The sequence below is a fragment of the Eleutherodactylus coqui genome, chromosome 13, assembly GCF_035609145.1.
Source record: "Eleutherodactylus coqui strain aEleCoq1 chromosome 13, aEleCoq1.hap1, whole genome shotgun sequence".
Classification (NCBI taxonomy): domain Eukaryota; kingdom Metazoa; phylum Chordata; class Amphibia; order Anura; family Eleutherodactylidae; genus Eleutherodactylus; species Eleutherodactylus coqui.
The window spans coordinates 99,924,222-100,068,400 of NC_089849.1; the positions used below are offsets into that span (position 1 = coordinate 99,924,222).

At 44.0% G+C, this 144,179-nt stretch overlaps 1 protein-coding gene across 1 annotated transcript; it reads left to right on the plus strand.

Moving 5' to 3' along the window:
* Positions 1-23,505: 23,505 nt before the first annotated feature.
* Positions 23,506-115,154, plus strand: LOC136588543 (myosin-4-like). Its single transcript, XM_066587855.1, has 39 exons — positions 23,506-23,709; positions 29,724-29,867; positions 32,545-32,701; positions 33,079-33,106; positions 34,892-35,012; positions 36,335-36,427; positions 43,126-43,189; positions 46,751-46,849; positions 48,128-48,231; positions 52,218-52,356; positions 53,297-53,415; positions 53,657-53,806; positions 53,890-54,060; positions 54,181-54,490; positions 54,587-54,654; positions 54,745-54,832; positions 56,759-56,876; positions 57,538-57,661; positions 63,728-63,864; positions 70,665-70,920; positions 72,499-72,741; positions 73,340-73,516; positions 74,349-74,494; positions 77,691-77,781; positions 78,193-78,582; positions 78,808-78,934; positions 79,065-79,183; positions 79,865-80,061; positions 95,597-95,780; positions 95,902-96,067; positions 96,165-96,289; positions 97,048-97,356; positions 97,591-97,794; positions 98,082-98,207; positions 98,587-98,757; positions 110,307-110,411; positions 113,921-114,016; positions 114,102-114,236; positions 115,072-115,154. The coding sequence occupies exons 1-38, from the start codon at positions 23,506-23,508 to the stop codon at positions 114,234-114,236; spliced, it is 5,805 nt and encodes a 1,934-aa protein (XP_066443952.1). The 3' UTR covers positions 115,072-115,154.
* Positions 115,155-144,179: the final 29,025 nt, after the last annotated feature.

Consider the following 144,179-nt stretch of genomic DNA (forward strand, 5'->3'; position numbering starts at 1 on the left):
GTGTGGGCCGAAGCCCACCTGCATTAAACCTGACGTTACCTCAGCTGTGATGGGCACTGCAATGGGATTTATTTATGTACAGCCGGTGGGTTCCAGGGAGCCACCCATGCTGTGGGTGCACACGGAATTCCCATTGCGGAGTTGTACCTGCCTGTGACTATTTATAAAAAACCGCGGTCTGACTGGGGCATGCAGACACCTTGACAGAATGGCTGAAGATGCAGCGCACATGTCTGTGATAACATGGCCCGACCCCTGAAGACGCAGCGCACATGTCTGTAATAATATGGCCCGACCCCTGAAGATGCAGCGCACATGTCTGTGATAACATGGCCCCGACCCCTGAAGATGCAGCGCACATGTCTGTGATAACATGGCCCCGACCCCTGAAGATGCAGCGCACATGTCTGTAATAACATGGCCCCGACCCCTGAAGATGCAGCGCACATGTCTGTGATAACATGGCCCAACCCCTGAAGACGCAGGTTCAGCATATTAAGATGGCTCATATCACAGAGAAATGCTGGCTCAGACGAACTCTTTATTTCAGAACTCTGTCAGTTTCTAGTAAGCAAAGGGGAAGACATGGCAAATTTTCTCACGCAGTTCAAAACATCTATTTGGTACTTTTCCTCTGCTTCACCATCTCGCCTCTGTGTGATGCAGCACGTCTGCGTTTTCCGAACCATACTCTTCCCGAAAAGACTGAACTGCTGGTGATTCAAACCTTGTGCAGCTCATAAAGTGAACTACCCGTGTTATGGCGCTCCGAACACGCTCCATCTCCAGGGCTTTGCCTCACTGATTCCTGATGCCATGATAAGCAGTTAGCTCACCTGCACAGTTCTCCTATATCTTCTCCCGACTCCTGGCCTTTAATCCACTCTTGACCGTACATTGCGGGCGCACCATCTGTTGGTCCCACAAGTTTATCTCAAAGTAGCCTTATTTAAGTTACACATTTGGAAACCTCTCCAAAGATTACTTTTGCTGTGGTTGGGCCGAGCATTAACGTTAATCCCACAAGTTCCTTGGTAGCTCGCAGATGTGAGTCCACTCCACAGATGATGACTGACAGTTGGGCAGCATCAGATGTGTCGCTGCTCTCATCCACAGTACTGGACTCTTCTCCCTTTGCCATCAGCTGTTGATGTAGATCCATCAGCTACTGTGTTTCTTGTATGGCTCATATTTACAAATACTTGCCTTTTATCTGGGCACACAATGTTGCACTTTTTGACAAATGCCCTAATTAAAGGGCCAGGATGATTTTGCAATCTCAGCTGCCACAATAAAATGGCCTTAACAGCAGCCTGACTTTGTGAGATGGCTTTTGTGAACATAGCCTGTCGTTAAACCAAACTTTTCATCCCTACTTTCTGACGCTCTTGTGCTGTGTCGAGGTCATTGTACTTGTCATGATGCTTTGTTTCATAAATGAAGCACTAATGAACGTATTCAGAGGAGGGGGCGCTTGTGGACACTGATTGTCTTGCCAATGTACCAGGAGACCATTATGGGATTTGAGTATTAGGCCTCCCCCCGCAAGTACCGTACGATCTCACAGGCCAAGTATAACTACACCGCGGGGCAGATTCTGACACCCCTGATCTCTAGATGGAGTGATGCGCCCTGTGCTATCCCACACACCCTAAATGCCAGCCCGGAGTCTGAATACATTAACAGTTGAGCCACATTCATCCTACATGACTGTGCTTGGATACATTTACACGTCATGATTCTGCCGCAGTTTCTGCAAAAAAACGAAACTGTTAGGGCTCATGTCCACGACCCTGTTTTCACCACGTACCATGGATACATGATACGTGGTGAATAGAGTCAATGAAAGTGCAAGATAAATTGCAGTATGCTGTTTTTCTCGGCATACCTTGCAGCATGAGGCCTATACCCGTGTATGGGCTGTGTATGATATGCTCTCCAAACGCAATACATTGATTAAAAAAAAGGCACACTGCGTATATTAGTGTGCATGTGAGATACGGCATGTGCAGTGCCATACGCAGACATAGGTGGTCCCTGCCAGCTCTCTCCCGGGAGAGTGTATGGTTGCAAAACTGGTAAAACCTTGCGGGGAGACCCGCAGCACATTCCACAAACACTTGTAAGCAGGAGGCCTTACAGTGGTTTCACACAACTTTTTGGGAAAAATATCTCAACAGTTTGATGCAATATTTTTCTAACCCAAATCTTTAACAGGATCCTGCTGGAAGGAGAAGTAGAAATCCATTCTTTTACTATTTCTGTTCTTTGTGAATCCACTTCTGGTTTTGGTTGAAAAAAACTTCAGAAAAGTGCCACAGTTTTTCTAGCCCTTCTTCATGTAAACACTGTGTGTAATACCCCGGGAATCAGGAAGGGGATCGTTTCTCCTTAAGAGTACCAAAGAGATGTGTGGGGAGACTTATAAGGCCATCCATGCTCCTCTGCGAAATATCCAAATAGGCAAGACAGAACAATACCTCTGTAGCACCACCTATTGGAAGGCAGCATTCCTGCTATTTAATGTCAGACTCTTCAGATAAGCCTTACACCGCCTATTGGAAGCCTATAGGCCACTCACTAGCCAAGCCAAAAAACTACTGCATACGAAGAGGCAAAAGCCCTGGAATGGCTGTCTGTGTATGGTATCCTGACTTAATTTTCAATTCCCAGCCATTGTTAGAAGGCTTGTATAAAATGACATTATGTTTTGGATGTCATTATTCCTGCAAACCAATTATTTTCTTATTGTATTCTATAAAATGTCCACTAGAGGGAGCTCCAGCCATATATATGTGCTACTATCGCAGAGAAGTTAAGCAACCTTTTCTATTTAGACACTTCAACCATGTGAATAGGCGCCGGAATTGTACAGCAGCATTAGGGCGCCTACCCACTTGCGATTTTTTTTCCTGTGATGTTTTGCGTTTTTTCTCAAGAGCAATTAGTATAGAATGTGTTCTTGTCCATCTGGGCTTTTTTTTCCGTTTCGTGGGGTTTTTTCACATAGGAACTGTCAGTTGCATATGTCTCCTTATTTTTCTCTTAATGCACCCATGATTGGCAATGGAGGGCTGCAAAAAATGCGCAAAAAACGCCGTGAAAAACGCGCAAAAACCGCGCTAAAACGCCGCGTTTTTCACACGCGAAAATCGGCAACGCAAGTGGGTAGGCGCCCTTATATGGGTAATATAACTGCTATAATACTTCCCTGCCCCATATGTAGAATATGTGGAGTAGCGCAGAGCCCCCACACAGGGGTCAGTGACACACAGCACCCCAGGCACATACATTAGGAACTAGTGAACCATTGTGTCACTAGTATTACCATCCCTGTTAATGAAACCTGGCCAATCCAGATGAGCTCTGGTCTCTTTAAGGCATCATCTGCCCCCTGGAGCAATTAGTTTCCTAGTATGCATAAGTCCTATTATTTAAAACACCCATTAATTAGAATATCTCCCATGCACAGGAATTCTGAGTGACCTTTCACACAGCAGGGAAAATGATGTCACCAAATTCTGCATCAAAATCAGCAGGCAATGCAGGCGGAATTCTGTTATATTCAATTCTGCATGAAAATCCACAGATTAGTAGTGCAGTTTTTGGTGCTGCATATTCCACAACTCTGTAGCGGTATATTTCGTCCTGCGTAAAAGGTCCCTCAGGCATCAAATGGTTGATCCAGGAAAGATGGAGTGACACAGTGGGATATCACACAGCGTATATTGACCTGCAGTGGGAATTTCAAATTTGCAGCGTGTGAATTTTGTGCTGCAGATTTTGCCACATCCAACGAGGGGTTGCAATCCACAGCTGATTTTGTAATGCCTGGCGCAATCTGCCGTCCGATGTGTACAGCATGTCCCCTGCAGTAAGGGAGGCTTTACACACAGATTTTTAATTTGCAAAAAGTGACTAGTTTTTGAGGCTGTTTTTTTTGTTTTGCTTTTTGTAGTTTCAGCAGGAAACTCTTGCAGACAGCCAGGTTGGATCCTGCTGCGAGAATTCTCGCAGCGGGATATGCGCTGTGCCCCTGCAGTGACTACTGCGGTTCACCTGCTCTGCTGTCTCCCCGCTCTATGTGCCGATTGACGCCCAGCCGGTGCATGCACAGAGCAAAGCAGAGCAGCGCGTCACTAGTGATGTTTCCGTGCAGGCTGCTGCGAGGCTCGCACAGAAATAGAACATGCTGCAATTTGTTTACCGCACGAGTTTTCACGCAGTCAAGTCGCGGCTTTCTGCGTAGGATTGTATTATCTAATGCAATCCTATAGCAGCGGGCACGGGTAGAAATTTTGTGGGAAATCTCGCCGTGGAATTTCCGCCTGCGTGCAGGAGGCCATATACTGCACAATCCTTTTGAATCCACTTGCGGTTTGGCTTAAACTGGTTTTCCAGAGAGAATACTACTGATGACCTATCAGGATAGGTCATTAATAGAGATGAGTGAGCACCAAAATGCTCGGGTACTCGTTACTTGAGCCGAGCTTTTTGTAATGCTCGAGAGCTCGCTTAAAGGGGTTGTCCCGCGCCGAAACGAGTTTTTTTTTTTCAAACCCCCCCCCCCCGTTCGGCGCGAGACAACCCCGATGCAGGGACTTTAAAAAAAAAACAGCACAGCGCTTACCTGAATCCCCGCGCTCCGGTGACTTCTTACTTACCGGTTGAAGATGGCCGCCGGGGTCTTCTCCCTCCGTGGACCGCAGCTCTTCTGTGCGGTCCATTGCCGATTCCAGCCTCCTGATTGGCTGGAATCGGCACGTGACGGGGCGGAGCTTCACGGAGCTACACGGAGCCCCATTGAGAAGATAAGAAGACCCGGACTGCGCAAGCGCGTCTAATTTGGCCATTAGACGGCGAAAATTAGACGGCAACCATGGAGACGAGGACGCCAGCAACAGAGCAGGTAAGTGAAAAACTTTTTATAACTTCTGTATGGCTCATAATTAATGCACAATGTACATTACAAAGTGCATTATTATGGCCATACAGAAGTGTATAGACCCACTTGCTGCCGCGGGACAACCCCTTTAAAGTAACGAACTCCATTGAAGTCAATAGGAGACTCGAGCATTTTTCAAGGTGCCCCATGCTTTGCATAGGGAAGGGTGTGTGATTTAACCTGAAAACATCATAAAGTGATGGAAACACCACAGAAACGGATAGGGAACAGCAGGGGCAGCATGCATGGGTGCATCTGAGGCTTCCAGGTCCCACTATTAAGCCAAATTGTGGGCAAGAGCCTGGCGGTCACCCCCCCTAACAATTTAGTTGGGTCAGGCCATAATCAGCAAGACACACGAGCTGGCACATCTTAGCTAAGCACCACACTAGGTGCAACCAAGGCCAATCACCGCCTGCGAGTGACACCGCTGCCTCTTCTCCCGGGTTACATGCTGGCATTGCTGTCCAATCCCCTCCAGGACTCAGGCGCGAGCCTGGGTCCACAGCGTACTTAAATTTTTCCCAGCGCAGAGTTCAGCTGTCCCCATCCCAGACGGGGTAAGGCGCACCCCTTCGCCTACTCAGTAGTCCACAGCGTACTGAAAGTTTTCCTAGCACAGCGTTCAGCGGGCCTTATGCCACATGGTTGCTTGATGGCCACACCACCCTCATGTCTATAAGTGCATATTGGATGAGGAGGAACAGGAGACACACACTGCAGAGGGTTGGCAGGGCCAGGCAGCGACCCTCTTTGAAAGTGTGGGCGATAGCCCACAATGCTGATGAAAATTGCTGATAAATTAACGTATGATCATAATTCCAATGCCATGCCATCTCCGTCACAAAATTTCATGAGCCACAAATGTGGGCATAAAGGGGACTCAGGTGCCAGTACTTCTACACATCTCCACAATTGAACAACCCATTCTAAAACACAAGATTTTTTTTACCCAGAGTGCAGGTGATCCCCTAAAAGGATTTGTTTATCAAGAGTATAGGTGTACCCTTAAAAGATTTGTTTACCCAGAGTGTAGGTTAAAACCGGAAAGTTTTTTTGAGCGACCACTCATACTTGCTTAATGGAATTCAGGTGGCGGTCCACCGACAGGCAAGCTATCGCCTGTCCCAGCCCCTGCCTCTCCCCGAGGGGGCTTGTCAACCAGTGCCCCAGGGAAAGACAGCATGTACTATGAAGAAATTAGAGTGGCCAAACCAGGACAATTCATTCTGTCTCGGTGTCAGCTGGATACTGCGCTGGGATACATTTGTTGACTCTGTAGGCGTATGAAGCGGGAACCAGCATGTTTGCTGAACTCCAGTGGTGAACCTTTTCAAAATTGGAGGCGAAAACCTGGAGGTGGCTCTCAGAAAAAATTGTTTTAACAGAGCCTGGAGGCAGCCCTCCAAAAAAAAGAGCCCTCTGAAGAATTGGCTGTTTAGCATGCTGACAGGCTGGTTTAGGAGGAGGAGGAAGATCAGTAAAGGTTAGACCAAGCTACTTTTACCCTTTTTTGGGGTGATAGACGGTGCATGGTTCTCCAGTTCCACCAATGGAGAAGAGAAGTCTGGGGAAATCCAGGCTTTGCTCATCTTAATGAGTGTAAGCCTGTCAGCGCTGTCAGTTGACAGGCAGGTACGCTTATCCGTGATAATTCCCCCAGCTGCACTAAACACCCACCATATTTTTACACTGTTCTCTCCTACTCAGCCTAGACTGGAGAGTGGTGACACAGTCTGGCTGGAGTGCCATAAAACTGGCAAAGGCCTTGGAGAGTGTTCCCCTGCCTGCGCTGGACATGCTGCCTGTTCCCCTCGTCTCCCCTGCTAGTTGGCCCACTGAACTGTGTCCTCTACCACTAGCATTGTCAGATGGGAAATTTAGTATCAGCTTTTCCACCAGGGCCTTGTGGTATTGCCTCACTCTTGTATTCCTTTCCTCTTCAGGAATGAGTGGAGAGGTTCTTCTTATACCGTGGGTCGAGAAGGGTGAACACCCAGTAATCCATGTTGGCCAGAATGCATGTAACACTAAAGTCACAGGAAAGGCAGCTTAACATGAAGTCAGCCATGTGTGCCAAAGTCCCAGTACGCAACACATCGCTGTCCTCACTAGGATGATGACTGTCTCCTCTTCAGCCCATACATGCTGAGCAGATGTGAAGGAAGTAGCATGGGTACCCTCTGCAGTGTGGGCAGCAGTCTCTTCCCTCTCCTCCTCCAATACGCGCTGAGAAACAGACCTGAGGGTGGTCTGGCTATCAAGCCACATATTGTCATCCCCCATCTCCTGTTCTATCCACAAAACGTTGGCCTTAATGCAGCAACCTTAGCAGGCAAAGCAGCGGGATGCTTACGCTGATAATGGCGGCATCGTCGCTCACCATTTGTGTTGACTCCTCAAAGTTTCCTTACACCTGAAAGATGTCAGACATCCATGGTATTCAACAATGGCTCTACGCTGCTCGTAAACCCTGGCCAACATGTGCAACGTTGAATTCCAGCACGTGGGCACGTCACACAACAGTCGGTGAACTGGCAGCTGAAAGCGCTGTTGCAGTGTCCTGAGGGTGGCAGTATCTGTGGTGGACTTGCTGAAATGTGTGCACACGCGACGCACCTTGCTGAGCAGCTTAGACAAATTGGGGTAGTTTTTAAGAAAGCGCTGAACCACCAGATTGAAGACGTGGGCCAGGCATGGCACATGTGTTAGTCTGCCCAGCTGCAGAGCTGCCACCAGGTTACGCCCATTGTCACACACAACCATGTCTTGTTGGTGGTTCAGTGGCGAATGCCACAGATCTGTCTGCTCCGTCAAACCCTGTAACAGCTCTTGGGCGGTGTGCCTCTTGTCACCTAAGCTCAGGAGTTTTAGCATGGCCTGTTGACGCTTCTCAACGGCAGGGCTGCAGCGCCTCGAGCTACCGACTGAAGGTGACGTGCTCACAGATGATAATTGAGGAGGAGAAGGAGGATGGGGGTGGTTGGAGGAGGTGGCATAATAAGCCGGAGAAACCATGACCGAGGTAGGACCCGCAATCCCCAGTGTGGGTAGCACATGAGCAGACCCAGGGTCAGACTACATCTCCCTGATGGCACAGGGGTTAACCTGGTGGAGGCTGGGACAGAGTGTCCCTGCCCGCCAGCACTTGTCCACATATCGGTGGTTAAGTGGACCTTCCCAGTAACCGCGTTGGTGAGGGCACTGTTGATATTCCGTGACACATGCTGGTGTAGGGCGGGGACGGCACAGCGGGAAAAATAGTGGCGACTGGGGACCGAATAGCAAGGGACTGCCGCCGCCATGAGGTTGCGGAAAGCCTCAGTTTCTACCAGCCTATATGGCAGCGTTTCCAGGCTCAGCCGTTTGGAAATATGCACGTTTAGCGATTGTGCTTTCGGGTGGGTGGCTGCATATTTGCACTTGTGCTCTAATGTTTGTGTTATGGACAGCTGAACGCCATGCTGGGACACATTGGTGGAGGCAGTAGAGGACCGTGCAGGTGAAGGGGTGGGTGTATGGTGGGAGACGCTGGTGCCTGCATCCTGGGAGGGGGATTGCATCTCAGTTCCAGCATGTGACAGAGGGGAAGAGGCAGTGGTGTGACCCGCAGGCTGTGAATGGCCTTCTTTTCACCTCGTCGAGTGCTTAGCTATCATATGCCTGTGCATGCTGGTGGTGGTCAGGCTGGTAGTGGTGGCTCCCCTGCTGATCTTGGTGCGGCACAGGTTGCACACCATTGTTCGTCGGTCGTCTGCGCTCTCATTAAAAAGCCTCCAGACCTTCGAACACCTAGCCCTCTGCACGGGAGCTTGCTGCGAGGAGGTGCTGTGGGGAACAGTTGGGGGATTATTTGCTCTGGCCCTGCTTCTCCCTCTGGCCCACCCCACTGCCTCTTCCAACCTGTTCCGATGCTGCACTTGCCTCCACCTCTGAAGCACTGTCTTCAGTAGGCTTACCAACCCAGGTTGGGTCAGTCACCTCATCATCCACCTGCTCTTCCTCTGAATCCTCAGTCTGCTCCTCCCGCAGACTTACTGCCCTAACAACCTCAGTGACAGACAACTGTGTCTCATCATCATCCTCAACAAATACCTCTTCAGACACTGCTTGGAGTCCCCACCCTCATTACCTTAGACTGTGAAAGGTCCAAATTTTGGGCATCGGTCACAACAAACTCCTCAGGTGGCTCATCATGATATGTTGTTTGCAACTCAGGGAAGGGACCTGAGAACAGTTCCTGTGAGTATGCCTGTTCTGAATCTCTAGACAGGGAGGAAGGAGGATCAGCGTGAGAATTTACAAGTCCAGAGTGGTCATAAATGGCTACACATCCAAGTGGAAGAATTGGCCCAGTGTACATTATTTTTAGAAATGATCTGGAGGAGGGAATTGATGGAAAACTGACAAAATTTGCTGACGACACAAAGCTAGGAGGGATAGCTAACAGTAGGAAAGAGAGAGAGAGGATTCAAAAAGATATAGAAAAGCTTGCACATTGGGCAGCGACTAACAGAATGCTATTTAGAAATGCAAAGTCCTACAGCTGGGCAAGAAAAATGAAGAAGGCACATACAGAATGGGAGAAATTAGGCTAAGCAGCAGCACATCTGAAAAGGACTTGGGTATACTAATAGATCATAGACTGAACATGAGTCAACAATGTGATGCTGCAGCCAAAAAGGCAAACACAATTCTGGGATGTATTAAGAGAAGCATAGAGTCTAGATCACATGAGGTAATTATCCTCCTCTACACTCCCTTAAGCCCCATTTACACCAGCCGATGATAGCTAAAAAATCACTAATCGGCGATCATTTAACGATAATCGGTGCGTGTAAATGTGCGTCCATCATCCGCTTTTCAGGCACTGCTGGCTGATCGTTAAATTCAGTCCAACCTAAACATCATTGCTCGCTTATCAGTAGTTCCCCGGGAGTGGGGTGGAGGGAGGGTTGATTGTTTCCCTGTGGAGAACAAAGGATCTGAGTACAAATAATAGCCTCGGGCTATTAACTGTGTTCAGGGAAGACTTTATTTGCACACCTAATTGGTATTTAAGTAGCTGAGTAGCTACTTAAATACCAATGACCGCGTACCAATGATTTATGCAAAATGATCGCTCAAAGCTGTCACTCAAACTGAGCGATCTTTGAGCGATCGTCTGCCTGTGTAAACCAGACTTTAGTCAGACCTTATTTGGAATACTGTGTCCAGTTCTGGGCACCCCACTTTAAAATGACATTGACAAACTGGAACAAGTTCAAAGAAGAGCTACCAAGATGGTGAGCGGTCTACAAATCATGTCCTATTAGGAATGGTTAAAGGATCTGGGAATGTTTAGTTTGCAAAAAAAGAAGGCTGAGAGGAGACGTAATAGCTGTCTACAAATATCTGAAGGGCTGTCACAGTGCAGAGGGAGGTGGTGAGTTCTCCTTCAATGGAAGTCTTCAAACAAAGGCTGGACAAATATCTGTCTGGGATGGTTTAGTGAATCCTGCACTTAGCTGGGAGTTGGACCCGATGACTCGGAGGTCCCATCCAACTCTACCATTCTGGAATTATATGATGATTCTATAATAAAGCAACCAGCAAGCTGCCCCGGAGCTGAGATAGAGCAGATCACATAATGCAGGTGTGCAGCTGAACTCCCCCCCCCCCCAGCACAGACAATGGACGACATTGCTGGAGAGGTAGACACTGCAAGAATACTTTATGGTCAGTCTGGTGGCAGTGAAATCACTGATAAGTCTGTGGATGTGATGAAAATAAAACATGCAGAAAAAAATCAGAGTGCTTCTATAGCATTAATCGGTACAGACCATGGTGAGTGCGATCTAACTGCATCTGCTGATCAGTCTGTGACCAGTGGAGATCCATGATGACAGGAGTTTGAAAACTGCAGGTTGCTGAATTCAGAGAACCTGAGAAGCCACCTCAGCCAAGAGATGGCACGTGCAGCGGGCGAAGGAGATCCCAGTTCTGGTGAAGATGATGGAGAAGCTAAAGTGCCAGAAAGAAATGCTGCAGGTGGAAAGACTTCCTCTGCAAGCTAAAGACTGCAAGTCCAGCGGCTGAGACCCTCTATGTGCAGAGGCTTCCTGCACTCGGCCTAGAGCTCGCCATTATGAGTAGAGAGATGGACTCTATCCTGGACATGATGGGACTGCTGACGGAGACCTACAGGAACGAGGAACGCTTCATGAAGCAAAGGCTGAGCTGTGACTCACCGTCTAGGTCCTCAGAGGCTGCATCAGTCACTTGCCCCTACAGATGGGCCCCGGCAGGTGACAAGACCCTCACAACCGCCTGCAAGCTTCTCTTTCCAAGAGCTGGAGATCTACAAAAAAAAAAAATACAAAAGCAGCTGCAAGAGTCTACAGCTACCCCTGAACAAGAGCATGGACCTCGGGAACAGGCGCAAGTACCAGAAGTCCCAGAAGGCACAGTTGAGCAGCTCAACAGTGGAAATTGATCTAGGGGTCAGGATAATGCGGTAACGCAGCAGAGATCTATTGCGGGAGCACAGACTGGGGATAGTTGTCCGGATATGCCTGTAGGGTCGGTGGCAGGAGGGGGCGCACAGTCTGTGTTAGGCGTAGACCTTGTCAGACTATGACATAGAGCTGGACAGGTCTAAGAACATTGTACATAATGTTCATGATCTCCCACCTTTATCTACACAAGGTGCGACTGTTCCCCCTACAGCAGACATTCACCCTGTAAATCAGGACACTGAGACCAGCCGGAAGCCTCCAGGAATGCCTGAAGCCATGAAGCGCCATCTTTATCCTCTAGCGCTAACTATACAGGCTAGGGGTTCAAGAGGAGGAATGTGAAAAAGCTTAAACACAGAGGCGCCAAAGATCTTCTAGATAGGAGGTTTTTAATCCATTCACTCCTGTGCCACCAGATGGAGTTTGTAGACCTCTTGGCTGTAATTAATCTTCCAGACCGGCAGGTCTATTTTAGCTTAAAGCTGATGTCCAACCTGGATAGAGTCTGGGCCAACTTCCCTGAGTTCAGGGACACACATGGGTGGAATAAGTTTATGTTCATTCAGATTTCTAAGCCAGATGTAGTTAATGTAAATGTTATCTTCTGGAATGAAGTGCCTCCAGAGCCACACCAGTGTGTCCTGGGAAGGGGGCCCCCAGGACATTGGGGTGTGGCTCCGGAGGCACTTTGATCTGGTGTCTGACCTGACCAAGAATGGTGACCCTGATGGTATCTGGACTGGTGGGTGAAAGGTTCTGGTCAAACTGCGCCAACATAACATTACGCTGCATTTGCCGAACTCATTATTTATTGGCAGGGAAAAAGATGTCTGTTTTTATCCTGATCGACCCCCATTGCTGTTAAGTGTGGCATATGGAAAGTATCTGCTTAGTAGTGAAGTGTATCCTATGTGGTGAGGTCGGCACTTAAGTGCAGAGTGCCGCAATAGCCGCTGTAATCCGTGTGGAAGAATTGGCCACTCTCATAAGCATCGGCGTACCACTAGGGGTTGCAATTGTCACCCAGCCCTTCAGCAAATGGGAGCCCACAGGCTCCCACCCTATACTGCCTCGCTGTTGCAGCCTGCAGGGCGGCTGTGGGTAGCACTCCGGAATGGAAGGGCTGTTACCAGGGGAGTCAGCAGCCAATTACAGACTGCAGACTCCCCCTGCATGCCGTCCTCCCTCCCACTGAGAGACTGCAGTTGTGATTGGTCCGGCCAGTGGTGCACTGACAGTGTTGGGGAGCGGAAGAGTAGAGGAGAGTTAACGGATCATGCTGACAGTATGGACTGTATATAACCATTTATGTATAGCTGGTATAAGTTACACCAGTTGTACATAAACTATATACAGGAGATTTCTTGGTTATACCAGCATGCTTTATATCACCTGTATATATATCTCCCTGTATATTGTGACAATGCTGGTACAACCTGGCCCAGCGACATTTTACACTTACGATTGTGTGAGCCTGGCCTTATTCAGAATAAACTGGAGTGGACTTTTATGACAACATGGCTGACTGATGGGAGGATACCAAGGTGGAGATGAGATCCCTCTTACAGAGACGGTCATTAAAAAAAAGGAAGAGTAAGTATAGCCAATATCCTTTTAAGAGCCGCTTCTGTCATCCAGAATACAGAATAATTGGATACGCAGGGTGATCAAAAGGGTGTATGACCAGTGTTGCCATATGCATCTCTGCTCTGAAATAGATGGGGAATTAAAAAAAAAACTATGCACATGTCCGTAAGCGTGTCATTCGCAGGCATGTACAGATCCATATGCTGTCTCTGCAAAACTCACTGCTGACAGAGCGTTTGGCTGCCCAGTGTGCAAAACGCTATGGGGGGGACCTGCAGCATTTTACACATACGGCTGTGGACACAAGCCCCAATACTGCCCACTATATACAATATTACAACAAGAACACTGTCCCCATGTACAGGAATAACCACTATAATACTGTCTCCTATGAATATATATATGTTATATTCCTGTACATAGGAGGCAGTATTATAGTAGTTATATTCTTGTACATAGGGGACAGTATTATAGTAGTTATATTCTTGTACATAGGGGACAGTATTATAGTAGTTATATTCTTGTACATAGGTAGCAGTATTATAGTAGTTATATTCTTGTACATAGGGGGGCAGTATTATAGTAGTTATATTCTTGTACATAGGAGCAGTATTATAGTAGTTATATTCTTGTACATAGGGGACAGTATTATAGTAGTTATATTCTTGTACATAGGGGGCAGTATTATAGTAGTTATATTCTTGTACATAGGAGCAGTATTATAGTAGTTATATTCTTGTACATAGGGGACAGTATTATAGTAGTTATATTCTTGTACATAGGTAGCAGTATTATAGTAGTTATATTCTTGTACATAGGGGGGCAGTATTATAGTAGTTATATTCTTGTACATAGGAGCAGTATTATAGTAGTTATATTCTTGTACATAGGGGACAGTATTATAGTAGTTATATTCTTGTACATAGGGGGCAGTATTATAGTAGTTATATTCTTGTACATAGGAGCAGTATTATAGTAGTTATATTCTTGTACATATGGGGCAGTATTATAGTAGTTATATTCTTGTACATAGGAGCAGCATTATAGTAGTTATATTCTTGTACATAGGGGACAGTATTATAGAAGTTATATTCTTGTACATAGGGGACAGTATTATAGTAGTTATATTCTTGTACATAGGTAGCAGTATTATAGTAGTTATATTCTTGTACATAGGGGGGCAGTATTATAGTAGTTATATTCTTGTACATAGGAGCAGTATTATAGTAGTTATATTCTTGTACATAGGAGCAGTATTATAGTAGTTATATTCTTGTACATAGGGGACAGTATTATAGTAGTTATATTCTTGTACATAGGGGGCAGTATTATAGTAGTTATATTCTTGTACATAGGAGCAGTATTATAGTAGTTATATTCTTGTACATATGGGGCAGTATTATAGTAGTTATATTCTTGTACAGGGAAGCAGCATTATAGTAGTTATATTCTTGTACATAGGGGACAGTATTATAGTAGTTATATTCTTGTACATAGGGGACAGTATTATAGTAGTTATATTCTTGTACATAGGTAGCAGTATTATAGTAGTTATATTCTTGTACATAGGGGGCAGTATTATAGTAGTTATATTCTTGTACATAGGAGGCAGTATTATAGTAGTTATATTCTTGCACATAGGAGCAGTATTATAGTAGTTATATTCTTGTACATAGGGGACAGTATTATAGTAGTTATATTCTTGTACATAGGGGGCAGTATTATAGTAGTTATATTCTTGTACATAGGAGCAGTATTATAGTAGTTATATTCTTGTACATAGGGGGCAGTATTATAGTAGTTATATTCTTATAGATAGGGGGCAGTATTATAGTAGTTATATTCTTGTACATAGGGGGCAGTATTATAGTAGTTATATTCTTGTACATAAGAGCAGTATTATAGTATTTATATTCTTGTACATATGGGGCAGTATTATAGTAGTTATATTCTTGTACATAGGAGCAGTATTATAGTAGTTATATTCTTGTACATAGGAGCAGTATTATAGTAGTTATATTCTTGTACATAGGGGGCAGTATTATAGTAGTTATATTCTTATAGATAGGGGGCAGTATTATAGTAGTTATATTCTTGTACATAGGAGCAGTATTATAGTAGTTATATTCTTGTACATAGGGGGCAGTATTATAGTAGTTATATTCTTATAGATAGGGGGCAGTATTATAGTAGTTATATTCTTGTACATAGGGAGCAGGAATATAGTAGTTATATTCTTGTACATAGGGGGCAGTATTATAGTAGTTATATTCTTGTACATAGGTGACAGTATTATAGTAGTTATATTCTTGTACATAGGAGGCAGTATTATAGTAGTTATATTCTTGTACATAGGAGCAGTATTATAGTAGTTATATTCTTGTACGTAGGGAGCAGTATGCTAGTAGTTATATTCTTGTACGTAGGGAGCAGTATTATAGTAGTTGTATTCTTGTACATAGGAGGCAGTATTATAGTAGTTGTATTGTTGTACATAGGGGGCAGTATTATAGTAGTTATATTCTTGTACATAGGGGGAGCAGTATTATAGTAGTTATATTCTTGTACATGGGGTGCAGTATTATAGTAGCTATATTCTTGTACATAGGAGGCAGTATTATAATAGTTGTATTCTTGTACATAGGGGGCAATGTTATAGTAGTTATATTCTTGTACATGGGAGGCAGTATTATAATAGTTATATTCTTGTACATAGGAGGCAGTATTATCGTAGTTATGTTCTTGTACATAGGAGGCAGTATTATAGTAGTTATATTCTTGTACATAGGGAGCAATATTATAGTAGTTATGTTCTTGTACATAGGAGGCAGTATTAAAGTAGTTATATTCTTGTACATAGGAGGCAGTATTAAAATAGTAATATTCTTGTACATAGGGGCAGTATTATAGTAGTTATATTCTTATACATAGGAGGCAGTATTGTAGTAGTTATATGCTTCTACATAGGAGGCAGTATTATAGCAGTTATATTCTTGTACATAGGGGGCAGTATTACAGCAGTTATATTCTTGTACATAGGGGGAAGTATTACAGTAGTTATATTCTTGTACATAAGGAGCAGCATTATAGTAGCTAGATTCTTGTACATAGGAGACAGTATTATAGTAGTTATATTCTTTTATATAGGAGGCGGTATTATAGCAGTTATATTCTTGTACATAGAAGCAGCATTATAGTAGTTATATTATTGCACATAGGGCCAGCATTATACTAGTTATAGTCTTGTACATAGAGCAGTATTATACCAGTTATAGTCTTGTACATAGGAGCAGTATTATAGTAGTTATATTCTTGTACATAGGGGGCTGTATTATAGTTGTTATATTCTTGTACATAGGAAGCAGTATTATAGTAGTTATATTCTTGTACATAGGAGGCAGTATTATAGTAGTTATATTCTTGTACATAGGGGAGCAGTATTATAGTAGTTACATTCTTGTACATAGTAGGGCAGTATTATAGTAGTTATATTCTTGTACATAGGGGGCAATATTTTAGTAGTTATATTCTTTTACATAGGAGACAGTATTATAGTAGTTATATTCTTGTACATAGGAAGCAGTATTATAGTAGTTATATTCTTGTATATAGGAGGCAGTATTATAGCAGTTATATTCTTGTACATAGGAGCAGCATTATAGTAGTTATATTCTTGTACATAAGAGGCAGTATTATAGTAGTTATATTCTTGTACATAGGAGGCAGTATTATAGTAGTTATATTCTTGTACATATGAGGCAGTATTATAGTAGTTATATTCTCGTGTGGTGCAGAGTGTAAGCTCTCGCCTACGACCTGAAGGTTGCAAGTTCAATCCCCGCATGAATCAGGTAGCCGGCTCAAGGTTGACTCAGCCTTCCATCCTTCCGAGGTCGGTAAAATGAGAACCCAGCTTGGTGGGGGGTAATAAGTAATAATTACCTGAAAGCGGAATAAGTTGGCGCTATACAAATACCATGATTTGATTTTGATTTGATTCTTGTACATAGGGGGCAGTATTATAGTAGTTGTATTCCTGTACATAGGGAGCAGTATTATAGTAGTTATGTTCTCGTACATATGGGGCAGTATTATAGTAATTATATTCTTGTACATAGGAGGCAGTATTATAGTAGTTATATTCTTGTACATAGGGAGCAGTATTATAGTAGTTATATTCTTGTACATAGGAGCAGTATTATAGTAGTTATATTCTTGTACATAGGGGGCAGTGTTATAGTAATTATATTCTTGTACATAGGTGGCAGTATTATAGTAGTTATATTCTTGTACGTAGGGAGCAGTATTATAGTACTTATATTCTTGTACATATGGGGCAGTATTATAGTAATTATATTCTTGTACATAGGAGGCAGTATTATAGTAGTTATATTCTTGTACATAGGTGGCAGTATTATAGTAGTTATATTCTTGTACACAGTGGCAGTGTTATAGTAGTTATATTCTTGTACATAGGTGGCAGTATTATAGTACTTATATTTTTGTACATAGGGAGCTGTATTATAGTAGTTATCTTCTTGTACACAGGGGGCAGTATTATAGTAATTATATTCTTGTACATATGGGACAGTATTATAGTAATTTTATTCTTGTACATAGGAGGCAGTATTATAGTAGTTATATTCTTGTACATAGGTGGCAGTATTATAGTAGTTATATTCTTGTACATAGGGGTCAGTATTATAGTAGTTATATTCTTGTACATAGGAGGCAATATTATAGTACTTTATATTCTTGTACATAGGGATCAGTATTATAGTAGTTATATTCTTGTACATAGGAGGCAATATTATAGTACTTTATATTCTTGTACATAGGGGGCAGTATTATAATAATTATATACTTGTACATAGGGGCAGTATTATAGTAGTTATATTCTTGTGCATAGGAGGCAGTATTATAGTAGTTATATTCTTGTACATAGGAGGCAGTAATATAGTAGTTATATTCTTGTACATAGGAGGCAGTGTTATAGTAGTTATATTCTTGTACATAGGGGATTGTATTATAGTAGTTCTATTCTTGTACAAAGGGGGCAGTATTATAGTAGTTCTATTCTTGTACATGGGGGCAGTATTATAGTAGTTCTATTCTTGTACATGGGGAACAGTATTATAGTAGTTATTTTCTTGTGCATAGGGGGCAGTATTATAGTAGTTATATTCTTGTACATAGGGGGCAGTATTATAGGCGTTCTATTCTTGTACATGGGGGGCAGTATTATAGTAGTTCTATTCTTGTACATGGGGAGCAGTATTATAGTAGTAATATTCTTGTGCATAGGGGGCAGTATTATACAAGTTATATTGATGTGCATAGGGGCAGTGTTATAGTAATAAAGAATATAGCTAGTATAATACTGCCCCATATATACGATGATATAACTACTACTGTATAATACTGATCCTACTTTTGACACTATATGAGTAGTTCTTTACATATTCATAACAAGGGGTACTAAAGTGTTGTAGACAAATTGTACTGCCTCTTAGATGCTTTTATCTGATATGCTGTAAGAAAATATCAAAATCCTCTATATGAAATGCCTTACAAGTTGTTAGATGCTTTGGTGCCATTTCTGGAGACGTCTCTTGGATATTGAGATGCCATCAAGAGTTTTAATTCCACTTTGGCAAGCAAATAGCATTCATGCTTGGGAAATGCAAGCCGTGCAGCTGCTTGTGCGTGCGTTCCATTGAGTAAAGCAGGATGTCCCCTTCAGGCTGGATGGAATAAATTTAGCATGATCCTATATAGTGTTCATCCTCCTACACATGCAACAGTCTGCATTCTCTGTTCTAGTCATTCTAATAATATATCTTTAATATTAAATCTTTGTTTATCAAGCGCCAACATATTCTGCATATTTACAAGTCAGAAGGAGCCTCCACCAAATAAGACCTAACGTACAGGATTAAACTAATAAACCGTTTTCACAATAGGGTGAGGGTCCGGCTCACTGGAGATTGGACTATAAGGAAATAGGGATGGCATGAGGGGCATAGAAGCTTTTTCTTTACAAATATATTAGCACAAATACAATTATTATTGTAAGCAGCAACGTACTCGGTCCAAAAAGATCTCTCTACATAGTGTCACATGTAATCCTAAAGTAACACTGCTGTGTAAAGCTCTAGTAATAGTACCACATATGGCCAAATAATTAGTATTCAAGTTATTCTTCCTTTAAATGGAACCTTTCACCCCGATCTTAACCCTAAAACAAACTTCACTGGCTGTTATAGTATGAAACATTTACTTCTAATGCTATCTTTCTTCCTGTTGAGTTCAGTTACTGAAGTTATAGCTTGCCGTATGCAAATGAGCAGAGAAGAGTCATCTGGCCAAGAAGAGTCATGCTGATTTATGAGCTGCCAACCTTGTCCATTTCTCTGGATATACAGGGTTTATTGTTTAACAGGGGATACAACAAGATGTCAATGAAGAGATAAGGGCTGTGGTAAGCTGAACAGCTCATCAATCAGCATGACTCCTCTTTTCCAGATGACTCTTCTCTCCTCATTTGCATACGGCAAGCTATAATTTCAGTACCTAATTGTGACTGAACATGAGATTATTAAGAAATGAAAGGGCTTTAGAAATGATTTTTCATCCCCTACCAGCCAGTGAAGCTAATTTTAGGGGTAAGATGAGGATGACGGGTTCCATTTAAAGAGCCAACATAATGCTGCCATTTAGTGCTTATATTATACTAAAATTCAATGATTTCAAGTTTCACCACAGACTACAGTATGCTATGTAACATTTGGTGGTTTTAGAGTTACTTTAAATCCTATGGTGGTAAAGGGGTTCAGGGTAATAATACTTGATGAAGATAGATTAGGTGTTAATGTTCTCATCCCTAAAGTAGTGAAGGGGTTCATAGTTAAATCCCTGGTGGTCTAGAGCAGTTAAGGATTGATGAATAAATAAGTGGGGGATTAGGGCAATAAAAGGATGTTGAAAGTGTTAATTATAAGTTCCCTGGTGTTCTAAAGGGGTTTAATTTTTGTCTTCTGCCGTGGTCTAGGTCAGTGTTTTTCAACTCCATCCTTGGCGCCCCCTACAGGTCATGTTTTCTAGATTTCCTCAGTGTTGCACAGGTGATGTAATAATTGTTGGTGCCTTAGACATTGCTACAGGAGTTCTTACTATAGGAGATCCTGAAAACATGACCTGTAGGGAGCGCTGAGGACTGGAGTTGAGAACACTGGTCTACGTTAGCAAAGAGGCCAACTGTAAATTCCCATGTGGCTTAAAGCAGAAAAACGTAAGGTTTTTGTAGTGGTGGTCATCTTTCTTTTTGAATATTTATTAAACAAAGTGGATTTTAAATATTTATCAGAGTCTCTGGATCAGCTGGAATTTTTCTCAAAGTTGCTCGCTAATCTGGACCGTCAAGCAAGTCGGTTCCATCCTGTGGAGTGAGACAGGTTCTTCCCTCTCTATATTTATATCTGTGCCTATGCAGATGACTGCTCACTCAGAAGGATCTTATAACCGCTTTAATTGGATCTGATTGCTACTTTATAATTTCAGTATTAACTATTTTAACTCTTTGTAATCTAATTTAATCTAATCCAATTTAATCCAATTTAGTCTAATCCAATTTAATCTAATCCAATTTAGTCTAATCCAATTTAGTCTAATCTAATTTAATCTAATCTAATTTAATCTAATCTAATTTAGGTTGCTTTCACTCCTACAGTGGGGCTCAGTTCAGGGTTTCTATTTGATTTCAATTGGGTAACAAAAACAAAAAAAGCAGTGGGAAAAAAATGTAAACATTTTTTTTTGTCTGCTTTATTACGGTTTCTCTCCTCCAGAAACCGAGCTGAGAGAAAGAAACCCTGAACTGACCCTAACACCGGTGTGAAAGCAGCCTTACATGATCTATGGATACGCTTTGATAAAGCGCGTAGAGTCTGTTGGCGCAATGTGCGTATGATGATTCTCCACTAAGCAGCTCCTCTGCCGCAGCTGGTACCGTTCCACCCCCAGCTGCTTATCACCTTCTGTTGCCACCACTCTGTAACCAGAGAAGTGCAATTAGAATTTTTACAGTAAGACTCTTAGGCCGCGGGCTGGCACACAATGCACCCTGCACATTAATACAGAGATTAGCAGCTTGCTGGGCATCTGGCTGGCAGCAGAACTTGAGCCAGGCTGGTTATGTGATCTAACTGTTTATGTAGTTCTGTGCAGGGCTTCTATTGTGCGATATCACCATTGTTACATAACTGAAACTGTTTAGAACTCTACAACATATTTACATGATTCTTTAACCCCTTAGTGACTGGCATCTTTCACGCCTTAAAGACCAGGCAATCTTTAAGTTTCACATTCTAATGTTCCAAGAACCATAATATTTACTTTTTTTGTTAACGTAACCACATAGGGCCTCCCTCACACGGCCGTTCTTTACCGCGATTAACACAGCGTTTTGAACACCGGGTTTATCGTGGTGTAACGCCCAAATTGAAATCAGTGGGGCCTCACAGACATTTGGTCGCTGGATGGCGGTTTCCGACAAGGTGATTTTCGAGCGCTGTAGGGTTAATCTTTGGCCTTGTAGCACACCTCATCACCCATCACCGCAGGGAGCTGTGGACGAAAACCTAATTGAAATCGCGGCGCTTTGCCGCATTTGTGGGAGGGAGGCATAAGGCCTTGTTTTAAAAAAAGCTATATTTTTTTAATGGTACCTCTTTGGAGTACATACACTGCATAACGTTAATTGATTTTTTTGGGGGGGCAGGATGGGAAGGTGAGGAGATGGATATAAACTCCAGGAATTTATCCAATGTGTTTTTTTTGTTTATCTTTGTTTCAGCATACACTATGAAATGTTATGGTACCTTTAGGGCGCCTTCACACTTGTGATCGCGATGTCACTGGGTTGGTTTTTTTACGCAAGTGTCAATAGGACTTTCTAATGTTAAAAAATCACAAGTTTTTTTTACATTTATTTTGCGGGATGCATTTGTAACATTAGAAAGTCCTATTGACATTTGCGTAAAAAAAATACAGCAATATTACGATCACAAGTGTGAAGGCCCCCTTATTGCGAAGTTTAATATGATTATGGCTGCTAGCAGCTTTTTTATTGCATTTTTTGGGAGGTGGATGAATAAAAAGCTATTCTTGAATTAAATTTCCCATGTGAGATAATAAACATAATTTTTATAGTTATGGGTCATTCCCAATATGGCGATACCTACTATGTTTATTTTTTCCATAATAAATGGGGTTTTGTAGGCAAAGTGCCTTTTTTCAATTGTTAGTTTTTAAATTACATTTCAAATTTAAAGTTTGTGTCCCAGTCAAGTAGATGAAATAACAAGTTTTAATCCATCTACTGGTTGGCTGAAAACTGATAGGTCAGTCGGGGGTCTGACTGCTGGAACTCCCACCGATCTAGAAGATGGGAGACCCATAACACCCCCTATTTCATGTTGTAGGATGCCTTCTCCCTACTTCCTTCCGTAATAAAGCAGCAAAAGTGATTGAGTCGCACAGGCACAGCCACGGCTCCATTTATTTCAATGGGGCAGAAAGATAGCTGAGCGCTATGCTAAGCTATTTTCATCAGTGCCATTGAAATGAATGGAACATGACCCTACATTGTGTAAATAGGCGGGGGGAGAGGTACACTGTTAACCTGTTTTTTTGACTGGTGAGGGTACTAGTGGTCAGACCCCCCCCCCCCCCCACTGATCTGTCAGTTTTCAACCATCCTGTAAATGGTTGAAAACTCGTAAATTTCCTTCATTAATTGGAATAGCCTTTTAAATGACCAGTCTTGGAGGTCTCTCTGTACCTGACCATTTAGAGCAGGAGCCCGGCAGTTGGATAGCTGAGCCCTGGATCTTCCCGACTTGGGACTCTGATGCCAGACTAAGGGCGCCCACCCACTGGCGATTTTTTTCCCTGCGAAATTCGCAGCATTTTTTTCTCTGCAGGGGTCTATGGGACTTGTAATGTTAAAATCGCGATCGCGCAAAATCGCGATTTCGCGGTAAATTGCGATTTTGCGCGATCGCGATTTTAACATTACAAGTCCCATAGACCACTGCAGAGAAAAAAATGCTGCGAATTTCGCAGGGAAAAAAATCGCCAGTGGGTGGGCGCCCTTAGACTAGACTGCTGTATATTTCTGGAGGCATAGCTTAAGGCTTCTTTGAAACCTCTGTAAAAACATGTATGATTGGTCAATATGCGTTTAATGGGATAATCCACAAAATAAAAATGTGACCTATTCTGCTTTTGTGAAATCTTTTATTTTTTTTTTCCTTTTGTTATCCTATATGAACCCTATGGTAAATTAACCCTATGCAGCGCTTTGCCTCTTTCCATTTCCCCATTCCTACTGCTCCTATTGGATCAGTATACACTGCACTGCTTTCATTCTAGTCTTTATTAAATTCTCTAAAATTTTGCAGGAACGTTGCAGCGATGAGTGGAGACCATGATATGCTGATTTTTGGGGATGCAGCACAATACCTGCGCAAGTCTGAAAAAGAGCGGCTTGAGGCCCAAAACCAACCCTTTGATGCCAAGACGTTTGTATATGCAACAGATGCTAAGGAGCTGTATGTGAAGGGGGTTATTCAGAATAAGGATGGGAAGAGTGCCACCGTGCAGACAGATGGGGGAAGTGTGAGTATTGGAAAGTCTTTACTGCTATATACAAGTCTCAGTTTTCCATGGTCTCGTAGTGACTACGGAGTCACAGAAAATCTAAGTTTTCAAACAAAAATTTATACTGCACTAGATCCAAATTAATAGTCCCAAACTCAAAAATATGACATCAACCTAGCTCCATACCTTTTACTAGCTCTAATTCTAGTAGTTGTTGGAAACAGTCAGCAAGCTTGTGGATTGCTTAAACAGCTATTTGTTTTTCCCTATCCTTACGACAGCAACACCTGAGATTGCCTCCTCCTGATAGGGCAGGAACACAAAGTTTTAAAGGCTCCCCCCTTCCACCTTCCTCAGTGTGTTTTCTGTCCTGCCAGGAGGCACAGGTAACCTGAGAGGTGCTAGGAGCTCTTAGTAGTTTCTAGCATTAAGAAGAAAGAAGATACTTACCATGGATCGGAAGCAGCAGGGGCTGTATTTCCCTTCCTGAGGATCATCTCCTGGGATGCTGCAGGGGCTTCCTCCCCACCATGGTCCAGAGCAGGCTTCACATGGGGGGGGGGGGGGTTGTGGTCTGTATTCTCCTTTTCTCCTGATGCTGCCGGAACTCATGGACCCACATAGAAGTGGGTGCAACCCTTTGATGCTTCCCTAGGTGATGGTGGCTGGTAGAGCCTGTGGGACTATGTGACTGTTGCGACTAGGCCATCGTGGAGTTGGCGGGCGGGGCCAAGCATCAGAGCAGCAAATTTGAAGTTTTTAAAAAGGAATCCGAGAGATGACAGAAGTGGATTTGTGGATGTGTACAGGATTAGCATCCATTTAGTCTGCAGTACTATTCAGAATGAGCACTCGAGTACTGGACATTCCTGAACCGGCTGCTACCTTAAGGGCTCATGTCCACGGGGAAAATAAGAATTAAAATCCGCAGCGGATTTTAACTCTTCTCCTGCCCGCGGATCCGCACCCCATAGGGATGCATTGACCACCCGCGGGTAGAAAAATACCCGCGGATGATCAATAAAAGGGATTTAAAAAAAAATGGAGCATGAAAAAATCTGGACCATGCTCCATTTTCATGCGGGTCTCCCGCGGGGTCGGCTCCCGCGGGCTTCTATTGAAGCCTATGGAAGCCGTCCGGATCCGCGGGAGACCTAAAATAGGAATTTAAAAGCATTTACTCACCCGCAGCGGGCCGGGAAGGTCTTCTCTTCCTCACGGCCGCATCTCCCTTGCTTCGGCTCGGCGGATGTGCCCGGCGCATGCGCGCGGCACGTCGGCGACGTGCCGGCGACGTGCCGCCGGCGTGACGAATTCATCCGCTGGCCGAAGAAAGAAGATCCGGCCGCGACGCAGAGAAGAAACGGAGCGGATGGGAGGTGAGTTTATCCTCATTTATTCTTATTTTCAGCGCTCATGTCCGCGGGGCAGGAGGGACCCGCTACGGATTCTACATGTAGAATCCGTAGCGGATCTGATTTTCCCCGTGGACATGAGGCCTTAGGGTCATAAGTACCCATTGGGTAACCACTCTTGAGACTTTTATTCTTCACAAAAAAAAGTTAATTTTTTTTATATGTGCTTTCCTTGTTCTTAGGGGAACAAGACAGTAGATGGACCAGCAAAACCTAGGGTAAAAAAATGCGTGGCATGCCTTAAAAAAAAATTACCGCCCTCATATACTAAACACCTTTGCAAATTATGCTTAGCCAAAGTCATAAAGGAGGAACTGGGGATTTATAGATGACATTAAGTTACTGATTAGGGAAGAGGGCTGTTTAACTCTAGTGTCTCAGGACGCATATCCCGGGTAAAGACCTATTGGCTCAGGCAACTCCTCCGACTCTGAAAAAAGCACTGTATTTTTAGATGTCGAAGATTAAGTAGACCCCACAGAATCCTCTGACGAGGATGACTATAAAATTCCTCTTTAATTCGGAGGACACTTCTGAGCTCATAAAAGCTGTCAGGGACACTCTCAAAGTGGAGGAGCCCAGAAGGCCGCATACGATTAGGGACAATGTCATCGGAGGCCTAGGGAAGAGACCTAAGCATGCCTTTCCGGTCCATGCAAACATACACAAATAAAAAAAGAATGGAGCAGACCAGATATGGGGTCTTCTACTACTAAAAGTATCAAAACCCTATCCCTTCTCTGAGGAAGACTACGCAGATTGGGAAGTGGTGCCCAGAGTGGACATCCCCATAGCCAGGGTGGCTAAACGCACGACCTTGCCCTTTGAGGATGCTTCCCAACTGAAGGATCCCATGGTCAAAAGGCAAAAGCCTCCTAAAAAAAAATACCTGGGAGGCAGCTTCTAGCCTGCTCAGACCCAGAGTGGTGGCTACTTGCTTGGCCACAATGGTAAACGTCTGGGTGAACCAAATGGAGTTACATATCTCCAACAAAACTCCGAGAGAACAGATCCTTAACTAGTTTTTTTTAGCAGACTCCTCAGCTGAAATGGTGAAACTATTAGGATGCACAGCAGCCTGAACCAACTCTACACGAAAGGTGATATGGCTCAAGTCCTGGTCGGGGGACTTGGCCTCCAAGAGTAAACTGTGCTCATTACTATTTCATGGGCGATTCCTGTTTGGCCGAGATCTAGACAAGATCCTGGAAAAGGTGGCTGTTAAAAAGGCTTTCCTGAGGAGATGCAACAAAAGTGGAGACCTCTTTTTCGGGCCTCAACACAGCAATCAGAATCTTATAAAGGCAAAGGCAAAACAGGCTGCTGGAGCTACCCTAAAGGGGGCAGAAGGAGAGGCTTCCTCCTTAACCCACATCAGGGTGAGTTCTCCAAACTAAGACCATGATACCATACCGGTAGGGGTGAGACTTCACGCCTTCTTGAGTCAGTGGGCCCCATTTTGTGAGAGCATCTGGATCCCTAAAATCTTATAGCAAGGGTTCCAGATGGAGCTTCTTTCTCGCCCCAAGAAAAATTTCTTGTCTGCGTTGGGCTCAAATCATCAGTTTCACCTTCTCCAACAGGGGATATGGGATTTGCTGCAACTGAGGGTGGTAACTCCAGTTCCCCAGGAGGTAAGATCTACAGGCCATCCTTCCAGGCTTTTTCTGATTTAGAAAAATAAACACCATGAAAAATCCCACATGAGTATAAATTTAAGACTGCTAAACGCCCACAAAGTATAGGATGTTCATAACGGAATCCGTTTCTTTCGCAATGAAACGAATCAAGGGGGCTTCTATGGCATCCATAGATTTGAAAGATGCCTATTTTGCCCCTCATCTCCAACGACAGCACCTAGCTGAGATTATCTTCCCCTGATAGGACAGGATGCATACTGAGAAGTTTAAAGGCTCACCCCCCCCCCCTTCCTACCCTCCTCAGTGTTCTTCCTGTCCTGTCAGTGGAAGGACTGCTGAGGAGAAAGACAGAGGAGGCTTCCAGCTGTGCACGGAGGGATTGGGCGGGATGGTGTAAAGGACCCCTCCCCTCCCTAAGAGCGCTGCCTTTGGTCTGCCGTGTTGAAAGGCAGCCCTCCCAGGCTGGTTACCTTCCCACCACAGCCCCCCCACAAGAGGTTAAGTGTGGGGCCGTCCTCATGGTCTGTGGTGCCCGCCTAATGTATGGCTGGCTCGGCGTCGGATTGCGTGCTCATGCGTGTAGAGCTTTCTGGTCACAGGATGCGTCCTGTGACGTGGGGGGGCGGAGCCTGGAGGTATATGGGCGGCAAATTCAAATAAGGAGCTGCTAAATTGCCAGAAAATGGTGCCAGACTCAGGCAGTGTGTGTGTTTGCTGCATTGAGAAGAACCTTCAGCGTTCCCTTGCTAATATGAGTGCTCTAGTACCGGAGAACCCTATACAGGCTGGTACCTCCGGTGTTGTAAGTAGGCTTTGTTATAAATACTGAGGAGGCTAGAAAGAGCGGGAGCCTTTAAACTTCTCGGTATGCTTCCTGTTCTATCAGGGGAAGATAATCTCAGCTGGGTGCTGTCGTGGAGACTTCCTGAAAACAGGATTACCGGTAAAACTAATCTATCTTTTATGTCCCGATTCCCGTCGAAACCAAGAAGCTCCTCATATTTGCACTGCGCTTGGGGAGAACGTAGAGTCACTATGAATTTACTTTCCTGACGTTCGGGATATTGTCAGCCCCCATCCCCTAGCATGTTCACCAAAATCATGGCAGAGCTGGCAGCCATCCTAAGACAAAAATCTATCCTGATGATACCTTATCTGGACGACATCTTAGTCATAACAGAAACCAGGGAGCTCCTAGTAGAGCACTTGGCAAGAACGGTCCATCCTTAATACCTGGGTTGGATTATCATTTGGGAGTAGCTGGACACAACCCCCAACCAGAGAGTCCTTTCTGGGAATCCTGCTCAACTTAGAGACAACATTCCTACCTCCACGTCCAAAGTATAGAAACTACAGCTCCTCATCAGGTCAATCCTGAAGCACAAGAACTGCTCCATACAGACAGCCATGTCCCTGTTAGAGAAGCTAACTTCATGTATCCCGGCAGTAGCATGAGTTCAATCCCATACGAGGACTTTGCAGAGGTCAGTCCTCTCATCCTGGGACCGAAAACAGTCCTCACTGGACAAAAAGAGGATTATAGAGAACACAGTGTTCCTACGTTGATGGCTGTCAACCTCAAATCACTCAAGGGGAGTCCATTGGCTGCAGGACCCAGTGATCTGCATTACAACAGACGCCAGCGCCCAGGGTTGGGGCGCCCATGTAGGGGACTTTAAATCCTCATGGGAACTGGCCACTGTGGGTTAACAAATCATCTTCAAACTACTGGAAGCTTCGGGCGGTCTGGAAGGCTCTGCAACAGTCAGGGGAGGCCACACACAACCAACATCTAAAAATCCTGTCTGACAACATCACGGCAGTAGTCCACATTCTGCCTCAAGGGGGAACAAGACACCCATCCTTGCAAAACATATCTCAAAAATTTTTTGTCTGGGCAGAACAGTTCACATCATCAATCTCAGCAATCCACTTGAGGGGAGTTCTAAATATGAAAGCGGACTACCTCAGTCAACAGAGTCTGGACCCTGGGGAGAATGGTCACTGTCTCGGGATGCCTTCAAGATCTTGACTGACAAGTGGGGGGAGCCCACAGATAGACCTGTTTGCATCAAAGAAAGAGCATGAGGTAGAAAAATTATTTTCGTTCAGCCCGGGAGACCACCTGACAGCGGTGGATGCACCAACCCAAGACAGGCTGTGGGTTAACTTTTTTCATATAGGGCACCCTCCTACTAGTATTCCATTGCCTGGATGTTAGGAGAGTGCTGCTACAATATGTTGCCTCCACAAGTCAGTAGAGGTGGGATGAGAACCTATTCATCCAGTTTTTGGCCCCAACAGGGGAAGAAAGCAGCAAAGAATTCCATAGCCAGATGGATCCACCTAGCCATCACAGAAGCGTATGCGGCAATAGATAAGACTGTCTCAGAGAAACTCAAAGCCTACTCTACTAGGGCAGTATCTGCATCTTGGGCAGAAAGCCTCTCCATTGGAGCACATTTGCACAGCTGCTACATGGAAAAGTTTGCATGCTTTCACCAAACACCATAGAATAGATATGCAGGCAGACAAGGATTTGGCCTTCGGACGTAGGGTTCTCTCAGCCGTAGTCCCACTCTAATGAAATTTAGTTGGTACATCTCAGGTTGTGCTGTCAGGGAGACAATGGGGAAAAGTTAGGTTAGACTTACTGGTAGTTGTTTGCTTTTTCAGGGAGTCTCCACGGCAGCACCCATACATTTCTTCCCACCCCCCATTTCCTGAAAAAATACTTATTTTTTTCCATTTAAACTTACTGCTGTAGGTAGTTATTTTAGTTAGGCTTCTACCCCTTTCAGTTCATTATAAACACTAAGGAATGTTGATAGAGAGGGGAGCCTTTAAGCCTGTGTTCCTGGCCTATCAGGTGATTTCAGGTGCTGCTGTTGTGGAGACTCCCTGAAAAACCGATTACCTGTAAACCTAATCTAACTTTTCCTACATCAGATTACAGTATTGTGTTTTTTTTTCATAGGTTATCACTGTGAAGGAAGATGATGTCTTTCCAAGAAATCCTCCAAAGTTTGATAAGATTGAAGACATGGTATTACTCACTCATCTCAATGAGCCTTCTGTTCTCTTTAACCTCAAGGAACGTTATGCTGCTTGGATGATATATGTAAGATATTTTTTGAATATTGACAGATGTATACAATGGTACCTAGAAATTTAATAGAGAACATAATAATACTCAAGTGATACAAACAATAGCCCTCATGACACTCCTACAATCAATTAGGCAAGAAATAATAAATCTGTCCCGACTGATCACTTGAGTATTTTAAAGTCAAGTCACACTATTTTGACCACCAGCTAATATCCAGAGTAACCGCCGTGTGCCGCACGGACAGTAGCTAGACAGGCTCCCAGTGATTCAATAAGGTGCTGGTAGGTTGTCTCCGGTATCTGTAGCCCACAGTTGCCGGAGGTTGTGTGGGGGAGTATTCATAGAGATAACACAATGATCAAGGTGGTCCCACAATTGGGTTCAAGTCTGGGGAATTAGGGGATCACTGTTGGACATTTCTGCAACATGTTGCATTGTCTTGAAGATCCCATCTGCCTCAGGGAAGCCCAACAAGTGTGGGTGTATGGGATCTGCAAGAATGGATTCATAACCAGATTTGTTAAGAGTGCCTTCCAGATGGATGAGCCGGCCAGGGGATACCACGGAAAGTTCCCTAGACCACAACACTGCCACCAATAGCTTGTGTTCTTCCAGCAATGGTTGCAGGGTATTTGTTATCTGATGTTTCTTGCCTGGCATACTAAAGTCCATATGTTAAATGAAGCAGAGAACATGACTCCTCAGAAGACAACCCCTTGCCAATCAGCGGTGGTCTAATTCTGATACTGATATGCAAACTGATGTCTTCTCTTCTGATGCACTTTTGTTAGCATAGGTGCAGAGACCATGGGTCTGTTTCGGAGCCTCATACATAATAGGATTTCTTTAGCTGTTTTAGATATGTCTGGTAGCCCCCTGGTTCATTTTCATAGGGAGCTGCTCCACTGTAGCATAACTGTTGGCCCTCGCACTCCTATGTAACCTTACCGACAAAACCGCAACTAATTTTTGCTGGGTGAGGAAAATACTTTTCCATGGCAGCTGTGGGCGGTATTTGCTGCGGAATCCGGATGCAGACTCACACTCCGGATTCCGTAATGCAAATCCGGCCGTGTGCAGCTGGCCTAACTGTAGGACACAGTGTCATCAGAGACCTGTTGATGTAATCTAGACTTTAACCCCTTAGGCATCAGGCATCAGGCTGTTTTGGTCCTAGAGGACTGGACACTTTTTAGGGATTTTCCCCCTGTGGTGGTTTTACTGCCTTTTTCTTTCCTTATTTTGCTGCATTCTTTTTCCAGTGACACACAGGGCTATATTTTAAATATATATGTTTTTCACTGTCTTTTTTTTTTTCCAATTTTTTTTGTTTTATTGGTAGTAATAAGGTAAAAAAAATGATTTTTTAAATATTTTATAGTTTGTTGTCTTTTAAATTGCTTTATTTTAGAATAAATTTACTATGGGAATAGGTTGTTCATTTGGTTTTGGACGTTTTGATATAATAGGTATAGTTTTGGATTACATGGCACATACAGCAATGGTTTTGGTTGGCATCTTTTATAAGCTTATTTTTGTAACTATTTTTATAACATTTATGACCCCCATGACTTCATATAAGACTTCTGGGGGTTTTTCTTTTTTCTTAATTTGACATTTTTCCCTGTAGCTGAAGCATCCATAGGAGCCCCAGTTACAGGGGAAAACATCCACTGTAGTGACAATAGTCACTGGCAGAGCTGATCTGGGTTTGCTAGGACCTGCAGCTCTGCTGTGCCAGGGGGCTCCCGGCAGTCACATGATCACCGGGTCGCATAGTGAAAGAAACTCTTCCACTTCATAGTACATAGCGCTCATTGAGAGTTCTTGAAGTTGGCTATTTACAGTCACATAGGAAAGCTGAAGGGCCTGTATCACTAAAATGTTAATATGTGTAAATTAAAATCAGGTAGAGAAACTTTTCTTTTTCTTCTTAATCTGTGTTTTTACTTTTGGATTGTAGAATCTTTTTTTTTTTATTCGGTTGTCTGTACTCTACTTTGGCGGCGGCCATCTTTCCTGGGCTGCATTTAACAGAATTTAGAGCATTTAGAGACATGCTTTACAGCACTTCATGGGCCAGTCACACAATGGAGAGGAGGGGACCCATTGACTAGTATGGGAGGCTGTTGCAGACATGTTCTGTGACCTGCGGAGGGGTCATTGTGCAAAGAGGAAAGTAGATGGTCACAACTTTTTACCTGTTGTGAATGGCGGATACAGAGATTTCTAAATGTAATTGTATTCCTGCCTGTGATGTTAGTGAGATTCTGTGAAGCCTTCTCCACAGATCACGAAGTGACGGACTGCTATTAGTCTCTCAGCTCAGTGTGAAAAATGCAGGATCTTTTTTTTCCTTTTTTTAAATACATATTGTGACCAAAAATTGAAAAAGAAACTATTGAAAAAAAAAAGATCATGATGATCTATCCTATTCATCCAGATGAAGGCAACTCAATTTTTAAGAGGTCTTCAGCAGCAACCCCAAAAATGCATCAACTCTTCCACTATCCACAACTCTTGTCTGGCCAAACTATTATCTGGAAAGTTTTTAATCGGGTTGAAAGTCATCACAATAGTCCATTTTGTAGCTTGCTCAATAGGACCTTTTGGTCAATAGGATCTTTGGTCAGTGTGACTCTCCTTACTTCTCTAATAGTTCTTAAATGTTGATGTCTTTTGGTTCTAGACGTACTCTGGTTTGTTCTGTGTCACTGTCAACCCCTATAAGTGGCTGCCTGTATACAATCCTGAGGTGGTCAATGCCTATCGAGGCAAGAAGCGTATGGAAACCCCGCCCCACATCTTCTCCATCTCCGATAATGCCTATCAGTTCATGTTGACTGGTAAGATAAAAGTACTTGGCCTTTACAAAATGACTGTTGCATGAAAACGTTGGCTTAGTGATTCATTAGTGGATTATGGACTCATGTATGCTGGCATATTACAGCTCACTACAACCTCTGTAAAGTGCCACCCATCGAACTTCTAAGACCATACTGCACCCAGGTACATCCAATTTCACAGGTTGCGTCCACCATCAGATGCAGTGTTGTTGAGATATTCTCTGCATTGCTTCTAGGGAAGAATATCTCTGGCATACTGAGCCATATGGAGAGTATTGGGTGCTTGAGCGTCCATTCAGACCATGAGCCCACATACTATTTACTGTTGAGATCAGAATATAGATAAAATGTTCTGTTTTTTTTCTCTTTCTTTCCAGATCGCGAGAACCAATCTATCCTCATCACGTAAGAATGGTTTTGACTATTTATATCTTATTTTTTTAATACAACTTGCTATACAGAATCAGTAAATTTCTACTTGAGTCTTAACTTGTTTAACCCTTTCCAATCCACTGTCTGCCGTCTGAAGACATTATGATTTAAGGCTGTACAGCTCTGATGTTGGAAGACGCCCGCCGGGGTTCTCTTACTGTATATTGCCAGCCTCTCTGCTGTCAGAGCCTATCCAACGTGTCACCTCATGCAGTACTGGCTTTAGCCAGCGGATAGTGCCATTGTATAATGGCAGAAAAAGAGTAAGCCCCCTAGGAAAACCAGGATACAAATTGGATTGGAAAGGGTTAATACACAGTTGCACTAAACTTTATTTTGACTTTAATGGTTGTTGTATTAAAGCATACCTGCACTTTCAGTTGACTGCACATGAGCATTAACGCTATTTCTGGCCATTACAGAACTTGTATCTTGCATTTTTCACCAATTTTATCCCCTCTGCAGTCTGTGTCTCTGACTTCCAATCTTCCCTGATCTGGTAGGAGGAAACTGTTGCTATATTTCCCATAGATTGCATATCAAGCAAAACAATTCTGGTCCCTAACACACTATTGCACATGCACAGTAATCACCGCATGGATGGCAGTGTACATTATACACTATAAATCACTCACCATTACCTGTAGCAGTATGTCTGTGTGAGTATCTCCTTCTGCAGCGGCATCCTACTCTTACCTCCATAGACTTCTATGGATAGCATATGGCAACTCCCAACCCTCACTTCCTGTGTTCCATCTTACTATCTCTATAGCTAGGGATGGATGTCACTGACAACAGGCAGTGGATAGCAAATTATAATCAAGGAAGAGCCCTAGTGGTCAGCACTTAGAATGATCTTTCAACACAAAAACATTATTTTAGGTAAATAAAGTGGTTTGCATATTTGCTAGTTGTTAGTTTGGTTGTCATAGGTCAGGAAGGGTATTGTTTCTCCTTAAGGAGAACACCTAGAAGGTGTGTGAGGAGACTTGTAACGCCATCTATGCTCCTCTGGGAAATATGCAAATTAAGATGTAAAAATACCTCTGCAGCGCCACCTATTGGAAGGCAGCATTGCTGCAGGTCAATGTGTAGACTCTCTAAACAAGTCATTTTAGAAAATAACTGGAAATTGTATCTCTCCTCAAACACCTTCTAGGTGCTCTCCTTATGGTGAAACGCTACCCTTCCTGACCCACATGCATAGGCCTCTCGCTAGTCAAGCCAGAAACGCTGATGAGGGAAAATCTCTCTGAAACAGCTATCTGCGTGTGGTTTCTGGCTTTAGCTTCTGATTCCCAGTCATTGTTACAAGGCTTGTATAAAGAGTCTAACATTGACTTCAATGAATGCTGCCTTCCAATAGGTGGCGCTGCAGAGGTATTGTTCCATGCTGCCATTTGCATTGTTTATCATATTAACACAAGTTGTTTCAAAGGGCAGTGACAATTTTAAGTGTCAATTTAAAGCTAGCTGCAACAGTGTATTGTAGATAGGAGGAATATTATATTATATGGAAAAAAACTGTATAAAAAAAAAACTAGAAATCGATAAAAACCCAGTCCTAGCATCAACTCTTAACACCTAACCCATCCCTTTCTAAATCAACCTTCCTCTTCAATCATAAACCTACTTGCCATTGAGCCAAAATGGTGGTTAATCCATGAAAAAGGCTATTAAAAAAAATAGAGAGAATCCCACAAGGAAACTTTTGAATTGTGTTTTTGTAATTTTTTATGTAATTTTTTTTTTTTTTAGTGGAGAATCCGGTGCAGGAAAAACTGTGAACACTAAACGTGTCATCCAGTATTTTGCAACAATTGCAACCACTGGAGATTCTGGGAAAAAGAAGGATGCAGCCTCGGCAAACAAAATGCAGGTTAGATTTTTTGATGCTTTGCTGCACAGTGACTGTTAGGCCTCAGTCACATGGGCGATTTTTCCCGCGATTTGCGCATGCGATCTGCGATCTTAGAGAACCATTGCTTTGCAATGGTATCGGACACATGGGCGCTTTTTATGCGCCTGTCCGATAAATTATAGGACACAAGAAATCGCAGATCGCACCTATCTGCGATCTGCGATTCCTTGTGTTCTTTATATGCGCTCAATGGGGCCGGCGGCAGCAGCGTCGACCCCATTGAGAACATATACTACACAAATCATTCTCCGCTGCCACAGCTGTAACAGCTGTGGCAGAGAAGAATGATGTTTGCCCATTGAATTCAATGGAGCCGGCAATACAGCCGGCTCCATTGAAAGCAATGGGCTGCCGGCGAGAGCGGGATGAATTTTCGGGAAGGGCTTAAAAATAAAAGCCCTTCCCGAAAATCATCCAAAAATGTGTAAAAAAAAAAAAATCTATACTCACCTTATCCCTGCAGACGGAGTTCAGCCGCGGCCGGCCGGCAGTTCTCCTGAACTGCTCTGAGTAGTATTCAGCAGGCGGGGATTTAAAATCCCCACCTGCTGAATGGGCTACCTCTGATTGGTCACAGCCCTCACCAATCAGAGGCAGCTCTCACTCACCCATTCATGAATTCATGAATGGGTGAGTGAGTGCTGCCTCTGATTGGCTCAGCGCAGGGACCAATCAGGGGCAGCTCTCAGCTGTCATTCAATAGCCTAAAAGCTGAGATTAAGGCATCTTTTACACGACCGTATGCATTTTTACATTCGCCCATATGTGCAAAAAAAACACATTAATAAAGAAAAGCCGCCATTAAGTCCCAATCTTAATTAGTGTACTCTTGGCCGTTCACACAGGCGGCTGTTGTCTATCGGCATAAAAATACGCTGCAGCACGGAAATCCCTCAGTTGGCAGGAATCCTTAAATGACTGCTAATGCTTATATAGAGCCAGCTGTTGTCTTTTCCAAGGAGTCAATGGAAGCTTCCAGTCTATCTCAGCGTTTTTTTTTTTTTGGGGGGGGGGGGTTTGTACGCGACCAAGAATCGTTAATCTGAATAAATACATTTAAGTCCAATGCTTCAGATGGTCGCGATTTTTGCCTGATTTTTGGACACTGCTTAATAGCTGCGTATATACATTCGTATGAATAAGCTGGCCATGGCTCGAAATGGTGGGTCACAATTTTTTGGAGATGCATGTTTCTATGGAGCGCAGGGGTGAACACTTAGACATCAGTGAAATATAAAAATGCTAACATCTTTGTATTCTTCTTTTCGGCATATCTTTAGGGGACTTTGGAGGATCAAATCATTCAGGCTAACCCTCTTCTGGAGGCCTTTGGTAATGCCAAGACGGTCAGGAATGACAACTCTTCACGCTTTGTAAGTTGCCAACTGGACATTTTAGCATTTATTACAATGCAATAAAATTTTAAAAAAAATCAGAATTAAACAAACTTCACATTGCGGAATACCTACTATTCAAAATGACAGTTTTCTGGCACAAATTACACCAAAAACTATCTTGCATGCTGTCCGCCACATTTACTATGTGTTTTTAGACACCCTTGGACAGATTATCAGACCGGTCTAAAAGAGGGGTGTGTCCTAAATGGCACCAAATTGCTGGGAATTGCCCACAGTAAATTGGTGCACTTTTTGGTATAAACTGTCAAATTTTAAACCATGTATTAGTTTGCGTAGTTTTATTCAGTAAAGCTACTGTGATAAACCTGGCGTATTTTAAGACGGTCTAATCTACATTTGCCTTGGCTGACCTTCAGACAATATTCGTAAATAAACCCCAATCAAACTGATTTTATCAATTTAAGGGAAAAATCCATGTACAACAAATCCTTTTTTCCCTAGACATCCTGCACAGCAGCACATTCACATGGGATATCCTTCTACTGCATGCTTTGGACATGTGACATGAAGAGTTAATTAAAATTGGTTAAACCTTCTAAGAAGGACCTTGGCTCCTCTTCTCTTGTGTGTATTGTCCTGCCCAGTGTTATGGACAAGTGGCTCCTCTTCTCTCCAGGGCTTATCTTCCTTTCTAGGGTTGGATTTGGGTAAGGTTTCCTCCTGCCTTTGTGTGGCATGGGTGTAGAGTTTTTTTTTACAGCTGTCCGACTTTTTTCCATCTTGTGTTCTAGAGGCAAAAACTCTTTAATTCCTGATGGCTTTATATTGTGGATATGTAACACAGTTAGTGACTATGATATTACGGAGGTGTTTTTTTCAGACTTCAGCGAGTAATCCCTTCATCCAGAGATGTTCACTTAGCTGGCAGAGAAATAAAGATTACTGGAGATCAACCTGAAAGCAATGGAAGCCAATGCCAAGCTTGAGAAGTTTTTTCACACTATCACTACAACAAACAGTATGCCCTGTGTGCCTTCTCCATTCTGTGGAACTTGGCTTATGTGTGTTCTCTCCAGTATCAATGATCTTGAAAGGACTGACAATGGTCAGGCAAAACCTAGCCTCAATCCAGTACCTGCAACAGCCAGAACCTGAGGGTTTGGGGCTTTAGAGCATGGAAAGTGACAGGCTTTCACTTTAAACCCTTAGTGACAGCCTGTTAGCACCGAAAGGCAAACATATTTTTCTTTTTTTTTCTCGTCGCATTCCAGGTTGCCATAATTTTATTTATTTATTTAAATTGGTGGCTTGTTTTTTGCTGGACAAGTTGTATTTTTAACCCTTTCCAATCCACTGTCTGACGACTAAAGACATTCTGATTGAAGGCTGTACAGTTTCCGATGTCAGAAGACATCCGACAGGGTATTCTTACTGTATATTACTGGCCACTCTGTTGTCGGGGGGCCTCCCCAGCATGTCACATACCGCAGTACTGGCTCTAGCCAGCAGGTGGCACCACTGTATAATGGCAGAAAGAGAAAACCCTGAATCCAAAATTGGATTGCAAAGGGTTAAAGGCATAATTTAGGTATATATAATGTATTGTATAACTTTTTTTCATTTTTATTTCTTTAAGGGGATTGAGGGAAAAAAGTCTATTTTTTGTTTTTCGGAATCCTTTGTTACAGCATTCAGTGTGCAAAATAATATCCTCTGGATCAGCACAATTTTGGCGCCACCAAGTTTACACAGTTTGTTTTTGCTATTGTTGTACACAAAAAAACTTTTTAAAAAATTTGCTTTTGTGAGGCACTCCAAGAGCCATAGCATTTTAAGTATTTTATCGACAGAGCTCTATAAGGGCTTGGTTTTTATGGAATGAATTCTAGTCTTCGTTTATCCAATCTTTGGAAACCTATCACACCGTGCAATATAAAAATGGTAAATTAATTCTGCAGGCCAGGATGATTTTTGCAACTTTTTCACCCTTTTAAAAAAACGTTAGCTGCTTTATCACTGCATTCAAAGACTCATCACATTTTGCTTTGTTTTGTTGAAAGTGCTGTGCTGGTTTTTTAAGGATGAGTTGTACTTTTTAATGCTACCATTTGTTGATCCATGCAACATTCTGATCACTTTTTATTTCAGTTTTTGTAAGGAGGGAGAGGCAAAATTTAGCTATTTTCGCCATGTTTTTATTTTTTTTCTTGACGTGCACTTTGTGGATTAGATAATGTATAACTTTTTTTCTCTTGGTCATTATGAACCTAGCGATACCACAGTTGAGGTTTGTAAAAAAAAAAAAACTATTAAAGGGGGATAGGTGAGATTTTGATCTATTCTTTTTTAGTATTTTTATTTTTGTCCCTTTAGGGGACTTGATTATGACCATATTTTATCATTCTTCTAATACACTACTGTTAGCGCACATGTACTCCTGGATATATTGTGGGGGCCACATTAGGTGTGGTTGTTAGGATCTCAGAGAAGCCAATGAACAACACACAGAATATTGTCTAAAACCAAAGGGCATCTGATTTAATAATGGCGGCAAAAACGTTTTTTTATTGTAACGCAGACAAAAGGTGACATTCAGGTACATTACAACATATTGTGTGTTCATAGGTAATTCTCATGGGAGTGTTCATAAGGTAATTAAAAGAGAGGGTAATTTGTGACGTAGAAAGACACTGCTGAGCATGTCTGCAAAGTTAAAAACAGACTAATTAATCATCTCTCTATGCGGGTATCAAGTGCTTCATAAGAATCCGGTTTTCCTGTTTATACTGAAACTTCTATTCATAAGAAACTATAGATATCACACTCTGTGTGGGGGATGCTTGCTGACATAAGCAGATTCAGACTGAAACACAGAACAAACTATAGAAAAATACAATTTCTTTCTCATTCATTCATCTTAGGCCTATATAGCTGAATATATGGAATTATACATACAAAATAAAGACCATTTCTGTCATCTCCCACAATTCCCTCCTTTTTGTAAGTATTTTCTTTCTCCTGGATAGTCTTTGCCTGCCAAATAACATTCTGGGGGCTTTCCAGAACATCTACAGGGGACCCTAACTGTCACCTCGCAATGAGGATTACTTCCACAAGGACATATGCCCATGCTGCTAACCTTTCCCTGTCTCATACATTATCCCTTTCTACTTATAGTTGATATTTAGGACAAGGAAAATACCAGGGATGTTCATTAAAGACTTCCACTGATATGCTTCCTGTGGACTGAGAGCAACATAACTTGGCACAGTTATTAGTCCTTCTCTACATGGGTAACACCTAGGGATACACACTTGTCCCATCACTTTATGCAACTGTAAATGCCTAGCTTGTAGAAGTCGACAGGTTGCACCAAAAGCTACGTTGTGACTTTGGAAATCAGAGTCTCCTCATCTGGAAAATGCTTGGCCTTCAAAAATTACTTAATTGTTTGAAAGAGGTGGACGTCCAATGTTGCGAGGTCGTGTGGATAAGGGGGGATGTGGTAGAATTTCATAACTGCAGCAGGGTGCTTGCATCTGGGCAACATGTGAGTTGTGAACAGGGGCATTGTCTTGCAGAAGGCAGACACCTTTGGTGAGCATGCCACTTTTCTTCTTGGTTTTGATGGCTGCCTGCATTTTCTGCAGCAGGGAAGCATAGTATTCACCAGTAATCATGGTACCCTTTGCTCGGAAATCCATCAAGACTACTCTGTGCTGGTCCTAAAAGACTCTGAGCATGACCTTGTCTGCCAAGGGTTGGACACGTGCCTTTTTGAGGCAGTGAGTCTGGATGCTTTCATTGCATCGACTGGACTTTAGTCTCCGAATCATAGTGATGGACCAGCTTTCATCCCGTCTGATCAGTCTATTGAAAAAGTCCTCTGGGTCTCCGTGGCACATCATCAAAAGAGCCTGGGAGCATTCGATTTGTTCCTGCTTCTGGAAAGGTGTGAGCAGCCGGGGAACCCAGCAAGCAGATACCTTATGCATATGAAGATGGTCTTGGATGATTTTTTTTCCAAGGACGCCACACTAATCTTGAGATTTTGGGCTAGATTGCGAATGGTTACACAGCGATTTTATGAAATGGCAGCCTCCACTTACAGGATGGTGTGTTCATCAGAAGCGGAGTGTGGTCGACCTAGAATTTGAAATACTACCACATTTGAATTGATGATGCCAGTTGTTGACTACATCATATGATGGGGAATCCTCCCCATAAAACTTTCGTCTCATCGAACATCTCACTTGGTGTGTGGCCTTTCAAGTAAAAGAACTTCATGACTGTTCCGTATTACACTGGGTCCATTATCAGACCTCACACCACTTCAGCACCTGTAAAAGAAAAGACCGTTATCAGTTCAGAGTTGCAAATTGGCACATATCCTATAGAGACTTATATCATTACACAGTAATGTACAGTTTCAGCATCCTGAGATAAATACAAGTGGGCCAGAGAAAATCTTTAATGAATGCCCCTCGTACATCACAACGCAACAGTCTTAAACAGTATTTTTGGTAGAATGTTCTTGAAAAAGAATTCTCGTTCCTAATATTTTGGTGGGGTTGAGCGACCCAATTGGTGCATAGATTAAATAAAGTAGGCACGCATCAAATACAACAGCATAAAGAAACAGATAATTATACTACATATTCCCATGAGGTGCTGGAGCCAGGACAAGCTAAACTATGAGCCAGAAAGCCAGTCAAACCAGCCCTGATCCCTATCTTGCCTGAGGGTTTGCACAACTTTCCTAATATGCTTGATATTTATATGTCTAGATTCTGAATTATCAGTCAAATTAAAGCAGCACACAGGAGGTGGCATTTAAAACATTTACCGTATCACACGCTATTTCATTTATTACCCAGCCATTGTATTTTGCCGAGCCCCTAACTTCCACTACTGAGGCTCCTAAGGTTATAACTTCGATGTTACTCAGGAGTGTAGAAGGGCCATTACATTCTTAATCTAACTCTATAGTATCCCTCTTCTGTCTAAAATTATAATTTGATTTCTGATACATAAAAACACTCAGGTGAGATAAGGCACAGGGGCCCCTTTCACTTTAGCGGGGATATACGTATATGTAGTATTCCTGCAAGACAAGACCCAACCCATTGGCAACTTAACATGTCAAATGTGACTGGAGCTTACCATGGTATAGCTGCAGGTCATATTTTTTCCTAAATGTTGGCATTTTGTCCAATTACACAATATAACAAACCTCTGCTGAGGCCGCCTGCCTGTTCTGTAATTTAGTCATATTTGCCCATCACGTGTGTTCCACTTGGAGGCATCCAGAACAGTATTCAAATATATTAACGCAACATTTCCTTCCACATCAGTGTCATTGTGGATGACAGAGAATATTGCTTTCAATACAGAAGAAGTGGGTATAGCTAATAGACAGGTTTGCAATATATCCGCAGCACTCTTTAAAGAAATTGCCAAAATTGTTTTTGGATTTTTTTTTTTTGTTTTTTTTTTTAACAGAATTTACTGTGCTGGATGAATGTTGTATTGTACGAGTTATAGAAAATAAACACACATATTTGGTATTGCTACATTCATATTTCAAGCCTTGTAGAAGTGGAATATGTTTTTAAATTTTTTTCTGTAAAACCGTGTAGTAGAGTCCTCATCATTTCACTCCTCTTCTGGGGAAAACCCCGTATGTGTCAATCGGAGAGCAAATATACTCTGTAATTGATATAGGGGGATAACTTAAGCAAAAATTTGTCTCACACACCTCTTGGGAAAGACGCAGGAGAATCACAGATCCTCTCTGCTACTGCTGGTTTCCCCTCTCTGCTGAACACATTGACTGAAATGCTAGCTGTAAATTCAGTATTCCTAACAGATCCAGAGCTGCAGCTGTTTGAATTTTAATCAGGACTACTGACAGGCTTTTGATGTCCTTTTAAAGCCAAGAATCTTAGCATGTCAGTAGTCTTGATGGAACCAAAGCTATAGCCATCTAAACTGTAATGTCCTTTTTTTTCTACAGAACAAAGCTCATTCTAAACCACTGGGGGGTTACTATTACGCAATGGGGGAGGAGCCAAGATACTTATGGGATTTTTTAAAATCTGAATTGAAGGAGTATTCTGGTAATTCGAAGTTATAACCAATTGATAGCCGATCGGTGGGGTCAAACTCTTGGGACATTCAGAGAAATTGTCCCCAGAAGGTTCCACAATTTTGGTAGTAGGGGTCACGCATGTGTGCTATTGTGGCATTCTCTTCATTATGGCTGCATTAAAGTGAATCGGAATGCTGGAATATTGCTGGTTGTTTGAACTCTGTGATCTGCAATGGTCTCATTCATTTCAATGGGACCACTGGAGATTGCTGAGCTGTTGAACTCTGTTATCTATGCCCATCCCATTCACTTCAAATTAGTGGGATACCCCTTTAACCATGTGTCACCAATCCAAAGTATTTGGTAGGGGGTTAGTTCCCCTTGTATATGTGCTGCTGTTTAGGCTACAGGAAAGAATTGCATAAGTTTTCTCTACTGGGATTCTAATCCTGTGGTTCTAATATCGGGCAAATATATGGATTTAAAGGGAAAGTTCACCTTTTAAAATCCTTTAGTTTTTAGTACTTACTGAGTTAATCCTGTGTTTTGTATCTGTTAACATAAAATAATTAGGTAATATCTGAAAACTGGATGTTTTATATAATCTTAATTTATAACACAGGGAAAATTCATCCGAATCCACTTTGGAGCTACTGGAAAACTGGCCTCGGCAGATATCGAAACATGTGAGTTACAGATTTATTATTGCATTAGGTCTTTTTATGATCAATTTTATCCAATTATTAGCCTTCTGATTTTAAGTTAAGGCCCATTTACACACAACTATTTTCACTGCGAAGCGAAAAAAATCGCTCACTTGTCGTTTGCGGTTGTTTAAGCTGACAATTCTTTTTTTCAGCTTAAAAAACATAGTTACGTTCACTGGCTTTTCTTTCCATGTGAATGCTTCAAGCTTGGCGCTCCCCATAGGAGGGGGAAGCGCTGAACGAGAAGCAGACGAGAGGCCAGCGAGCCAGTGGCAAGTTTTTCAGTTTGAATGCTCTGTACAAGTGCTAACGACCTTAGTGATGACGTCAGCACTCGTGCATTTGTCCAAACTGTCACCCTGTGTAAAACGGCCTTTAAGCCTTTTTAGATTTTTTGTTTATGCAGTGGTTGTTTTTAGCATTTAGATTGTTTATAGTTATTTATCACTCTATTGAGTTTATTAGGTTTTATAGTACTTTTTTTTTATTGTAAGATATTAGGCTTCTTTTGCACTGCTTTTGAAGGAGCAGTCCGGGGAAACTTGTTGTTTCCTCAGTGTGTAGTTGACTTGAAGTGCATAGTAGTGTATATAGCATGGAGAATGTAGTATTGCTATACTTACAAATGGATTTGTTCATGAAATATCAGCTCCATTCCGTTCCCCCAATGTGCCAAGGGACATGCTCGGCAGCCCATTCTCTGTGACTTCAAGTCAATTGGTCATATGGCCTATGTGCATCTCATTTCCTTTCAAGTGAATGGGATTGAACCACAATACCAAGCACCACCCCTACAAAATGTATGGCACTATGCCTGGTATACAGTGAAGAGATCACATCTCTCACCCAAATGCCACGCCCTCTTCAAATAGTTGGCGGGTTGTGATCCTGGAAGTTGGTCTGATATTTATGGCTTATCCTAAGAACAGGTCATCAATGTTTTAGTCCTGGAAATCCTCTTTAATCATGTTTTTATCACTTAATCAAATGATTTATCACTAATATTATAAATATTAAAGGGTTTTCCAGGCATTTACCACAGATGAGGATAGGTCATCAATAGTTGATCGGTTGGGGTCCGCTGATCATGACCTTAGCTGATCAGCTGTCAGTGCCACAATATATAGGATATTGTGGATTTATGTCTCAAGGTTTGGGTTCCCTTAGTTTGCCCCGGCTTTGATACTACACATGCACGTCATAAATACAACGGTGCTCCTTCTGTGTGGCATTGCGCATGTGCAAGCGTACTTGTGGCGTCTATTGACGTAAACACGTCTGCGGGAGGAGATTGCGCATGCGCATTATGCAGTGGGTGTTACATGTTGGCGTTGCGTGTGACGTCATTTGACATTTGGTATATATTACCACCTCTTAAAGTGATTCACACCCCCCCTTGGCCTATAAAAGGCTCTCAGAGGCTCCTTGTGTGTAGTGACCTCTTCTTCCACTTGTGTAGAGCTTGTTGACCACTAGACGCCTCTGTGACGCAGAGAAGAGACTTTGTTCAGTTAACGGAGTTTGAGAAAGGTCACATTGGGATGTGAGAGGCTGTTTGGTCGTATCTATCGATGAACTGCCCGCCACCTGGGACATTCTGACCCAACTGTTGGGAGTTGTTGTGACTACAAGGTGACCAGGCTCAGGACACCCTTGACAGACCACCAGTAGAGGACAGTTTGATCATCCAACAAGCATGAGCATCGCCAATTGTTTTGTTCCCCATCCAGAGACAGGTGGCGCCATTCTTACACATAGGAGTCTGTTGGAGCCATTTATAGGTGCTTGACTGAAGAACATTTGGTCTCAAAGTGCCTATTATGTTTGCTGCCTTTGACTCCCAACCAGTGTTGGCTCAGTTTGCAGTGGTATCATGAATGACAAAACTACTGTAGATTGCCACAGTGTGGAACCAAGTTGCCTGCACTAACAGCCGTGTTAATTTCTGGAGACCTCAGTGTGAGCGTCTCAATCCTGCCTTTGCTGTGAAGTGGCACACTGCCCCCTGCTGGTGTGATGGTCTGGTGGGGTGGGTGGGGGCATCATACACAACAGTTTGTTACACCAAGTAAGGGTACGAGAGACAATGCCAGTTCAGCTATCTGTTCAGGACATCCTGTAGCCACGTGTTCCTCTCATGGCGGCTTCCAGCAGGATAATGCTCAGCCGCACACACGAGGGGGTCACAAGAGCCTCCACAACATTGTCACGCATCCGTGGCTGCCTGGTCACCAGATTTATCACCAATAGAACATGTATGGACCATCTGGGACGCCAACTTCAACTGCCTATGAGTTTGCAGGATCTAGAGGCTCAGTTACAGCAGGTATGAAGCGATATGCTGCCGGATACCATATGGAACCTGTATGCCTCCATGCCGCTGATATCACATCCTGTATCTAAGCTAGAGGCGGTACAACAGGGTACTAGAGCTTCCATGCCCACCTGTATCACATCTTGTATCCAAGCTAGAGGTGGTACAACAGGGTACTAGAGCCTCCATGCCCGCCCGTATCACATATTGTATCCAAGTTAGAGGCGATACAACAGGGTACTAGAGCCTCCATGCCAACCTGTATCACATCTTGTATCCAAGTTAGAGGCGATACAACAGGGTACTAGAGCCTCCATGCCAACCTGTATCACATCTTGTATCCAAGATAGAGGCAATACAACAGGGTACTAGACCCTCCATATCACATCGTGTACACAAGCTAGAGATGGTACAACAGGGTACTAGAGCCTCCATGCCCCCCATATCACATTGTGTACACATGCTAGAGATGGTACAACAGGGTACTAGAGCCTCCATGCCCCCCATATCACATTGTGTACACATGCTAGAGATGGTACAACAGGGTACTAGAGCCTCCATGGCTGCCTATATCACATCTTTCACACAGATAATGCCTAGAAAGCGCCTCAGGATCGTCAAATGGTTGTGGTGTACATGACAGTTCTTATCCTACAACAAGGGGAGAGCTGCAGAAACAGTTGGGGTCTCTCTTATACGAGAGTGTCTCCAAGTAAGACATTGATAGAGAACAGCTATTAATACAAAAAGATTCCGCGCTCTTAGAACTGTTTAGTTCAGCAACCAATCAATTTAAGCCAAAAAGGAGTGACACTCGAGAGGAGGGGGGTATGATGACCAGAAATCCCCCTCCTTGAAGTGCTCTCTCCTCACAGCCAAAAAGCCACGTTCCAGTCCTATCAATTTTAAGAGATCACCTTTATTCCAAATTGTGATGAATAGGGGCAACGCGTTTCTGTGCTCTCAGGCACCTTCTTAAAGCCAATGTATCCAAGCTAGAGGCGGTACAACAGCGTACTAGAGCCTCCATGCCCGCCTGTATCACATCTTGTATCCAAGCTAGAGGCAGTACAACAGGGTACTAAAACCTCAATGCCCGCCTGTATCACATCTAAGCTAGAAATGACTATTCCTACTCTTGACAATGAGTGTATATATATGATTTCTCCATCGTTGGCTCCATATATTCATTTGGGATCAGATCTTTATAAATGGTTTTATTGCAGATTTGCTGGAGAAGTCCAGAGTGACCTTCCAGCTTCCCAATGAGCGCAGCTACCATATCTTTTACCAGATCCAATCCAACAAGAAGCCTGAGATTGTAGGTAAGTTGCCATATTTTCATGTAGGTTTAAAGACTCCGCACACTCTTAAGGGCATTTTTTCCATCCAAATCCATGCATGGAAAAAAATTGATATTTCTAATTGAATATTAAAGATTTTCAATGGTTTGCTTTTTGGGCCCGCTCTGTCTCCAATTACAGTGATAACTAGAGGACTGAGATTTATGTACAATCTTTCAGTCAGACACTGGAACTAATGATGGAAGGGTGATAGATCAGTATATGCACTAGACAGCAGGTGGGGGAGATGTCATTTACAGTACATAGGGGAAAAGTGGGGAAAGGAGACTTGTCAGACACTTCCTAATTCCTGACCATAGCTAACCTCAAAGTGCGGGTGGTCGCGGCTATGTGTATTTAAAAGTTATGTCAGCCAGCTCCATACTGTGAAGGAAGGGGGCGATGGCTCCTGTAAGTGACAACTGACTCACTGGTACTGTAGATGCTCATGCCTGAACAGTTAGATTCCTTCCTCCACAGTAGGGAGCTGGCTGACGTCGCTGTTTTTTACAAGTAGCCATGTGACCGCTTGCACATTAAGGTTAACAGGGGTCATAAAAGCACGAGTTAAAAAAGTCTAGCCAAGTCTCCTTCCCTCACTTTCCCCTTGTGCAGCAGTGACACATCTCCCCCCACTAGTGCACATACAGATCTCTCCCCCTTCTGTCATTACTTCCGCAGTCCGTCAGTCTGCCCGACCAGTGGATTGCACAAGAATCTTAGTCCTGCAGCTATCACTGTAATGGGACACAGTGCAAACTAGAAATGTAATCATTCAACGTTTTTTAATAACTTTCAATTACAAATATAATTATGTAAAAATAAATGAATGTGGAGATATTAAAAAAGACTTAAAGGTGTCCATAGCCTTCAGCACTTAGTGTTGGGTTAACTTTTAATTGCCGCAACTTCTCCAAGCCTGAAGCAATTAAGGCTGTCCAGGATTGGGAAAACATGAGCGTTCTCTTCCAAAAACAGTGCCACATCATTCCATGGCTTGTGTCTGGTATTATATCTGAAGTGAATTTGGCTGAGCTGCGGTATCATTCAAAAATCTATGGCCTAAGCATCCATGTTATAGTGGAGGAACGGTCAAAAAACATATGGGACATCATGGCCGCAGATTGCTGCAGTGCTTGAAGGGACCGTTGACTTTTAGCAAATTAAGCTGCTTCCTCCTCTAAGGGGACGTACAGGGAGTTCACTTTCTCTTCTGTAAAATGCATATATAAACTCGTTTATGCACTTTTTTCTTTGCAGAAATGCTGCTGATTACAACCAATCCCTATGACTTTCATTACACAAGTATGGGGGAAATCACTGTGAAAAGTATAGACGACGAAGCGGAACTTATAGCGACGGATGTGAGTATAAAGGAATGGCGGGGGTGGGGGGTGGGAGGGGTTACTCTTTTTGTCCAAAGCTGCCTCAAGTATTTTGCAGACTACTGCAGTGTGTTGCTGGACTCCTTCTTATTAATACTTTGTAGAAATCCTATAAAGCCACTTATACATGGATTTTACATCAGTATTTGCCAAAACCAGAAGGGAGTCCAGAACTGAAGAGATGCAAATCTTTCCATTATACGTTTCTGTTCATGTTCCATTTCTGATTAGGGTTACAAATACTAAGGGCGGCTTCACACAGGTATATGCAGTTTTGTTTGCGCCTTAGTACAACGTTTTTGCACGTTTAGGCGTATTTTGTACCTTTGTGCCAACAGCGTGTGTTCATTAGCATGGGGCAGACAAACACTCCCTGATATTAAGTGGCTATTTAGCCTAATGAATTCCAGATGTGTTCTTTTTCAGCAGAATTGCGCAGTGTTTTTGTGGTATTTTTTGTGCGTGAAATGCGCGTGCAAAATACAGAAATGTGATCAAACCCATTGTAATCAATAGGTCCTATTTTCTGCATATTGATGTGCAAATTTTGTGCATGCAAAAAAGTGTGAAGCTGCCCTAATACAAAGTACCGTCCAGAATACTGTTGTGTAAAAGTAGCCTAATGCACCTACCTCTCATGCATTCTGGGGTCTCATGTACAGGGACTGCTGTTAACACAACTTTTACTTCAATGCACCGTGGAAGAGCATTCTCTGTACATCGGGGCATGGTTTGCATCCTAATAGATCCTAGGCTCAGGCCAACCTGCACATGTTCACTATAATACTATCTTCTATCTAATGCTCTAGCTGGCATCATTGCTGAACCTACTCTATAAAGCGTGGTCAGTGATGGGACAATATACAACATTGTGATCTCCATATGAAAGCTGCAGGAACTCAAAAGTTGAGATCTAAACAATCAAAGGTCAAGGTGCTCTTATAACAGTGACAACCTTGGTGCCTCCATAATACGAGTAGTAGTAGTCATAGTAGCAGTCACACTTGCCCTCATAACAGTGGCAAACCACCATGCTTCCATAACTACAGTATCACTGTATGGACACTGTGTCGTAATGCCCCATAACAGGAGTTGTAACAGTGCCAGCATTGATGTTCCTCCCACAGACATTTCAGATCAGTGCTAGCCTTTATAGCCAGCTTTGGCTTCTGGCCCAAAGGCCCAATTATTGTGCCAGAACACCAATCCTCATTAATACTTCAGTCACAGAGGCATCTTGGCTATGGCAATTGGAAACACAACATTTCTCCAAAAACCAGGAACAGAACTGCTAATTTTAATACAACAGTCTTGTCTCCCACTGGACTTAATAGGACGCCATTTTCCCTCTTGCAATTATTTGCAGATAGGCATTGGTGTCTCCTACAGGCCTGTAGGGCTTTACTGTGCAATTTATATAGCACTTCCCCGGTTGGCCACATCTGGCTTGGATCTCAAGTGCGGTATTAAATTCCATGATCGTATGATGATCTAGTTGCATAGTAACACACCTAGACACTAAAGGTATAAGGCTTGAAAATCAGGGCACATGCCCCAAGTGACTGGGCCTGACATCACCCCGAAAACCAAGATTCATGAGCAACGAGCTCCTGCTCCCTGAGAGCTTTCAGGAAACCAATAGAATTGTGTTTGAGTGCAGCTTTAGGGCTCAGTCACACGGGCATTTGTACGAGCGTATGACAGCTGCGTTTGTGATCCGCATCTATATAGACCCAATGCTGTGCAATGGGAACGGTCACACGTGCAACTTTTTCATGCGCACAAATGCATGCGGCGAAAATTATAGGACACAACGATTCGTAGAACGCATGTAACTGCGTTTTGCAGCAAATCGATGTGTTCTGTGTATGTGCGCTCAATGGGGCCGGTGGCAGCAGCGCCGGCCCCATTGAGAACATATACTAAAGATTGTTCTCCCATTGAAATCAATGGGCCGGCAATACAGCCGGCTCCATCGAAAGCAATGGGCTGCCTTCAAGCGCTGTATTAATTTTCAGGGAAGGGCTTCAAATACAAGCCCTTTCCTGAAAACCATCCTAAAAAAGTAAAAAAAAAAATATCTATACTCACCTCTCCGCAGCTGCTGGGGCTCACCCATCATAAATTCATGAATGGGTGAGTGAGTGCTGCCTTTGATTGGCTGAGTGCTGTGACCAATCAGAGGCAGCTCTCAGCTGTCATTCAATAGCTGAGAGCTGCCTCTGATTGGTCACAGTGCTCAGCCAATCAGAGGCAGCCCATTTAGCAGGAGGGGATTTTAAATCACCGCCTGCTAAGTAATACTGAAAGCAGTTCAGGAGAAGAGAAGGCTGGATGCGGCTGAGCCCCGGCAGCTGCAGAGAGGTGAGTATAGATTTTTTTTTTTTACACTTTCTTAGGATGGTTTTCAGGGAAGGGCTTATATTTGAATCCCTTCTCCAAAAATTAATACAGCGCTTGCTGGCAACCCATTGCTTTCAATGGAGCCGGCTGTATAGCCGGCTTCATTGAATTCAATGGGAGAACATTGTTCTCCTCTGCCACAGCTGTGGCAAAGGATAGCAGGCAGCGCTCTTTTTGAGCATAGAAACGCCCGTGTGACCGAGCCCTTTGGGCGGGTAAACGCTGCTAGCAGGGCTTTTTTCCACCGTGCCGCTGGCTTCGGTCATTTTTGAGCGCATCAGTTATGAGCACAAAAAACGTGTGAAAAAACGCCCGTGTGACTGAGCCCTTAGGGCCCTTCAACATGGCTGATAAATCATTCAGATTCTTGCATCCAGTGGGAAACTAAATGATTATCGTTTAGTGTAAATGCATGCCTCAACTGAAAGACTAATAAGAATTAATTTGCTTTTCATTCGTCATTCAGTTTGTAAATGCAGAAACTGAATGAGGGATTGGCCCATGTAAACAGACAGTCGTTAACTTATGAAGACTGCCTGCTTACTGTGAATGGAGGCGGGTGGGCTGGAATGATCCCTGATCCACTCAACCTCCATTCACTAGAGATGATCGGTGCTGTGTAAAGGCAGAGGAACAGTTATTGCTGGGTTGACCTATTGGGCATCTGCACCCAACAAGTCATCTTGTGTAAAAGGGCCCTTAGACGTGTATTTGTGATTACATTTATCCCAAGTTCAGTAGCAGATAAAAGTAAAATTACACAATATTACTTGAAGGTTTCAACTTTTTCAAAAGCTTCATGTCACATCTGATATGACTAGATAATGCTACCGATGGTGACAAATTCCAGACCTTAATTATTATGGTCTTACATAAGAGTCTTTAAATATTGTGGAAATGGCAAAGTAGGTTAATGAAACCACCAAAACCAGACTGAACTCTTGAGCAGAGCACCCATCCGGAACAGGGTGACCCCACTACATGAGAGAAGCCAGGACCCAAATGAACTAGCAATTCTGATCTCTCTATCTAACCACAGAGTATAAGGTTTTAGAACTTGGAGCCTAACACTAAATAGAACTTGAAGCACAAGTTCACTGAGCACTATATTCACAGAGGCAGTTTAAATATCCTTACTGAAAGACTGATAGGCTGACTGGACTGACAGAAAGCCCAGCCAGCCTATCAGCACTGGAATCAATGAGAGATGTTACTTCCTTGGTGTCCAGAGAAAAATTACATTGGGCACGTTCCACCTAGCCCTTCATGTGGTCAGCAACCCTGAGGTCACCGTGCTGTTGGCTCCGGAACACTTCAACTCTGTTCTGTATAAACCCAGTTGAGCATCAGAGGCATTCTTGCTCTTATTTGTGTTCACCATAGTTAGATCACCTGAAAAATAAACTGCTCAGAGATAATAGAACCTGTTGAAGGGACCTATTATCCTATGTTGCCTATGACCATGGATACAGGACAGCCAATGTGACCGTAGCTGGTGTATAGCCATTGAACAATCTACTGAATGCATATTATTCTTATGTCTGTTTGTGTTGTCCTTCTAGGAAGCCATAGATATCCTTGGCTTTAACCAAGAAGAGAAAATGGGGATCTATAAGTTGACGGGCGCTGTCATGCATTACGGAAACTTGAAATTCAAGCAGAAACCCCGTGAAGACCAAGCAGAGCCAGATGGCACAGAGGGTAAGGGGGTTAATGGGTCAATTGGTACAGGTATAGCAAAGATTAGCTCAACTCAAAACATTAAGATAACTTTCTGTGCCATAGTTTTGCTTTTTTGCTCTTTCAATGGCTTGTTGCATTAAAATAAAAAAAAAAAACCTTTACAATTCGATAACTTTGATTGTTCATACAATATAATGTAATACCATAATGTTACATTATATCGCATTTTGACAGGTTAATCTATGAAGGATCGCCACAGGCATACCTTCATAGGCATTTATTCATGGCAACCCTAGGGGCCTAAACCTAAACGGCTTCGTGTGATCGCATCATGGACAGCTATTTGGAACTCCGAAAACACCAATCGAAGAATTTAAATGCTATTGTTAGAATTGACAGCAGCAGTTAAAGGGATAACAGCCACAATCTGCTCTTACAAACAGTTGGCACCCGACTTGTATGGAGCAGTATCAGCTCGAAATCCCACTCCATATAAACCCCGCACACCCAGAACATAAATGTACGCCCTGTGGTGTTAAAGGGTGCATACCACAGGACCCCAGGTTCTGCCCTCAGGAGTAGCCCCAGGACAAATTGGTTTATGGCCCACCAGCTGTTCAGACACCAAGTTCAGGAAGTAGGTAAATATCTTAACCAACAGTGTAACAATAATGACATAAAATGATGGAATGGTCTATTGAGGGAAGAAACAAACCACTCAACAAAGATATCTACTCAATCATGTCGATTAAAATTTTGGAGCGTCCTCGTAAGAAAGTATCAGGTTCTGGAATGTGCTCTGGCGCAGTTCACACTTATTTTATTTTGGGTATAGGATGAAGGTACGTATGAATATCTAGAGGTGGGTTGGGGGAGTTAAACATCAGCCAACTGCTGTCTTATACTGCCTGTGTGGACAACTTTATTAATTCACCATTATGTCCCTTGATTATTGCAGATGCAGATAAAGTTTCTTACTTGATGGGTCTTAATTCCTCTGATCTAGTCAAATCTCTCTGCAGTCCGAGGGTTAAAGTTGGAAATGAGTTTGTGACAAAAAGCCAAAATGTGCAACAGGTAAGAGCAATGGTCAGATTTAGATTCACACATTTTTAGCGTATATCCCCATTTATACAAAAATGGGACTATTTGTGCCAAGAACTGGCATAAAAAGTTTTATGAATTTTTCCCCAGTGTGCGGAAGATTGATTTTTCACCACAACACAATCCATGTCCCAAGTGGAAGACTTGATTTTGTGGTTGGTGTTTGAATCTTTGTAAAAATTAAACAAATTATGAATTTCCATTTACCTTTTAGGTCTGCAATTCGGTTGGCGCTCTGGCCAGGTCAGTTTATGAGAAACTTTTCTTATGGATGGTGGTTCGTATAAACCAGCAGCTTGACACAAAGCAATCTCGGCAGTATTTCATTGGGGTCTTGGATATTGCTGGATTTGAGATTTTTGATGTAAGTGGTAAATTTTAAAACCTCTATTTTTATTTTATGCCTTTCTTTGCACTTCATGATGATTTTTGCTTTCTTTGGGTCAGTTCAACACTTTTGAACAACTTTGCATCAACTTCACAAATGAGAAGCTGCAACAATTCTTCAACCACCATATGTTTGTGCTAGAACAAGAGGAGTACAAGAAGGAAGGAATAGAGTGGGAATTCATCGACTTCGGCATGGACTTGGCTGCTTGCATCCAACTTATTGAGAAGGTATATCTATTTAGAGAAAGTCAAGCGCAAACCTCAACAAGTCTAGTAAGACTAACATTGCAGTCAAGTAAGCAAGGTATTAGAATCATCTTTAACCTATTGATCTGTCTCTTCTTATAGCCAATGGGAATCTTTTCAATCCTCGAAGAGGAGTGCATGTTTCCAAAAGCTTCTGATACCACCTTCAAAAACAAACTCTATGATCAACATCTTGGAAAGTCAGCTAATTTCCAAAAGCCTAAACCAGGCAAAGGGAAAGGGGAAGCTCACTTTTCTCTGGTGCATTACGCTGGTACTGTAGATTATAACATTACTGGTTGGCTGGATAAAAACAAAGACCCACTGAATGAAACTGTGGTGGGACTTTACCAGAAGTCTTCTGTCAAACTTCTTTGCAATCTCTTTTCTACCTATTCCACTGCAGACGCAGGTAAATTCTAGGGTGAATCCTCATAGCTTTAATCAATAACACTATTGTGCACGTTTGATAAATTTAACCCACATTTCTTTTTGTTTCGCCATCCAGGTTCATCCGGTAAAGGAGGAAGCAAGAAGAAGGGGTCATCTTTCCAGACTGTGTCAGCTTTGTTCAAGGTAGAACAATTAAGCATTGCTTGTATATGAAAGATAATTCATCCTACTAAGTATATTTGCCTTAATTTTATATTCTACGTAATATTGCAGGAAAATCTGAACAAACTGATGTCAAACTTGAAGACTACTCACCCACATTTTGTTCGTTGTTTAATCCCTAATGAGACTAAGACTCCAGGTAAAATGCATATATGACTTTAGAGACTGGAGATTGAGTTGGCTCAAATCCCTACTGCTGTTCTGCCCATAACAAGAGTTCCTACCCCATGCTCTGGGTGCTCGAGAGTTCCTACCCCATGCTCTGGGTGCTCGAGAGTTCCTACCCCATGCTCTGGGTGCTCGAGAGTTCCTACCCCATGCTCTGGGTGCTCGAGAGTTCCTACCCCATGCTCTGGGTGCTCGAGAGTTCCTACCCCATGCTCTGGGTGCTCGAGAGTTCCTACCCCATGCTCTAGGTGCTGGAGAGTTCCTACCCCATGCTCTGGGTGCTCGAGAGTTCCTACCCCATGCTCTGGGTGCTCGAGAGTTCCTACCCCATGCTCTGGGTGCTCGAGAGTTCCTACCCCATGCTCTGGGTACTCGAGAGTTCCGACCCCATGCTCTTGGTGCTTGAGAGTTCCTACCCCATGCTCTGGGTACTCGAGAGTTCCTACCCCATGCTCTGGGTGCTCGAGAGTTCCTACCCCATGCTCTGGGTGCTCGAGAGTTCCTACCCCATGCTCTGGGTACTCGAGAGTTCCTACCCCATGCTCTGGGTGCTCGAGAGTTCCTACCCCATGCTCTGGGTACTCGAGAGTTCCGACCCCATGCTCTTGGTGCTTGAGAGTTCCTACCCCATGCTCTGGGTACTCGAGAGTTCCTACCCCATGCTCTGGGTGCTCGAGAGTTCCTACCCCATGCTCTGGGTACTCGAGAGTTCCGACCCCATGCTCTTGGTGCTTGAGAGTTCCTACCCCATGCTCTGGGTACTTGAGAGTTCCTACCCCATGCTCTGGGTGCTCGAGAGTTCCTACCCCATGCTCGGGGTGCTCGAGAGTTCCTACCCCATGCTCGGGGTGCTCGAGAGTTCCTATCCCATGCTCTGGGTGCTCGAGAGTTCCTACCCCATGCTCTGGGTGCTCGAGAGTTCCTATCCCATGCTCTGGGTGCTCGAGAGTTCCTACCCCATGCTCTGGGTGCTCGAGAGTTCCTACCCCATGCTCTGGGTGCTCGAAAGTTCCTACCCCATGCTCTGGGTGCTCGAAAGTTCCTACCCCATGCTCTGGGTGCTCGAAAGTTCCTACCCCATGCTCTGGGTACTCGAGAGTTCCTACCCCATGCTCGGGGTACTCAAGAGTTCCTACCCCATGCTCTGGGTACTCGAGAGTTCCTACCCCATGCTCTGGGTGCTCGAGAGTTCCTACCCCATGCTCGGGGTGCTCGAGAGTTCCTATCCCATGCTCTGGGTGCTCGAAAGTTCCTACCCCATGCTCTGGGTGCTCGAGAGTTCCTACCCCATGCTCTGGGTGCTCGAAAGTTCCTACCTCATGCTCTGGGTGCTCGAGAGTTCCTACCCCATGCTCGGGGTGCTCGAGAGTTCCTACCCCATGCTCTGGGTGCTCGAAAGTTCCTACCTCATGCTCTGGGTGCTCGAGAGTTCCTACCCCATGCTCTGGGTGCTCGAGAGTTCCTACCCCATGCTCGGGGTGCTCGAGAGTTCCTATCCCATGCTCTGGGTGCTCGAGAGTTCCTACCCCATGCTCTGGGTGCTCGAGAGTTCCTACCCCATGCTCTGGGTGCTCGAAAGTTCCTACCTCATGCTCTGGGTGCTCGAGAGTTCCTACCCCATGCTCTGGGTGCTCATTGTTTGAGTCAACTCCATGGAGATGGAGGTATCTCAAATCCAAAGTGCTGTCTTGCCCATAACAAGAGGTCCTATCCTCTGCTCTGGGCGCTTCATTGTCAAAACGACACTGAATAAGTGGAATAGCAAGCTTCTGATCTGTCAGGTTTAGTACAGATATGATATTTAATGGTATAGTAAAAGTGCTTTATATGTATTTGTTAATTTACATACACTATATAAACCATTTCAAAAAGTTAGCACATATGTTTATCTTTCCAGGGGTGATGGATAACCACCTTGTCATCCACCAACTGCGATGCAATGGTGTACTGGAAGGAATTCGAATCTGTCGAAAGGGATTTCCAAGCAGAATTCACTATGGGGACTTTAAACAACGGTAAAAACAAACAAAAAAAGCAAACTACTAATAAAAAGTCTATCAATATCTTAGTCTGATAGATGTAAAGTTAGTTGTACACTTTCAAAAAGATTATAGATGCAGCATGCCAAGCCCCACCCTTAAATACTAACTAATGCAAAAATTATTATCCCCCCAATGAGCCAGGCTCCATTGCTATCACCAATATAACAAATCCCAAAGGCGCAGCAGCTTACTATGCCTCCCATTAAAGCTTAGCCTTTATTCTAGACCTTAAAACCTTCTTTAATTGTTTTTTTAATTAGTAGACTGTAGACACTATATTCCAAATTCTTAAGGTCTCCTTTGTAGCCAATACATCTAACTGACTCTCCAGTTCCAATGTTTGTTCATCCTTAAATATTAGCTCCACCCCAATATTAACATTCTCCAGCTAAGAGGCAGCCATTGCTCCTGCGGTGGAGCCTGTTTAGAAGAAGAGGCCTAGCTGAGGTTTGCCCTACACACCTCTGTATAGGCCTTCCTGTCTCCTCTATCACAACAATACTTGCAAATCAGTGATAGAGCAATGGTTATTTTACCCTTTCCAATAGCTGCACCATTAGAACCAGAGCTTAGACCCACTGGAAAAATCATAAGCCCTTTAAATGAATTAAAAAGATGACTATTTCCATGCCAGGTATAAGGTCCTGAATGCCAGTGCCATTCCTGATGGGCAGTTTATCGACAGCAAGAAGGCGTCTGAAAAGCTGCTTGGCTCCATTGATATTGATCACACCCAGTATAAGTTTGGCCACACAAAGGTTTGTATGATCGTGATACGAGAGGTAAAGGAACTTTTTGATTTTTTAATGTAAATAAAATGCTAAAAAAAAAAGATAAAAATCAAAAGTTCTGCAACTTTCTTATATACTTTACATTTCAATTCCTCGCCATTTCAAAATCTCTGCTTCCTTCACTAACTAGAAACACGAGCCTCATTTTGAACCAGAAAACTGATCTTGGCCTTGTCCTGCGCACATTGCTAAGGATTCTTAACAGGGTGTCCAACGCCTTTTCATTGAGAACTACATCAGCATTCTGGTTGCCTTCAAAGGGCTCTTTGTAACTTTAAGACTAGAGATACAACTATTCCTTAACATATTAAATAATCTGAGAGCCCATATCACGCATCATCCATTGATCATGCTCTGAAAATAACAAACACAAAGCAAAATGCAAGGACCACCATTCAAATTTTTGCTCAAAATGTAATTCAAACAGATTTCTTCTTTCAAATACATGTTGTATCTTTAGTTCAGCTTTTTATGGTTCGATGTATATTTTATTGAAAGTATCATCAAAAATCTTGAATACAAATTTAAAGGAATACCTTCAATCGGGAAGAACACACAAGCGTAATAGGGCACCCTCGGATGCCCGATACCCCTTGCTATCCCATTGCTTAGTAGTTGACTAATCTCCTCTCTGGGGAATCCCAAATCAGATGCAAGCGACGAATAGCGTAGGATTTGTTAACAAATAATAACGTAATAGTAAAAACTTATATATGCCTCAAATGCACAGGGGAAGGAGGGGAATCTGCCCAACTACTGCGATATGGATCATGTTGATACTTTTGGATCACGTCACCAATCTCACTAGTAGGAAAGGAAAAAGAGAAGAGAAAGGGGGAGACAAGAAGACAGAAAAGAAAAGGAAAGGAGGGGGGGCAACTAGTGGCCCTGGGGGTGGGGGGGGGCTTATCAGCCCTGCGGCAGCCATCCATATGTGGGCACCATCAAAAAAAATAGTGTCCCATAGGAGTTGTACTCAGGGCGAGAACACACCATTAGTTAACCATGGATTGAATTAAGCAGAGGAGCGAAAATTTATCCAGGTCGCCCACGTAGCATAATAGAGAATTTAGTGTTGTTTCTAGCCCTTAATTCTTCCATATACCTAATATGGTCCATGGCTTTTACCCACATTTAGCGTGTAGGGGTCACCATGGTGTTCCACAGCTGTGGTATTACCTGTCTTGCTACCAGGAGAAAAAAAATCTGAGGACTCCTTTCTTAATCGAGGCAATAGGGTCTGGGAAGATGGAGAGGAGTGCGATCTCTGGGGAAAAATAAACCTCTATCGCAGTGAGGGCATTGTATAGGGTATTTACTTCACTCCATAAGGAGGACACCAGAGGGCAGGAGCACCAGATGTGAATCATCAACCTTAGGCTATTCAGGCATCTCCAACAATTGCTGCTAACATTGGGATACATCTTAGCCAAGCGCGCCGGAGTACGGTACCACCTAGATAAGATTTTGTAATTCAATTCATGATGCCTGCCTGAGACAGACATCTTGTAGTTTATGATAAAAGATTTGGCCCAGTCGCTGTCTTCAAGATGCTGGCTCAGTTCTCTCTCTTAACTTCCTCTGAAACTCACCCCACCGTCTCGCGCTTCTCCGGCTACCAATATGCCATAGACCGCGGAGATCTCCCCTTTCCATTCAGGGGACGCAGCTCACATCTCCTCAAAGGGGGTGGACTGATGTAATACCTCTGAGACCTGGTCCAGTGTTCAGATTAGGTGGCTTAACTGTAGGTTTTGAAACCCCGCGCCGGCCGTCGCTCCCCCCTCCCAACAGTACTTCCAATGGTTTAATTCCACCCATTGTCATTACGTCCCGGATTCCAGTGACAGAGATCCCCATCCTGCCTAGAAGGGGTAGGCCTCGCGCACCCAACTGAAAGTCTGGATTACCTACCGGAGGTGTCCAGGTGCCGGGCATCGATATCAAGCCTGTTTTTGCTGCGAAGCCATCCTACTGCTTCAGAATAGACCCCAGAAGTGGGGAGACTGCAATCCCCCGGTGTCCGAGGCCCTCCTTAGCCAGAACAAGCCTTGCACTTTAAAAGGGGCTGAATCTTGCTCAACCCACCGTTTTGAAGATCTCCTGAGCATTAGGTCAAGTATACACTTGCTTATTGCCGCTTTATGATACTTTGCGAGGTCCAGGAGACCTACTACTCTCATTACCTTTTTTGGCGTTAAGGTTTTGTAACTCAGTCTAGGTCTAGTTCCATTCCATGCAAATTTCACCAATGCTCTTCTAAGTTGTGTGAAAAAGCTTTTTAGGACCTGAATCAGTAAGGTCTGGAACAGGTAAAGGAACCTCTGAAGGGCGTTCATTTTTATCGCATTGATCCTGCCGAACCACGACAAGGTCAAAGATCGCCACCTCTCCAGGTCCCTCTCCAGCGAGGAGCAGGGGGGCCCATGGTTAAGATTAAACAGATCATCCAACTTGGAGGAAATATGAACACCCAAATACTGGATATGGTCATCTCTCCATTTCAGCGGGAAGTGGGGTTTTAGGTGGGCGACGTCCGAGGGGGGGAGGGTTATATCTAGGTTTATGGATTTGTTGATGTTTATTTTAAAGTTGCTAAACTGACTGACTATATCTTTTGAATTCTTGTATGGCTGGGAGGCTAGTTTGGGGGTTGGTCAGGTAAATGAGCTTGTGCTCAGATTGTGGGGTTGGGAAGCCCTTTATGTCTGAGTTCTGTCTTATAGTGTTTGCAAGGGACTCCATGACTAAGACGTAAAGGGTGGGTGACGGGGCAAACCTGTCTTGTGCCATTGCAGATGTCTACTGGAGATGAGAATCTACCATTGACTCGTATTCATCCGGTGGGGTCATTAAATAAAGCCATAATCCAGCTTTGCAGCCTAGGCCCAAGCCCTATTTTTTTTTGAAGTGTGGCTTCCAAGAAGCCCCATTCCACCCAGTCAAACACCTTTTCGGCATCCACCGAAAGAAGGCACAGGGGTGTTCCTTCCTGCTGAGCCCTTACAATCAGAGATAGGGTCCGTATGGTGTTATCCCGTGCCTCATGGCCCAGGACAAACCCCACCTGGTCTCCATGAATCAGCCCTGGCACGAGGGGTTGCACTCTGGAAGCAATGGTTCTAGCAAAGATTTTAGTGTAGAGAAATTTCTGCACCCAGGGTTGTTGTGGCTTTTGTTTTGTTTTGTAGAGTCTACCCGACCTCTCTCTTGAGCTTAGCACCATGCGATATAAACATTCCTCAAAGAACACATTTCAGGGCCTCCCATTTTATAGGTGGTGCTGTTTCGTCTGTTCTGTGGATTTTGCGAAGTATTCAATAGCCTGGCGTATCTCGTTCAGGCAGCAGGAGTCTCCCAAGAGATTATCATTCAGACGCCAGTTGCGTTGCCCGATCCCCGTATCTCCCCTCGTTTGTGCCCCGTAGATCGGTGCATGGTCTGACCAGATGATCCTACCGATCAAACTTTTGAGCACTAGATGTAGGAGGCTATGCGATATAAATAGGTAGTCCAACCTACTATAGCTGTTGTGAGCAGAGGATTAGTGGCTAAAGTTCTTGACCTCAGGGTGAAAGGTCCTCCAGAGGTCTATGAGTCTGAGCGAGGTCAGCTGTCTCCACAGTCTATGCACGGCCGCCAGGGAAACACCAGACCTACGTGATGTAGAGTCAAGGTGTGGATCCATACATAGGTTCAGATCCCCTCCAAGGACAATCGCGGTTCCAGAGGCAAACCTAGCTAGCTCTCCCAGCACCTGGATTCCGAAGGCAGTCTGGCCTGAATTAGGAAAATAAACATTAGCTACTGTAAGCACCTTTACTCCAAGTTCCAGTTTTAGAAAAAGGTATCTGCCCTCTGCGTCGGCCTCGGTGGAGAGAAGGTTATAAGGAAGGCTTTTGTGTATAGCTATGGAGACTCCACATGACTTTTTGTCAGGATGAGTACCATGCTACCATTGGGGATAAAATCTGTTACTACATTTTGGAACGTGGCTGCTTCTAAAGTGGGTTTCTTGAAACAGAGCAATGAGTATGCGTTTTTATGCATGTGTGCCAGGATCTGGCCTTTTTTGGATGGGCAATTTAGTCCTGTAGCATTGTAAGTACACAAGGATGTACTCATCATGTTGGTGAGATATTGACACGGGAATAACAGAAGGGTTAGGAGGAGGGATATAAAGAGTGGGAAAAAGAAAGCAGCAGGGTGACAAAAATACAGTTTGTCTTAGCTCTTGCTGCAGGAGAGAGACAGGGCTTGTTTGTGGGAGTCCTCTAACCTCTGGAAGTCTCTTTTTGTAGGCAGTGCCCGCAAGTGCTCCTTCTAGTCCCAGGAGTCACCCCGCGACGTCTTGTCTGGGGGTCCGTGGACAGATGAAGGGCTGTAACCGCGGTTATCAATATGGCCCCGGGGGAGGGAGCGATAGCTGTTTTTAGGTGGGAATTGTACCCAGTCAGACGGAGCTTTCTGTTTATGGGTTGCGGCGGCTGCATCATAGTTGGTATTGAGACCCCTATTAAGCTGTGCAGTGTGGCCCCTGTCATGGCCGTTGCCACTTCTAGCAGAGTGACCCATCGCTGGGGACTGAATGTGTGCCATGGCAGGCTTACTGGCACTAAAGCTCTCCAGAGGGCCCCCCTCTAGGCCCTGTGTATGGTGGCTTATAGTGACACCCCCATCCTCTTAGGGTGTTGGAGGGGAAAGGTCTTTGCTCATGGCAGTTATAGGATTCTCTCTTGCTTCTGTGTAGCTGATTGGGCTAAGTGACAGATCACTCCCCTCCCGACTATCACTCCCATCGGGGGACTCTGGTGGCTGGGGGGAGTTCACCTTGTCTGCTGGCACTAGTTTTCTGCGCTGTGCTGCTTCCTCTCTATTCTCCTCTCCTGCTGAGCAGGAGCGATAGCGGTCCCCAGCGCGGCCGGCAGGTCTCGGAGTCCCGTTACTGCTGTCCGGCGGTGAGGAAAAGTTGCACGTGTGATCCACCGCCATCTTTGATCCAGAGCCCACGGTGCTGGGAGCCTGGAGAAAGCACTGAATACCAGCCGGGCCTGCCTCCTGGAGGTGCCGCCGAGCGTCTAGAGATTCTCCTGTGGCCCATGTAAGTGGTGGTGGTGCTGTTGGGCTGCTGTGAATACTTTAATGCGGGTTTTTATCAGTGGGACCGGCGGGAGCTCAAAGCATGGAGTGCTCCCACCACCATCGCCAAGCCATGCCTAGTTCAGCTTTTTTAAAAATGCTGCTTATAGATGTTATCGTGCATCAGTTTGTAAAAGGACAAGATGTCCTTTAAGACCAGGTTAGGGCAGCAGTGTGTTAATTCAGTCCTAAGCTCTTGCTCATGACCAGAAGGTTGTGGGTTCAATCCCCGCTTGGTTCCGGTAGCCGGCTCCAGGTTGACTCAGCCTTCCATCTTTCAGAGATTGGCAAAATGAGTACCCAGCTTGTTGGGGTGTAATAGATGACTAAGGAAGGCAATGGCAAACCACCCTGCAAGAACAGTCTGCCAAGATGTCACGCTACGAGTCAGTTATGATTAAGGTGCTTGCACCAGGGGACTTTACCTATATAATATCTATCATCTTCCACCTCTTTAGCACCGAGCTTCCTACATTGCAGGGTGGTTAGGGTATCTGGATCGGGCTGTCAGAGCTGTACCACCACCTGTGGGTTGCTGAATAGAGTGTTGTGGAGTGGAGAGCTAGTTCTTCTGCTTTGACCCACGTATCTGGAGTATAACACCTGCTCTACAACAACTAGTCTATGCACTGAGCTAAATAGTTCTGAACTATACTGTACATTGTAGCAAATCCTTTGAGTTACTTGCGCTACTGCTTAGCCCATGCAGGATTGTCTTAATTGAAACATTTTAACCATCAGTCCTGTGGACAGGAGTAGATCTTAAATTTTTTTATACTTTTTACTGGTAAAATGAAATTTTATTACTGCTCAAAAGCACAAATTTTGATAATCGAGGAAACTGAATAAGGGGTTTGAGAATTTTGTAGAAGTAAGAAAAATCTTCTGTCCTAGGTCTTCTTCAAAGCGGGTCTTCTAGGTATTTTGGAAGAAATGCGAGATGAACGTCTAGCACAGCTGATCACGCGCACCCAGGCTATCTGTAGAGGATACCTCATGAGAGAAGAGTTCAAGAAAATGGTGGAAAGAAGGTAATTTTATTTTAATGTAAAAGATGTCTGCTGCAGATCTGGGGAAGCATATTAATTATTCCACAAGACTCCTGCTCGATTCGCAATCTGATTGGTTGTTTGGTGATTCAGCCAACCCAAACAACCAATCAGGTTGCTGGAATTGTGAATCAGCCAACCCAAACAACCAATCAGGTTGTGAATCGAGCAGAAGTCTTGTGGAAAGAGTTAATATGGTCTGGGAAAAGGTGAGGAAGTGGCGTAGATTTTCATAGCAACCAATCGATCACAGTTAATTTCAAAGGCCCTTAGAAAATTGTGTAAATCTATGGGTAACCTCTCCGATCTCCCTCTGCATGACTTCTCATTCCGCACCTCCCCTCTCCACTAATGAGTCTTGTCTAGTCTTGTTTTAGTGCAGCTCTTGCTTATCTATCGGGACCATGAAAAGGGTCCAGTGAGAAGGGCAGCTGCCTAGTGTGCTGCAAAAATATATGGAGAGTACACCACATGAGTACCGTAGCTAGAAATACTGTATATTGCTATGTTGGCACTATTATCTGGGAGTGTACTGGGCACCATTATGTGGGTACTATAACCAACAATACTTTTTATATATGCTGTGTGTCTGATGCTGTCTGTTTTTGGTAATTATACTTCAAAATTGATTCCTTTAAGTGACAAGTATAAAGCAAAATGAGAGGGATTTTCGCACTTTAACACAGCTGTTAAAAATAAAAAAGGCAATACTAACTTCCATTGAGCACTCCCCCTTCCCAAGTAAACAGTTGAGTGGCTCCAGGTCCCAGTATTTGTCTGGCAAAAGTCAGGTGACAGCTGCAGCCAATTAAATCAGAAACTGCCGTTCACCACCTGTTCTATCAGTGGTCACCTGACTTCCCCTGGACGTACATACTTGGAGTTGGAGTCACTCAGCTGTTTCCTGTGGGCTGAGGAGAGGTGAGATTCTCAGTTTAAAAAAAATTAAAGTTGGAAAATCCCTTTAAACCTCAGACTGCTTACACCTACAGTACCAGTAAAAGGGCAATAAGTAACAAAAACAGACAGTTGGAATGCTATATCAATCTGAGGGGTTAGTTTTGGCCCTTCAAAAAATAAGTTGCTTAATAAAATGAAAGGCAGGTGGTCAAAGAAAGTAAAACACATTCCAAAAATTCTGCAATAGGGTTTTCTGAGACCCCCCAAAAATGTAGAAAAAGGCTTGGAATGTTCTAAAATAAAAAGAATCTTTAATCTGCTCGCTGTTTTAGCACCTATGCACCAATCTCTGTTCCAGCGCTGCAGCAATGATGATCTCAACTCCCCCATGTGATCGCTGAGTCCAGTGATTGCCAAAGAATTGGGCTGCAGAAAGTGTTGGTCCCTGGGGGGGGGGGGGGGGAAGGATCAAGAGGAGGCTGAAGTGCTAAATAAGTTATTTGGCTCTATGAATAAAGGAGAGATGTAGATGGTGCCAGTACTGTTAACGCATCAATACTTAGCTGGCTGTATATAGTTTCGGGCAAGACATCAGGATGAGAGGAATTACATCGAAGAGCTCTTAAAGGGAACTTGTCTCCAGTATTTCACTTATTTAGCTTCATTGGCCAGCAGGGGATGAAAAACCACTTCTAATACCCTCTTTTCCTAATGAGCCCATGTCTCTCCACCGCTAGGTTCCAAAGTTATCTCACGGATTCATGAGCCGCTTAGGCTAACCGTGTCCCTTTTCTCCTGATAGACAGGTCATTGCATCTCCCTTACTCAGGGAATGCTGTCAATAAAGAAAAAGGGGAGATGGTTGGCTTAGTAGCTCAAGAATCTGCATGACTCTTCTCAGCCAGTTAAATCGTATTTTGTTGCCTTGCATATGGTGCGGGATAACTTTAGAACCTAATTATGGAGCTACTTGAGCTCATTAGGAAAAGAAAAGCCATTAGAAGTGATTGCTTTTTTTCATCCCCTGACAGCCAGTGAATTCAATATTAGGGATGAGATGGGGTTGACAGGTTCACTTTAAAGAACTCAGCTCAGTTATTGTTGTGCCCCTGTTCATAGTGCCAAGGGATTGGTGCAAAGTAAATGTAGTGTCTGTTTTCAAAAAGGGCTCTTGGTCTTCCCCAGGCAATTATGGATCAGTAAGCTTAAACCCTTAGGGACGGCCAATAGGCCTTTTTACTGACCTCAGTAATAAGCATTACATTTGCATATGCATCTTTTAAGGCGGTGGCTTAGCAGACTACTGACAGCCAGGCCCCTGCTCTAACCGCCAGATGAGGAGAAATTCAGATCCTGGCATTAAACTACTTGAATGCTACAATCAAAAGCAAATGCATTGTAAGCAGATGACAGAGGGAGGGGGATCCTTCTGTCACCCGTTGGCACCCTGCAGTGCGATTGCAAGATACTTATGTATTCCCATGGCAGCTGGAAGCCTGGCGAATGCCTCCATATCTGCCATGTAACTCAGCTTATTAGACCCCGGCTCCGGCAGAGTCTAATAGGCTGCTGTTGAAGCCTTAGTAGAATGCACTACATATGTAATGCAGTGTACTGTCCATCTTCAGGTCCCTTTGGGGGTTTAAAGAATAGCATCAAGCGTTCAATAAAGTTTAATTTAAAGGTAAACAAACATCAGTTAAAAAAAACATTTTTTTTCCCTCACAAAAATTCTTTTTAAATAGATAAAATGCCTAAGAAAAATTTTAAGCACATATGTATTACAGTGTTTGAAATGACCCAGACAAAGGAAATATTTATGGCACAGGGTGATCACCATTAAAATTTACAAAACTAATGCCAGAATTACTTTTTCTTTTGTTCACCTCCCAAAAAAAGCAAGAAAAAGCAATCCAAATTCATACGTACCTTAAACTGGCACTAATAACTACAGCTCTTCCCACAAAAAAGACCTCTCGGAACTCTCTCGCCGGAAAAATAAAAATAAGGTATATTGGTTTAGAAAGTTTAATCAGTAGTTGGATTGAAATCTGATTTGACCCATTATGAGCAAGCACTGTAAATTTACGGTGCTTAGTCCCGGGCTTAAAGCCCAGCCATATGTAAAAATATGGTGGGGAGTAAAGCCTCTACTTCTGAAATTAATCAGAAGCAGGACAGGTTGTCAGCTATTAGTCACAGCTGATAACCCAGGGGAGAAGGGAGAAGGGAGAAGTGGGTTTTAACCCTTTTCGCCTCCTGCTTTATTTAGTACACAGCGCTCAATGAGCGCTACGTACTAAAAAAGTGAAAGTGGAAGTATAACTTTCACTACGTGAGCCGGCAGTCAGTGACCCCTGGGTGACCTCTGGCACAGCAAAGCTACAGGGTCCCAGCAGCCCCTGATCAGCTCTGTCAGTGACTAATGTCACTACAGGGGATGTTTTCCCGGTAACTGGGGCTCCTATGGACGCCCCAACTAAAGTGGAAAAATGTCAAATTTAAAAAAGGAAACAAAAACCTGTGACTGTCCCCCAGAGGTCTTACATGATGTCATGGGGGACATGGAAAAAAGAATAATTACTGTGTCTTATAGAGCGAATGTGCCGAAATTCGTTGTAATCGCCATTTTTTCACGTGATTAAGAGTTTAACACACAACACCGATTTAGTTAGTGCGATTGCACGTTAAACTCGCAATCGCACAAACAAATGTGTGATTAGTTCAGTTTTCTCTTCTTCCTACTGCCACCCATACGTGACGCTGATTGGTGGTAAGTGCCGGCGGGAACTGCTGCTGCTCCCCACCTCCACCAAACTGCTTCTTCTCTCCACTGAACAGCGGCTGTGACACGGAGCTCCGTTTTTTCAGACTCTGCTGCTTCTTCTGCTCCATCGATCGGCACTAACCCTGCACTGTCCCTTGGTGAGTTCAAAACATTTTTTCCCTATTTTCCCGCTGTAAAACGGGGGTGCGTCTTATACAACGAAAAATATGGTAGATAAGTAAAAAAAAGACAGAATAAAACAATATATACATTAAGATAATAAATAGGGATGAGCGAGTATACTCACTAAGGCACTACTCGTCCGAGTAATGTGCCTTAGCCGAGTATCTCCCTGCTCGTCCCTGAAGATTCGGAAGCCGCCGCAGCTGACAGGTGAGTCGCGGCGGGAAGCAGGGGAGAGCGGGCGGGAGAGAGGGAGAGAGAGATCTCCCCTCCACTCCTCTCCGCTCTGCCCCGCAGCTCCCCGCCCCGCGCCGCCCCCCCGAATCTTTAAGGATGAGCAGGGAGATACTTGTCTAAGGCACATTACTCGAGCGAGTAGTGCCTTAGCGAGTATACTCGCTCATCCCTAATAATAAACCAAAATCGTCGCTATATGTGCTCTGTAACCCCAAACCATACATCTTATATATCAAAACGTCCGAAACAAATGGAGGAACCCATTCTCGTACTTTATTTTAGTGTAAATATACTAATAAAAAAAAAACTATAAATGTTAAATCTTTTTTTTTTTTTAGCTTTTTACCCCCAGTAAAACAAAAAACTGTGAAAAAGATATTAAAAGAATTAGCCCTATATGGGCTCATGTCCACGAGCGGCATGGAATTCTGCCACGGATTTCCGCTGCGGGACTACCGTATTTAAAAACGGAAGTGAGGATGGAATTCTACCACAAATTTCTGCGCTGTCCATTTATACTATATTAAGGGCTTATGCCCACGAGCATTGCGGAATTCTGATGCGGATTTCTGCTGCGGGAGTATCGTGTTTAAAAACGTGAGTGATCACAGAATTCCACTGTGGATTTCCGTTGTCTCCATTAAGGCTGCCTGTCCACGGATGTAGCAATATCACGCAGCAGATCTCCGCTGCGGGAGCCACCGTCGGGGAGCAGGAGACAGCTGATGGTTCTCCGCACTGAGCCTATCTGACAGATAGGCTCACCGCAGATAATCGCAGCATGCTATGATTCTCTGCTTGTCCACAGGGGGCTGCGTTCCCCACGGCCGGATTATCGCTGCGGGGAACGCAATGAAAATTCGCCCATGGACAGGCAGCCTAATACTATATTAATGGAGACCACCTGCTGCGGAAATCCGCAGTGAAATAGAACATGCTGCAATTTTTTTCTCTGCAGCGGAAATTCGCTCCAGAATTCTGCGTGTGAGCATTGGCAGCAGGAAAGCTATTAGGCTCAATAGAACCTAATAGCTGCGGATTTCCGCCGCGGGAAACGCAGCAGAAATCCGTCCGTGGCCATTGGCCCTATGTCATGAAAAAAACCGCAGCAAAAATAATTTTGGTATCTAAAGGAAAAAAGTAGGGCAGTAAAACCACCACATGGGTAAAATCCCTAAAAAGTGTCTGGTCCTTAAGGTACAAAAGAGCCTGGTCCTTAAGGCCTCATGTCCACGGGGAAAATAAGAATTAAAATCTGCAGCGTTTTTCCCGCACGCGGATCCGCGCCCCATAGGAATGCATTGACCACCCGCAGGTAGATAAATACCCGCGGATGGTATTTAAAAGTAAATTTAAAAATTTCTGGAGCATGAAAAAAAATGGACATGCTCCATTTTAGTGCGGATCACTCGTGCGGAGCTCATAGAGCACATAGCTCAATTGATCTCCCGCATGAAAAATAAAAGACAATTACAGTGCATCCGCAGCCCAAATCCGCGTTACAAATCTGCAGTGGATCTGATTTTCCCCGTGGACATGAGGCCTAAGGGGTTAAGGATCGTATCCAGATAGCTGTGGTCAATGTTTTCTACTCAAAATGGTCTAGTAGTAAGAGATGAACCCAACGCTGACCCTTGGGGTACATTATTTCATGTATTTACTAATGACATATGAGATAGGATTAGTAGCACAGCCTCTATTTTCGCAGGTGACACTGAGATGTGTAGTGTAATGCAGTCTATGGAAAGTGTTCATAAGTTGCAAGCTGATTTGGAGTGTTTGGGCATACACCTGTCTAATCGGGTTCAATGCGGATACATCTAAAGTTATGCATCTGTTTACTAATAATCTGCATACACAATGTGCTATGGGGAGTAAAACTGGAAGCATCTTTTACAGAGGAGGATTTGGGTGTAGTGGTGGATCACAGACTAGATAGCAGCCTGCAATGTCAATCAGCTGCTTCTAAGGCCACCAATATATTGTCCTATTTTCAAACCAAGACAAAAAAAATATGTCACAACAATGTAAAGTTGAAGGGGGGAGGGGAGATATTTTAACAAGTTTGCCTTGTAATGATGGCCAAAGACACATGGAATGTTGTTCCAATATGTTCCATGATTTTCCAAAATTTTAAGGGAGAGAGGGATTGTCTTTACTATATAAGGGTCAAACGAGGGGATGCCAGTATTTTTTTTTTTTGTGATTGTTCCCAGTGAGAGAAACCAAGTAATCGTGTAGATTAATAGCTAACAAAAATGCATGATGTAGCGAGCTTTCGAACCTACTCAAGGTTCTTCCTCAGGCCTGATGAAATAAATCTGAAGAGGCGTATGTGTGTATGTGTATGTGTGTATGTGTGTGTGTATATATATATATATATATATATATATATATATATACACACACACTTAAGAAAAGGCACAGACATGGATGTGATTAATTTGCACTTAAAAGAATACCACAACAGGATGAGTAGAGAAATAAATACTTAACTAGTCCACTGATAAAGATGTGAAGGTTCTATGGCCTCTGAATTAGTCTTAGGGGGTCACCATTACAATGTATCATATCTACAAGATTACTTGGTTTCTCTTGCTGGGAACAATCACATTTTGCTCTACTAGCTAACACGGTACCAACGTTTTTTCATTAGTGTATATTATGACACTCATCCCTGCTCTATTTACAATAGAGATTCCATCACAACGATTCAGTACAACATCCGATCATTCATGAATGTCAAGCACTGGCCATGGATGAAGTTGTTCTTCAAGATCAAACCGCTTCTGAAGAGTGCAGAGACAGAAAAAGAAATGCAGAACTTGAAAGAAGAAATGGAGAAGACCAAGGAGTTGCTGGCCAAGTCAGAAGCTCAGAGAAAAGATGTAGAGGAGAAACTGGTGTCTCTTACACAAGAGAAAAATGACCTGGCGGTCCAAGTCCAATCGGTACTTTTTTTTTTTGTCAGAAATATTGATGAGCTGTTGATTGATTTATCATTGTCTTCAGGACTGAATATCCCGAATAAATATCCCTCTAAATATCCCTATTTTTATCCCATAAATAGTGTATAGTGGTGCTAATCCATACATTTGCCTATCTTGAATCATTTCACTCTAATCACATCTAGAGCTGTTGTAACACAGTCATACCCTCAAAGAGACGCCAACGTCTGTAATGCGCAGGTATATTTATCCTGTGAGTGGCTCTAACAATGGCAACACCCAGGCGTGGGATATTGCAGGGAAGAATTAACTACTCATGCATACGGCTGGAGTTGGGAGGGTGTAGTGCATGAACCTGTCACAGTGGCACTTACCAACTCTTGGTCGTGGAGGGAGTTACCGCAGCAGAGGATAGGGCCAGTAGTCCTCAGGATGATGGAGGTTGTAGTTGTCAGTTTGTAATGCCACCGTTCCACACACCGGCATTCATACACGCCGGATGAATAAACACTGACAAGTGTATCGTACCTCAGGTCCTCAGGAACAGTTGGGGCGTGGAAAAACTTTTACTTAGGAAACTTTTCAAAACAGGTAATGAGAGGTACATTCACAGCAGTAGTTACAAACAGAGGCTCAGAGGTTGGGAGGCAAAAATACACAGGAACAATACGGCCCTATAGTCTACAGGGTATGCAGCCTATAGGGTATCTATATGTCACTGGTCCTGGACATTAAATATATACTTTGGAGGAGTTACAAAGACAAGATCATCTCCACATACTCTCTGGCAAGACTTAGTTTAAATGCACCCTGCACACTCTCTGCGTGGGTGTAAAAATCACGTACCTCTGTGTGGTGGTCTTCTGGCGGACGGCCACACAGGAAAAATCAATGCCATGATATGAATGGGTACCTGTGTCAGTAGCAATTTGGGTTTTGGTGTGCTCTTTCTCTCTCTTTTTGGTGTGAACTCACTCCTCTACATCCATACTTCATACGCCACGGGTCTTTCCTTCTCTTCCATCTTCGCCAACATGGAACCTGATGGTGCTCCCATGTGACTCTGTGTTAGTTCCCTCAGCAGGAAAGATGGAACCCTGCTCCAACACAGATTGAAGAAGAACCCTTCCCGCGCCCAGGCACACACATTTATCACCTTACTTGTACCACATGACACAGTAAGATAGATACATTCAGCAGCAGAGCTTACAGGCGATGATTTTATGCGAGTTACCCCTCAGACACCGCAGCTGTGCAACACACATACTGAAAATTGACATGACCGTTTTGCACAGTGCATCCACATAAGACAATATATGTATGACGAATTTGGTGGGGACCAGGATGACACTCTGGGACACTACACTGTGCAATACACATAACTGGTGACAGGACAATTAGCACAGTGCATCCACATGACACTCCTGGACTCTACACTGCGTTCACAGGTCTGATGGTTGGCCCTTGGCTGCACCATGCCTGCTCAGCTCTTGCACAAAATATAGTCTGTAGTATAGTGTATATATCTTAAATACATAAATGTGGTGCTCTACAAATCATTGTTTACCTTCTCTAAAAAAGGAAAATCAGAATTTGTCTGATGCGGAGGAAAGATGTGACGAGCTGATAAAGACGAAGATCCAAATGGAGGCAAAAATGAAGGAAATGATGGACAGACTGGAAGATGAAGAGCAGATGAGTTCTGAACTTACAGCCCGGAGAAGGAAACTGGAAGACGAGACCATTGAGCTGAAGAAGGACCTTGATGATCTAGAGCTGACTTTGGCCAAAGTTGAGAAGGAGAAACATGCCACAGAAAATAAGGTGTGTATGTATGGAGTGCCGAATTATAGTAGTCTTGTAAATGAGGGGGGCAGTATTATAGTTTTCTTGTAAATGAGGGGGGCAGTATCATAGTATTTTTGTACATGAGGGGGACAGTGTTCTAGTATTCTTGTACATGAGGGGGCAGTATTCTAGTAGTCTTGTACATGAGGGGGACAGTGTTCTAGTATTCTTGTACATGAGGGGGCAGTATTCTAGTAGTCTTGTACATGAGGGGGCAGTGTTCTAGTAGTCTTGTACATGAGGGGGCAGTATTCTAGTAGTCTTGTACATGAGGGGGCAGTAGTCTAGTTGTCTTGTACATGAGGGGGGCAGTATCATAGTATTCTTGTACATGAGGGGGCAGTGTTCTAGTATTCTTGTACATGATGGGGCAGTAGTCTAGTAGTCTTGTACATGAGGGGGCAGTAGTCTAGTAGTCTTGTACATGAGCGGGCAGTAGTCTAGTAGTCTTGTACATGAGGGAGCAGTAGTCTAGTTTTCTTGTACATGAGGGGGCGGTAGTCTAGTTTTCTTGTACATGAGGGGGCAGTATACATTTTATTGAAAATTGATAAACCTTGTCGCCTTTCATTAGGTGAAGAATTTAACTGAAGAAATGGCTGCGTTGGAGGAGACTGTTGTCAAACTCAGCAAAGAAAAGAAAAGCATCCAAGAGGCTCATCAACAAACACTCGATGACCTACAGGCAGAAGAAGACAAAGTCAACAGTCTTGTGAAAATGAAGATGAAACTAGAGCAGCAAGTGGATGAAGTATGTGGGTCTATGTCATGGAACATATTCACTATTTATGATCCTGCTGATGGATTCTAATAACTATCTTGATTTATGTAGTAGCAACTTAATCCACAGATCTTTACAAATCTACTTAACATCTACAAAGTCAGACAATACGTTCAGTATTAGAATAATGCACAATTTGAGCAAAAGTAGTGAGGGCCATGCCTGGAAGTGCTTACACTCCGAGGAGATAGGGGTGACATGAGGTAAAAGGGCTTGTTCTATGCAAGGGTCCTCCATCTCTTACTAAATAAGCTACTATACATAAAGCTGCATGAGCCCAAATATAAAGTGCCTTTCAATGCATTGAGTGTTTGGAATACTATGGAATGACTGGATCAGGTTCTGAGGGAGAATGTAGAAAAAAAAGGGCAGAGTTGGATTGGGGAATGTTGGGTCTCGAAAGAGGTGTTTTCAGAGCATGCTTAAAACTGTGGCTATTGGTGATTACCCAGATTGTTGGGGGTAGCACATTCCAGAGAACTGGTGCAACTCATGAAAAGTCTTAGACATGGGAGTGAGAGGTTCAGATTATGGAGGAACTTAATCTGAGATCATTAGCAGAACAGAGAAGCGGTAGGGTGGTAGACTGAGATGAGGGATGAGATAGTAAGAGATTCAGCCCTGTAGAGAACTTTATGGATGAGAGTGCTCAGTTAGTTGTATTAAGTGGATGGGTAACCATGCATTGACTGGCACATTTCCTTAGAAATTATATAAATCTGACATTTCAGCTCTCTCCAGTTTTCCATGAGTTTTATAGACTTACATTTGAAATATGAAATATTTCTCTCCTGTATTTCAGCTGGAATCGGCTCTTGAGCAGGAAAAGAAAATTCGCGCTGACCTAGAAAGAACCAAAAGGAAACTGGAGGGGGATTTGAAGCTGAGCCAAGATACAATAATGGACCTAGAAAACGATAAGGTCAACTCGGAGGATAAACTTAAAAAGTAAGGAACAGTTAACCTTCTAAATGGTAACATTTTAGGATCACGCTCATCAACCAGATTTTTTTTTCTTATAACTAAGTGTATTCATTTCTCATGTTGCTTAGTAAACAGATTTTGATACGTTTCCATAGGTACCTGGTCATTGATGATTAAGTATTGGGTCCCAGCCTCCATCTTCCTATTTTTGGCTGCCAAGAGCAGAAGTGTTAGAGGATTATGAACGATACAATGTCAGAACTTCACTCTAGATCAGTGACAACACCGGGTCCCAACAAAACAGTGGTGTACCGTGATGGGTCGCAGGGATTGCAATGGCAACTGGGCCCCTGTGCCGAGGAGGCCCAGAGGCCCCGCCATATACAAAATGCAGATTGTGTGCATTACCAGCATGGTCGGCTGCGTGATTGGTGCATCCGACAGTGTGTGGTTATGGGAGTAGGAGGGAGGCAGAGTAGAGGGAGGCAGCACCCGCAATTTGCCACTTGCAGAGGGGGAACGCTGTTACCGGGGAGCCGGCAGCCAATTACAGGCTGCAGACTTGCACTGCATGGGGTCCTCCCACTGATAGGCTGCAGTTGTGAGTGGTCACAGTATCAATGTACTGCCGGCCAGCGATTACCAGGGAAAGGGTCTAAGTCCCCTCTTTCCTCACCTCCGGAGCGATGGATGCACATCCAGTAAATGAAAGTGCAGGAGGACCTTTGGTTGCATAAGAATGTACATCCAGTCATGTGATGCAATCATGTGATCAACGGTCCTGGACTTTAATTTACAGGATGCCCAGACATCGCTCCAGAGGGGAGTAGAAAGGGGAGAGTACTCAAGTATGTATAGCTGGTATAACTTATAATGGCTGTACATATCGAATTATATACAGGAGATCTCCAGGTTACACCAGCATGCTCCATATCGCTATATACAGTAAATGTATACCCCCTGTATATAGTGATATGTACCATGCTGGTGTAACCTGGAGATCTCCTGTATATAATTATATATGTACAGCTGGTATAACCTGGGTACATACTGTATATGATGCACACAACTAAAATATGCATCAGAAAGCTGCATACAGTTAAAAATAAAACTAACAAAAAAACAAAATGTATGTATTTGAATCCACATGCGGTTTTTAATGGTGCATGCAGTTTTTTTATGTGTTATTTTAATTGTAGTTCAAAAATGCAACAAAAAACATCAACACAGCCTAAGGCCGGCTGCACACAAGCGGGTCAGATTCCGCATGCGTGAGACTGCAGTGGACCCTGTGCCCGGCTGGCATCCACGCGTACATTTCTTTTCTTCTTCTTTTCTGTACTGCGGATGGTCTAGCCAAGCTCACCGTCAGACATGCGCAAAACAGTTTTTTTTTAATTTTTTTAAATCCTTGCTTTTCGCTGTCACTCGGTTTACCTGCGACCTTTACACAATGTCAAGGGACGCGGAAAGGCCATTATCACGCTTGCCGACGTGCGATGTCCCCACGGATGTGAGGGGTTTTTGTGTTAAAACCAGTCCGTATCACATTGGGGAAGTAGTGATACTTTTTAGCCACAGCGGAGTATCACAGTGTTTCCCATTATTTTCAATGGGAAGGGTAAACCTTGCATTGCACTCACATGCACCTCGTACACCATGCAATGCTGTGCCGGCCCCATTAAAACAACAGGCGATGAGAAGCGTTCCATGGGAACGCCCAAGGATAGGACATGTCACGATATTTTCATGCGATGCGAGGGAAAAACTTGCTCGTGTATGATCCCATTCAAAAGAATAGGATTCATATTCGTTCGTGATTTGTGCATCTTGCAATGCACAAATCTTGTGTGAAAGCGGCATAAAGGGGCTACAAACAGATTTTCTCGTAGTCCAGGAAATGAATCCTGTTTAGGAAACTTACGCCAAGGGGCTAGATCATGTATGTAAATTTGCACAGTTTGGGTACGGGTACAGATGGATGAGGGTGAGGGGTCCAGCTGAATGTTAGCGCCCGGGCCCCTGAGCTTTTAGCTACGCCCCTGGAACAAAATATTGAGATGTGGTGTTATCACTCATGGGCCATAATTGCTGTTGCTAAGCAATAGCCCACACACTTTGCTTTGACAGTTTTTTCACGGATTTGGATTTTAATTTTTTAATTCCTCATTTACTTTCAAAGTTTTTTTTCAAAACTTTGCTGGTTATTCTTGCAAGAAGACAATTGTTTAAGGCCGCCTGCAGATGGGCAGGTCGGATCCGGCGGCGAGAATTCTCGCCTCGGGACCCGACCCCAGCGCCTGCAGGGACGAGCGCATACTCACCCGCGCTTGGCGCCCCGGCTCTTTCATGTGCCGGCTGCATGCGCAGACCGGAGCCGGCGGCCGGGTGAGTGACGTTTCTGTGCGAGGCTCTGCGAGCCCCGCACAGAAATAGGACATGCCGCGGTTTGTTTGCCGCGTGACATTTCGCGCAGCCAAACCGCGGCCATCTGCATAGGAGTGCGTATTGTAATGCACTCCTATGCAGGCTTTCAGTGGCGGAAATCCCGCGGAAAATCCCGCCGCGGGATTTCCGCCCATGTGCAGGCGGCCTAATTCAAACCTGCTGTTAGATACATGACACAACAGCTGAGCACCAGCTATGTAAGGGGACTCTTTATACAGGTCGATAGTCATACGTAATGGTTCTTTGGAGTCATCACTAGGGAGACTATTATCATGTGTAAACATGGAACCCAACATGGCAAGTGAGTGAGAATCGTTCACTTTTCAGAGTCTCCTCTTTTCAGCTCTCGTAAAAACCAAGTGACTGTTGGCTTGTTTAAACAGGCAGTTGCTTATCTATGAACAACTGCCTGTTTACACTGAATGGAGGCGGGCGGCCAGAAGAGATCTCTGGTGCGCTTCGCCTCCATTCAGTGAGCGATCATCACTCCTGTGTAAAAGTACAGGAGAGATAGTCATTGGGACAGCTGTTGGGCACTTAAGCACCTGACAGTCGCCCCATGTAAAAGTGCCTGAACTGTCAGAACTTTTACAATGCTCTTTGGTAACAGGAAACTAGAAAACTTCTGAATTTCGCTTAAGTCCTAAACGGAGCATAGAACAAAATGGCAAAATGTATTTTCCTTTTGACTTACAGTCATGAACTATATGTAGTATTTGTACATTTGGTTCCCCAATAACTGGAGCTGTGTCTTCTTTATGTGATATGGTAGAAAGGATTTTGAAGTTTCTGAGATACAGAGGAAAACTGAAGATGAGCAGATGATCAGCGCTCAACTGCAGAAGAAAATTAAGGAACTACAGGTATCTGCATAGAGATGTGTGTATTGGTGGTTCTTCATAGTCTTATTCACACTTGAAGTTCAGAGAAGAATCTTTTTCGCCCGGTAGATTAAAGTAGACCATCCATCCAGCATTAAATGGTTCTTCAGTTTGAACAAACCCTACTTGCTTGAAAGGCTCTTTGACAATAAGCAGATTACCAAGTGATGAGAAATTTAAACTCTTGCTACCAGATTTCTCCAATAGTGCCACTAAAGGGGAAATGACATAATGTCCATTAAAATTAATGCTTTTTTTGTGTAATGAAGGAAAGTACTAGTTCTCCAGATAAGGATCTGGCACATAGGTTTCCTCTTTACTAAATCATCAAACTCTACAGAAAGATAGTAGACTAGGCCTTGGTTTGAACTTGTGCATTTCACTTTGCTAAAGGCTAGTAATGAAGAACTACATGAAGAAATTGAAGCAGAACGGACAGCTCGAGCCAAGGTAGAGAAACAACGGGCAGAATTGTCTAGAGAGTTAGAAGATATCAGTGAAAGACTGGAAGAAGCTGGTGGAGCAAGTGCTGTTCAGGTCGAATTGAACAAGAAGAGGGAAGCAGAATTCCACAAACTGCGTCGAGATCTAGAAGAAGCCACCCTACATCATGAATCTCTCTCGGCTACCCTGAGAAAAAAACAGGCAGACAGCATGGCTGAACTTGGAGAGCAAATCGAAAACCTTCAACGGGTCAAACAGAAACTTGAGAAAGAGAAGACTGAACTCAAAATGGAAATAGATGACCTGGCGGGAAACATGGAGTCTATCTCCAAGTCTAAGGTGAGACGTTAACCTGCCACTAACCAATCCTAATCATAGATTTTCAAGTTAACCAATTACCATAAATATTCCCTGATGTATAATCTCATGGACATACGAATGATAATTATACTGTTGCTCAATTGGTCTACTATTCTAGAATACTTCCTGTTTGCCCAAATTTATTTTCTAATGCTTAAAATCTCAAGGAAATCTATGATATCATGTAAATTATTATTTTTGTAGGCGAATCTAGAAAAAGTGTGCCGGGTGTTGGAGGACCAACTATCTGAAATGAAGGCTAAACATGAAGACAATGTTCGACTTATCAATGACCTTACCACGCAAAAGGCTCGTCTACAGAATGAACATGGTTCGTATTGTTCAGTTGTTTGGTTGTTCAAGAAAGTGTCATAAAAAATATTTCTGGAACATTGGGATCTAACCTAATGCTACCTAAAATCTTAGAAATATTGGCTCTAATCTTAAGGTTTCTATGTTAGGAGAATCATCTCATTTGATTGAAGAAAAAGAGGCTCTGATTACTCAACTGAGCAGAGGCAAAACAGCCTTCACGCAACAGATAGAGGACTTTAGAAGACTCCTTGAAGAAGAAACCAAGGTAAGAGAACTTCCCTCAATTGACGCATCCAAATGTTTATAAGGCTTCTTTCAGATAGCTGATATTTTGATGGTGTTGACGCTCTTTAGTGGTGCTTTTTTGGGGTTTTATTGGTCACACATAGAATTCTGTTTAGTGTTTTATATATATATATATATATATATATATATATATATATATATATATATATATACGTGAAAGCCCTCATTCACTGACTGACTCACCACTAATTCTCTAACTTCCCGATGTCATACAAACATGAAATTTGGCAGGACCATTCTTTAAGTCCTAAATAGGAAAAGTAAAGGGGTCACAACTTGATTATTCAATGCTAATTGCAAAGCTAAGTGCGCCTCTATAAATGTAACTTCCCGATGTCGTACAAGTGTGAAATTTGGCATGAGCATTCTTTTGTACTAAATGAAGAGAGTGGGAGGGGTGGCACATTCTGCAGAGGGACATCTGTACATGCAGCCTGAGGAGAATCTAACAATCCTCTATATTTATACATATTTTATTCCTCTGTTACTCTAAAGTAACCTTGACTTCATAAAATTTTCACCTGTATCAAATTAACTTGGTGAGGCCGGTTATATCAGCTAGTTTTCCTATAACGGAGAAAATGAAAAAATGGCATTTTCCCAAAATAAACTAACATCAGCCTAATATTGTTTCTTTTAGGCTAAAAACGCCCTTGCACATGCTCTCCAGTCCGCTCGTCATGACTGTGATCTTCTACGTGAGCAATATGATGAGGAGCAAGAAGCTAAATCAGAGCTTCAGCGCACGTTGTCCAAAGCCAATAATGAAGTGGCAACGTGGAGGACCAAGTATGAGACAGATGCCATACAACGGACCGAGGAACTAGAAGAAGCCAAGTGAGTTAATGATATTACCCATCCATAGTGTAGGAACTACCGCTGTAGCAGCCATAGTAGCTGCTATGGGACGGATGGCTGTCATCAGGGCAAAATGTAAAGTAAAAATGGAGGCCTACAACTGCTACCTGCATCTCCCCTCTCTGCTCTTCATACCTCTTGTGGCCCATATGGTATTCTACCTCTTTGCACATCAACCTAAGGTTTGCCTCTTCCCCTCTGTGCAGAGCACTTCTGATAAATTGCAGGGGCTGGCATCATGGCAATGCCGATGTTCCCTCCAGCACAGGAGCTCACAGCCTCTTCTGCTAATGCTGCTCAGCCACAATATAGCAGACAAGTAACGGAGGGTAAGTGAGGCGCAAGATATTCAGGATAGACAACTGAGGGGGGTGAGGGTTAACAATCAAACAGTCGAGGTGGAAGTCGCGTTTGGAAGACTTTTGGCCCCTTTATGGGTCCATTTACATTGGTCAAATGTAACTATTTATTAATGCAACATTACCACACTATTGTATATAGAGATATATTTATCAAACACACGGAAAGACAAAGATGCAAGAAATTTATTAAGAGGCATGTTCTCCTCTTTCTCCAGCGCACTTAGGTTTAAGACTGACTTATGAAATGCTAGTCTTAGTAAATCCCCTACATAGCTGTAGGCGATGCAGGGCATGGGGTTGAACCCGGGCCCAGGACCCTTAGGAGGCCCATAAAGCCTCTTCTCTCCATATAGGGAGCCCAGTATTATGAATAAAGCATTATAGTTGGGGGCCCTGTTATAGGTTTTGCAGGAGGCCCAAGAGCTTCAGGTTACGCCTCTGCCCCACTACATTAGAGTAGAAACAACCCCTTCTATAACTGTACTCTGTGTCCGACTGGTGGACTTTGGGTCTACAAGGACAATTGATGCACAGAGCCCAATTTATTCTCCCCATTTAACTCCCTAGAAATACAGAATCATGTCTTACTGATTCTGTATTTCTGTCGGGGGCCTCTCCAGCATGTCCCATACAACAGTGCTGACTCTAGCCAGCTGATGGCGCCATTGTATAATGGCAGAAAGAGAAAGCCCCCTAGGAAACCCTGAATCCAAAGGGTTAAAACACACGGTGTGACTGCCCGCATGCAGCTAAATCGCACCTACCTGAGGTGGCTGATGGCTGCACGAATCACCGGCAAAACTCTGTGACCATTCGCTGCCTCTGGCAGTTGTGGTTTGGCCATGTGTGCCCAGTCATACCTTGTGTTTCCACCCTTATCCTATTTATCTAAAAGACAGTATTAGAATCCAACTTACTGCATACTGTAGTTTGCTGTACAGATACTGTGCTAGAACTAAACTTACTACATAGTTATGGTGGAAGAACCAAGATGACTATATAAATAGGATACTAAAACCAAGCTTACTGCATAGATACGGTACAAAATCAAAGTTTATTGTATAGATATGATACCCGACGTAAGTTTGCTACATAGATATGGTACCAGAACCAAACTTACCAAATAGATGCAATATCAGAACCAATATTACTGAATAGATACAGTACCAGAACCATGCTGACTACATAGAGCTATTAATAAAACCAATTTTACTAAATAGATAGGATACCAGATCCTATCTTACTGCATAGATATGATACCAAAACCAAGGTTACTCTATAGATACAACCAGAACTAAGCTTACTACGTAGTTACGGTACAAGAACTGTAAACAGAAAAGCAAAACAATCCATAAAAACAGCATATAGTAACATTCATTTGCATCACCTTTTGTAGTATCTCTGAATGTTTGAAAACATAGCGCTGCGTTATCCTAAGTTACAGATTTCGGAAATATGCCAGATTTCGGAAACATCTCATACGCACACGCAGACATACATACACATGGGGTACAGCTACGCAAGACATACCTGCTGAGAATTTTCTGCAGTTGAAAAACTAAAGGGAATCTACAGAATAGCCGGTGTCAAAAAATGCACCAAATAGTGCATTTTGTCGCATATTTTGATGGCGAGATGCTGCAGAGCCGCCATTGATTTCACAGGAGGAATCTGCGCCGAAATTCCGCAGCATAAATTAGCGAGCTATGGATTTTTGGTTGATCTTTGTTCTGCTGCGTATTGATAAGATTTGCTTATATCTCATCCACTTAATTGCGACGGTAAGGCCGCCTCCTGTGATGTAAATGCTACGGAGTTTCTGCAGTATTTACAGTACAAGCCGTGTGTAGGAGATTTCAGAAGTCTGCCTCGCATGCAGTGGAGATGTCAGCAATGAGTCTGAAGCATTTTTGAAAAACACAGCAGATTCTAAATCTGCAGCATGTGTGTTTTCTAGGAAAATCCTAGTGGTGATGTATTGTCAGGCTGGGTCATCAATAGTTAATTAGATGCGATCCGCCACTTGGGACCCCAGACGATCCGCTGATCTGGTGCCTGCTGTCAGTGCCGCAATACACAGAGGTACGGCGCAGAAGCTACTGCTCCAACCCATGAGTTACGGCCGGTGCCGATATTTGGGCTGAACATGATCAGGTACACAACATTGGACGTGGAACATGTAAATGTCCCTGGGATCTTATAGTCCTGCTGTGTGTTGGGGATCCGTATCCTGTCCGCGGTCAGTACATGTCAGCAGGTCTTACAGCTCCTTACATTACAGGGATGGGTTCCTTTTTGTGTGTCAGAGGGCAATGCACTCCTGATTATAAAGGTCCTCAAGGTAGGAGGTTGCCTGTGACACAGAAGTGGAACAGTTGATGGGACAGTTTCCATCCTAAGCACATCAAAATGTCCATTGTCTACAGCCAGGCCATCAGGTATAACCAGATCTGCTCCCACCCAACAGACAGAGAGGAACATTTGTACCATCTTAAAAGGACATTTATAAATAAGGGCTACCATCCTACCTCAATTGATGACCAAATCACCAGAGCCACCAGGATACCCAGAAATCAACTACTCCAATACAAGGAGAAGGAAAGAAACAATCGGGTGCCTCTAGTAGTGACCTACAATCCGCAACTAGAGGTACTAAGCAAAGAAACTCCACCATACCCTGCACAAGGATGTCCACCTGATCACTATATTCCCGGACCTTCCGCTTCTGTGTTACAGGCAACCTCCTAACTTGAGGAACTTTATAATCAGGAGTGCATTACCCTCTGACACACAAAAAGGAACTTATCCCTGTAATGTAAGGAGCTGTTAGACCTGCTGACATGTACTGACTGCGGACAGGATACGAATCCCCAACACACAGCAGGACTATGTTGTGTACCTGATCATGTGCAGTAAATGTCCTGTTGGGGGTCTTTATGTTGGAGAAACAGGACAGAAACTGAAAGCAAGGATGAGATCTCATCGTCACACGATTAAACACAGAAAAAGAGAATTGCCTGTGGCCGAGCACTTCTCTAACCATGGACATGACACAGGAGATATGAGAGTTTTGATATTGAAGGGTGGTTTCAAGTCACAAAACCACAGAAGAATTTGGGAATATAAATTGATAACAACTAAGGATGAGCAAGTATACTCGCTAAGGCACTACTCGTCCGAGTAATGTGCCTTAGGCGAGTATCTCCCTGCTCGTCCTTAAAGATTCGGGAGCCGCCGCGGAGTGGGGAGAGCGGGGAGGAACGGAGGAGAGATCTCTCTCTCTCCCGCCCGCTCTCCCCCTCAGAAAAAAAAATACTCACTTTGTCCCGGCAGACGGAGTTCAGCCGCGGCCGGCCGGCAGTACTCCTGAACTGCTGTGAGTAGTATTCAGCAGCCGATTTAAAATCCCCGTCTGCTGAATGAGCTGCCTCTGATTGGTCACAGGCTCCTCACCAATCAGAGGCAGCTCTCACTCACCCATTCATGAATTCATGAATGGGTGAGTGAGTGCTGCCTCTGATTGGCTCAGCGCAGGGACCAATCAGGGGCAGCTCTCAGCTGTCAATCAGAGGCAGCACTCACTCACCCATTCATGAATTCATGAATGGGTGTGACTGAGAGCTGCCTCTGATTGGTGTGGCTGTGATCAATCAGAGGCAGCTCATTCAGCAGGTGGGGATTTTAAATCCCCGGCTGCTGAATACTACAGAGAGCAGTTCAGGAGAACTGCCGGACGGCCGCGGCTGAACTCCGGCTTCAGCAGAAAGGTGAGTATACATTTTTTTTATTTTTACACATTTTAGGATGATTTTCAGGTAAGGGCTTATATTTTTAAGCCCTTCCCGAAAATTCATCCCGCGATCGTTGGCAGCCCATTGTTTTCAATGGAGCCGGCTGTATTGCCGGCTTCATGGAATTCAATGGGCGAACATCGTTCTTCTCTGCCACAGCTGTTACAGCTGTGGCAGAGGAGAACGATTGTTATGCTGACAGTGTGGGGGGGGGGGGGGGGATCTCACTCTTGCCACTATTGTGGCTTAATAGTGAGACCTCGGAGCCCGAAATGCAGCCCTGCGTGTTGCTCCTCGCCTGCCCTATTCATGTCTGTGTTTTTTACATGACTTTGGTGATTTGCTAAGATTTTCACAAATGAAAACCTTAGCGGAGCACCAGTCATATACAAAAATGCTCGAGTCGCTCATTGACTTCAATGGGGTTCGTTACTCGAAACGAACTCTCGAGCATCACTAAAAAGTTCGACTCGAGTAACAAGCACTCGAGCATTTTGGTGCTCGCTCATATCTAGTTATGACTACTGGGAGGCGATGATGCAATTGCCCTGCAGTTTACATGTTCGAGTCATACTGAGCCCAAATAAAGCCATCATAGAGATAAATGGAAAAAAATGTGTGACATCTGTGAAAGGGCATGCTGGGATATGTAGTTCCACAAACCACCTGTCAAAACTGATATGCATTTAATATGCTCTGTAGATGAGTGTGGTTTGTGGAACCACAGATTCCAGCATATCCTGGCAAGGGCTGCGTGACTGTAATGAGTTGATGGTACATGATGGCGCGGCAATAAAAGGTATCTCCGTCATCCGGAGCAGCGGTGTGGAATAATATTTATTATGCTCCGTAGGAGGATTCTCATCATAGCATCCCGCCTCAGTATTTCTCTTTAAGCAATCAACTATTTACTGAAACCCAACTTATCGCCATTCAGTATAACGTATCAATTTATACATCGCCTTTGCATCACTCCCGTGTAGCAGCAGCAAGACACACGCCTGTCCGGGCCTCTCCAAACTATGCTTCACTCAAATACAATGTGACCATTAAACTGAGCTTTCACATCCGTAGACCCGACCTCCATCACTGTGTAGGAGCCCCGTCATTACCACACGGGACGCACAACGTTGTAGATGTAAGGTAGTTTCATAAAGATCGTCACACACATGATTTGCGTTGAAACATCTCACAGTATGTGTCACATTATCCTAATAACGAACTACCCAAGCCAAGACCTAACTACACTCAACACCCCATCGGATAGTCCTACAAAGTCCATCTTCCCCACCCTGGCCAGGGATTTAACATAACACAGTCCTGGGGGAAGAAGTGCACTTAAGACCACGCAACAGTCACTTCTCCAAGTATCACCTTCTCTATGGCACTTGGTCTTTGCTACCATGTTGACCGTCCAGTTGTGCTTTATCTTTGACACAAACTCCTTGGTGTTGGGGGCTTTGGGTAGGGAGACTCCCTCTCCTCCCATGCTTCACCCTAGTGATCTAGCCACTCTTACATCCTGAGTAGTCAACTCTTCACCTGCTGTGTACACTTTTAAATGGCCCTTCTGGTCACTCACTGGGCCACGGTAGCTGCTGCCTCTATGAGACGGCCTCCACCACTTTAAATGGTCTCTTTCTACGCTGCGTCCCTGCCCGCTGTTGCATCACACACTGCTGTGGCATAGTTCCTTCACTTTTATATTGCGCCTGGACTACCAAAAATCTTCCCTATAGATTGGGTAGAGAGATTGAACTTGGCCCTCTTCACTTTCCTACATGTAGGCTGATCTTCATAGCAGCCACATCACTGGGTGGCGGACCCTTCCTTTACAGTATTGTAAGCACTTTGTTTAACCCTTTCCCAGCCATGTCGCTGGCCAGCATTTGGGACCTCTTCTACAGCACTGTGTGCTCTAAAAAGTCTAGAAGCTTGCAACATCTCCGATTCTCCCCTCTCTCTGTGGCATGGTGGTAGGACTTAGTGCAGTGCTCGAAACCGCTGTCTGAGTGGCTTGGCCACTCAATCAGGGTTTGGAGGCCAGCGTTAGAGTGCTCCCTCCATGCTGTGACATGACTCAAGAACCACAAATTCCCCAGAGCAGCAAAAGTAGCATTTCTTTATCATAATTGACCAGTACCCCTCTGTCCACTATTAAGATGCCTCCGCCTGGTGGGTTCAGAGGGATTGGGCTTCCAGGAGGCCCAAGCAGTAGAGTATGGGGAACATGGGGCTGCTGGAGACGAAGCAACCATCTCTTTTCATGTACTTTGAGTCTTGTAAACTTCCTGGGCCTGCAGGGACTGTGCTGGAGTTTATATGCAGCTGCCAGCAGACTGACAATCTCATATGGATTGTAGCAGGTATCTTCATCTTGAACACTAGTGAGCTGCTGCTGATTGCAGCCATGAGAAGTGGTGATTGCATAAAGCAGCTGCCATCACACTGCCACGGGCTATTCATGTGACAGCGGCAGCTTGCTGACCAGTAAGCACTACCCGCAGCGTAGACACAGCCCAATGTCTGCAGCTCAGGTTCCATGTGGAAACATTCCCCAGCATGTTCAGATGTCATTCACAAGCTAGATAATGTATTTTCCATGCACAGGTCTGTGCGGAAAATCTACAGTATTGCCATGCCATGTGCACTCACCCTTAAAGGGGTTATGTGAGTTGTAGGTCCAGTCTTTTAAACCAGTGCCCCAAGCGGTAACATAATAACAAATAGGCTTATACCTGCTTCTCGGTTCTCCCGGCTCCCGCTGTGTACCACGACACTGCTCGGTCCTCATTTGTCTACTGGCTGCAGGCCTGCTCAGTATACAGGATGTTACAGGCTCGGCAGCCAATAGCAGAGTCCAGCAATTTTTGTGTGCTTAATATGTAGTGAATAGAGCCCGTTGATTTCAAAGGGTTTATTCACACAAGCGTATTTATTCATGCTATGTTCAATCACGTGAAATACGTGGTATGTCCTATTTGGTGTATATTACACACCGCAATAGGCCATAGAAGAGAACGGGCCAGCACTGATATGCTCGAAACCTATGTATTCTCTGCATATTTGCATAACAAATATATGGGCTCTTCTGCGTATTTCTTTTTTTTTTTTTGCAAAATGTGCCCTGTATTTGTACAGCATCCGAGGAGCGGGCCCCAGCCTAGGAGAAAGCAGGGGTAGAGTAGTTCACTTGTCATGGTAGCTCTACCGTCTCCCACCCAGAGGGTAACCAGGGGCACATCCAAGAGGCGCAGGCAGATTATATCAAACAGGGAAACCCACTGGTGGATTACCTTAGTTCTTCTTGTCACTCGTGACGCCACTGTTCCTTCCTACGCGGTGATCTCTCGGGGGAATAAAAGAGTCTATACACGGGGTAGAATTCAAAAGGCCAAGCCGGGAACAGTCGGCAAAGCCATTTACTGAACAACTTGAATAAACACTTCTATAACAGTCCTCTTTATGTCTACCGGCTAATTAGTGAGGGATCAGAACACATAAAGCGACAGGGAGAAGACATTGGAGAAACAAGGTGATTTACACAGGTCTAGTCTGTGGTTCCCTGGTCCCTGACACCGACTCTTGAGAAACTCCAGCAATACTCTACCGGTCCGCTCTCACAAATCCTTACCTTTTCACCGCACGGCGGGCAAACTCCAATTGTACTCCATCAAAAGAGGGGAAAAGGAGAAGAAGGGGTTCATGGTATTGAAGGGGTATCTGCTCAGCCTCTTCCATCTCTTCTTGTACTCAGACTAAAGGTATCGGAGTACAGGCCAGGCTCTTTCTCTCCAACAAAACAGCCAAAAAGCCAAGAGAAGACCTCTCTCAGACCTTGCACCCACATATATGAAACGAGGTCACATGACATACAAATTGATACTTTGCCAGACATAACCCAGACAGTAACCCATTCAGTGCTGCAAAGGTCCAATACATATCATATTCATACACATAAGAGACAGTGGAGAAACACAAGACTACGTAGACCATCAAGAAACTTCCAAAACAAAGGTGCACATTAACTTCTGTACTCTAGATTTGCGCACACAAAAGCCTGCAGGAGTGGGCGAAATACGCAGGTGTAAGTGATTTACGTTCACGTTAAGAGAGTATATTTACATAAATTGCGTTTTATGCCCCTGTGAACGAGCCCTTAGGGCGGCTTTAGATGACCGTATGCGCAAATGCGCTTGTCTCAGTCCAACGTATTTGCACAGTGAACAAGGATGATTTGCTTGCATTTTTGCGTGTTATATAATACATTTTTGCGCACGCAGGGCCTGTTCAGATGCGCCTGACGTAGCCCACCTTGATTTAAAAGGCTATTTAGGCTAATGACGTCCAAATGTGCTCGCTTTCCTGTACCATAGACTTCTATGGGGACATTTGGTACACATATATGCAGGACAATAGAGCAGGTCTTTTTTTTTTGCCCACACAAGAAAAGGGAATGAGAATGAAACCATTAAATCCTAATGCGTGCTGTGCGCATACAAATGCGTGCAAATACATCCGCATGAAGGCGCCCTTAAATTGTGAGTTTACCAAAACTAGACAATATTCACAGAAAACAGATATGATGCTGAAATCAGGGTGTCGGTCATTTCTTCGTGCTGCTTTTACACTATCGGGCACAGATGTCCATCAGGCGGTCCCAGCCATGATCGGTCCTGTGCTTATAGAGGAGAAAAAAATGAATTCTCATTCGCCGTTCATTCGCTGCGTTTACACTGAACTATTATAATCCTTTATATTCAAGCTGGATTGCTGGACCTGAACGATTTCTTGGTGCATGTAAAAGGGCTCTAAGACACATTAACCCCTTCTCGCAAATGGATGTAAAGTTACGTTTAGTGAATGGTACAGACACGGGAGCCGCTCCTGCGCCATCCTCCGCAGCTGTAATGGTGCAGAAGCATGCCGACCTCACTGATCACAAATATTTGGTCCAGTTCATATCCCCATAGTCGTGGCACAGCAGTGATTATCAGCCAGTGGCAACAACCCAGCCTACACAGCTGTGATAAAGGACTTCATTCAGAACATGTAAGCTAACATTTGCATTTTTGCTGTATAGACTTTTTGTTGCCATTTTTATGCTATTTTTGGATTTCCAATAAAAAGGAATACATTTTATCCTACTGCTATCTGTAATATACAGATGGCACACAGTATATAAGGCTGAAAAGACTTAAACTGAACTGACTGGACATATTGCCCCCTAATGATCCAGAGGAAGGCAAAAACCCCAATGAGGTAGAAGCCAATGTTCCTCATTCAAGGTTAGAAAATTCCTTCCTGACTCAAATCTGGCAGTCAGAATAATCCCCAGATCATCAGCGCCTCTGAAGTAATCAGTGACTATAACATGTAATATTGTAATGCTCAAGAAAGGCATCCAGGCTCCTCTTATATTGTTTGATCAAGTTTGCCATCACCACGTCCTCAGTCAGAGAGTTCCACAGTCTCACTGCTCTTACAGTAAAGAACCCCCTTCTATTTCGGTTTAGAAACCTTTCCTCTAGAGGGCGTAGAGGGCGCCCTCTTGTTACTGTCACAGTTCTGGGTATAAACAGATGATGGGAGAGATCTCTGTATTGTCCCCTGATATATCTATACATAGTTATTAGAGCGCCCCCTTGTTACAGTCCTGGGTATAAATTTCGGGAGAGGTCTCTGTACCCCTGATACAGTATATTTATACATGGTTATTAGGTCGCCCCCCCCCCCCCCCAGCTGGCTTTTTTTCTAAAACGAATAACCCCAATGTTGATAACCTCTCTGGGTATTGTAGTCCGCCCATCCCATTTATTATTTTAGTTGCTCGCCTTTGTACCCAGTATTCCATGTGTGGTCTGACCAGTGACTTGAATAATGTTCTCGTCATGCGCCCCTAGACCTCTTTTGATGCACCTCATGATCCTTGGCAGCAGCTGCCTGACACTGGTTGCTCCAGTTAAGCTTACAGTTAACTTTCCCAAGCCCTTTCCCATGTCAGTGTCCCCAGTGGTTTCCCATTTAGTGTGTAATGATGACATGTATTTCCCTTCCTGTGTGCAGAACCTTACATTTATTAGTGTTGGGGCTTACACCCACGTGTGTTTTTTTTAACGCTGCGATATCGCTGCATGTTTTAAAAGCGATTGTCAATGGGACTTTCTAATGTTAAAAACGCATCACAAGTTTCTGCTTTGCGATTTTTGTGCGATGCGTTTTTAACATTAGAAAGTCTCATTGACATTCGCGTGAAAAAAACGCAGCAATATCGCGTGAAAAAAACGCGCGAGAAAAACACCAGTGTGCAGGAGCCCTTAAAACTCATCTGCCACTTTTCTACCAAAACCCCCAACTTATCCAGATCCATTTGCAACTGTATGCTGTATTCTTGTGTTAATAACTTTACATTGTTTTGTATTATCTGCAGGTAGTATTTTACTGCACAATCCTTCTACCAGGTTACTAATAAATATATTAAGAATAGAGCCCAATACTGCCCCCTGTACCCCACTAGTAACAGTGACCCCTGCAATACTGCCCCCTATGGTACCCCACTAGTAAAGGTGACCCAATCAGAGTATGTACCATTTATTACCCCCCCCCCCTCTGCTTTCTCTCACTGACCAGTTACTTACCTGCTTACACACATTCTCACCCAGACCAAGCATTCTCATCTTATGTACCAATCTTTTATGCGGCACAGTATGAAACACTTTGGAGAGGTCCAGATACACAAGATCCAGTGACTCCCCCGGTCCAGTCTAGAACTTACCTCCTTGTAGAAGCTGATCAGGTTGGTGTGATCGGAGTGATCTCTCATAAACCCACGCTGATATAGAGTTATACAGCTATTTTCCTTGAGGTCCTCCAGGATAGCATCTCTTAAAAATAGAGATGAGCGAGCACCAAAATGCTCGAGTGCTCGTTACTCGAGTCGAACTTTCAGTGATGCTCGAGAGTTCGTTTCGAGTAACGAACCCCATTGAAGTCAATGGGCGACTCGAGCATTTTTGTATATGACTGGTGCTCTGCTAAGGTTTTCATTTGTGAAAATCTTAGCAAATCACCAAAGTCATGTAAAAAACACAGAAATGGATAGGGCAGGCGAGGAGCAACATGCAGGGCTGCATTTCGGGCTCCGAGGTCTCACTATTAAGCCACAATAGTGGCAAGAGTGAGACCCCCCCACCCCCCACTGTCAGCATAACGATCGTTCTCCTCTGCCACAGCTGTAACAGCTGTGGCAGAGAAGAACGATGTTAGCCCATTGAAAGCAATGGGCTGCCAGCGAGTGCGGGATGAATTTTCGGGAAGGGCTTAAAAATATAAGCCCTTACCTGAAAAAGAAAGATTTTAGTGTAAAAAAGAATAAAAATGCAGGCATTCTCTTCAATGGAGCCGCTGCTGCTGCCGGCGACTCCATTGAAGAGAATGGTCTGCTGGCACACCTGAATTCTTTTTCAGGGAAGGGCTTTACATATAAGCCATTCCCTGGAAATGAATTAAAAGTGATTTAAAAAACAAAAAAAATAGATACTCACCTCCCTTCAGCTGTTGGGGCACAGCCTTTCTCCTGCTGTCCCCTGCACTGTGGTGCTGAACTGCTGTCATTCAGCTGAGAGCTGTGCTGAGCCAATCAGAGGCAGCATTCACTCACCCATTCATGAATTCATGAATGGGTGTGAGTGAGATCTGCCTCTGATTGGTCAGGCTGTGACCAATCAGAGGCAGCTCAATCAGCAGGCGGGGATTTTAAATCCCCGGCTGCTGAATACTACTCACAGCTGTTCAGAGCAGTTCAGGAGGACTGCCAGCTGGGACCAGGTGAGTATATATATATTTTTTATTTTTACACATTTCTGGATGAATTGCAGGGAAGGGCTTATATATTTAAGCCCTTCCCGAAAATTCATCCCACGCTCGCCGGCAGGCCATTGCTTTCAATGGAGCCGGCTGTATTGCCGGCTCCATTGAATTCAATGGGCTAACATCGTTCTGCCGGGACAAGGTGAGTATATTTTTTTTTTTACTTTTTACACATTTTGGGATGATTTTTAGGTAAGGGCTTATATTTTTAAGCCCTTCCCGAAAATTCATCCCGCGCTAGCCGGCAGCCCATTGCTCTCAATGGAGCCGGCTGTATTGCCGGCTCCATTAAATTCAATGGTCAGTGCTCGTTTAATCAAGACGAGCACCGCGTGGTGCTCGTCTCGAGTAACGAGCATCTCGAGCACCCTAACACTCAAACGAGCATCAAGCTCGGATGAGTATGCTTGCTCATCTCTACTTAAAAACCCTTCAAACATTTTACTGACAATAGAAGTAAGACTTACCGGCCTGTAGTTCCCAGATTCACTTTTTGATCTTTTTTTTGAACATCGGCACCACATGCTATGCACCAATCCAGTGGGACAGACTCAATCACTATAAAGTCCTTAAATATATGAAACAAGGGCCTATTACATTACTTCCCTTAGAACCCGGGGGTGTATGCCCTCTGGACCCAGAAACTGGTGACCTTTAGTTGTGCTCCAATGACCAGTGTTCAAATCCTTTGGTTTCCAGGGTCCATAGAGAGTTAAGCTAAGATGACCAAATTTTCCCAGGGTCAAAGTGGGACAGAGGGGTGTGGTCAGTAGGCGGGGCTTATCACAACATATGATTTTACTTCCATCGTTATAAGTACAGAATCAGTTTAAAAAAACAGTGAGCAAATTCCGCAGCATTTCTGCACCCAAAAAAGTCAAAATCTATATCATTGGTGCAGATTTTGTCTGGAAATCAGCTGCGTATCCGTAGCTGATTTCCAAACAAAAAAGCTGGAGTGGGCGCAGCCTCAATCAATCTCAAGTAACTGGCGGTCATTTTAAAGACAATTTTGTTGTTTTTTCTATAGTGCACATGAGAATGAGGATTTGCACTCCAAAATAGATACCCCTGTTTGTCCCGTGTTTGGAAATATACCCATTGTGGCCCTAATATTATGTCTGCATGTACAACGGGGCTCAAACCTGCAAACCACCAGCTGCTTTTTTCGAACAGACATTTTGCTTGAAGGTGATTAAGGCCTCATTGCCCACTTGTAGAGCCCTCGAGCGGCCAAAACAAAGAACCCCCACAAATGATCCCATTTTGAAAACTAGACCCCTTAATAAACTCCTCTAGGGGTGTACTGCGTATTTTGACCCCACAGTTTTTGTATGAATCTAAGCAAAGCGGAAGGAAAAAATCATGATTTTCATTCTTTTGGTAATTGTCATTTTAAAAACTTTTTTTTTTGTACAGCGCACACAGTAATGAAGACTTTCGCCCCAAAATGGATCCCCCCATTTGTCCTGTGTCCAGAAACATACCCATTGTGGCTCTAATCTTCTGTCTCTATGTACAATGGGGCCCAAACCAAAAGGAGCATCAAACTTAAACTGTCTTTTAACTTTTACGTGATCGCCATTATCTGTTGGATAACGGCGATCACGTGACAGGAGAGTGTTCACCACAGCCCTCTGTCACTACTCCAGGCTTTCTGCTACCTTTATTAGCCAGGAGTAAGGAGACTTTAAATTGCCCAGGCCCTCTCCAGCTTCTCACTTGCGTCCACCATTTTGGCAATGGCCACATGTGCCGAAGCTGGGAAAAAATCCCCAGATAAGGATCCTGTCAGGGGATATCACCGGAGGCCTTGGTTAAGTAATTTCTCCTCCCCTCACAGACCGGATCCGTGACGGGAGGGGAAATTTTAACTCTTTTTTTTTTAACTCTGTTAATGCGGCGCTGACAGCATGCACCCACACAGCTGATCGGTCGGGGTCCCGAGCGGCAGACCCCGGCCTATAACTATTGATGACCTATCCTGAGGATAGGTCATCAATAGTATTGCCACAGAAAACCCCTTTAACTGGTTAAATTGTAACAAAACCTTAGTTGTGGGTAATATTAGGTTGCTTCAGGTTTCCAGCTTCAGAATGCAAACAAAAATACTTTCGCTCCCGAACAGCAAGCAGAGCTCTCAACCATAAATTGAACAAATCGAGAGATTGTCTAAGATGAGGCAGCCACTAGGGAGCGCTGAGCCAATGGTCAGGTGATCTCACTTCCGCTTCACCTGACCAGCGGCTCGGCACTTGCTAGAGATTGCCGGGGTGAACTGACAGCATCATGTATTTGGAGGTGAGGTGGAGTGCTGTAGCTACTAAAATCAGCTGTGGATACGGAGCTGGTTCCTGGTTTAAAATCTGTACCTACGGTGTGGATTTTGATGCTGGTTTGAATGCAGAAATGCTATGAAATCTGCAACAGAATTTTCGGCAGTGGAGATTCTGCAGCGTTTCTGCTCCATGTGAACTTATCCTAGGACTTATCTGTGTTGATGAGATTACACGATCTATAGCATTTATAGTCTTTCTACTTGTGTAACTGCATGAAAGCTTGTTTTGTAGTTTGTATTTGTACTGTTTTAGGGAGTATAGAACTTTTTGATTACTTTTTATTTCTGTTTTTGTGAGGCAAGATGAACAGAAAGCCACTTTGGGGTGGGAATGGGGGTGGTACCATTCATTTTTGTAGTATGGGTCATGAATATAGAGAACAATTTTATATGTTCGCTTTTGCCTTAATATTTTTTTCAATAATAAAACCTTGTGTAGCGGATGAAAAGTTTTGTGTTCTTTTTTCTGTAAAACCACTTAGGCGCTGCAGTCAGTGTTAACTGCAGCATCTGAGGGGTTAAACAGCTGGGTTATAGAGTGAATAAAATGCCTGATTAGGCACAGAAAAATAATTAGATGGGCTAGTACTTGTCTAATAACTACGTTTCTGGGGAAAAAAGACCACATGTCTGACCATCAGAGAACAAGTATGCTCTCTAATTGACAAGGCAGTGATAACATGGTCAAAAACATATTAAGCACCCTTCCCTAGGGTCATCTAGGGGAGGGTTAATATCCCAAAGGATATTAACTGATCTTTCTCCTCTTTATGTTCATCCCCAGTTGCCCACCTCTACTTTGCTGAAGTGATAAATGCAAGTTTAGTACATACAGCTCCCACTTAAACCTGCTCTACCAATGGCTATAATGGGGCTGTCACTGTGGTTTTGGTCTTGTTTGGAACTACACTCTTGCCTTTCATTCTAAGTCGAGATTGAGCCATTAGTATACCACCCCTACCCTCCTTATGGTGCTCAGGCTAAACTGTAAAGTCTTTAAGTCAGCTAAGTCAATGACAACATTTTAAAGATTACCTACTGTATTTGCATCATATAACCTTGTTCTATCTAATACCTCCAATGGGGTATACACATCCATTAGGGTATACAAGAGTTCCTTGTTTTGGCACTTAAACGTTTGTGTTGCGTGATAGGAAGAAACTAGCTCAACGTCTTCAAGAAGCTGAGGAGCATGTTGAAGCCCTGAACTCAAAGTGTTCCTCTCTTGAGAAAACGAAGCAAAGATTACAGATGGAAGTGGATGATTTAATGATGGAAGTAGAAAGATCTAATTCTGCTGCTGCTGCTCTGGATAAGAAACAAAGGAACTTTGACAAGGTAAGTGTATCTGCTTGCCCGAGAGGCCTCACTAGGATTTTCGTATGGACAAGTCTAGACCAACTGAGAACGCACATGCAAAAAATATAGCTTCAACTCTTCATGGATTTTGGTCTTCCAGGTTATAGGTGAATGGAAGCAGAAGTGTGAAGAATACCAGACGGACCTGGAGATCTCTCAAAAGGAATCGAGGAGTCTAAGCACAGAACTTTTTAAATTGCGAAACGCATATGAAGTCATTTTGGATCAACTCGAGACAATTAAGCGTGAGAACAAAAATCTCCAACGTAAGTTCTGCTTTGCTTCACATTGATCAACTGTATGTGGAGATCGTCTGCAGGAAAGTTATATTTTGGATTTCACTGTTTTTGTATTTTAATGTAGAGGAAATATCAGACCTGACGGATCAGATAAGTTCAACTGGGAAGAGTTTTAGTGAGCTGGAAAAAGCCAGAAAGCAGGTGGAACAGGAGAAAGCCGACTTGCTCTCTACTTTAGAGGAGGCTGAGGTATATCCTTTAAAAATGTAGAAACACCAAAACATTGTGGGGGTGATTGAATAAAATTGGCGTTTCATAAGCCAGTAGGTTTGGAGAGAAGTACACCAAAGAGGCATACAACGCTTATTAGATTTGGCCTGTTCTAAAGACGGAAAATTAAATCTTTGCCTGCTATGAGCCATTCTTGCCATTTGAATGCTAAAATCATCAGGAACTTGCTGATCCTGCTGTTTCTTAGAGAAGAGTTGCACATTTTGGTGCAAATATGATGTGCGCCAAAATTTGTGACTTTTTATGCCAAAATACTTGCTCAAGACTATTGATAAATTAATTTCTGTATATTTTGTAGTATTTTTAATGTTCTCAAGTAAATTAAGCCAACCACATGAAATAATCCTAAGGTCACAATTTTCAGTTTCCACAGCCTCATTAAGGAATAATGAAGGGCTTAATGGAATTGTCCAGGGTTAGAAAAAAATGTCTCTTTCACAAATCGCATCATGATTGTATACATGTTGTTTCTGGAATTGCAACTCGACCCCAGTCACTTCAGTGGACCTGAGTTGCAATACCAGACTCAACTCGTGGACCAGTGTAGTGCTGTTTCTGGAAGAAAGCAGCCATGTTTTTCAAATTCTGGCCAAGCCCTTCAAATGCTGAAACAAGTAATGATTTACAGATGAGTTTGCCTATCCTGAACCTCATAGACCATCTTCTGGTTTTGGTGGCTGCCTAACACTAATCTAAAAAAGTTTTTCTTTCTCTAGGGAAGCCTTGAGCATGAAGGAGCAAAAATACTTCGGATCCAACTGGAGCTGAACCAGGTGAAGGCTGAGGTGGACAGGAAAATAGCTGAGAAGGATGAAGAGATTGACCAGCTAAAACGCAACAGTCAGAGGACAATAGATTCCTTGAGTGTAACACTTGAGTCGGAAATAAGAAGCAGGAATGATGCTCTCAGGGCTAAGAAGAAAATGGAAGGAGACATGAATGAGATGGAGATGCAGCTAGGTCATTCCAATCGGATGGCGGCCGAGAGCCAGAAACAGCTGAAGATCCTACAGTCAGAGCTTAAGGTCTGTTCCTATTGGCAGCAATTTGTCATTCTATTCAACCTTCAATACTGATTCTGTATTAAAGGGTTCTTCAAGTAAACCTTTTTTATAAATAGTGCTGGCCATGAATGAATGTTTCACAAGTTTACTAAGGCAATACTACCTTAAAGGTGCACTTTGCTTCTTCTCCCCTCCCCTTTTTTTTCTCCAATTTTGCTTTTCATGACAAATAGCACAACGGTTATTTTCATACAGGAAGCCCAAATACAGCTGGATGAGTTGGTTCATGCCAATGATGACCTGAAAGAGCACTTGGGCATAGTAGATCGTCGGAATCTCTTGCAGCAGACAGAAATTGAAGAGCTGCGGACAGCCCTAGAGCAGACCGAGAAAGTTCGAAAACTGGCCGAACAAGAACTCCTGGATGTTACGGAGAGGGTCCAGCTGCTACACAGTCAAGTAAGGTCTTGTCATACCTCAAGACTGTTCAGTTTTCAGGTCCACAGTATTTCTGAGTTAAATAGTAGAGACCTTAGCACCAAAAGTGAGAAGGAATGAGGCAAACAATTGTAGTATCAGGATGAAGGCCGACCCTGTTTGATTGTTGCTGTGGAGCCCCCTGACTTATGTATGTTCATGTAGTATAGCTGTATGGGGAGTACTTCACTTAGTAATGGTCACAGACCGGTTTCTATGTTGGTTCTTTTTCACTTCGTCACACTGATTTTTGAATTTGCACTTATTAGAACACTGGTCTAATCAATGCCAAGAAGAAGCTGGAAAGTGATGCAGCTCAACTCCAGTCTGAAGTCGAAGAAGCCATCCAAGAACTACGAAATGCCGAAGAAAAAGCTAAGAAGGCAATTACAGATGTAAGATTTCTATTTATTTTTTTTACCCTCCTGAATCATAAGCAATACAGGACCCATTTAGTTCTTTAATATTGGGACATTCACCCTTGTTTATTAGTACTTACACCACACTCTACTGTTACTAGGCTAAGTGCCTGGCAGTCTGAGCAAATTGTAGCCCTCATGTGTTGTAGCTCTTAAATGTTCCATTCTGACTTGATAATCAGATTGTAGTGATGGAGGCTGTGTCGTTGAGATAATGGTTGCTAATTGACTTCCACAGAGGGCATTAACACTAACTTGCTGTATTAACCAAAAAGTGTGTCCAAATGGTTACCAATGAATAATAAATGATGTCTTTACATAATGTAACACATTCCCTGCATTCTGTCTTGCCAAGGCGGCTATGATGGCTGAAGAACTGAAAAAAGAACAGGACACCAGCGCCCATCTAGAAAGGATGAAAAAGAACATGGAGCAGTCTGTTAAGGAGCTTCAACATCAGCTTAATGAGGCCGAACAACTGGCATTAAAAGGAGGCAAAAAACAACTTCAGAAACTGGAGACCAGAGTGAGTGCTACTAGTGACGGTCTTGTACAGGAATGTAGAAAGAATCCAGCACACATTAGTATTGCCCAAGCACATGCTTTTCGGACAGTAGCATGGGATGTATTGCCTTCTCACTGTCTTCATCGGATCTATTACTAGAATTAAGCATTTAGAGCTTAGAAGTTAATGGGTACAAAGCCATATTTCTAGACTGACGTGGCCTTATGTGAATGAATGACTCAACTTGCATGATGTCTTATATGTGCATTTATTTTCATAACTTGCCACGAATCACCAAAGGTCATTCTCTGGCGACCCAACCTACGCAATAGGTGCTACACAGCTGCACTAGTTCTCTTACCCCAAGTTCCACAGAGAATGAGAGGGGGCATTCAGCAGGAGTCTGGGATGTTCTGTGACTCAACATCCACCATTGCCTTACGCTACAGTTCCGCCCTACTGTGAACCAATGGCCGTTTTAGATCTGACAATTTCCGTTTGCCCGGGGGAATGAATTGGTGACATCACCAGCTCGTCCGCGGTCGGGCAGCCTGTTTGGACTGCACAATGCTCGTCAAGAATCATGCAGTTCTCGTTCACTAATTGTTCAGTGTTTCACATTCTTATTTGAATCACCGAACAATCAGTGTTTAAATTGACCAACAAGTGAATGAGCCGGAGCTGATTTTTATGCCGACTGAAACTGAGTAGCGAACAAGAACTTCGTGATTCTTGCTCATCTTTCAATCATTGGCTGCATTTAAACTCAACAATTAGCAGTCACTTTCGCTTGAACAATTTTTTGCGAATGATAATCGTTCCGACTAAAAGCAGAATTAATCCAGTGGGTAAACCTCAACCAATTGCTCAGAGATGCAAAATCTGCATCTACAGCCTCATAGACATATGCTTCTCACATCTCGGGAATCCATCAGCCTTCTTTTTGTGCTAGGTCTACACAAGCCAATCGGAGATACATACAGCCCCCTAATTGTTTCCACCCCAACATATATATATATATATATATATAAACTTTTCAATAAAAAGAAGTATGATTCAAAAAAATATACATATGTTTTTTTTATATCATTTCACTAAAAAGTTTTTCTAAGCATAGCGAAAATAACACAGTACACAAAATATATATGTTTATACTGAGATATGTTAAGGTAATAGCTTCATGTTCTATACAAGCAATTTGCTCCACATAGTTCACCACAACTTTATAGTCAACATATTAAGATATTGTGTATCAACTTATAACTAGAATAAACATACTAATTAATTCGGCCTACTGTGTATGCTAGGAAAAGTAGTAGAAGGGACAATATAGGAAAAAAGAAAAAACATGCATTGCCTATTGCGCTCCAACATATATATGATCCAGATTCATTATTCCAATTGAATATATAGTCACTACTTGGTGATTTTTAATACAATAATGCATCATGTCTACTTGATGACCATAAATCCCATTTATTAAAAAAAGGATGATTTATTATCACAGGAGGATGCAATCATAGATTCGTACCAGCAGTTATGATTTATGCCGGCTATGATTTCTTTTATTGTGGGGACTTTATCAGTTTTCCAGTATTTAGCTATCTTGGTTTCGGTTACCAGAGTAAAATGTAGAATCACGGTTTGGCAATTTCTTGGATAACTTTCTATGCTTAAGCCCAGAGGGGTTTTTATTATTATTATTGGGAAGCTGCAAATGTTTATAAGCAGCTTTCCTATTGTTTTGCCAGAAACGTAATATTGGAGGACAGTCCCAATCATAGTGCCCACTGATGGGCATCTCCAACATTTATTAGAGGTATTGTAAAAGGAGGCTAGCTTAGGAGGAGTATAATATCAATGATATAGAATTTTTCTGTTTAGTTCTAAGTGGGAAGTACATTTAGATATGGAGCTTATTATGGAAAAGGACATAGACCACTGTGAAGTTAGACATCGCTCCTCTAAGTCATTTTCCCATCTTGATTTGTATGATATATCATCTGGATAAGAATTCAGAAGCGGTTTATAACAGTAAGATATACCTCCTTTCCGGAACACAGTAGATGTAAGCCAAATTTTAAGTTGAGAAATAGTTTGCAAAGTGGAATTTTGGAGAGGAGCCAAAGGATGTCTTATTCGCAGATATTTGTAAAAATCTTGTTTGTTTAGGATAAACCTTTTAGATAGAGTAATAAAACCCATCATATTATCTTCTGACCATAAGTCAGAGATTTTATATATATATATATATATATATATATATATACCATTGGCTTTCCACACATCCAAATTTAGAAATGGTACGTGTACCTCCAAAATTGCCACATCACAATGTAGATAATTACATATGAATAGGTTACTGTTATTATTGCCCCACATAGTTGAAGTAGTCTTAATGGTGGGGGGGGGGGGTTGTTTCAGTCATCTTCTTAAAGATTGTTTTGAAATACAAAAGATCTGACTGTAAATTCCCCCCCCCCAAAAAATAATTTCAGTTGGCCCCAAATCTTGGACGTGTCACCCTGCCAAATGTATTTCGCTTGATCTAGTAGAGTAGCTTAATAGTATTGCAATATCAAAGGACAACTCAAAGCTCCATCGTTGACTAGTCTAAGTAGTATTGCAGCTTTAACTCTTGATTTAGATTTTTTTCCAGCTAAACTGCATAATTATTGTTTGAATATGTTGTTAATAAGATATTGGGAGATATTTTGGGATATTTCTAAATAGCTTGAAAATTTTTGGGATACACAATATTTTGATTGTTGCGATTCTACCCAACCATGAAAGTCCCTGAACATTTCGTTTTTTTAGTAGAGGTAAGTAATTCGCTTCATAAACATCACTCATTGGATAGGTGATATTTATTCCCAAACAAAGTGACTTATTTACCCATTTGTAAGGGAAATGATTATGGAGGCAAGGATCTACTGTCTTTGGTAGGCCCATGTTCAGTATCAAAGATTTAGAGTTATTATTAACCTTTACAGTAGGAGGTGCCACTAAAAGCTGAGATAATATTGGAGACCTCTGGAAGTGTAATCAATGGAGAGGAGCAAATCAAGATAATGTCATCTGCAAGAAGGTTTATAGGATGTTCTTGCAAGTTCACCTGAACGCCCTTAAAGTTTGTAGACCACCTTATTTTTTCGGCCAGAGGTTCCATGAATAGCACAAAAATTAGAGGGGAGAGCGGACACCCTTGTGGAATGCTATTTGTGATAGAGAGTGACTGAGAGAGGAAAGCAGATGTAAGGACCCTGGCTGATGGAGATGAGTAAAGGGCTAAAATAGCTGGGAGTATAGAACCCCTAAATCCGAATTTACACAAGACCGATCTCAGGTTTCCCCATTGTACTTGGTTGAATGCCTTCTCCGCATCCAAGGATAGGAGAAGAGAAGGCATCCGACATTCCGACACATAGTGGATAGGGTTGATTAGTAGCGTCTCCCGTCTATTTTTTACAAAGTCAACTTGGTCACTTTTAACTAAATGAGGTAGGAAGTCAATTATTCCATTTGCAATAATTTTTGAGTAGTTTTTCAAATCGCTATTTGAAAGAGATTGGCCTGAAATTTTCTGTATATATTTTACGGCGAATGAAATCGGTTAATACAAAATTCAAGACCAAGAAACTATGGTGCAGTGTGTTGCATTCAAATGTCATTAAGGTCTTTACTGATTACTCTAAGCTCTGTCTTCTCAAAAGGAAAAGGACATAACAGTTTTAGATGAACAGAACTCATCCAGACAGCTGTAGCTCCAGTTCTATCGGTGATAGAGATTCCTGGCTTTAAGATGAGGTCAAAAGCGTGTCTGTAGCACAGATAGACTGAAGTGGGGCTGAGAATACAGAATTTACAGCTGTCGTCTCAAACAGCTGTAACTCCAATTGCAGAAAAAAAAAGGGGCCATCGGAGGATAAACTGGCAGCAGAGACAGATCTGTGATTCTCCTGTCTGTCCCCCTGTCAGGGGAGGGGTAACCAGGACTTTTGTTTATGTCATCACCCCCATTATCAGTCATAGACAATAAGTACTTGCTCATCTAATTCCTCCTCTATGCCGTTTAATTCCACAGATGTTGCGGTCATCACAGACTGTGGCATTTAAGTGGTCTTACAGAAAAAAAATGTGAAATGTTTTTTCCCTTTTTCACAATGCTTTAAATATTGAAAAAAAAAGAGCAAAAACTGGTATATCCACATCTATAACTCCACATTCTATAAAATATTACATTATTATTACAAAGTGACAGCAGGCTCTTTTCCCGTGCGGACTTCTCAGGGCCATGAACCTCAGTGGGTGGCCCCCCTGGCCCAGGCAGGGGCGGACCGGTCCAGGGCTTCTGCAGCATTACTGGATAAGTTGGATCACCTGGCTGTTCCACCAGGTAGATGGGTATCCGACGAGGAGGGCTCCCAGGGTCCTAACCCCTCCTGCAGCAGACACCCTAAGAGGCATATGCCTGTGCATTCAAGTCTATCTCCCAGGTCTCCGGCGTTGTACCCTCGATTCTTACATGATGCGCAGTTGTAGTTTTTTCCTAGCGGCAGTAGTTTGGTAGAGGAACACCTTTCTGGTTCTCCTTCTGATTCAAACCTGGAGGAAGAGCTGTCTTCGGAGCTCTCTGCCTGGGTATATGGCCTGATCGCCACCATCTCGGAAGTTCTGCATATATCCGAACAGCCTTCAACTGCTTCTGGGCCCGTGTTTTCTTTCAGATGACTGCGGTACCCTCCCAAGAGCTTCCCTCTGCATCTGGAGTTCAAAGAAGTAATCCAAAAGCAGTGGGATGCTCTAGACAAATGACTATATCTTCCAAGTCAGTTTAACACTCTGTACCCTTTTTCTCAGGATCTAGTGAAAAAGTGGTCAGTGCCCCCAGTGGTTGACCCCTCCCACTGTTTGACCCTCCTGACAGATCTCCCAATGGCCGATTCTGCCACCCTGGCTGACCCTCAGGACCGGAAGATTGATTCCCTGGCTACAGCTTTATTTGAAACAGCAGGGTTGGCCCTTAGGCTTGTCTTTGCTTCTTCCTGAGTGGGGAAGGCATCAACTGAATGGCCTAGGTTAATACGCAGGGGCCTGCATTCGGGTTCAGTGGAAGAGCTTGTTTCTCTGGCTAACCTGATTGGTCAGGCAGGGGAATTCATCTGCAAGGCCTCCTTGAACAGTGCTAGGCTCCTGTCTCACATTTCGGCTACTTCTGTTTTATTGCGATGGACTCTTTGGCTGAAGTCCTGGGAGGCTGATGATGCTCCCAAGAAGGCTCTAAGCTACAATTTACCTGAGCCAGGCTTGATGAAATTATCTCGCAGCTACGGGAGGTTGGAGTTCTCTGCTTTCTCAGAATAGGCTGAGATGGTAAAGGTTTCCACACCGTAGAAGGTTGAGTTTCCCCTCTTTCCACAGACTGGCTCCTCGGTCATCAGAAGGCATCTCATGGTAGCAGGACTGCATGCAAGGTGCCTCATTTAAGCTGTGGCCAGCCTGGTGCTGAAGACCTGGGTTTCTAAGCCTCCCCAGGCCTGGACTTCTGTTTGATGGGCCACCCCCGCCCGTCATTTCTAGCATAGGGGGTTGTCTGTCCCTGTTTAGGGAGACCTGGCTCACCCAGGTCTCAGATGCCTCAGTTCAGGGGGTCCTCAGGTCTGGGTATGCAATCGAGTTCATATTGCCCCCTCCTGATTGTTGTTTTTTTACCTTCAAAGGTGCCAGACCCGAAGCCTTTTTTTCAGGCTGTCCAGAAAGTTTCTGGTCTGGACCATCGGCAATTCAAAGTTTTTTATTTGAGTATGTTCATGGTCCCCAAGAAGGATGGCTTGGTGCGTCCAGTTCTGGACCTCAAAGGACTACATCGGCACGTGAGAGTCAGGACCTTCTGTATGGAGCCGCATCTATGGAGCAGGGGGCATTTCTGTTGGCCATAGACATCAAAGATGCTTATCTACATATCCCCATTTATCCAGCGCACTACTGTTTGCGGAGGCTTGCTGGTTGTGCATGGCACTAGAAGTTTGTGGCGCTCCCGTTTGGTTTGGTTACCGCCCGTGAGTTTTCACTAAGGTGCTGGCTGCCGTGATGGCTCTGCTGCACACCAGGGGCATAGTGGCCATTGCTTACTTAGAGTATGTCCTAATAAAGGCCCTGTCTTGTGTGACTAGCCTGCAAAGTTTGCAGATTGCTCTGGACACCCTGGCGGACTTTGGATAGGATAATTATCGCAAATCCTCGCTAACGCTGGCCCAAAACAGTTTTTTGGGGGGCTTTTGTTCAACACAGACAAGACATGTGTTTGTCTCCCGTCAGCAAAGCTGAATCTGCTTCAGAGCCAGACTCGTTCGTTGATGGGGTCCGGCTTTGTGACACTGCGCCATTGCATGAGTGTATTTGGGAGAATGGTCACCACGTTCGAGGCCGTACCCTTTAGTCAGTTACATGTTCAATCATTACAGTGGTTCATCCTATCCAGATGGGACAGGACCATAGCCTCTCTCAGCCAGCGGGTGTGGATCCCAGTACAGGTGCAAAACTCCCTTCGGTGGTGGGTGACTTGTCCCCAGACCTGGCTGGACCATCCTCTCAGGACTCTTTCTTGGCGGGTGTTGACAGTTACCAGCTTTTCCGGCTGGGGGGAAACCATGCTGGCTATCCTCTCTTCTATTCATTTCACCCCTTGTTGCAAAGACAGCCTGTGGGAATCCAGTCTGACAATGTTAGTGGTGGCATATGTGAATCACCAGGGAGGTACCTGCAGGGCAAGGTTTATGTCAGAGGTGGCCAAGGTCCTGAACTGGGCTGAGGCTCACCTATTTGCTCTTTCAGTGGTCCATATTCCCGGGGTCAACAACTTGGTGGCTGACTTCCTCACTCTTTAGTCTGTCGACCTGGGGTAGTGGGAACTGCACCCAAAAGTTTTCCAGGGCATTTGTCGGAAATTAGGCAATGTGGATGTTTATTTCATGGCGTCCAGATTCAACCACTAACTTACAGTTTTTGTGGCTCGGTCTCGAGATCACCTGGCTTGGGGTGTGGTAAATGCCCTCGTTATCTCATGGGAAGCCTTTCAGCTTCTATATGTCTTTCTGCCCTTCCCTCTGATTCCACGCTTTATTGGAAAAGATCAAGCGGAAGGGTTGCCCAGTCATCTTGGTGGCTCTGAATTGGTACTCAGATCTCCCTCAGCTTGTAGTCAACACCTTTAACGCTCCAGGCCAACCTTCTTTCAGGGTCCCCTTCATCATCCCCATACCTCTCGCCTCTTATTGATAGTGCAGCTGTTGAGACAGCGCTACTAAAGAAACGTGGATTATCCGACTCTGTGGTCAAGACGACGATTAAGGCTAGGAAGCCTTCATCCTCCTGGGTCTACTACTGTGCCTGCTAAAAGTTTTTTTTCCTGGTGTGAGAGCAATAGCTTTCACTTATTTGATTTTTCATTGTCTCGTCTTTTGTCCTTTTTCCAGGATGGCCTGGACCTAGGCTTCAGTCTTGGTTCTTCGAAGGGGCAAGTGTCCACCCTACTGGATTTTTTTCAACGTTTGTTGGTTGCCGGAGTTTTTTGGTTTTTTTTTCAAGGAGTGGTACATGTTACTCCTTCTTTCTGGGTCCCCCTTGGGACCTTAACCTAGTATTAGGGGCCCTTCAGTTGAATCCGTTTGAGCCTCTGTTTTTTGACCTTTTGCAGATATTTTTGCTAGTGGCAGTCATCTCGTTATGATGGGTCTCGGAACTCACCGCTCTTGCCTCAGACCCTCCCTTTATGGTCTTCCACCAAGTTAAGGTAGTGTTGCGTCCTAATTCAGCTTTTTTACCAAAGGTCTTAGCTATTCATCTTAATAGGAAAATTGTGTTACCTTCTTTTTTTCCCGAGGCAGTTCTGCCAAAAGAGCAGGCCCTGAATAAATTGGATTTGGTGCAGGCACTTTGGCCTAATTTGTCTAGAATGGCCTCTTGGCGGTGCTCCAGGTCTCTGTTTGTAATACCACAGGGCCCGAGACGTGGTCTCACCACATCCAAGGGGACCATAGTGCGTTGGATTCAGTCTGCGGTGGTAGAGGCGTATCAAGCCAAGGGGAAGATCCCGCTCGGCCATGTCAGGGCTCACACCAGTCGAGCATTGAGGGGCCTCATGAGCAGAGCGGAACGGGGCCTCTGCAATTTTGACTTGTAGAGCCGTAACCTGGTTGTCACTACACACTTTCTCTAAGCTTTACCAGGTGCAAACCTTTGCATCTGCTGCCTCCTTCCTTGGCCGATCAGTCTTACAGACGGCTAGGGAGTGTGCTGAGGAGTCTCAGGCTGATATCCCACCCTGGGAGGCTGCTCCAGAACGTCCAATGGTCAAGCTCTGTTTCCCAATTACATGAACGAGAAATTTCCCAGAAATTAAGACCTACCCCAATAATAAGCCTGGGAGAGGGGGGGCTTCAAATATAAACACTTCCCTGAAAATAAACCCTAGCTACACTACGAGAGAAAAAATACTCACCTAGTAGGCGGCATTCCGGGTCCCTCATGCTGTGCTGTGGGGCTTCAGCAGTCTTCTGTGTAGTCCTCAGCGCTGAGAGAGCATTCTCTTCTTGGTAACAGATCTTGAATACCCCTTCTCAAGCAAGAGATTGCTGTGATTGGATCACGAGTGCAGTGGCTCAGTTAATCAGAGCCAGCGCAATGAACCAATCAGTCATTCACTGAATGGCATCATTGAATGGCTGTGAATGGTTCATCGAGCACCAGCTCTGATTGGCTGAGCCACAGTGCTCATGGTCTATTCACAGCATTCTCTTGCTGGAGGCAGGATATTCAAGCCCCGTTACCAGGAAGAGAATGCTCGTTCAGCGCTCAAGACTACACAGAGACTTCTGACATGTTATAGTGACATGTATCTACCCGGATACTCATTGATGTTAACTTCTAAGAGTCAGACAATTGCAATTTGTATCCACAAGTGTGCTTTTCAATGTCCGCATTTTGCCGCTGATCCTTACCACACACCGCAGATTCTGCAATTGGAATCCAACCGCGTGAGCCTGGCCTAAAAAAAAAAAGTTTGGAACAGGAATCGCTACAGTTTTAAAAATAAATATAAAAAAATAGAAAATACGAGTCTCTGAGGTTGATTTCAAATGTCCAAAGATGGGCGGTCCTGCATCAGATGCAGCTCCTGGGTTTGACAATGAGGAGGGCACCCCCACTCTGTTTTAAAGTTTCTTTGAGCTGCACCTCTGACCTCCCCCAGTGACATCACAGAGAGACCATCTAGGTAGATGCACAGATCTTCCAGATGGAAATCCAATTTAATATTTTGGCAATATTTCCCCAGCAGGTGCAACCAGAAAAGAAACCTATGGCCGGCATATTTAATAGCATGAATTTACCATCAATTAGACATCAAACAATGCAGGTAAAGGATTAGTCCAGCGGATGTGTGATTCCACATTTTCTGAGGATCGCACAGCGACGGGAGTGGATGCATCGTGTTTGCGATGTCCTCCCTGCTCAAAAAATATAAATGGTGTCTGGCTTTAGGCATAGGTTACTCCTAATCCCAGTTATTAATGTTTCTTTGACTCTTCTCAGTAGCTGAGTGTTCCAGGCAGCCAGTATGGGAAAATGTGTATTGGGAGAGCAGGAAGACAATGGTATCTCCTGTAACTTGCTAGTTTTATTACAATGGAATAAAAGCTTCCTGGTTTGTCCCAAAAGGAGCAGAAGGCATCAAATGCCCCCTTGTACAGGTGTGAAAGCCAGTGGATATTGAGGATGCTGGGCATGAGGCAGGAGACAGATGTTAAACGTCTGCCCTAATCCACCCAACTTTTCCAGATCAAAAGGTGCAAAAATTGGGTGGATTGGGGCATTTTAGCATCTATATGCAGCCTTTTAAAAATTGATGGTATATCCTCAGGATACGCTATCAATATTTGATTGGGGTCCGTTGTTTGGTATCCCTTACAATTGGCCGAGTAACGTCAATTGGACAAGACTATAGTACTTAGAACAGCCAGGGCCGTAACGATAGGGGATGCAGTTGCGCCCAGGCCCAGGAGCCTTAGGGGGCCCATAAGGCCTCTCTTCTCCATATAGTGAGCCCAGTACTATGAATAAAGCATTATAGTTGGGGTCCTTGCTACAGATTTTGCATTGGGACCCAGGAGCTTCACGTTACGCCTGAGACGGCTGCTATAAATATTTCATCTGAGCACAAACCTGTCCATTGACAGAATGCTAACAAGCAGATGCTGTGGCGTTCCCACGAGTCCTGCAGCCCTTCATTCGGTTGATCGGCGGAGAACCCAAGTGGCAAACCCCCACCAATTGGATATTGACAGATCATTAGTTTTTAAAGACTGGTTACCCCTTTTAAGTTGGGAATTACACTGTGCAACAAATTTAAAAAAAACTTTTTAAAAACAGGCAATTAATGTTTCTGTAAAATTAAAACCTGCTGATTACATTGGTAAAACTAAATAGCTACTTGTCTCATTTTCAAGTTATTTAACCTTTTAGTGACCATTGACCAAGCATTTTTTTTGTCTTTAAATTTATCTATCAACATCGCTGTCTGAGGGCTTGTTTTTTGTGGGTTGAGTTATATTTTTTAATGATACTATTAATTGTACCACATAATGTACTATAAAACTTTTAAAGAGTTCTAAGTGGAGTAAAATGGAAAAAAAAAAACCCCACAAAATTCCGCCATCTTTCGTTGTCTTGTTTTTATGGCCCACACACTGCAACAAAAATGACATAACGTTATACGATATATATACATATACGATACCAAACTTATGTTGTTTTACTTTTTTTTTTATCTGTACTACTTTAATTTTTTTCAAAGACATTTAATTTTATTTTTATTATTTTCTGCCGCCATCTTCTGTGCGTGAGAATTATTTATCCGTCCACATAGTTGTGTGAGGGCTCATTTCTTGCGGGACGTCCTGTAGTTTGTGTTGGTGCCATTTTGGAATACATACGACTTTATCATTTTTATTGCATTTTTTTCTTGGAGACAGAATAACCAAAAAAGTGCATTTCTGCGTTCTTAATTTTTTTTTCAGACAACGTTCGATTACCGTTGACCTTTCTTTGATAGATCGAACTTTTACGGACGCAGCGATACCAAACATGTATTTTTGTTTTATGATGTTGATTCTTTTATTTAGTCTAACCAATGACCTGTAAACGCAGTTCATTACTTACAGTTTACTTGTGGATGATCTGCAGTGTTTCCGCCACGTAGAAACATACCCTATATGTTACATAAACCTACCCTTATAGTGTTCAGTCAGCACACGGCGTGTAAAAGTGATTGCGAAATAGTTGCCAATCACTTTTATTCTTTTTAGACTGGATTAATTGTATAGACCTATTTCCAAAAAAAATACAACGGCAATTGGATTATATTATTCTCCAAAACTGGAATACCTTACGTGGTAAAAAAAAACAGATCTCCCATTTGAATTCAGTGAACTAAAGTTACTATATGCCACCTATCTGCTTATCGGTTATAAACATTGTGTTGCACAGTGTTATTTATTTTCAGTTTTTTTCAGGTCCGTGAATTAGAAAATGAATTGGAAAATGAACAGAAACAAAGTGTTGAGAACACAAAAACCTATAGGAAGGTGGAACGGAAACTTAAAGAAGTTGCTTATCAGGTGAGGAAATTAAGCATTCGTTGGACATTTTGTTCTCGAAAATAAATGAATACTAATTTTTCCTGCCTAATCATTTACTTAAACATGGTTATATGCATGAACAAGCCCGAATTACAGAAAGCAGCTGCAGCCGCATTTATATTGCTGGTTGTTATTGGAAACAGTCAGCAAGCCTGTAGACAAATATTCCCTGCCACATAAACTCTTTCCTAGCATGTGACGTTGGTATGACTGTAAGGGGTTAATCAATTTCCTGTTAATCTGTCACTGAGGCTGCAAATTGAGTATAAATCAGTAGCACAGTCCATCCCCCAAATACACCACTCACTCACTGAAACCTACAATGTTCTTCAGCAGTAAAAGGCCATGTATTCTTTAGAGCAAACAAAGACCAAACTTAATATAGTCTTGAGCTTCAATGGAGAATTTGCTGTGCTTACAAAAAGTACCAAAAAGACAAAATGGCATACAGAACAAGCAAAACAGTAACAAAATAAAAGGGAGCAAAATACAAAAGGCCTATGTACTTTTAAGGGCATTAAGAACAACGGAACACAAGTCAGACTTGGCTTGGCCTCCCCCCACCCCTCCCGCAATATGAACTCTTCTCTCTTATCCAAAAGATGTTTAAGGCCTGCCTCACCCAGACGTTTATGTACAGCGTTTAGCGTTGCCTTTTCAGCGCTGCGCTAAATGCTGTACAGCGCTCCCATTCATTTCAATGGGGCTGCTCACACAAGCGTCAAAATGCAGCGTAAAAATGCAGCGTCTTCAACGCTGCGCTTTGACAGCGATGCGTGTCCTATCTTTGGCAGTTTTCAGCCGTACATCGCCCATTGAAACAAATGGGCAGCATTAGCAGCACTGCTGAAAACACGGCACAACTTGGTACTGTGTTAACAGATCATCTATTGCTGGTAGCGAGGTTGGAGATTGCTGTCGTTAGTTCTCAGCGCTGGCTCAATGAACCAATCACAGCCATTCCTTGACTGGCTCAGCCAATCAGAGTCAGCGCCAAGAACCAATCTCAGCAATCTCTGGCTTGAGGCGGGGTACTCCAACCTCGCTGCCAGCAATAGATGATCAGTTAGTGCACGGGAAGCCTGGAGCAGTGCCAGAGATCAGCGGTAGGGACCCGGACAGTACCTTCTAAGTGAGTTGTTTTTTTTTTTCTTTTTTCTTTAGCTGTGCTGAAACGCATGCAAAACGCTGGCATAACGCATGGCAAAAAAACAGCTGCGTTTCTGCAAATGCCTGTGTGAGAGAGTCTTTATAGCTTCAGTCCTTAAGGCCGCTTTCACACGGGCGCCAAAATCAGGCAATTTTCTCACGATGTGACAGTGCTACAGATCACATGTGCGTGAAGCCCATGCCTTCCAATGGATTCCTTCACATTCGCGATGTTTTCTCTGATGGTATGGTGCAAGAAAAAAATTGTGACATGCTCAGTATTGACTTTTTCTGTAGCCCATGTTTCCCTATGGAGCCTTCGTTTTTGTCGCATTACACAAAATCATGGTTTTTGTGCGATGCAACTTTTCCATCAGAAAATAAGCTCTACCCCCAAAATAAGGCCTAGCTGCACTCACCCCCCCCCCCCCCCCCCACCTCCCCTTCCTCCAAAAAATAAAGGAATACTTACCTAGCAGGCTCGGTCCGAGTCCTCCCGCTACACTCTTGAGCTCTGCCACGCGTATTGCAGCCCTTATTGGACCACAGAAGATCACTTCCTGGTTGCGGGCTTCATAAATCTAGCACTGCATTGATTAGTTCTTCGGCCACTGCTCAGCAAATCGGAGCCATCACTTCCCGGTGGCGGAGTTTATGAATCCCACAACCAAAAAATGATCCTCCGTGGGCAAATGAGGACTGCAGGATGCTTGGCAGAGCTCCGGAGAGCAACAGAAGAACCCAGCCTGAGTCTTTTAGGTGAATATTCCCTTTTTTTTGTAGTGCAGTTGGTGATTAATTTTCGGGGTAGGGCTTAGCCTTCTTGCGAGTTTACTGCGGGCAGCAGCGATGCGATTTTGCATTGCTGACTCATCAAGATCGCAGGAACAAAGCTTCGATACTGCCGCGATTTTGTAGTGGCAATATTGCTTTCGCCTGTGTGAAAGAGGCCTTACTCCAATTTCAGAACCGCCCATTCTCTCATTGGGTAAATTCCTTATTTATGACTAGATAGTGAGTTAATAAGGAGGAAGGACCAGACAGGGGCAGACAAAGGTGGCTACCAGTTTAAAGATTTAAAATTATTTGAGACAGACTGCATAAATCTAATAACAGAACTTGGCTTACTACATAGATACTGTACCAGAACCAAGCTAGTAACATAATACAGTACCAAAACCAAGCTAACTTGGTAGATACGTTAGCGGAACTCATTTTACTACATAGGTGCAATAATAGAGGCAAGCTTGCTGCAGAGATATGGCAACAGAACTAAGCTTACTACATGGCTACAGTAACTAGACCAAGCTTAACCCTTAGATACTTACAAAGTACTGGGCAATAACAAGTATAGTTTGAGGAATACAACTATGAGAAACTTGTGCAATTCCCAAACAGTTTGTATCATGTTTACTAAAGCTGCGAACGCTACATTGAACTCTATTAGTAAGGCCCCTAGTATACCATCTTTTTTGATACTTTTGGGAACTATACTTTTTTAAATCCAATTTTTTTGTAAAAAGTAAGTATTCCATTGTTTTCGTGTTTTCAGTGGATGTTATTTGTGCTAAAGTGTGATTATGGTGCAAATCTCGTCTAAGGGAGTCTTCAGATGGCATGGGTAAAACCACCATGTTATTTTATGTAAAACTTTATTCACTTTCCCATAGTTTTTGATGTAGTATTTTTTTTCTAATGCAGTTTTTGATGTGATTTAAACTAGATCTAAATACCCTCTAAGTACAGATTTAGTAAGATTGCCTGAAATATCTGCATAGTTTACACACACAGTAGTACAGGGGTCCCCAACTCCAGTCTTTGGGCACTACCGACAGGCCATGTTTTCAGGATATCCTATGGTAAGAACACCTGTGGTGATGTCTGAGGCGCTGATAATAATTATATCACCTGTGCAACACTGAGGATATCCTGAAGACATGACCTGTAGGGGTCGCTGAGGACTGAAGTTGGGGAACACTGCAGTAGTGGACACACGCTACCACATCCTATAAACACCCTATTGCACATGCATAAACCTACTGTGTGTATATACACACATAGATATACACACAGAGGTCCTGGGTTCAAATCCAACCAACATATGTTCTTCATGTTTGTGTGAGTTTCCTCCCACACTCCCAAACATACTAATAGGTAAACTCCGACTGTGAGCCCCAATGAGGATAGAGCCTGATACAAAGATGATTCTCCCAAAATGCAAATAACCAGAGTAGATCTGTGCAGATACTGAAGAAGCAGAAAATGCTGAGAGATTTCAATTCTGAAAATGTTGTAAATGCATCTCTGAAGTATAAGGCGTATCCATTTATTTCCTATAGTCAGAAGAAGACCGGAAGAATGTCCTGAGACTTCAAGACTTGGTCGATAAGCTACAAGCTAAGGTCAAGTCATATAAGAGACAAACTGAGGAATCGGTGTGTATTCCACCTCTCCTTACCTTCAAATACTTTAAAGAAAGTTACATACCGTATATGATCCATGTCTTTCCTCTTTCTATAGGAGGAACAAACCAACGTTCATCTCTCAAAACTGAGGAAACTTCAGCATGAGCTGGATGAAGCCGAGGAGCGAGCTGATATTGCGGAATCCCAGCTCAACAAACTCCGAACTAAGAGCCGTGACATTACTGGCTAGGTATTAAAGGAGTTTTTCTGAGACTTAACCACTTTTGATCTTTCGCTGTCCTTAAAAAAAAAAAAATCAACGATTCAGAACTTTATGTCCTGGAAAGTCTTGAAGAGGTCATGTGTTATTCAACATTCATGTGACCACTGCAGCCAGTCACTGGACTCCTTGGTCACATGCCAAACATGGCAGTAACACTGCTGAAGCCAGTAATTAATTGCAGTGGTCATGTTAATGCACAGCAGATACCCCTTTAACCAGGGGCGTAGCTAAAGGCTCATGGGCCCGGGTGCAAAAGTTTATCTTGGGGTCCCCCCAACTTCTCTTAACCCCTTAATGCATAGGCATAACTTGAAGCTACTGGGCCCCAATGCAAAACCTGTAATAGGGCTCCTAACTATAATGCTTTTTTCAAAGTACTGGGCTCCCTATGTGGAGAAGAGAGGTCTTATGGGCCCCCTAAACCCTCGGGCCCGAGTGCAACCGCATCCCCTGCATCCCCTATAGTTATGCCAGTGACTTTAACCTTTGGTTATAGCTCCTTTTTATTATCCAAATTTCAGTCATGTGAAACTTGAAGTTCTACTCTTGTGATACCATCTACCATCTTTTCCCGCTGGAAGTCATGTGATAAACTTAGATAGAGTTCTCTCAACCACTTAGGAGAGCCAAGAGAGGTCACATAGCCATTCCATGTGGGTTGTGGGTGGAGGGTAAATAGGCTGAAAAGACACATGTCCATAGTTCAGCCTACCGTACTCTTACTATGTTGTTCCATCTTGCAGTTTCCTTTTGATGGATGTTGCATTTTCTAGAAAGGTAATAGGTTTCTTGTGTTCTGCAGGTGAAGGAATGAAGTCTGCTGGCTGTAGAAGATATGTCCCGGATAATTTAGCTTTTCTCATAATTTAGATAATAAATATGGTAGTTTTGAACATGTTAACACGTTTTCTGTCTCTTTTTTATGCTTCTGTGTTGATTCCCATGTGAATTTACAAAATTGCAATTTTCATGGTTTTCAACAATTCTGTTTGCTGCCCTTTAATGGCAAACTGTATTTTATGCTTCACATTGACAGAATTCTGTGCTAGTGTCATGGTGGATACAGCCCATGGCCACAGAAGTGTTACCCTACATGTTGGAATGGCACAAGCTGTTTTTGATTTGTTTTTTTAAGCGTAACTAAACTTAAAAAAACCTTTTGACATGCCATAGTGAAGTGTCTTCAGCATTGATCGGTGGGGACTGGGTGCTGAGACCTCCACCAATCGCTACAACGAACAGGCAGAAGCACTTAGGTGATTGATATGCCCATTCACCTGTTATCAGTGAGCGGGGTTTGGACTCGAGACGTTGTGTTGAGCCTATACACCCCTCTGAGCTGGGACTAAAACAGCTGAACAAGTGCAGTTCTCAGCTAAGCACTTCTGCCTTTCCGCTTTAGTAAACAATAGGGGTCTCTACACCCAATTCCCCTTCTGTCAATGCTTTTGACATGTCAGAGGTTTCCATCAAAGTTTAATTATACTTTAACCAAACAAAGGAATGGATCCAAAGGTAAAGACTTCTACTCTTCATGGATCCATTTCAGTGTGTAGCTCAAAAATACTACTACTAACTGTCTACTTAAACTCAGTGTGAATTAAAGGGACTTTCTGTTAACCCCTTAAAGACCAGAGTGACCAAACAAACTAGACACTTTATTGATTTTTACCCATGTGGTCGTTTTATTGCCTAACTTTTTTTTTCCTCTCATGGCAAAATTATTTTTGATGGGCTTTTTTTTCACAAAAGGGTTATTTTTAATACCCTTTTTTAACTAAATGTGTGTTCCTTTCTTTTTTCATTTTATTAGAGGTAATCTGTACTAATTGTAAAAAAAAAGTTTAAAAAATGTATAGTTCTTATTTTAACGAAGGTTGACTGAAACAGAAAGCATTGTCTATTTTATCCGAAGTAGACAGAGAGCATGCTGTATCTGGGTTGACTGAGAGTGGGACGATACTCCATTATAGTCAACAGAAAGCATCCTCTGTTTTATCTAAAGGAGTGCGAGAGACATTTTATCTGAGGGAGACTAAGAGCATCCGCCATTTTATCTGAGGGAGACTGACAGAGCTATTTCTTTTCATCTCAGGAAGATTGACAGAAAGAGCCAACTTTCTCCATTTTAATTGAGAGGTGGAGCATCCACTGTTTTGTTTCATATAACCTGAGATGGCATCATCCATTTTGCTTCAGGGAGCCGTTTTGATAGGGTTATTTCATTTTTTAAATTCTGTTTTAAGCAAGGTTTTCAGAAATAACAAGTTGTAAAAATTAGACCTGGAGGCAGGGTCTAATAGAACTGGTAAACTATTGACAGGCATAATACACTGCACTACATACATAGTGCAATGTATTGTGAAAGCTATTGAACAATTGACTTATTGTGAGACTCATAAATGTTAAATGGGATTTTTTTAAATCTTTTTATTAAAAAAATACACAAAACGTGTTTTTTTTTTTTTTTAATGAAATGTTATCCATTAAAAAAGGGACAGAAAAACCTAAATATATGGCCATGTTCATAATAACCCAAACTATAAAATTATCATATTTGTTCTGCACTGTGACTGCCATTAAAACATTAAAAAAGAAATGCCTTTGTAGCTAGTTTTTGTTCACCCGTCTAAAATCAGTCTAAAATCTGACAAAAATGGCGCCCGTTCATTTGAGTGGGTGGACGCAGGTGGGTTATTCGTCCACATAAAAAATTGCTGCATATCTTATTGTCCAATTTTCGGACAAGAATAACATGTCAATATGTGGTGTCCTACACATTGAACAGCGCATAGATTGGACTGCACATGGACATCCAATCTAAGTTGTGCCCAAGAACCTCTGGCACAACTTTTTGATCACTTTTTAGGGTACATGCACACAGACCTTAAATAGTACCAATAAAAACTACTACAGCTTATCCTGCAAAAACCAAGAGGACGTGTAACTACCAAATAAAAAGTACAAATATATAGGTCTTTATATGCGTGATGAAGAAAGAAATTATTTTTGTTCCTCTACCTCCCAAAAAAAACTAAATAAAAAACTCATATGTATAGCACCCCAAAATGGCACCAACGAAAACAGCAAGTCGCCCTGCAAGAATTGAGCCCTAACATAGCTCTTCCAACAGAAAATCAATAATTTTGTTTGTGCATCATCACATTCGAAGAGCCATAACTAAGTGTGTTAAGCAATAAAATAAAAATTCTAGAAAACGTGGCATCAGCATAATCGTACTGACCCTGAGAATAAACAGATCATGTTATTTATTTTGCATGCTGAACTGTGTCAAATTTAAAATGAAAAGTACAATAGTGGATTTGCTGTTTTTTTTCCCATTCCACCAGAAAGAGTTAATAAAAACTAACAAATTATATACCCCAAAATGGTGCCATGACAAATGCTTGTCTCACAAACACATAAGGCCTCATAAGGCTATGGAAAAATAAAACGTTATGGCTTTTGAAACTCTGCAATGAAAATAATGGGGGGGGGGGGGGGGGGGAAATTGGGGCACAAATTATAGGCTGGTCACTATTTGGTTAAAATCAAACGACAATTCAGTACCTAGGAATATCAGACATGGGGAAAACTGGCAGAGTGTAGGCTATTATAGTATAATAACTAGTAGTGTGTGGCTCAAATGGACCCTTTTCAAGATAATTTTTCCATTTAATGCCCAAAAATGAGAGACAAAAGGAAAATATTAGTAATATACCAATAGGGAGATATACGTCTCCATACCTCCACGGGAAGGAGGGGGAAGAGATAGAGGCATTGAATGGTAATACTGCTGGAAATTGCTACAACATTACAAGATACTGAGCCTGCTATTTTAACTGACATCTATAGAATGTAATAACTATAAAACTAGTCCTTAGTTCATAGAGCTGGAGTCCAGACAAGGATATTGTCTCTGCAGAGATGACTGACTGGTAGGAGGTAAGTGACTAGAAAAGAGAGTCTCCAGTGTAGCCTAGGGGTAGGTGGAGAGACAGGGCAATCCATTAGGGCACTCCATGACTGTAGCTGCGTAGGGACAATGTCCAGCACCTCACAGAACTAAGAAGGTTGAATTGATTGTGGTGAACTACATTCCATTTTGATGTGTAGCAAATGAGGAGAAAAGGGACCCCCAACAACATGGGATATCCTTCCCCTGAAGCTTGGCAAGTTGGGGCTAGAGCGTGGAGTAGAGCTGTAAAATCCCCCTGTGCAGGTTAGGAAAAAGGGAAATGTCAACTCCATGGAACTCAGTAGTTTGAGAAGATATAGCAGTGACAAATATATCAACATGGATCTTTTAGGCTGCATCCACATGGGCAACACGATAGCGATGCGAGAAAATCACAGCGATATTGCATTGTGGTCCGTGCAATATTACTGCGTTGTCTCCCAGGCATAACGCAATTTTGTGGCACTACAAAGTCGCACATGGTGCTACAAAGTCACTCGACTTTATAGCACCACCTGTGAGGATTTTTACAGGAGCTTGAATATAAGCCCCACCCGAAAATAAATCCTACCCCGAAAATGAGCCCTAGCTGCATTAAAAAAAAACAAAAAAATAATACATCACCTAAGAAGCGCTGTCCAGCTCTGGCACGGGTCTCTTCTTGACGTCCGGCACTCATCTTCAGTGTTCTGCCAGCCCTTCCTGGATTGGAGGATCAAAATCCCCGTCTCCAGGAAGGGCTGGCTGTGATCTGTTCACAAGCGCCTGGGGCTCAGCCAATCAAAGCCGGCTTTTGATGAACCAATCACAGCCATTCATTCATTGGCTGTGATTGGTTTGAGCGCTAGCTTTGATTGGCTGAGCACTTTGACGCTTAAACAATCAGAGGCAGCGCTTTCAGGAGGTGGGGATTTTTCAATCACCGGCCAGAAGAGATGATGAACAGTACCTGGGTGAAGATGCCACCAGAGCCGGACAGCGCTTCTAAGGTGATGTATTCTTTTTTTTTTTTTCTGCAGCTGAGACTTAGTTTAGAGCTTTAACAGTAGGACTTCCTACTGTCAAAGTTGCATCGCACAATATTCACGTTTTTGTGCGATGCAACAAAGGAAGGCTCCATAGGGAAACATGGGCTACAAAACGTCGCGAGTTGCGTGCATATTGCGAAACCCACAAGGTTTTTGACTTGCAATGTCACATGCTACAAAACATCACAAATGTGAAGGAACCCATAGGAAAACATGGGCTTCATATACATGCAAATTATCACATCGTGAGAAAAATATTTGAGGGGTTCCTAGAGACACCATACTAGAATACCTCAAGGAAAACAATGGCATAACCTCACCAGCATGGGTTCATGAGGGGTCAATCATGCCAGAGCAATCTGATCAGCTTCTATGAAGAAGTAAACTCTAGGCTGGACCTGGGGGAGTCTCTTGACCTCATATATCTGGATTTCTCTAAAGCCTTTGACACCGTGCCGCATAATAGGCTGATATATAAAATGAGACAGCTCGGATTGGGTGAAAACGTGTGTAGTTGGGTAAAGAATTGGCTCAGAGATAGAAAGCAGAGGGTGGTAATAAATGGTTCATACTCTGATTGGGCCACCGTCGCTAGCGGGGTGCCACAGGGTTCAGTATTGGGCCCCATTCTGTTCAATATATTTATCAACGTCCTGATAGAGGCACTGCACAGTAAGATATCAATATTTGCAGATAATACGAAATTATACAAGGTAATTAATACAACGGAGGACAATGTGCGGCTACAAACGGACCGAGATAAGCCGGGGGCTTGGGGAGAAAAATGGCAAATGAAGTTCAATATTGCTAAATGTAAGGTTATACACATTGGTAGGAGAAACGGATGTCATCAATATACACTAAATGGGGTACTGCTAGGGAAAAGTGAGATGGAAAAGGACCCGGGGGTACTAGTGGACTGTAGACTTGGAGTAGTCAATGCCAATCAGCTGCTGCGAAAGTGTAGTGGGACAAAGTCTATATATCTGGCCCTTCCATAATTGTCATACATGTCATGTCTTCAATGTGGATGCACTGTGCAAATTGTCTTGCCTCTAGTTATGTGTATTGCACAGCTGTAGCATGTAAGAGGTTAAAATCTATGAATGTCTGGAAATTGTAACCAATTGTCATGTCATATGGGTATGAAAGGTATAAATAGGTGTGCAGTACGTACAAGAAGGTGTTAAAGTTCTTCAATGATAGAGTGTAGAGGGAGAGTGTCGTCCACATGGGGGTACCTTCAGCCCTTGTGGTGAAGAATGGAAGCCGCAGAGGTGTATCCTGATGTTCCAACTCCAGGACCCCTACCCTAAGTGAGAGTGAGAAACGGAGCCACCGTGTCTGAGTGTCCACCTGCAAGTGAGTGTCAGTGGAGTGCTGTGTCCTCCTCCAGTGTGTGTGTGTCCAGGAGTGGAATCCTACAGATAACTAAGACTGTAGTCCCGGTGTCATCCTGTGTCCCGGAGTGTGTGTCCAGGAGTGGAGTCATACAGATAACTAGGACTGTAGGCCCAGTGTCATGCTGTGTTCTCCTCCCTGACCTCCTGGAACAGTTTTTTTCTCCACTGGTGTGTGACGCTTTCAAGTGGATAAGTAAAGTGTCAGTCACTGCCCGTTCCCAGTGACTGAAGTTTCTAATTCAACTGTGTATGGACTTATTTGCCCGTCTGATATCCAACGGAGTAAAGGAACAGTGGCGCCATGCATGATAACTCTTCTGGTCCGCCATACAATTTATTCAGGTAACCGATGTCCCAGCGTTGTCTGGAAGAGTCCTAGCGGTGCCTTGGCTGACGTTATGCGCATTCCTCTGGGGAAGAGTTTGGTAGAGCCACCGTGGCAAGTGCAATCTCTACCCCCGCCATCTCCTCACCGCGTGTCTCGGTCACCACAAAAGCAAATAGTCTTGGGGTACATTAGGAGGTATAGGAGCGAGGGATGAGAACATTATTCTTCCACTATATAAGACACTTGTCAGACCTCACATGGAATACTGTGTACAGTTCTGGTCACCGGTGCTCAGGAAAGATGTTGCAGTGCTCAAGGTGGTTTAAAGAAGGGCAACTAAATTAATAAAAGGAATGACGGGACTGGAATACCCAGAGAGGCTATCACAATTGTGATTATTTACCCTGGAAAAAAGACTGCTAAGTGGCGATCAAATAACTATGTGTAAATCCATTAGGAGTAGAGATGAGCGAACACCAAAATGTTCGGGTGTTCGTTATTCGGAACGAACTTCCCGCGATGCTCGAGGGTTCGTTTCGAACAACGAACCCCATTGAAGTCAATGGGCGACCAGAACATTTTTGTATTTCGCCGATGCTCGCTAAGGTTTTCATGTGTGAAAATCTGGGCAATTCAAGAAAGTGATGGGAATGACACAGTGACGGATAGGGCAGGCGAGGGGCTACATGGTGGGCTGCATCTCAAGTTCACAGGTCCCACTATTAAGCCACAATAGCGGCAAGAGTGCCCCCCCCCCCCCCCCCACTGTCAGCATAAAGATCGTCCTCCTCTGGCACAGCTGTAACAGCTGTAGCAGAGAAGAACGATGTTTGCCCATTGAATTCAATGGAGCGGCAATACAGCATGTTCCACTGAATGCAATGGGCTGCCCGCGATCGCAGGATGAATGGTCGGAAAGGGGTTAAATATATAACCCCTTTCCTGCAATTCATCCAGAAATGTGATACACTAAAAATATATACCGGCGTATAAGGCGACGGGGCGTATAAGACAACCCCCCAACTGTCACCTTATACGCCGGCAATACAGTGGAGCAAAGAATAAAAAGCATTACTTACGTTTTTAGATGATCTGCGGCGCTCCTGCAGGCTGTCACTCCCTCCTAATCCACGGCAGACAAGCTTTCTCTATGAAAGGCTTTAAATCCCTGCCTCCAGAAAGACACGTGCCTTCAGCCAATCACAGCCAATGACAATGATGTCATTGAATGGCTGTGATTGGCTGTGTTTCTGGAGGCGGGGATTTCAAGCCTTGAAATCCCCGCCTCCAGAAACACAGCCAATCACAGCCATTCAATGACATCATTGTCATTGGCTGTGATTGGCTGAAGGCACGTGTGCTTCTGGAGGCAGGGATTTAAAGTCTTTCGTGGAGAAAGCAATACTCTGCCGTGGACCAGGAGGGAGCGACAGCCTGCAGGAGCGCCGCAGATCATCTAAAAACGTAAGTAATGCTTTTTATTCTTTGCTCCACTGTATTACCGGCGTATAAGGTGACAGTTGGGGGGTCGTCTTATACGCCCCGTCGCCTTATACGCCGGTATATATTTTTAGTGTAACACATTTCTGGATGAATTGCAGGAAAGGGGTTATATATTTAACCCCTTTCCGACCATTCATCCTGCGATCGCCGGCAGCCCATTGCATTCAGTGGAGTCGGCTGTATTGCCAGTTCCATTGAATTCAATGGGCAAACATCGTTCTTCTCTGCTACAGCTGTTACAGCTGTGCCAGAGAAGAAGGATTTGTCTTCTATATGTTCTCAATGGGGTCAGCGCTGCTGCCGCTGGCCCCGTTGAGCGCATATAGAATGCATCCATAGCGAACCGCGGGAGGGGCCGACTTTTATGTTCGGGTGACACCTTATCTCCCCAGCCACTCACAGCAGGGGGGTGGTATAGGGCTTAAACGTTGCAGGGGGAAGTTGTAATGCCTTCCCTGTCTTTCAATTGGCCAGAAAAAAGCGCTAACGTCTCAGGGAAGAAAGTTTAAGTAACCCGGACACCGCATGGTGTTCGTTACGGATAACGAACATACCGAACACCCTAATATTCGCACGAATATCAAGCTCGGAAGAACACGTTCGCTCATCTCTAATTAGGAGACAATACAAGGATCTCTCCCATGATCTGTTTATACCCAGGACTGCGATGGTAACAAGAGGCCATCCTCTACATCTAGAAGAAAGCAGGTTTCATCACCATCACAGAAGAGGGTTCCTTACTGTAAGAGCAGTGAGATTGTGGAACTCTTTGCCTGAGGACGTGGTGATGGCAAAATCGGTAGAGGAGTTTAAGAGCGGACTAGACGTCTTTTTAGAGCGCTATGATATTACAGGATATAGACATTAGGTGACCAGCAGGGTTGTTGATCCTGGTCTTGGAGTTAGGCAGAACTCAAACATTAATCCAGGGATTATTGTGGCTGCCATCCCGCAGTCGGGAAGGAATTTTTTCCTCCAAAGGAGCTAAATTGGCATCTGCCTCGTTGGGTTTTTTTTTGTGCCTTCCTCTGGATCAACAAGGGGGGGCAGAAACAGGCTGAACTAGATGGACATTGTCTTCATTCAGCCTAGCATATTATGTTACTATGTGTGAAAGAGGCCTTAAGCGTAGCAGCTTAGAAATGTCATATGGACTATCCAATATCATATCGTGGGATCTAGAAATGTAAAAAGGGTCTTCTAAAACAAGTGTCCGTGTTCCAGGGAATTTTGGATGAAAAGCTTCTGCTTAGTCTCAAGCAAACATGACATGAGTTTAGAATCTGGAAGTCCCCTTCCTTTAAGGTTGATCCTCCTCAGTTGGTTCTCCACAGTTAAAGATAGAGATTTTAGGATGCGAGAGTGGCAGAGCACAATCTTTTGGAGAATGCCAAATCCCCTGATTGTAGCAACCATCACAGAGGTGACTTTAGCTTCCATGTCCTTTTTGTATGTAGATGAAGTTGTTTCAGAAATTCATATTATCTTGAAGTGTTTGGAAAGTGATCCCAAGTCACTTTTGGAAGGGAGCAGGGATAGTAATTTTTGAAAAAGAATAACTCTTTACCTCTTTGGTCAGAGGAGAGTAGGGTAAGAATGTAAGTAGTAAATTCCACAGACGAGGGCTTAAGCAGTGAGTGTTGAGGGAAGGGCTTTTAGATGCTCCTCACTTCTTGTGTGACCAAATAAGGTGAGAAAGATGGTTGGCTCACCCAATACATTGGAAGGATGATCCTGCACCTAAGGTGGACTGATGGAGCAGGGGAGTACTTGGTCTTCCTGACTAAAAGTTGGAGCCACAATCAGAGGAGAGGGGCCATCTGTACCAGGAGGCAAAAGACAATAAAAGCATGGTAGCGCACCCTCTGGTTTCAGAGTATGTAGTGCAGCGTCCAAGGCTTCCACTGTTCAGAACCACTAATACTAAAATCTCCTAGAAACTGACAGTATATATTCTGTAAAGTCGCACATTTCTTGTGAATTTAAAGAAGGCTCCAAATGTACAACAGAAGGGCAAAGGTTTAGGCGTATAGACCTTTGTCAAGCCAGTTAACGGAGTGCGAGGACCTACAGCCACCGAGAAGAGTTTTTGCCCTTTTAGTATAGAATATTGGTCCGAAAAGCAGGGCCACACTGCACAGCTGAAGAGAAGCATGCCCACTTCTGATGCAGGCCAAGCCACAACCCTATCCGCTTTGTTATAAGTAACTTTGAAAAAACTTTTCTCGGACTACCTGCCTTAATATATAGATTTTTCTCAGTCTCATTTTCTTTGTTTCTTAAGTAATCTTAAACAAAATTGGAGGAGGTTCCATCGAAGTTAAAAGTATTTTTGCATATTTTATCTATGGAATATTGCACATTCTAAGAAAAAAAAAAATCGTCAAATTTTTTTGGCTTATAGGAATTTGTTCCAAGTACGAGGACACAGGATTCTTAAATTATTTTTACTAGGGACTTTTTATTACACATTCCTAAGTAGCGTCTTGGCTGTATATAGCTGTAACCTGACCTAGTGGATGAGATGTCCAATCCAAGTGAAGTGAAGTTACAGCTCTGACCAGATACTTGAATTACTACTTGGTGGGAAGGAGGAATGTAAACGGCTTTCAGGGTTTGAGGGACATCAAGTGTAATGATGGTGGTCTTAGAGCTGGAATCCAGTGGGAGAGGCGAAAACACAGTTGTCTATTATAGTCAGTAGTAATGCAGAATGCATAGCACTTCAAGGACTTCTATGCGTCGTCCTATGCCTTGCTTACAAGGGTCGGTATTAGAGATGAGCGAACGTACTCTTCCGAGCTTGATGCTCGTTCGAGTATTAGGGTGTTCGAGATGCTCGTTACTCGAGACGAGCACCACGCGATGTTCGAGTTACTTTCATTTTCATCTCTGAGACATTTGCGCGCTTTTCTGGCCAGTAGAAAGACAGGGAAGGCATTACAACTTCCTCCTGTGATGTTCCAGCCCTATCCCACCCCCCTGCAGTGAGTGGCTGGGGAGATCAGGTGTCACCCGAGTATTTAAATCTGCCCCGCCCGCGGCTCACCACAGATGCATTCTGACATAGATCAGGGAAAGTGCTGCTGATGCTGCCTGCTGCTATAGGGAGAGTGTTAGGTGTAATATTAGGCTTCAAGAACCCCAACGGTCCTTCTTAGGGCCACATCTGACCGTGTGCAGTACTGTTGAGGCTGCTTTTAGCAGTGTTGCACATTTTTTTTTTTTGTATATCGGGCGTGCGGAGCATTGCGTCCTCAGTCTGCAGTCATTGTACATAGTATAGGGCCAGTACTGGTGAGGCAGGGACAGTGGGAAAGGTGAAAGAGATATACTGTCTATATAGGCAGTGGGCTTTTTAAAACAAATTTGGGAAAAATACTATCTTTGGGCTGCCTGTGACCGTCTTGAGTGTACTGCGTCTCTGCTGGGGGTAGTAGTCCTAATTAATACACAGCTAAGTGTTACAGCAGGCTTGCGCAAAATTGTTTCCAGGCTCTGCGTTGCCGTTACATCACCGCCGTCATCCCGTCCAGAGGGAAACAGTCTGCAGTAATTTTACATAGTATAGGGCCAGTACTGGTGAGGCAGGGACAGTGGGAAAGGTGAAAGAGATATACTGTCTATATAGGCAGTGGGCTTTTTAAAACAAATTTGGGAAAAATACTATCTTTGGGCTGCCTGTGACCGTCTTGAGTGTACTGTGTGTCTGCTGGGGGTAGTAGTCCTAATTAATACGCAGCTAAGTGTTACAGCAGGCTTGCGCAAAATTGTTTCCTGGCTCTGCGTTGCCTGTTACATCACCGCCGTCATCCCGTCCAGAGGGAAACAGTCTGCAGTAATTTTACATAGTATACGGCCAGTACTGGTGAGGCAGGGACAGTGGGAAAGGGGAAAGAGATATACTGTCTATATAGGAAGTGGGCTTTTTCAAACAAATTTGGGAAAAATACTATATTTGGGCTGCTGTGACCGTCTTGAGTGTACTGCGTGTCTGCTGGGGATAGTACTCCTAATTAATACGCAGCTAAGTGTTACAGCAGGCTTGCGCAAAATTGTTTCCTGGCTCTGCGTTGCCCGTTACATCACCGCCGTCATCCCGTCCAGAGGGAAACAGTATACATATATACGCTGCCTACAGTATCTGTCTGCTGTCTCAGCTCAGCCTTTAAAAAAATAGAAGCAAAATACTTAAGGCCTACTAGTGGCCTTTGGACACTTGACTGCTTCTGCGCTGTGAATTCCACTAGCTCAGTCATACGCACCTACGTCTCACTACAGGCTTGCGCAAAATTGTTTCCTGGCTCTGCTGTGCGTTCCGTAAGCGAAGTCAGCCTCCAACCACAGGCCAATAAGCGGCACATTTAATTACAGCGTTCTGTTTCTGCACTACTGGTAATACACCATGCTGAGGGGTAGGGGTAGGCCTAGAGGACGTGGACGCGGGCGAGGACGCGGAGGCCCAAGTCAGGGTGTGGGCACACGCCGAGCTCCTGATCCAGGTGTATCACAGCCGACTGCTGCGGGATTAGGAGAGAGGCACGTCTCTGGCGTCCCCACATTCATCTCACAATTAATGGGTCCACGCGGTAGACCTTTATTAGAAAATGAGTAGTGTGAGCAGGTCCTGTCGTGGATGGCAGAAAGTGCATCCAGCAATCTATCGACCACCCAGAGTTCTACGCCGTCCACTGCTGCAACTCTGAATCCTCTGGCTGCTGCTCCTCCTTCCTCCCAGCCTCCTCACTCCATTACAATGACACATTCTGAGGAGCAGGCAGACTCCCAGGAACTGTTCTCGGGCCCCTACCCAGAATGGGCAGCAATGGTTCCTCTCCCACCGGAGGAGTTTGTCGTGACCGATGCGCAACCTTTGGAAAGTTCCCGGGGTCCGGGGGAGGAGGCTGGGGACTTCCGGCAACTGTCTCAAGAGCTTTCAGTGGGTGAGGAGGACGACGACGATGAGACACAGTTGTCTATCAATCAGGTAGTAGTAATTGCAGTAAGTCCGAGAGAGGAGCGCACAGAGGATTCGGAGGAAGAGCAGCAGGACGATGAGGTGACTGACCCCACCTGGTTTGCTAAGCCTACTGAGGACAGGTCTTCAGAGGGGGAGGCAAGTGCAGCAGCAGGGCAGGTTGGAAGAGGCAGTGCGGTGGCCAGGGGTAGAGGCAGGGCCAGACCAAATAATCCACCAACTGTTTCCCAAAGCGCCCCCTTGCGCCATGCCACCCTGCAGAGGCCGAGGTGCTCAAAGGTGTGGCAGTTTTTCACTGAGAGTGCAGACGACCGACGAACTGTGGTGTGCAAGGTTTGTCGCGCCAAGATCAGCTGTGGAGCCACCACCACCAGCCTCACCACCACCAGCATGCGCAGACATATGATGGCCAAGCACCCCACAAGGTGGGACGAAGGCCGTTCACCGCCTCCGGTTTGCACCACTGCCTCTCCCCCTGTGCCCCAACCTGCCACTGAGATCCAACCCCCTCTCAGGACACAGGCACTACCGTCTCCCGGCCTGCACCCACACCCTCACCTCCGCTGTCCTCTGCCCCATCCAGCAATGTCTCTCAGCGCACCATCCAGCCGTCACTAGCGCAAGTGTTTGAGCGCAAGCGCAAGTACGCAACCACGCACCCGCATGCTCAAGCGTTAAACGTGCACATAGCCAAATTGATCAGCCTGGAGATGCTGCCGTATAGGCTTGTGGAAACGGAGGCTTTCAAAAACACGATGGCGGCGGCGGCCCCGCGCTACTCGGTTCCCAGTCGCTACTACTTTTCCCAATGTGCCGTCCCAGCCCTGCACGACCACGTCTCCCGCAACATTGTACGCGCCCTCACCAACGCGGTTACTGCCAAGGTCCACTTAACAACGGACACGTGGACAAGCACAGGCGGGCAGGGCCACTATATCTCCCTGACGGCAGATTGGGTGAATTTAGTGGAGGCTGGGACCGAGTCAGAGCCTGGGACCGCTCACGTCCCACCCACCCCCAGAATTGCGGGCCCCAGCTCGGTGCTGGTATCTGCGGCGGTGTATGCTTCCTCCACTAAACCACCCTCCTCCTACGCAACCTCTGTCTCGCAATCAAGATGTGTCAGCAGCAGCACGTCGCCAGCAGTCGGTGTCGCGCGGCGTGGCAGCACAGCGGTGGCCAAGCGTCAGCAGGCCGTGCTGAAACTACTCAGCTTAGAAGAGAAGAGGCACATGGCCCACGAACTGCTGCAGGGTCTGACAGAGCAGACCGACCGCTGGCTTGCGCCGCTGAGCCTCCAACCGGGCATGGTCGTGTGTGACAACGGCCGTAACCTGGTGGCGGCTCTGCAGCTCGGCAGCCTCACGCACGTGTCATGCCTGGCCCACGTCTTTAATTTGGTGGTTCAGCGCTTTCTGAAAAGCTACCCACGCTTGTCAGACCTGCTCGGAAAGGTGCGCCGGCTCAGCGCACATTTCCACAAGTCCAAGGCGGACGCTGCCACCCTGCGCACCCTGCAACATCGGTTTAATCTGCCAGTGCACTGACTGCTGTGCGACGTGCCCACACGGTGGAACTCTACGCTCCACATGTTGGCCAGGCTCTATGAGAAGCGTAGAGCTATAGTGGAATACTAACTACAACATGGGCGGCGTAGTGGGAGTCAGCCTCCTCAATTCTTTACAGAAGAGTGGGCCTGGTTGGCAGACATCTGCCAGGTCCTTGGAAACTTTGAGGAGTCTACCCAGATGGTGAGCGGCGATGCTGCAATCATTAGCATCACCATTCCTCTGCTATGCCTCTTGAGAAGTTCCCTGCAAAGCATAAAGGCAGACGCTTTGCGCTTGGAAACGGAGGCGGGGGAAGACAGTATGTCGCTGGATAGTCAGAGCACCCTCATGTCTATATCTCAGCGCGTTGAGGAGGAGGAGGAGGGGGAGGAGCACGAGGAGGAGGGGGAAGAGACGGCTTGGCCCACTGCTGAGTGTACCCATGCTGCTTGCCTGTCATCCTTTCAGCGTGTATGGCATGAGGAGGAGGAGGAGGAGGAGGAAGATCCTGAAAGTGATCTTCCGAGTGAGGACAGCCATGTGTTGCGTACAGGTACCCTGGCACACATAGCTGACTTCATGTTAGGATGCCTTTCTCGTGACCCTCGCTTTACACGCATTCTGGCCACTACGGATTACTGGGTGTACACACTATTCATCTTCCTCCTCCTGCTCCTCCTCCCGAAACCTCACGTAATCACGCCGAACGGGCAATTTTTCTTAGGCCCACAAGGCTCAGTCATATAACTTTTGTAAACAATGTTTATACGTTTCAATTCTCAATTCAGTAAAGCGTTAAAACTTGCACCTGAACCAATTTTTATTTTAACTGGGCTGCCTACAGGCCTAGTTACAAATTAAACCACATTAACCAAAGCAATTAATGGGTTTCACCTGCCCTCTTGGTTGGGCATGGGCAATTTTTCTGAAGTACATTTGTACTGTTGGTACACCAATTTTTTTGGGCCCTCGCCTACATTGTAATCCTAGTAATTTTTAGCCCACCTGCATTAAAGCTGACGTTACCTCAGCTGTGCTGGGCACTGCAATGGGATATATTTATGTACCGCCGGTGGCTTCTTGGGACCCACCCATGCTGTAGGTCCACACGGAGTTGTAACTGCATGTGTCCACTTCTAAAGAACCCCAGTCTGACTGGGCCATGCAGTGTGGGCCGAAGCCCACCTGCATTAAACCTGACGTTACCTCAGCTGTGATGGGCAATGCAATGGGATTTATTTATGTACCGCCGGTGGGTTCCAAGGAGCCACCCATGCTGTGGGTGCACACGGAATTCCCATTGCGGAGTTGTACCTGCCTGTGACTATTTATAAAAAACCCCGGTCTGACTGGGGCATGCAGACACCTTGACAGTATGAATAGTGTGTAGCACATGGGTTCCCCATTGCTATGCCCACGTGTGCAGCTCCTGATGGAGGTGGCACAGGATTGGATTTCTCATTGCTTCTGTACAGCATTATGGGCTATTGCCTGGCCACTTTTAAAGAAGGTCGCTGCCTGGCCGTGCCAACCCTCTGCAGTGTGTGCCTGCGGTTCCTCCTCATGGCAGACGCACTTATAAATAGACATGAGGGTGGTGTGGCTATGAGGCCAGCGTGTGGCATGAGGGCAGCTGAAGGCTGCGCAGGGACACTTTGGTGTGCGCTGTGGACACTGGGTCGTGAGGGGGGGTTGGGCAACGTGTAACCCAGGAGAAGTGGCAGCGGAGTGTCATGCAGGCAGTGATTGTGCTTTGTTGGAGGTAGTGTGGTGCTTAGCTAAGGTATGCCTTGCTAATGAGGGTTTTTCAGAAGTAAAAATTGTTGGGGGGGGCACTCTTGCCGCTATTGTGGCTTAATAGTGGGACCTGGGAACTTGAGATGCAGCCCAATATGTAGCCCCTCGCCTGCCCTATCCGTTGCTGTGTCGTTCCCACCACTTTCTTGAATTGCCCAGATTTTCACAAATGAAAACCTTAGCGAGCATCAGCCATATAAAAAATGCTCGAGTCGCCCATTGACTTCAATGGGGTTCGTTACTCGAAACGAACTCTCGAGCATCGCGGAAATTTCGTCTCGAGTAACGAGCACCCGAGCATTTTGGTGCTCGCTCATCTCTAGTCGGTACATAAGAGTGTGAGTGAAGTAGAAATAGTGAAGCTTGGGGAAGCTGGGACAAGAAGTCACAATAATCAGGCATAGGAGTTACAGAGCTTTGATTTGATTTTAATATGAGACAGCAGTTCCTGTGTTTAGCCATAGAGGTGTAACAAGCAAATGCTGTGCAAAGCTAGAACAAGCAAAACTTTGTAGGAGAATGGTAAGGTGTAGTACCCTAGAGTTAGAGGGTCCCACAGCATTACTAGCACTAGGTAATATAAATGTGTAATTATGTGTTGTGATTCTAAATAGTTAATGGGTTTATCTTTGGTGTTCTCACTACCTAGCATTGTGTGACTATGCAGAATTCATCCTAACCTGCTTGAATACCTGTCAATCATCCCTAATGAGTTCATGGATTGGCTACTTTAGATTTTCCATAGCTCAGGATTGGTTGGCAGGGAGAGTATAAAAGGTAGAGAGTGGGTGGGGTTAGTCCATTCTAGTAGTCTTTCCAGGTTAGCTAACATCCAGGAGTCTGATGGAGACCGGGGAGGAGTAGCAAATCTCAGTCAATGCGATGGGGAGCTAGAACATCTACGTGTGAGTACTACCAATCAAGTTGTTGGAGAGTTAGAAGAGAGAGAGGATGAGAAAAGGAGGAAGAAGCAAGTCAGTAATTTATCTGCAAAGCATTAGTCAAAGCGATGGATGAAAGCTGGAAGTGTTTTACTGCAATGTGATGCCACAACACCTCAGTGTGTTTTCATGCAATGTCTACTAATGTAACTCCAAATCTTCAACTACCTCAAGGCAATGTGATGCCTATTGTACTTCCTATCATGGGACACAATGCTGTCCAGTTATCGTGTGCACATTCTACTCTCTATGCGGTTCCTGGAATGGAATCAAGTGTTTTATGAAGATGTCCAAAGGGATTTGTTAATTTTACTGTTCAGTTCTGTATTTCAACGGTAGCCGGCAGGGGATTTCAGTCTGTCATTACACCAGAGATTGAACTGTCATCAGTGGTGTACATACTAAAATTAATTTGGCAACAACCGCGTGAATCCAAAGGCAACCTGCTCTGACTACGAAACTTCAGCTACCATGAAGATATTATTTACTTATGTTCTGCCAGCCCATGCTAGTGCTGGCTTACCACTTGCCAACAATGTTAGTAAACCGTATTAAAGTAAAATTGGAGGTGAAATCTACACTTCCCTTAAATATGTACAAAATAAATCCGTCAATGGGTATGTACTATAAGGCTAGGGCTACACGGCAAGATGTGCCATGCATCCTGAAGATCAGTGTAGCACTGCGGCGTCACATCTTATGATTGTCAATGGTGTTGCATTGCGAACTGAGACCTAATGAAGTGATAGAACAATCACAGCAAATCCAACTCTGATGGATTTTAGTTGCGGGTCACAAGTCGCATGCAGCTTTTCCACCATAGACCTCAATGTAAATTTCATGCGACCGGTCTGTGATATGGCTGCTGTTTGAATAACCAGATTGGGTAGCCCTCTCGTTTGCTTATAAACCCAACAAGAGGGCTTGCATTGTGGCATTTTCTCACTAAGGGTGGTTTCACACGGGTGAGAAAATCGCGCGATTTTCGCCTGATGAGAGAGTCAGATAAAAAAAATCAGATTATGAAACCAATGATTTACAACGGTTTCTTTCCCCTCTGCGATGTTTTCACTGATGCAATGTTGAAAGAACAAAAAATCGCGGTATGCTCTATCTTTTTGTGATGTGTGATTTTTTTTTTTTTATCTCCCGAGTTTCCCTATAGAGCCTCCTTTTTATCGCAATGCAAAAAAGCTTGCGTTGTGATGCGATTTAATATTAAAGTCCTATTGACTTTCGCAAAAAAAGTGAGCGATTTTATTGTGGGCCGCAGCGAAGTGATGCAAGATTATTCTTATGGCTGCTGTTTGAATAACCAGATTGGGTAGCCCTCTCGTTTGCTTATAAACCCAACAAGAGGGCTTGCATTGTGGCATTTTCTCACTAAGGGTGGTTTCACACGGGTGAGAAAATCGCGCGATTTTCGCCTGATGAGAGAGTCAGATAAAAAAAATCAGATTATGAAACCAATGATTTACAACGGTTTCTTTCCCCTCTGCGATGTTTACACTGATGCAATGTTGAAAGAACAAAAAATCGCGGTATGCTCTGTCTTTTTGTGATGTGTGATTTTTTTTTTTTTTATCTCCCGAGTTTCCCTATAGAGCCTCCTTTTTATCGCAATGCAAAAAAACTTGCGTTGTGATGCGATTTAATATTAAAGTCCTATTGACTTTCGCAAAAAAAGTGAGCGATTTTATTGTGGGCCGCAGCGAAGTGATGCAAGATTATTCTTAAAAAAAGCCTTACTGACTCCCAAAAATCGCAGGTACAAAGACGTGATTTTCTTGCGACAAAATCGCGATCACCCGTGTAAAACCAGCCTAAGACTTGATTTTTTTTAGTTTTTATTATTCACAATAGTTACAACACGATAAAACATTGCATAAATCAATGACTCATTGTGGCTTTGTTACAGTATTTCAATTTCCCGATCCATGAGGGGAGGTGAAATTACTTACCTAAGGCCTCCGGCAATGGCCCTTGACGGAATCTTTATCCATGGACCTTTCCCCAACTTTGGTGCATGCGCCGTCTGTAAAATGGCAGACGCAAGCGCATAATCTGGGGATGGCCTGGGAAATTAAAAGTCTCCTTGCTACTAAGGGTAGCTGAGAGCTCGGAGCAGTGACCGAGGGCTGTGGTGAGCGGTCTCCGGTTACGTGATTGCCATTATCCAATGGATAACTGCGATCACATAACAGTTAAAACACAATTGAAGTTTAATGCATTAATTCCAGAAAAGAAACACTGGGGTCAAAATACTCATGACCCCACTTAGTGAATATATTAAGGGGTGTAGTTTTTTTTTAAATGAGGTCATTTGTTGGGGTATCTATCATTCTGACACCTATAAGCCTTTGCTATCTTGGCTTGGTGCCGGAAAACAAAATGTTCCTCAAAATGTTTAATTATGAAATTGGTACGTCTCCTACATGGTTAAAAAAACTGAAGTTTTTCCAATGTGTCCAGAATAGGTTAAACAGGTGGAAATATATATCCTGATCAGAGCAAGATTGACAGCAGCACAACCACTAAAACACCAAGTGAGGGGACGACGTAGCGTGGTGCACATTCCTGTAGGCCAGGTCCGGACCTAAAGACCCTTCAGAATGGTTGCCATGTAGCAGATGAGAACGATCAGCAGTCTGGAACTTGTTTAGTAAATATACAAAATCTTTATTCCTCCAGCATATGGAAGCTGCGACGTTTCTGCCTTTCGGGGGCCTTTGTCAAGCATGCTTGTCTTATCAGAAATGTATATCTTATCAACAATTTATACAGTATGTTTGCACATATTTGAGATATTGCAATTGAAAATGTGAAAGTGACAATTTTCTCAAAATTTTCCCAATTTTGGAGTTTTTAATAAATATACACAAGTTCTATCGGTCTATTTTTACCACCTAAATGAAGTACAACATGTGGCGGAAAAACAATGTCAGAATCACTAGGATATATGTAAAACCTTTATGACATTGTTCCATGTTAACCCCTTAAGGACATGGCCTATTTTGGCGATGAGGACCAAACAATTTTTGGTAGATTTTCATCTCCATTTTTTAAAAGTCACAACTTTTTTATTTTTCTGTCGACGCGGACGTATAAGGGCTTGTTTTTTGCGTGGCAAACTGTAGTTTTTGATGGTGCCATTTTTGGGTACATAAACTATATTGTAAAACTTTTATTATTTTTTTTTATGATCGTAGGGAGAGAAAACGCATCAATTCTGCCATAGATTTTATTTTATTTTTTTTAAAGCGTTAATTATGCAGCATAAATGACACACTACATTTTTTCTGCGGGCCGGTAATTATTACATTTTAGGTTTTTATACTTTTCTGTAATAAAAACCATTTTTTGGAAAAAAAATTTCCCCTAAATCGCTGCATTCAAAGTCCTATAAGTTTTTTTATTTTTCCATGGACAGAGCTCTGTGAGGGCTTATTTTTTGCGAGACTAGCTGTAGTTTTTATTGGTACCATTTTGGGGTACATTTTTTGATTTTCGTTTTTTGGGAGTCAAAATGCTAAAAATTAAAGTGACGCATGTAAGAGTTCCAAAATTTGGCCTGGTCATTAAGGCGCAAACTGGCTTGGTCACTAAGGGGTTAAGGTTCCAAATTTAGTCAAAAAGGTGATGAAGTTCCAATTATAAGAAAAAGGCACTTTTGTGGGAATCCTAATCTATACAGAACTTCCTCAAATGAAAAAACGGTTTTCCTCTCGTCATCCTGACAGCATACACCTGGAGGTTGACTTTGGACCCCTGTAGGGACAGGAAGCGGAAAGTACAACAGCAACTCCCCATCACCAGCTCACCAGTGTCTTCCTGTCCCTACAGGACACTCGTAGCGGACCTCCAGGTGTATGCTGGAGGATGAAGAGGAACTTTAAGGCAGCCTGTCCGCTCACAGGGGGGTTTCCTCTCCCATGGAGCTGGCAGGGTCTACGCAGGTGAAACCACATATGCAGGATCTTTACCCACAGGATCGTTCAAACTAGCACCACCATCAGCTCCCTGGCGTGCTGTTGCAGCACCTCTAACTCCCAGTGTGCTACCCAGAGGGAAGTTTGTAGGCTGGGAGAGGTTGGCAAACCCCCTGTTGCTATCGTGTGGGCAAACTAAGCAGGGGGCCCACACACTCGCGCCAAAGGGGACTGGGTACGCACATGCGTTTCTGGCAACTGGTCCTGGAATAGGAGATTGACCTGGCCCTACCTAAGCGGGGACACTGCCCCAATAAGGACAGCCCAGCGGTCTTCTGAACTCGGCCCTAGCTAATCCTAGGAGCCACGCACCAGAACAGGACGCAATCACATGCCACATGACAGGGACTATACAACAGGGCACACAGAGCCAGAATACACAGCATACAGCAGCCAAAATGCAACCACTAGTAACAGATGATAAGCTGAATATAAATACCAGGTATTAGTTGACATTTTGTACAAAACATGAAAGCTAGCAGGCCACTTCACGGCTCTTGGTTATACTGCTAGTCCCTTCACTAACCAGGAGTCCAGTAGAACCGGACACAGTTCACACAGCAAGCTGCGACAGGACAGGACACAGACCACAGGTCATACAGCAAGCTAACACCAAACTGACAGAATATAAACGAACAAACGGACATGAACCAGCAAGGCACAGATCACACAGCAAGCTTGCAACAGACAAGGATTCATGACTGCTCACCCTAAACACCAGACAGAGACTGACCAGGAGCTGTGTTTATGTGTGAGCACAGACCCAGGAGATTGGCTAGCAGGAAGTACCACACCCAGCCAGCTCAATCAGTTAACCCTTTGATGGATTGTGCTGCTAGGAAACTTAGAACTACAGATCCCAGCAGCACACGTAACAGTACCTCCCCTTTTAAAAAGGGGCCTTTGGACCGTTTAAGCATAACAAAAATTATGCAACTCCACCAAACCGCGCACGTGTACAGGATTTATCTAAAAAGAACCTGACAGCAAGGCAAAGATGGCAAAATGGGAGAGAGTAGGGAAATTACCAAGCAGGACCACTGCGCCCTATGCAAAAGGCCACCGAACAGCAGCCTGCATAGAATATGCACAATCCAGAGGGGAAAGATGGCTTCTCTCCCTACTGACATAGCGTGAATAGGACTTATCACTACGGCCTGATCCGGACTCCAGCCAGTCAGCAGGAGAAGGAAGTACACACTGGTACCTCCCACACCAGGGTCTACAGCAAATTACATCCACTGGGCGCACCTCGCCACAGGACAGAACCTGGGACAGGAATACAGACTGCATAACACAGGACGGGTAACAGACAGAGATGGAGCTCAGACACAACATGCATGCCACCAAAGCTGTATGGAACCACCACACCCACCGTAAAAGGGGAAGGACCGCCAGAACACCTATCTGGCCTATAAGGAAAATCGTGGCCGGCATCAACGGCTCGCACCACGCACACGAAATCAGATGTTCGGAGGCCGCACCTGCCAAGGGAAAGGAGAAACCTGCGAGTGGCTGCACTTATACGGTCACCGTACCACACATTACTGAGTGCACCACCCCAGAACGCCAGGAGGGGAGAAACAGCAGGTGTCCAAACCATCTGCGGGGAAATACGGGGAAACTTGCTCCAACAATCGCATGCAACAGACACTACAACACAATGTGTCTAACATATATATGAACACCAACATCCTCAGAACAGGACTATCCACACCTGATGTCTGACCACCTGCACAGACACTGGACCTGTCACTGTTCACACACAACATCCTCAGAACAGGACTATCCACACCTGATGTCTGGCCACCTGCACAGACACTGGACCTATCACTGTTCACACATAGCATCCTCAGAACATGACTATCCACACCTGAAGTCTGGCCACCTGCACAGACACTGGACCTGTCACTGTTCACTTACAACATCCTCAGAACAGGACTATTCACACCTGATGTCTGGCCACCTGCACAGACACTAGACCTGTCACTGTTCACACACAACTTACTCATGATAGCAACATATTAACATACTGACATAGATGTTGCACAACATAATAACATAACATAATGCATACTACATAATGCATACAACATAGCATGCCAACATACCAACATAATGCATACCAACATCCTCAGAACAGGACTATCCACACCTGATGTCTGGCCACCTGCACAGACACTGGACCTGTCACTGTTCACACACCACATATAATGCATACCAACATACCCAATATCATAACTAATATAACATACAGCATGCAACATACCAACATAATGCAACATACCAACATACTCACAGATGTAGCACAACATAATGCCCCCCCCCACTTACAAAAGGGGGTGAATTATGTTACGATCGTGTGGGCAAACTAAGCACGGGGCCCACACGATCGCAACCAAAGAGGAGTGGGTACACACACAGGTTTCTGGCAACTGGCCTTGGCTATAGGGAGGTTGACCTGGCCCTACCTAACCGGGGACATTGCCCCAATAAGGGCAGTCCAGCGGTCTTCTGAGCTCGGCCCTAGCTGATCCTAGGAGCCACGCACCAGAACAGTACGCAGTCACATGCCACATGACAGGGACTGAACAACAGAGCACACAGAGCCAGAATACACAGCATACAGAAGCCAAAATACAACCACTAGTAACAGATGATAAGCTATACATAAATAACAGGTATTAGTTGACATTTTGTACAAAACATGAAAGCTAGCAGGCCACTTCACAGCTACTGGTTATACTGCTAGTCCCTACACTAACCAGGAGTCCAGCAGAACTGGACACTGTTCACACAGCACACTACAACAGGACAGGACACAGATCGCAGGTCATACAGCAAGCTAACACAAAACTGCCAGAATACAAACGTACAAATGGACATGAACCAGCAAGACACAGATCACACAGCAAGCTTGCAACAGACAAGGATTCATGACTGCTCACCCTAAACATCAGACAGAGACTGACCAGGAGCTGGGTTTATATGTGAGCACAGACCCAGGAGATCAGCTAGCAGGAAGTACCACACCCAGCCAGCTCAATCAGTTAACCCTGTGAGGGACTGTGCTTCTAGGAAGCTTAGAACTACAGATCCCAGCAGCACACGTAACATTCCCCTGTGCCGCGGCTCTCCCCAGCCCCCAGGCGGTGTCCAGCATGGCATCTGACAGCCTCAGTCTCTGTAAACCGCGGGAGCAGCGGTCCGGACCCCAGCAGTGGTGAGGTGAGTTCCTGCAGTGGTGTGAGCTTCCCCCTGGTCTGACGGGCGACATCTTACCATTTCTGCAGTCTCTGTCAGTTCTGCAGGATGTCCTCCAGGAAGATCTGCTGGGGATCTGCTGGGGATCTGCTTAAGCTTGGCTATTAGGTTCCTGCCTATCTCCATGTCTTTTAGAACAGGGATACGCAGAAGAGCAAAGAATGCTGAAGAACGGATTCGGAAATGCCCCGTCTGTATGAGGCGACTTGAAAGGAGTTATTCTAAATTGCTTTGTATGGATTGTACGGCCAAGGTGGTCCTGGAAGAGGGTACCACGGCTATGGCAGACATACGCTCTGTGATCTGGGAGGAAATTGAAGCTTCTCTCTCCAGCTTTCCCCCACCGCCCGTGGCCAAAAGGGCGAGACGGGTGTTCACAGAGGACTCAGAATCAGAGGAGAGACTTCTTGAGGACTCTCTGTCGAAATCAATGCCACCGACGTAAGGTGAAAAGTATTTTTTCTCATCGGCTGATATGGCTCAGTTGCTGAGCGCTGTACGACGCACTATGCGGGTAGAGCAAGAGACTCCACAGCAGCTCTCACTCCAGGACAGTTTATTCCAGAGTCTTCAACCTCAGCACAGACCCACGTTTCCCATAAATAGCATTCTAAAACAACAGATCTTGTCTGAATAGAAGCAGGCAGAATATAAATTTTCCCTGCCAAAAGAATTCTGGGATGGTCTACTTTTTTCACCAGAAGGGGTTCCTGACGGACGCATCGATGGAGTCTGTGAGATTCGGAGCCCGGTCGGCGTTGTTCTCTAATACGGCTATCCCTGGACTTCTTGTTGGAGAAGGCTTTAGACAAAAGCCATGGGTTCCCAACAGAGAAACCTTACAAACGTTTTTTTCCCTCTTATCTTCCACCCTTCATTCCCTCCAAAGCGTACAAAGGGAAGGGGAAAACCAGATGTTGGTCCTACCCCATGGGAAGAAAGGGTGAGACTTTGCCAGTTGGTCCATCTATGACTCAGACCCTGTAACTGGAGGGTAGACTGACCCATTTTGCCTCCCAGTGGATGGAAGGGATGTCTAGTCCTTGGGACCTGCGCTTCATCACTGAGGGTTACAGGATTAAATTTTCCTCTTCCCCTTCCCTCTAGGTTCGTGGTTACCCTTTGCCAGTCACCTTTGCTTAATCAGGCTCTATGGATAGGGGTGCAGGAGTTGCTGTCCCTAAGGGTCACTGTCCAGGTCCCTGTGGAGAACCGCTTCAGGGGGTTCTCCCATCCCCCTCCTGTTCCTTGTAAAAACAGAAACAAATGGTTTTTATAGGACCATTATTATTCTAAAATCCCTAAACGGGTTCATCATTTACAGAAGATTTAAAATGGAGTTGTTGCACTCAGCAATCCCGCTAATTGCGGTGGATAGTGTCATGGCCATCATCGACCTCAAGGATGCTTACTACCATATCCCTAGTAAACCAGATTCCCAACAATTCCTGCGGTTTGTGTTGTCCATCAAAGGGTCAGCAGTACTCAATTCGTGTGTTTACCTTTTGGAATCTCTTCGGCCCCCCACATTTTTTCTAAGATCGTGTTAGAAATGGTAGCTTTCTTTTGGGCCAATAATGTCATGATTTTTCCATACTTGGACGATTTCCTGCTGATAGCGGATTCAGATTCTGGGCTCCAGGCTCAGGTGGATTTCACCCTTCACCTATTTTAGGTTCTCGGCTGGATTGTTAACGGCGCAGAATCTAGTCTCATTCAAGAGCGATGTAAGAAATTCTTGAGGGTAGTCCTAGACTCACACCATTAGTGTTCCTGCCTTCCCCTTGAGAGGCAGCAGGCTGTACTGGAAGCATGTTACACACTTTTCCACTCCTCCCCGGGTACCCATTAGGGAATGTATGAGGGTCCTAGGCCTCATGACGTCCTTCATCGGAGTAGTTCTCTGGGCTCAGCTCCACGGCAGAACCCTACAGGCCTTTGTTCTTGGGAAATAGGATAGGGCCCCCTCTTCCCTGTATCTGGTAGCTTCCTTATCACCAAAAGTTAAAAGGTTGTTCAAGTGGTGGATGTTGACGTTAACCTCACCAAGACGACAGTTGGGTACCCTGCATCTCCAATCTCTATCTTCACAGATGCTAGCGTGACTGGCTGGGGGGGGGTCCACATAGGATATAGTTATGTCCAGGGAGGTTGGAACCAAGAGGAGGCGGCTCAGTCCTCTAATTTCAGAGAACTCTGCACCATCTGGAAAGTGGTGTGCAGCTTTGAGGCAAAGCTCAGGGGTAGACATGTCAACATTTTTTTTGGACAACGTCACAACTGTAACCCTTATTTGTCACCAGAGATCGACCCGAAACCCGCGACTTCGAGACCTAGCAGCGAAACCTTCTCGGATGGACAGAGCTATGGGCCCTTTCCGTCACAGCCTTTCACATAAGGGGACCCAAAAACCTAACGTCAGACCTCCTCAGTCGCAAGCAGATGGACACAGGAGAACCCCCACGTGTTCAGTATGATTACAGAAGAGAGGGGGATACCCCAGGTGGACTTATTCGCCTCTCAGGAGAACGCCAAATGTCCCAGTTTCTTTTCCAGAGAGGCAGAAAGGCATTCTCTGGGAGTAGATGCTCTCTCTCAGATCTGGGCCTGGGAGCTCACTTGCTTTCACACCCATACCCCTAATCCCCTTAGTCTTGAGGAAGATTCTGGGGTCTAAAGGCACCGTAATATTAATTGCTCCCTTCTGGCCCAAGAGGCTCTGGTTCCCACTCCTTGCCGCACTCTCGATCTAGGACCCTCTCCATCTACCTCTGAAAACCAACCTTCTGCAGCAAGGTCCTCTGGAATGCTCAGAGGCCTGAAGGTTCAGACTGGCAGCCTGGATGCTGAACGGGTAAAATTTTTGGAGCAGGGACTTTCAGACAGAGTCGTAACTACCCTCTACGAAAGTCTTAATGGGTCTACCAGGAGAATATACGCTAGGGTCTTGGATACATTCTCAAAGTGACTGGGTCATAGTATCAATGATTTCCGCAGGACAGATATTTGCCAAATTCTAGATTTCCTGCAAAACTGCCTAGACATGGGTATAGGCCCGAACACCCTTAAAGTCCAGGTGGCCACCTTGGGAGCCTTTTTTGACTCCCCCCTAGGTGACCACAGACTAATTAAGAAATACCTTAAAGGGGCGGTTAGGCTTCACCCCTTTGTTAGGGAGACAGACCCCCTTTGGCACCTTAACTTGCGAGCAACACTTCAAATCCCTAGAGGAGCTCCCTATTAATACTCTTTCCTATAAAGTAGCTATTACGACCGCCAGGCGGGTAGGGGAGATTCAGTCCCTTTCTATCAAAACCCCTTATATGTTCCTATTTCCCAATAGGATAGTGTTGAAGCCTGACTCCTTCTTTCAGCCTAAGATCCTTACAGATTTCCATAGGGAGGAAGCTATAGTCCTTCCCTCCTTTTGTCAGGATCCTCGCAATGTCAAAGAACAGAGGTTCCATAACTTAGATGTCCTTCATTAAAACTAATAACATTTTCATTCAATTTCAGGGACCAGTCAAAGGAGGGGCTGCTACTAAGGACTCCATGGCAAGATAGGTCAGGAGGCATACCAATTCCAGGGGGTCTCACCTCCAGGCAAGCTAAAAGCTCACTCCACCAGGGCGGTTGCTTGTTCCTAGGTGGAGAGAGACCAGGCAACAACAGACTGCCACTTTGTCCAGTACCCACACTTTTACCAAACATTACCGCCTGGTCTTCGAGCGCAAGGTGCTATAGGCAGTAGCCCCCCTCCGCCCCCTAAAGCCTGTGTTATATTGGCATTCCTCCAGGTATAGGCTGTCAAGATGACGAGGGGAATATAGGAATTAGTCCTACCTGTTTATTCCCCTTCTTGAGTCATCCTGACAGCATAGGGGCTTTTCCCTCCACACTTTTTTGCTTTCTGTGGTTTACATGTGGGGTAATATGTTATTGTATGGATTTGTTTAATAAATCTTTCATTTAAGTGAAGAACTGGGTCACTGTAGTCATGTGGTACACAATGGTGAGCTGGTGATGGGGAGTTGCCTTTGTACTTTTCGATTCCTTTTCCAACAAGGGTCCAGCGGGCAACCTCCACGTGTATGCTGTCAGGATGACTCAAGAAGGGGAATTAACAGGTAGGACTAATTCCTATAATTTCAGAACAGGCGTATTAAAAATTTAGATCCCAGTAGATCACACCTTACAGTGGCTGCCTTCACCTGGTCATGCACGCCTGCCCCCTCATTAACCTTCTGTCCCTCCTTTTGGACCATATAAATGGTTTCCTTCCTTCCCTGGTTTTATTTGTAGGCTTATTCCCAAGACAGAAGCATTCTTAAAGATAGGTACCCATCTTTCCTTGGTTAAGACTAAACCACTTGGTATTAGTGTTAGGACCCATCTGAAAGCTTGGTCACCTAGACGTTGGTAGATTGGCCAATATGATTTGATTAAATTATATACCAAGAACCTTGCATTATTTAACGTGGTTAGTGTATTTATTATAGGTATGTATACTAGTTCTGATAGTAAATGTATTTTGAGTGCTGTTGGCGCTTTTTGGTTTCTGCTTCTATTTTACAGTGGGTATAATGGTTCTTTTAGATGAGTCAAGTTCTTGGCCCAATGTAAGGAGCGCCAACCAACATTCATGTCGATTGATGCTCATTTCATTTTCTTTTACACGGACCCGAAAACCAGCTTATAGGGTAGTCCCACTAGTACGATTATTTATCCACACAGACTGGCAGTACATCTCCCCATGTGAACAGGGAAATGTACAGCCGATCAAAGAGCATTTTTATGCTTGCTGAAACTGAACGATCAGCCAACAAACAAGTGTTTGCTCTTTGGTTGGCTGATGGTCGATCACTTTACATGACCCAATTGTCAGGTGAACAAGTATTCAGAGGAACGTTCGGGTCCCATTGGCCGGTGTAGAAGGACCTTGAAGGGGTATTTTTATCTCCACTTCTCATAGCCTAGATGGGAAACTGTTGACAACTATGAAAAAAGCCTAACCTTTTGCTCCACACGGTTTCTGTAGCTCCTATTGAAGTGAATGAGAGCTACAGAAACAATGTAGCACAGCGTAGCGTGCTGTCCTACAGTTTCTGTAACCTGGGGAGTTAAGAAAACAGAAAAATGCACTGTGCTACATTGTTTCTGTAGCTCTCATT

What these genes read in the sequence shown, in the direction of transcription:
- LOC136588543 (XM_066587855.1), top strand. Translation starts at nt 23,506, where the DNA reads ATGAGTGGAGACCATGATATGCTGATTTTTGGGGATGCAGCACAATAC. An exon ending in TCCTTGAAGAAGAAACCAAG is followed by an intron (nt 79,184 to 79,864) that starts GTAAGAGAACTT and finishes TGTTTCTTTTAG; the next exon opens with GCTAAAAACGCCCTTGCACA. An exon ending in AACAAAGGAACTTTGACAAG is followed by an intron (nt 95,781 to 95,901) that starts GTAAGTGTATCT and finishes TTGGTCTTCCAG; the next exon opens with GTTATAGGTGAATGGAAGCA.